A 120,150-nucleotide genomic window follows, 5' to 3' on the forward strand; every position below is an offset into this window, starting at 1 on the left:
CAAGAAAAAAACGGAAAAATCGAAAAATGGAAACTTTACATGCAAAATGACTCAACGAATATATATCATTTGCTCATTCTTCATCAATCAACTTATCTTAATTTCACCAAAATTCATGTTTCCTTTTAGGAAGTTCTTTTATTATGTTTAAATGTCATCATAGGGAACAAAAATGACAATCTAAGAAAAATCATTGATTTATAATTCTTTATGTTAATTATTTTTAATCTTGTTTGCATAATAAATATTTTGAAGTTCTTACTATGTCAGGTAAAGGACCTTCATGTACCCATTAGACAGATAATATCTTAATGGTTTATGTGACACGATTTAGACTGTTCTTTTTTTTCATATTTTAAGGCGTATGTCAATTAAATTTGTATTATGTCCATAACTCCCCGTTATTGACACAAGCCCATTTGAAACGGACAGTTCTAATTTTAAAGGACTATACGACAGAAATGGTTCATTAAATTTTAAATTTTTTCTCGTATTAATTTTTTTAATGAAATGTACAAGTTGAAAATATTAAAAAAGTATCGGTCTGGAAATCAATCACTGCAAAGTTTTGGACGGATGTTGTAAACTATTTGTTTATGACTTTAACCCCCCCCCCCCCATCATTAAAGTATCTATATCAACTTCTGCATTGCCTGCTCAAATGAAATTGAGAAAGTCACGCCACTATAAAATACAATACATCACTTTACTATACAAAAAGAAAAAACAAAAATTTGTTGACTTTTATAGTTTATAGCGTGGTAAGCACAGTGTCTTTGGTGAATTGCGAGTATTCTCAAAATGAGAAATGCTATACATACAGAGATATTCATGAGTATCAATATGATTTTATATTACTCTACGGAAACATGTATAATGCACTACATATGTTCGGAATAAAATTTCTGAATATGTTTTTTCTTGGATATATACTTCTTCAAGACTTACAAAAGCAATCGATAATGTAGATCATGATATAATATAGGTTTTCCCGTCCGTGGTATTTCCTAGAGAACAAGTGAACTATACGTTTTGACACCTCCTATATACCTCGCGATTCGCGAGCTGTGCGGCGCGATGCGAGCAGAGCGCTGCTCAGCCAAACGGTACTCTGCACTGCATGCCACGGGAAACTCTCGGCGAGCTGCAATAATCAGGTGCGCTCGCAGAACAGACGATTGTTACGGTGTTAAACTGTAAACTCCTGCTATAGTGTAACTCGCGCCCTAGCTTATTGAAAATGTGTCCAGTGTGTGAGCGCACGACCTCTGTGTTGCTTGGTACCATTTGTTTGTACACAAACGCACCGGATGCACGCACATGTACACGTACACGATCTCCTATGATTTGCTCTGAATGAAAAATATGCTGCAGTTTTTTACCAGGTTATTATATGTCTCAAATCTCTTTTATTTTGTGATGAGAAAGATATTTTTTTTTAGAATGGACTACAACCCCCACCCCCAAAAGAAAAACTTAAAGGAAACCAAAACCCAATAAAAGAAGTAATCTTATTGGGAAGAGTAAAATGGGAGGAACAATTTAAAAAAAGTTTCATCAAAATCGGTTATGAAATAAGCAAGTTATGGACGATTAAAAAGTCTTGTTGTACTTACTATGTGGATCCTCAAATTGGCAAACGTGCTTCAAAATGGCTGATTTTGTGGACAACTCTCCATTTGTTTTGTACACATATTTTCATATTTTCCCCTTTATTTTACATATTTCATATCATCTCCTCCTGACCTTGACATATATGGTGTGGATTATATTTTCCCATGACATATGTTGTGCTCAGAAGGAGGCAAGATGCAATTTGAAAGATAATGAGGAATATCTGAAAATTTGTGTACAAAACAAATGGAGAGTTGTCCACAAAATCAGCCATTTTAAAGCATGTGTGCCAATTTGAGGATGCCCATAGACAGTACAACAAGAGTTTTCAAACTCCCATAACTTGCTTATTTCATAACCGATTTTGATGAAACTTTTTTTAAATTGTTCCTCTCATTTTACTCTTTCCAATAAGATTACTTCTCTTCTTGGGTTTTGGTTTCCTTTAAGTAGTTGAAGAAAAACATACAGAGTTTTGTTCTCGCATAAACTCCCCATTCACTGTGCGCTCGTACATTATATTTGCAAGAGAATACTTTTACGCGAACTTACCCGGCGAGTTACACTATAGGCACGATTCGCTTTTTAAATAAAGCAAGACTAACTATTTTCTCAATGATTGTTCTATATCGCCTTATTAAAAATCGTTTCGCTGTCGGGCCGATGCATTGCGATGGCCTTCGGGAGAATAGTACGATGTGACGTTCCTTGGCTTCGATGCGAATAGTTTTAGCCAGCACCTCGAGTGTCTGTATACTAAAAATTTTTGATAAACAAAATGATGAAATTCAACCTTTCTTATGATATAAGCAAAAGAAGGCCTACAAATTGACAATCAAAGAATAATGAAATATCAGTTTGGACTAATAAAAACACTGAAATCATATGAACATTGTGTTAAAATACATCGATAGAAAAGGTGAATATTTTTTGTTTAAGGCATGGTCACACCGTCGAGCGTTGTTGGAGCGGTCGTGGGGCGGTAGGGAAAGAGGGTCGAATTTCGCTCTCAAAATTGGGGGAAAATCGAAAACAAAAAGAGTCGAAATCAAAAATGGTAAACGGTAGCAAGCGGTGATGATTTTTTTTTCTCTCCGCTCCACGACCATTCCAACAACGCGTGTGACCATGTCTTTAGATTGTACATGAAGTATGAATTAGGAGACCATCAGGGCAATTCATGGATATCGATTATATTGTGAAAACTTTAACATTCACATTTTTAAATACATTTACATATGCATCATTTATTCTTTTAAAACTATGCATTATGCTTAAAAGATGAAATTACAAAAAATTGAAATCTAATTGTCTTACGATAGACCTAGCTATATAACTTTTTACCAACATGGAAATTTAGAGCGTGTACTTGTTTATTTCATTTTACCATGTACATAAAACTTATTTCTGTTCCTGATCTTTTCGCTTTTATGAATACACAAATCTAGTGATTTCCGTGGCTGATCCATCAGTCCCCAATTTCATATATAGAAATCACCATGTTCAATTTTTATCTATTTTTCTTTGCTCAAAATATCATTGGCAAACTCATGTTGATTTTCTAAAAAAAAACTGGGATTTCTATAATGGCGTGTATCATGTTGAAATGAAAATAAACATCTTAATTGTCCTACATGTGAATGAGAATATAAACTCAAAGATTGATGTTCACGATTGATAAATACAAATATGTTGGTAAAGAGTTGTCATTGATCCGATCAACCACAACTATGGACAACCAGCAAAACGTCAACTTAAAAAATACAACTTTATCAAACATATTTCTAAATATGATGTATATTCATACATTCATTATGGTGTTGATGGATTGGACCAGTCGTAACTCTTTTAAGACAGAGCCCATATGTGTTATAGATCATTCTCAAGTGTAGCTTCGTGGTAATTTTGTTCACATCCATGGTAACGTACACATAATGTTATATGTATATGAGATCTTGTCATCATGGGATGTATACACAGATGCTGCATTGCATTGATATGACCATATTAAAATGGTTTTCAAGCTTGCTGTGCTATAGATCTTTGATATTTGGAGTTTGTTGTGTAATATAATCGAGTTATTGTAGCTATGGAATGACGCGTGACTATTCAGTCATCAATAATACTGATAATTGACTATTTACATAATAAAATTCGTATGTTTAATCTGCCTTATACGTGTTCATTCATAGCAAGCCTAATTCACTTATAATAATATAGTCTAGGAATTTGTGGGATTTTTATGTTTATAAAAGATTGATACTTCTTGTATGTACATAGGCTCTCATATTTTGACGACATGCATACTCTAAGCTTATAGCCACTGGAAAGGAGGCAGAAGGCTTATTACCACAGTTATTCAGCTAACATTCTAGTGGTAATCTATTTTGTATTATTCTGTAACGTGTTTTGTATTTTTAGGTAATCTTCATTTTGACAAATAAATAATGAGAGTAAATGTTAACATGATGACGTTCAAGTGTAAGTGAAATAAATCTTGATTTGAGTTTGCTGTGAATAGATTGTCTCTTCGTATCTTTTACTGGATGTCGTTGCAAAAAATCAAGAAGAACGAAAAAAATGGTTTTCAGACTCAATGTCTGGTAGAAGAAAACATACAGTTCTTCTCCGCTCTGAACTGCTCAAGAGTTGATCATGTATAGGAGGATGAATTGCAAATTCGTCTACTGCCAACTCGTCCACTTACGACATTGCCTAATTTTATTTAGTCTAATGTCATTTCTTAAATAGATATCTCGTCCAACAACCATTCGGTCCAATAACTAGTTAGTCTAATATCCATCTCAATTTCATTAATTTTGCACAATTAACACTTAGCCCAAATAGACCAAATGGTATGGACTAAATGGCTATTGGATTAATTGGTTATTAGTTGAAATGGCGAGTGGACGAAAAGGCAATTAGACCATGTAGATAGTGGACGAACTGATGGTAGACCGGATGATAGTAGACGGGTTGGTAATTGAACGAATTGGCATTTGGCCAATTGGAAATAGGCCGTAAAAGAGTGTGTATGTGTGGTGTAAAGTGCGCTTGTATTTCCGTTTTCCACAGAGCACATATTATTTTTTAAAAAATGGATGGGAACGATGATCCTTGGAAATAATGTACACATTGTCCTCGTAGAAGATTTTGTTTTATTCCAGTCGACTGCCGCCGGACGGGGGAACAATGGGCGTAATAGAGCAACATCACCTGTCCTCGGAAGTCAGGGATGGTCCAGGCTGGGAATATTCATATCTAAATAAAAAGAGTAAAATTCAAATAGAAAACTGCTGAAAATATGATCGAAATCGGATAACAAATAACAAAGTTATTCAATTTTAGGATTTGCATTGTGCTGGTGAAATAATTCTAGGCATGTCTTTATGAATATTCATCACATGGACTGATGATGTCATGTCCCCACTTGTTCTTTTGTACTTTATTGTGTGAAACTAGGTCTATTCAAAATCTTTCTACCAAGAACTAAAACAATTGGATTGACAACTGATTAATTGCATTAGTTATTTACTGCCTCAACTTATTTCATCAAAATGGAGACACATCATTTAAACATGTATGTAAAATAAATGAAATATTTATGATTTCATGTAATAACAGAGGTAAAAAGAAAATGGGGATGTGACATCATCAGCCCATCTTATGAATATTCATGACGACGTGCATATAATTGTTTTCATAAAATATTGATAAACTTTAAAACTCAATAACTTCGGTATTTTGTTATCCGATTTTAATTGAATTTTTGAGCATTATGCTTTGCGAATTTTAGTCTTTTTGTTTAGATATAAATATTCATAGCGCGGACCATCCCTTTATAGGGAAAGTATACACTATGAAAATTTTATTCAAATATGTAAAATGAGAAAAATAAACATGAAGCAAAAATTGTATGTTGGATAATAAAAAGTAATTGAATTTTAAATGTTACATATTAAAAGAATAAATATATATATATATATATATATATATATATATATATATATATATATATATATAATATCTATTTATGTATACATGTATTTATTTATATATATTCATGTATAAATATTCATATATATATATATATATATATATATATATATATATATATATATATATACATACATATATATATATATATATATATATATACATATATATATATATATATACACACACACACACACACATATATATATATATATATATAATACACCCTGAATATGCAAGTAAAGCGACTATTCTTTATTCCTTATTCTTTCGTATTTTAGTGTTTGAATCTACAATAATTTCATCGATTCCTTCTTTTGCATACCGACCAGGATGAAACTGTGCTGAGAAAATAAAGGAAATTGTAAAATAAAAAAATACCTTAATTTACTTCCGAAAAAATGAAATTTTCAGCTTTCAGCTCTTTGAAATTATCACTTTTAATTCAAATAAACGTTTGGGTGTGTGAAATGGTGTGTGAGGATATTCATGTATTGGATTTATTCATGTATTGGACCAACTTGACTGAACCATATAGTATCAAACAATGCTAATTCCACATGTTCAGGGAGGAATTAATTGTATCACTTGACAATGAGGAGAAAATTATAATAATTCATATTTCATATAATAAAACGCAAAAAAATAGTCTCCTTATTTGAATACCAGACAGGATGTGCATATAATTGTTTTGTGAAATTAAGCGAAACTTTAAAATGTCATAACTGTTATTTCACATCCGATTTTGATGAAATGTTCTCTGTAATGCGTGTTGGATTTTTCCTTTTTTTTATTCAAACGAACTTTTTCTTGGGGTGGACTTGTCCTTTAAGATTTTCTGGCCTTCGGTTTAGGGAACAGTGTCCTGTAGGTGTGTGTTATTGTGTATAACTTTGCATTTGGATATAGGTGAATACATGCAGAAGATACATTCTGGCAGCTGAATACGATACACAAGTTTTGATGGGGATGAATACACTGGGATATCAATTTCAAATAAATGAAGTATTTGTAACCATATGCCTCCTGGACTTGGTTATTCACTTACGAGACCTTTTGGAATGACAAAAGTCAATAGATAAATTAAATTGTTTAAAAACTACACGGGTTTTGTTGCAATGAGTTCAAAGTCACACCTACAGGCATTTGACACACCAGGCCCCAAGTAATTTTATTACATTTTTAGCTGAATGGGGAACTTCAGCGTCAGATTATCAGCATCAAACTATCAAAGAATCTTTAAACCTGTTACAACATTCATCAACGCCAAACGAAAATAAAAACATTTCAAAACTGTATTATAGGAGGCGCGAGAGCTCAGTCGGTAGAGCGGGGGTTCGGATTCCGGTGACCCGGGTTCGATTCCCAAGTGGTGCTCTAGTGCCCTATGGTAAGGCATTTATCAGTTAAGCCGTTGGTCCCCTGGTTGCTTGCTCATAGGCATTCGTGCTTTCTTAGCAGTCAGATAAAAAACTCTCAGTATAACCTCGGTATGACATTAGTTTTCTCTAAAGATATGTAAATCGGTTTCCTAAAATACGAGTTTCGTCAAGCCGCTTTATGTATTTCGAAGACGTTGTCTGGATAGCGCCATCTCTTGATTCATAACATTCGCTAATTCGAATTCGAGGGACGACACGCTCATGTCATCCATTTGTAAGAAATATAACAGCTGTCAAAATTAAGAAAAATAGGTGTTAAAAATGGCCCAATTGGCATCCCTCCAATGGAATTAGTTTTCTGATAATATCAGAATACGTTTTCATTTTTTTTTTCTCACAGCAGGAAATCTGCAATTATGAATACTGCAACACATTCTTGGGCAAGTAATTATTTAGTCCACAAAACATCCCCATATGACCAAATGATACAGCAGCAGTAGTCACAATTTATGTTCCTGTCCGAAAATATTATCAGATGTGTATAGTTTATTTTAAATGAATTAATTTGAAATAATATTACAGGTGTGTAACCTCGAACGATCAAAATACACTAAAAAAAAATATGGTATTTAATGATGCTGAAGATGCTCAATGGTGATGATGTTAATGTTAGTGATGATTATGATGTTAATAATGATGTTAATAAAGGTGATGATGATAGTAGTGATGATAATGATGGTGATATTGATGATTATGGCGATGATGTTAGTTATTTACATTTTTTTATGATGATGACGGTGTTGTTGGTGATTACGATGATGTTTATAATGATAATGGTGATCATTGTAATCATCACAACCCTGACTCAACAATACAAACCATACTTAAAGGTCAAGTCCACACCGGAAAATGTTGAATTGCATAAATAGACAAAAGTAAAACTAGCATAATGCTGAAAAGTTTATCAAAATCGGATGTAAATAAGAAGGTTATGACATTTCAAAGTTACGCTAATTTTTTTTCTCACAAAACTGTTATATTCACAATTCAGTGGCATGCAAATGAGACAGTCGATGATGTCCCTCACTCACTATTTCTTTTGTTTTTTATTGTTTGAATTATGCAATATTTCATTTTTTTACAGATTTTACAATAAGGGCCAACTTGACTGAACCATAGAGTATTAAAACAAAGCTATTCCACATGTTCAGGGAGGGTTTAATCTTTGCTTAATTTGACAATGAGGAGAAAATTAGAATATTTCATATTTTATGTAATAAAATGCAAAATAAATTGTAAGTGGTGATGTTATCCGTCTCATTTGCATTCCGACCAAGAGATGCAAAGAATTCTTTGTGAAATTACTCGAAACTTCAAAATGTCATAAATTTCTTATTTTACATCCGATTTTGATAAATTTTTAGTGTTATGCTCATTGGAATTTTTTCATTCATATCAAATTATTGTTGGGGTGGACTTGTCCTTTATTGATAACGGCGGTGACTAGGACTTCTTCAACAATTACGAGGTTTAGTTTGTTTACAGCTCTTCTATTTCTTATATTTTCCATATTTTTGTTAAAATCATACCAATCGACTGCAATAAAAGCTCTCATAATTATACCCACTTTCAAGATGATGATGGGATCACTCACACCTGTAGGACTTTTTAATTTACAGACATTTTCTTATTATGGATCCCGTATGCTGCTAATTTAGTACATTAAATGAAATTCACAATTTTCATTTCATTTTAAAACATAAGACACTGGGGCTGATGTGGTTCGTAAAGTGAAACCACTAAATTTTAAATGATAAAACCCTTTGCCTATGCCCCATCCTCTTCAAGCCCCTCCCTAGGCATCCAAAAGCGTACCACTTTTCTAGTACACACTCTCACACTAGTACACACCGCACACCCACACGCGAATACACATACATGCGCGAACGCACACACACACTTTCGTCACTGGACTGGATGTGAAAACACTTCCTCTCGTTACTGGTCTCCTTCACAAACAACACAGATGCCTGTTATACATCGGAGTTACCGACAACGGGTGCATTAGGCTCTACTATCTCCCACCCATCCGGTGTATAGCATATATTTTTGTGGGCTCGTAAGGGAAACACGCCAGTGACGGTTTTTACGAGTTCGGTCTGGGAGAGCTACCGGGCGGTGTGCATCAATTATCAACTGTGTTTATTGTGATTGACGTGCTTTTTGACGGTAAGCAATATTGTCACTACTTGCATTGTCATATTCAATAAGCATTTAATAAATAGTGTAAATTCAAAAGCATCTGAATGCATAGTTACAAGACACAAAGGTTGTGTGATCTAGTGGTTAGAGCATTGCACTCATGATCGTGAGGTCGTGAGTTCGAATCCACGCTCTGCCATTGTCTCCACTTCTTTAAAAAGGCCCGAGAGTAATTTTTGTCGTATATAAGGTCGGCCACTAGGCCTGTTATACCTGATTAACATCGATTAAATATTGATTAAACCTTGATTACACATTAAGGTTCATATAAACGCTGCTGTATAAAATTTAGACTGTGATTTTACTGTTATTTGATAAACAGGGAGCATAACTTTAAAAATGCAAACATTATTCAATTGCTCTTAAGATGCCCTTTTCCAACATGTCAACACGATGCACACACACCCTCAATTGCCGATACACACACGTCGAAGATCACGTGAAATACTCACTTTTATTGTGTGTGTAGGTGTGTGTGCGTGGTGAGGGTGACATGGTGGGTGCAAGTGAAAATATGTGGGGGGATGGTGGCTTAATAAAGTTTCGGACATGGATTATCTATAAACTGGACAATTTAAGCGTCCATTCTTAAACTAGAATTCGTGATGTGGAACAAGAAAGATTAAAGTATTAAAAAGCTCAAATGCAGAACAATATGCATGGTCCTAATCTAAAATGTATGCTCTCGTCCAACGGCACTTCATAAAAATACCAGCAATTCGTTTATGAAAAGGACACGTGTTTCTGAGGTGAGTCACACACTATACATTAGTCAACATGACCTTTGTTCATCAAAGTGTGACAGATGGGAAATGGAAATGAATTATTTTTATTTTCAGCTCCATTGTTATATTCTGTTATTTTAGATCTGGGGCGAAAACTCAGGACCAAGGCGGCCGGGACAAACCTTTACATGCAAAGGTAAGTCTGAATGGTATTTCATATTGTTTGATATATTTTGTTTGTTTTTTAATTCAATTTATTTGGCCTTACGGATTGTAGTATTTATATAATTATTTTGCGTTTGAAATGCTACATCATAACCATATACATAATTATATCACATATGGCATTCCAAGGCAGAAAATGTGGGTTCTAATTAAGTAGTCATGCTTATGATTTCGAAACAAAATGAAGGTATTAAAACGATATACCACATTCCGTTCTATTCTGCCTATTTAAATTAGTGCATTTCAATTTAGTCAGTGGCGTAACTACGGGGGGGCATGGGGGGCACGTGCCCCCCCCCCAATCGGCTGACCAAAAAAAAAGGGGGGGGGGAGGAGAAAAAGAGGAAGAAAGGGAGAGAAACGTAGTGGAAAAGAAGACATTATTGTTCATTATAATGTTATATTATATCATAATTATGTTATATTACATAAGAAACATTTCTTTTCATAACTTTATGAAACATAATTTGCATAGGGCCTATGTCTTCATTGTTCCTGGTGCTCGCATTGTCTGTTTACCGAGATATATAATCCTGTTATACTATAAAACCTCCCGTTTTCAAGTCAATATACAACAAACTGCCAAATGTATTTCCTCGCACTTCGAGTTATTATTGTTTTATGTACAATAGTGTGCTTCTTTTTCATGACTACTTAAAAGTGATGGCCCCATTTAAGGTCTTAATATAAATCATTTCCTGTCCGTGCTTACGTTCGCAGTAGTGGCTTTGTGTAATATGTCTGCTCTCCATGAATTCGTAGAATCAGTCCTTAATATGTCCCTTTTTCTGATCTGAATATCAAAAATTTTCAGCTCGCGCTTCGCACTCGCATCATTTGGTTAGTGAACTACGTATGGTCTTCGTGAATTCCTACAAATAAGCCTTAAAATGCCCCCCCTTCAGGTCTGAATTTCCTAAATTTTCAGCTCGCGCTTCGCGCTCGCAAGATTTGATTAGTGGGATGGGTATGTTAATCATGATTACAAGTACTTTATGTGCATGTTTAGATGTAATTCTAACAAAATAAGCAAGCGCTTATGGGCAATCGCATTAGATGACTATGGTGAGATGTGTATACTCTTAATGGATTCCTAAAATATAGTCCTTAAAATCTTCCTGTTTGGAGAGTCAATATTTAAAAAAATTTCAGCTCGCGCTTCGCGCTCGCATTATTTAGCGAGACAGGTACGTATCATGGTTACAAAAGACTGATTATAATGTCCCTATTTAGGTCTGAATGTCCGTTTAATGGCACTGTCCTTAAAATGTCTCTGTTAGGTCAGTATACCTGGCAACTGGGCGCGCTTCGCGCGCTCACGAAGTGACTCAAAATTTTTGCTGGTGCCCCCCCAATGCCGTGACCCACGGTACGCCACTGAATTTAGTGATATTCATGATACTGTGACGAAAACTGAGCGTAAGTAAAAGGCAATGAATGTAATTTCTTTTTTCATATAACCATAGTATAAAACATAGATGATAATGATGTTGACAACAAAAAATAACATCAAATTCGCTATAATAAATGTGACGGTAAGAACAATACTATTTCCATACTACTACTACTACTACTATTACTTTTACTACTACTATACTACCATCACAACTACTCTGTTACTACTACTACTTCTATTACTTATACTACTACTATAATTACTATTACTACTACTACTACTACTTCTACTACTACTGCTACCACCACCACCATCACCACCACCATTACTCATCCTACAACTACCTGACTACTACTACTACTATTACTACTACTAATACTACTACTACTAATACTCAGTCTTCTTCTTCATGCATTTCTAACTTGATAATGAAAATAATTATCACAAAAAGCGATATGAAATTCAACCAGTTTTTAGATGCTAATTTTTTTTTGGCTGCAAATGGCTGCCGTACTCGGGGATACCAAAACGGGACGAGGGCAGAAGTTAACGCATGTAGCTGCGTTACAAAGAAAAACGTATATGACCAAATACCATACATATGTACATAATTCTTTGAATAGAACACATATCTGCATAATTTTACCATTCCAATGGAGATATTTTCCATGTATGTACAGAACAGCAACACTACAATACCACGTGAGCCCAGAGAAACAAACATTACTGAGTGTAGATTATATGATTCTATCACCTGACTTCACACTTAAATATCTAAAACAGAACTTGAACACTTCCAATATGTTTATTTTCTTAAAGGTTCACTAACCTTTTTGCCGAATGTTGGTATATACATATATATAAATGTATATGTATATATATATTTATATATATATATATATATATATACATATATATATCCGATTGTAGTTAAAACGGGCTCAATTAATTCAGCACAATCGAATGAAAATGGGAGACTGCGGCTAACAGACTATTTATTTCCGATCTACTAGATCTCGTAGACACATGAGCGGAGTCTCCTGTAAATGGATAGCTTTCGTATTTGCCTTCCGTCTGGAACATATTTAATGCATTTTCTCCCGCAAATGTATTTTTTTCTCTGGAATGGAGACACATTAGTCATTTGTATTCTGCCTTTCCTTACAACTGTTCATTATTCCTCAGTTTGCAGCAAACTGATTTATTCTAAAGTCATTAAGTCATTAAAGAATAATTTGAGTAACTATGTCGTATGTCCCTGCTTTGCCATGCATGTCGTATACTTTTTAAACCTTCCAGCTTAGAAAAGGCTAACCATGACTTAATTGTAATAATATTTGCAAACTTAAGTTCAAGATTTTACCGACATTCAAAAAATATATTTCTTGATTAATTTATTTATATATCTGTAGTTCTATTTTACATGGTGGCATTGTCAATTTCAAAACTGCTTTCCACAACGGCCCTGTCACTTGTCACAATTTGCTCTAATTTATAAAGTTGAATCAGTAATATTAACATAACACAAATTAAATATTCACTTATATACATATCTATATAAATATGGAACCCAAAAGAATTGAAAAAGACTAACAAACACAAGAAATATACATGAAAATCTAAACAATGAATCAATTAGTTTCAAAATAAACGAAACCCTCAAAAACAAACCCAATAAACTATTTTGAAAAAAAAGTAAACAAATCATATGAAGTTCATCCTAATCAAATAATCAAAATAAAATTGATATCATACATGATTTCAAAGGATTAATTAACTTTGAGGATTGTTTTTAAATAAGGGCTTCAGACCTTAGGTTTCGCGAATGAAAGTGATTATTTTCCTTCCATAGCTTATCATTCGAGCAACTGAGTGACCGATTACCTAAAAAAAAATATCAGGTAATTCCTATTTGCTTTAATGAATAGCTTTTATGATTTTTTAAAACAAGGTTCCAAGGTAAGAAACATCCGTTAATTTGAATCGATTTCTACCAGCCTTCTCTCGCAAGTCCGTGTCAGAAATACCCCATCCCCTGAAGAATGGGGAGGGAGTTACCCTCCCCCTTTCTCCCCTTACTATGTAACGCTCAAACAATGGACTCCCACAAATCAAGGGTTTCCTTCATTTCGTTGAGCTTTTTTCATAGACGAGTGTTCCTGATTATTCCAGTGGCGTAATGAGCAAAACATTGTGAGGAGCCCAGAAACGGCGAATTTGGCTTGATTCATAAAAAAGTTGCGAGCGAGCGAATCGAGTTAGCAAAAAAAAATACAAAAATTACATTTTGTGCGAGGTTTTCACATAATATTCGGAGAATAATCTATTTTTAACCTACTATCTTTCCTTTTCTCCTTTTGTTGTAGGTCATGATTCATTTTTGTTTATATATCTATTATTATTATTTGTGTGTGTGTGTGGGCGCCCCCATCTGTACCCCCACTGCGTCATTTTCCCGACTTCATTTACTGCACACTGAGCATTCCCATTTCGATTGAAGTTACATTACAAAAAATAGTTCCTTACGATGAAATACCTTGTCTGCTCCCCAACGACATGGGTTGATAATAAGTGAACTTTTTTCATAAGATTGCATTGCTGGCGTGCCAATGTGTGCACTGTATCGTTATGATATATCACCGGACCTTGGAGGTGAGACCTCCCCGATCAAATGTGATACGAAGCAGGAGCAGGGGCCAAGATCATTACCGAGGATGATTATAATAATAATTGTAACGCCAATAATTGTGATGTTATGACAGTGATGTGAATAAAATGACAGTAATACTAATTATAATAGTGATGATGATGATAATATTAATCATAAAAGTAATGATAATACTATGATGATAATGGTGACAATGATATTAATATAACAACAAAAATAATGATTCGGGATTTACTACTACTAATAATAATGACAATAACAATAATAATAATAAATTACATTTATAATGCGCTTACTACGGGTGTTTCTTAGCGCACTGTGTTTTGTTTATGGTTTATACTTGGTGGAGAAATAATGACACAACACTAAAACAGCTAATACTATATTCAATTCAAAACTGGTGTGGACCTGCGACCGACCCACAACTGTCAGTCATCTATTTCACACTTAGGTTTTGAGTAGGGTCTTGAACTAACAGACTTGTCATTATGAATTTGAGATGAGAGCTTATTCCAGAGAGAAAGGGCAGTTGAAGAAAAGGCGCCGTCACCATGATTTCTTAATAGAATTTTGTTGAGAATTAGTGTTTATTCCAGTTAATTTCTGAGAGACTTCAAGGTCTTGTCGTTACCATATCTCATCCTGTCACCATGGTTACGAACCTGAAGGATAAAAGCACTTTAAAATGCAAAAGGTTCAAAGTCCAAGTCTTATATTTGGAAAATCTGCCACCACACTACACCCTACACAGTTGCATCTTATTCTATATTTGCATGTAGATTCTAATTACCTCGATCGTTTATGTCTTTCCCATATGCTTTACTATTTTCCTCCCTCCCGTTACTTGATATCTCTTAAATATCATCTTTCTATTTCCTTTCATTCTTTATCCTACCTCTCCCTCCTTTCTCCGCTATCTCACCCCCCCCCCCCTGGTTCCGCCATTGTCTGCTCCCCATGTCTCGTCTGGCGCCTGTTTCTCCGATTTCATTTCACATCAATCGGCGTTGAAATCGATCTCAATCAACGCACCGGAAACATTCTGTTGACATATTCTTAAGTTATCGTCTGGCGACGGAGTCCAGGTGTTAGTCGTGTGTTTCCTTGCGTTACATGCGTGTTCAATACTACATTATTAGACGAGTTGTGTGTTTTCGTATGGTACACGCACATTAAAAACCGCACCAGACGACATTGACATTATTGTTTGAATGAATGAACTGAGTTGTACACGCATGTATAGTTATCTATTGTATTTAATCGGACCTAACTGTACATGTACTATGCATAGTAAAAAACAATTTTATTATTTTTCTATACAAAGTTTCAGACTCCTGTAAAAAGTGTACAACATTTCAAAAAGCGCTTTTACATTTATGGTGTGTTCACAGTGTGTTCGCAGTGTGTTCATAGTGTGTTCATTGTGTTCATTGTGTTCATAGTATGTTCATTGTGTTCATTGTGTTCATTGTGTTCATAGTGTGTTTTCAGTGTGTTCGCAGTGTGTTCATAGTGTGTTCATAATGTGTTCATAGTGTGTTCACAGTGTGTTCATACTGTGTTCATAATGTGTTCATAGTGTGTCCGCAGTGTGTAACTAGTGTGTGCGTAGTGTGGTTTGTAGGGTGATCATATTGCAATATTTATATTGGAATTATTTTGTTTTAAAAATAAATGGGGTCCTTTGTTATTCTCTACTTGCATACCTGTTTGTTTGATTTTGTATTTTGTTTACTTCTGCATTTTGCTCTGGGAATGTAAAAATAAAGAATAGCAAATTGTCCTGATTAGTGCCAAGTTTTGAAATATATGAGTATTAAAAAGAAGGTATTAACATTTCATTCATAAGCTTTATCTGCACCGACCTACCTGCATGGCACCATCATTAGTATATCGGAGAGATGTTTGGCTGAAGTCAGAAATTAATTCATTCGTCTGCATTTGAAGTCTGAGTGATCCTCAAGATGTGTGCTCTCAGGTGAAGTTTCATGCCCTGTGAGCAGATCAAGGCAGACATCATTTCCATTATTACATTACGCGCACACTACGCGCATTATACGGCGTACCTTGTTCAAGGACGTTTACTGAAGAAACGCCGTTAATTTAATTTCAAACAGAATAGATGTACCTCTATTAGATTAAATATAGCAGTTTGAATTTAATAGGGTATAAACATGCTGCTGCCATGGTTATGGTATGCATGCAGAAGTACGATCTAGTTATGCGGTGTGTAAGCAGTCTCCTCTTCATTCTCTTTCCCTTCTTCAAGGCTTCTCTATCTCTCTGTAATCATTCTTCACAATGAATTGTTGGCTGTTTCATAAGGCTGTTCGTAAGATAAGAACGACTGGTAATCCTTTCTTGTGGTAAATGGTATATACATTGGAAATAGTTTAGCGCGTGAGAAAGGATCACCAGTCGTTCGTAAAGTCGCTCTTAACTTACGAACAGCGTTATGAAACGGCCCCCAGATGACTAAAATATGGAAAGGAATATGAATTCATGAATACTTTTATCTTGAAGTAGCATTTATGCTTCCGTATACAAATCACGGTGATTAAAATATTAATCATTTATCAAATTCGCGTTCATCAACAGGTATTCTCCGTAATGAATCACCTTTTGACAAAGTATAAGACGAATTAATGCTTAGAGGTCCCAATGTTATGACAATAAATGTAGGGCTATTATGAGCCCCTCTTTGTGAATAATTGCGAAGTTTTTAACAGTTTAATGATTCTTTTGAAATGTAAGTGATTATTCTCTGGTAGGGTGGGTTTGAATTTTGTCAACATATTTTTGTTTTTCGTGATGACACGGATTCCTAAAATAGGGCTCCCTACACTGACATCCCAATTCGATTTTTTTTTCACTGATAATGATGCTCACTTGCCCGGAGAAAGAGAAGATAGAAGAGAAGGAGAGAGAGATAGGGAGAGAGAATGAAAGAGAGAGAGGGAAAGAGAGGGGGGAGGGGGAGAGATGGATGTGGACATGGTGGAGGCAAATGTAATAAGATATATTTATGATATCCGTTAGCGTCTTGTATTACATAGCGCGGTGATTATGAATTGAAACACAATCTACCCATTTCTCTCCTATCATAAGCGTCATTGCGTGCAGGGCAAAATTCCTTTATTTTCTCCTTGATTTTACAACTAGGGCAACATGGGTAAGGAGAATTATAATTACCCCCAGCTGGAAATGATAATAATACATTTCGTAATAGTATTGACTAATAATGAGAATCATACTGACGATGCCAACAACGATCAAAACTATCATTTACTTACTGATGATGATAATAATAATATACAGTGCGTCCCACACAAACAAAAAACTTTGGGGGGATAGATTTCACAATTATTTTTATGTTTTTACTATAAGTTTGATACTCATGGCAAGAGTGGAATCTCATCTCTCATTTGAAACCAAATGCTTAGCAAATCGTTCACGCATGGCAGATAACACACAATAAATGTTGAGACATATCAGAAACGATTTGTGCAGAAACTTACTTGTGAATCTGAATCCAATCTCGTTTCAGGGATCAGTGAGAGAAACTCTTAAACAAAGAATACAAAAGAAATGCTAATGAGCCAATCGTCGAGTATGCACTGTCGTCGTATCACGAACCAATCATGTCCAATTTTTCTGCGAAACCTGGTTTTGACAGTAAAATTTCAAACTCGTCTTGCTCATTACTGCGAGAAGTGTATGACTGATATAAGGTATAACAATAAAGATAAATAATCAAGTTATAAGGTTATTTAAATGAAATATAATTAATATGAATTTGAATTAAAAAGACATTGGAATCCATTTTTTCTGGAACGCACTGTATAGCATATATGAGGCGCCGATTTATCTGGTTGCCTATTCAACGGCGCACCTATATATTACCCCAGCTGTACCTCGAGAGGGTAAGTGCTTGGTGTATTCAAGTAATTAATCCTACCGGGTACCCATTCTACCTACCTGGGTTCATTTCAGCACAATGTGGGTAAATTTCTTGCTGAAGGAAAGTACGACATGGCTGGGATTCGAACCCACGTCCTACCGATTGAAAGACGAGAGTCGTAGCCACTAGACTACGACGTATCCCGATGATCATCATCATCGATGATGATCATAATAACAACGATTATATAATAATAATGGAGAAGCGAAGAAAAAGAATAAAAATCATAACGATAATGATAAAAATGATATTAAAAATTTGTTTTTTCTAAACGATGTGATGATGATACAAGTAGATCATCTCATACATTCAAAAAAGTTCTTTTTACTCTTTCTCAGAAGTATATAAGGTACTATTGATCATCTACCTCTTAATGATGATGATAACAATGATTATACTGTATAATTGCGAAACGAGGAAGAAGAACAAAACTAATATCAACGATAAAAGTAACACTTGAAATTATAACAATGACAATGATATTAATAATTTATAGTTTTCTTACCTGATGAAAACCATCTCAAGCATTCTAATATTTCATTTTACCTTTTCTCAGAAGTAAAAAAAATCGAACAACACGTACCTGCCTTGAGGTTCCATGTGTTTCTGTTTTCTTTCGACCCGAATATTTCAAATTTTCTACGATAATATTACTTGAAGCAGAAACGATTTCCTTTAAATTAGGGCTGACTATACAGCTGTACATGCCAGAATAGCAGTTCATTGTGTAATTCTCTCTGTATATATAATGCAATAAATATGCCACATATCCATCTCAAATAGGCGTGGTTGTTAAGTAAACGGGTCACAGATGTAGATTACATTTCCAGGGCCATGTGTTTAACGTGTATATAGGAATGTCGAAGTTGTCAAGTAATATAGGGCTTTTAGATATTGATTTTTTTATATCTAAAGGCATTTGTTTATGATCTGAACAATTCTCGATCATTAATTTTCATGACATTAAAATAGGTTTCATTTAACTATGATAATCAATCTTTAATGTTTAAATGACATCGAACCGGTGCACGTTTATTAGCATATTATTCAACTGTTAAACCACTTAATACATACACACATACATACATCATGTACAAACATGTATATATATACTATATATACATATACAGTATATAATATATATATATATATATATATATATATATACATATATATTCATTTAAATATGATATCACTCATTTCAAAATTTTATGGCATCGCTCATGTGAAATAACACAAGCAGGTTCACATCTAAACCTGATAACAGGGAGGAAGTTAGATTGATAATTTTAATCAAATTATAGTCATCCCTGTCGGAGCGAATAGGCCTACAGTGTCACACAGTATGTTCACATTGTGTCAGCAGTGTGATCACAGTGTAATCACAGTTTGTTCATTGTGTGTTCACAGTTTGATCACATAGTGTGTTCATGATGTGATCATAATCTGTTCACAGTATGATCGCAGTATTTTGTTAGTGTCATTACTTACTGTGATCACGGTTTGTTAATGGTATGATCACAGTTTGTTCATAGTGTGATCAGAGTGTGTTCACGGTGTGATTACATAATGTGATCACGCTGTGTTCATAGTGTGGTCACAGTGTGGAACACAATGTGAATACATCTTTACACTCATTAAATGCGCAAATGGAACCTGAATCTAATTTGTGATCCTGCAAACCTTAGAAGTACTCAAAGTTTAAATTGTCTTCACACTAGTGAATTCGAACATTTGATTTGTCAATGAAATTACAAAATAGTTCGCTGTTTGAATTATTATGATGTGTCGTAATATGATCCACATACACTGTAGAACTGACCAGTGTGTAAAACTATGTTTACACTGTTGAATTCGATTATTTCAACAGTGTGAATTACAATGCCACGTAGTCCACTTTGTGAAATGTCAGCACTAACACTGTGGAAGTGTCAACAGTGTGGATAAATCCTTTCATTGTTATTTGAGCACCTCAACAGTGTGAGACACTTCTACACACAGTCTACCATGTAAACTCACATATTTCCTTTTTTTGCGAGAAAAAGAAATCGGAAACATATTTCTCAGTGAATGTACAGTATACAGCGCAAGGGATTCGCATGATTATTGATATCGAATTTGCCTGTTTTCCGGTTCGAATGATATTTCATGAATTATTTATATGTCAGGTTTTGCGAAAATGAATATAAATTGCATGTTATTTGATTATCCCTCGTTTCCTAAAATCTGCTGTGATCTTCTCCCTCTAGAATGCTACCAGATTTAGTCTCAACTCAATTCGCTAAGACTTATATAAATTAAAATTTCTCAAGAGGTACAGCCGTAATGTAATAACTAAAATTTTATGCATGGAATTTTTTAAAAGATTTAATGTTTTGAAGAATCGATATGAGTTATAGAATTCGTCAATCTTCTGACGCGAGCGAGAGCGGGACATACTGTTAGTTTATAAAAATAAAATTGATTTATGTGCATTGGGGCTGAGCATGGTATCTTAATATAGGGGAGGGGGTGGGCAAAACTACTTTTTCCGCAATTTAAGTAACAGGATAATACAGAACTACCATTATTATGCGACCAATCTCTTTTTTAACGGTCTTTAATCTATCTTCCTTTTCCTTTTTTCTCTCCACGTTTCCTGCCCCTTTTTGAAAGAAAATCATGGGGGTCGCCGCCCCCTGCCCCTGTTCCATCGCCCCTGTTTGTTTGTGTTTTCGTGAATCCTATTTTGGTGGCATCTGTTGTTAGTGTCATCTCGAGAACATCGAAATGTCATTTGAAGAGGTCGATGTATACATCATAATGCCTTTTGGGTGGAGTTCTAGGATATCTGGTATACGTGTAATGAACATGGGATTTTGAAACAAAAAATGGATATCATTGAATTGCTATGACTTTCCTAGGCCCTCCCTACAAGAGACAAATGACAGAAAACAACAAAATCATTTATCACCATCGAAGATCTTAATGGTGAAAAGGATCACTCACAAAACCTTCTGTATGCACGGGAGTCATAACGATACATTTGCATGTGAAAACACGCAGCGATTAAAGCAACCGGGGTAATATGAGGAAAACATTACCATCGTACATGTATGTATGGTCATAGAGGGTAGGAGCCGGCCAGTATTTTATTGCTGCTTCGAATCTTATGCATGATTAAAGCTCAAAGCCCATGCGAATAGACATGATGGATTGCAGGCGTGGACCTAATGAAATTCATCAACTATCAGTTCAGACGGTCGAACCATCTTCTCAAGATTATAACCCTCTCCATCAGGGCTAACCACACAAGGCGAGAGAGAGGGGGGGGGGGGGGGTAAGTTATAAATAATGAATAACATGCAGCATTTATATAGCGCGTAATAATGTTACTAAGCGATGCATTCTATTACCCCAGCATTAACAGCACGGCTACCCTGATCAGAAGCTCGAGCAATCAAGGAATTCCTTCCTACCGGGTAAACCTGGGTGGAGAGGGGTAAATGTAGATAAGCGCCTTGCCAAAGGATGCGAGTGCTGCAGTGTGGTTCAAAGTCCGGAGTTGTGGGCACAAAGAATAAGAGAAGAAATGAACATGGGGAAGAATGGAGAAAATAGTTTTAAAAGATTCCCCGTCTATATAATAAAATAAAACAAAACAAAATAATTCTTTGACCCTTGATTTCATATCGCCAGCAGTATATCCCCGTCCCATATTCTTCAAAATGCCTGTTTCACAAAATTTTGCTTTTTTTACTTGAAATTATGGAATACACTGTGAACTCATCACCACAATGCTAAATTTGAGAATTTCAAAAGTGTGATCGTATTTCACATAGTTCACTATGTGTACACACTGTGAACGCTCATATTGACAAGTGTCCACATTGTGTAATTGTTTTCATATGGTTATATTTAAGCACTTTGTTAGTGGTGATGTAACCACAGTTTTATCCTGGAGTCTGGACAAACGACATACTTGCAATTTTTCGTCAGCTCGGAAACTTGGGACGCACTGCTGTTCCGGTTGACCAATTTTCGACAAAGACCTCCAATCTGTTTATTGTCATTTGGCGGGATTTTCAATACATTTTTTGTGTTGTGAAATTCGTTGTGCGTCTCGGTACAAAAACCGGCTCATGATCAATGTGATGTAGCCTGTAATGAGGTGTCTAGACCGTACTCGCAATTAACCTTGAAATCTATGAGGCGATATTAAAGATGCAAAATGAAGTGTCTACCGACCGCTGCTGTGACCTCATTGATAATACCGTAGGCCCTTTCCAATTGGGGTGAAAAAACACAAACTATGCAGCAATGTAAGTATTTTCTTGTGAGGAAATTGATTGGAAATTCTTTAATGATTTTGGTTGTTTAAACGCAGTTTTGGTCTTATTTCCGATATTCCTAAACTTACTTGAAATGTTTCATATAAGGTATTTTTTAATTTTGTTACAAATGATAAAGGAAAGCATTTTTTTCGGGGTAATTTAATTTAAAATATTTATTCGTTTTATTATTCATGTTATCGAAATTGAAGTATTTAAGACTCAAGAAAACGAGATAAATTAATGCAATGATCATTATTAGAGAAAAACACATTCATACCCTGAGTCTGTGGGTCTATTCGGCTATGGTTACATATAGTATTGTCCCCATGCTTATATAAGGTGATATCCAAGACTAGGTGTTCATCATTCAATATTGATTATGTATTTGCCAGGTCCTTGTATTTCCCTGGGAATGTGATTCACCCTAATCGTTTTAGCGATGGGCGTTTCCTGTATGACGTTGACGTAACAAAAAGAGTAATTATGATTCCAATCGCAGCAGATTATTAGACTTGTGTTCGCGCATACCATCAGACCCCCCCCCCCCGCAACACATACAAACACACACACGCAAACGGGCACGTAAAGACTATCGTATGAATATAAGCTAACATTTAAGGAATTCATGTTTCTTTTACAAACATTTGAATCCACAGAGTTATCATGGTTATAATGTGGATGATATCGAATAAATTCCCGCTCTCACAAATACACACACACGTTAGACGCACCCCGAATGCACCCTTATGCATACACACACCCACCCCTTCGCACACACCCACAATCATCCACCCTCACCCACCCCCCACACACACACACACACACACACGGAAACTTCTCTTCGAATCATGTATGAAGTAACATAATAAAACTCATCATATTAAAAATACTTTCACACTTTCTTTTCTAATCCCTTAAATATTATAGTTAAATCCAACAGGATGATATGGAGGATATCCTAACATTATCCCAGTCTTCCGAAAAAAAAGCATTTGAAAATGAAAAAAAAACATTTTCCTTCAGGGGAGAAATTACAACACATTTCATGACAGCAATTACATCAGGAATAATAGTTGCAGCGTTGGGTAAGATAAGAAAAAATGACAAATTGGACGACTCGTTAATCCAAGCAATGATTGAGAAATAGTAAACGACTGATGAAGAAAAGGAAGAGAAATAGCAAGATGATAATGGCAATAGTGGTAATGAGACGATATTATTGACGATGGTGATGATGAAGAGTCGATAATTATGATGGTGACGGTGAAGATGAAGATGTTTAAAATCACGACGATGACGATCAGCAGAGTACTGAGCAAAAGAAAAATTGAGCAGTATATGCATATTGTATAGGGCAATTCTTGGTATGTAAATAAGTGGTCTTTTAAGTGGGGCATTTTAGCAAACACATTGCAGACGCTTTATGTAACGCAGATATTTTTTTTTCAAAAAGCCCTTCCTAACTAAGATCACCTTGTAAAAATCGGTGAATCAAAATGGCAGTGTTGTCCTGGACTCTGGACAATCCACATATTTGCAATTTTGTGTCTGGTCCTAATCTTAAGATGATGTGCTGCCCCACTCCACCAACTTTCGACAATGACCTCTATAGTCTGTCCATTCTGATTTGGCGGGCATTTTCAATAGATTATCAACGTTGCAGAAAGCGAAGTGACTGGTAAAATACGCTGATGTTCTTATGACATATAATTTGAAAGAAAAAAATACATAAGTACTTAAAACAAAATGACAGTTGTTTACATTTGATTAAAAAGGGGTTTCATTTTCTTTCCATTCCCCTTATATTTTTTTTAGTATGGCATTTAAACAGTTAATCCTACGGAACATGGTATCTATCCATCTCAGTTGAGTATTCATTGTCATTATGTCTGCTCTGTGCGACAATGTTTCAACATGATTCATGTTGCACGTGACCCCTTTAACATTGCCCGTCTTCTCATATTGCTTCAAGGCTGCATCTAACCTTACCCCCCAGTCACACCAAGCGTGTCTCCGAACCTCAGACAAATAGACAAGCTATTAGAATTCGAGCGGCTCATCCTCGATCGCATTGGGATCGGTTTTGCTGGTGTTGCTCTAACATTATGTCCCATGTCACTGTCCAATTACATTACGTGTGCATGGAGCAAAAAACATAATTCTAGGTCCCGTCTCATGTAGACTTGTTATAATCACAAATGCACGATTTCTACAACAAATTTATTATCAGCCAATCGGATTACAGTAGCTTTTAATTGTTATATAAGTTGGTTATTATAACAAGTTTCAGGAAACGGGCCTCTGTTTTTGGAAATTCTCAATAAAAAAACGATTTCATTTACTGATTTCTTAAAAAAAAATGTTACTGTTTGTTTGATACCGTTCTTTTCATTCAAACTGCTAAACGTCAGGGTGAACCTAGCTTAACCCAAAGTTATATTCTTGTTGTCTGTCGTTCTTCTCATATAGCATCTTCTATCTTTATTACGCCTGTACCCTCATCCGGAACGCTAGGCCTCATACCAAGCATCAGGGTTCTGGTAAATAACACGTCTATCCAGTAATCACCTAATTGGACTTATGTGAAGCACAGAAAACAAATAATTTCCGTTGAACCAGGGAATGGCATTACCATCTTTCTAGAATTAAGGGTAAATCCCAGAGGACTTGGGCCAGCTCAAAGAGTAACTGGTAATTACATGATCGGACTTGAACCAAATGATACCTTGGATAAATGAATGTGTATAGTATCCATTGTACGTGGGAGCAGACGTAATTGGGATATCATCTTGATCTCGTTTGTTTTTTTATTCCCCTTTGCACCCCTACTCTACCATTCCTTCTACCCTGGGCCACCAAGTGAAGTTTTTGGAGAAGTGCTCTTCTGTCACAGACCCACTTCCGGTGCAGCCAGAGTATGCTTCCATCCGGACCACATCCATGTTTTTCACCGACCCTCTTCCCTCTCATCACCCCCCTTTCTCGCTCAAGCCCCCCCCCCCGCACACACACAAACGCAAGGGCGTTTATTTGCACACACACGCCCTCACCTAACGTCACTGTCACACGCTGGATATCATACAATCGTACCCCTCTCTCATGTTGTGCTTATGCAATCAAATCCGTACCCCGGCCCACGTACCCGTAAACGCCCCTTCACACACTCTCTTCTTTCATCCCCGGGTGTTGTTTTAACATGCTAGTCCTTTGCATCTGCTTTTCATTTCTGTCTCCTCTCTCTCTTTCTAATTCCCCTTCCCCCTCTGTTTTTCTTTTAGACAAACACCCTCCCACACAAATGCACAACGCACACGCACCCCGCACACACACCGGTCCTGGCACACACACACAAGTATAGAGCTTTATATTGTTCTCCCTCTCCATCTCATTCCCAGCTCCTCTCTCCTATTTCTCAATCTCTCCTATTCATTTAACCATCTATTTTTAACCCCCTTCTGATTTTCTATTTCTCTTCATGCTTCCTATGTTTGACACCTCCTCCCTAACCACAATTCTCACTTCTACTCATAATCATAAGTGTTTATGCCACAATTCATCTATCATATTTCATATGCTTTATCGTGATAATCTAATACATCTCTCATATTAACCTAAAAAAAGCACTCTCCCATCCACATACTGGTTTATTTTTACGTTGTATAGTGGTGGTCGTTACATAAAGCTGTTCGTAATTTAAAGGGGGAGTTCATCCTTGCCAAAAGTTTGTTGTAAAAATACCAGAAAAAACAAGAAAAAATATTGGTGAAGGCTTGAGCTATATCCATTAAAGATTAAAGTGGTTATTAGTATTGTACGTTTTTGATTTGTGACGTCATAAACGAGCAGCTGCCCCATGTGTTATTTAATATGAAATGCATAAATTTCAATTTTTAATGGTTCATGACGACATAAAATTTTCTTCTTTCAGGAATGGGTGCAAAAATAGCTCCATGGTTGATATATTGAAGGTACAATCAAACCCATTTTATTTAGTATAGAAAATTACATTTCACTTTTTTTATTAACGTTATGCGAGTAGCTGCTTGCATATAACATAAAAAAGAAATTTCCAATAATTTTTTATATTTTTGATGGATGTTCCTCAAACCCTCAATGATTTTTATCATATTTTCTGCTATTTTTGCAAATAACTTTTTACCTTGGTGAAGTTCCCCTTAATCAAGAACTTAACGCGCGACTGCTGCTCTTTCTTGTGTTAAATGATGTCTCCCTATGTAGCTGAATTAGCACTTTATGTTTTAGTCGTGAATAGAACCGTGTGTAGCTTTACGATTAATTTATGAAACAAGACCTCGTTGTCTATATATTAACCGGTGGCGTAATGAGCCAAAAATATTCGAGGGGCCAGATATGGCAAAATTCATATATTGCGAGCAAGCGAAACGAACAACATTTCGACATTTTTATTACAAAAGTCCCATTTTGTGATAGATTTTAACTTTTTATTTCGAAAATGATATCATATTTCACCCATCTCCCTTTTCTTTTCTCTTTTTTCTTTCTTTTCTTGGTCGTAATTACTTATTTTTCATGTTTGTTTTATTATAATTTATTTATTCATTTGTTTATTTATTTATTTATTCTATCAATATTATTTTATTTTTATTTTTTTTGGGGGGGAGCGCCCCCATCTGTTCGCCAAGTGCTACCAATGCAAGAGAAGAAATTCAAGTTTTGATTCATAGATACATTAGCTTTAATAAGGAGTTTTTGCAACTGCAACATGGTATATTTACTGAAAATGCAAGTCAAATCAAAATGCACGGCGGAAGGATTTTGTCGAAAGTTCGTGGACCGGGAGAGCATATCGTCCGAAGATTCAAGCCGGGCGACAAATGACAAATATGTCGTTTGTACAGAGTGCAGGGGCTCGTTTCATAAAGAGTTACATCTGTTGTAACTTTGCCATTATAGCAACTACCATGGTAACCTTGATTTCGATTGGCTGCTGAGCCATGTTTCCATGGTAGTTGCCCATAATGTCAAAGTTACAATAGTTGTAACTCTTTATGAAAGGGGCCCCAGATCTAGATCTGTGATAATATGGTGACAATTAATCTTCATTTTAAAGACTCCTGAAATATTTGTTTACTGGAACTACAGGTCATTAGCTTTAATAGGTGGTATATTATATTATATAATATTATATTATACAACTGTTGAAACTTTGCCATAATGGCAAAGTTTCAACAGTTGTATCTCTTTAAGAAACAGACCCCGGACAACATTTCTGTTTTGATTAACGGAATCTCGACAAAGACTCCTTTGCCATGAAGGGCTTTTTACTATAGATTCTAGATGCGTTCCAGTAGACGTCTGTGTTGTGATTGCGAAATCTCTCTAGTGTTACAAACGAAACAACGCCTATGCTTGATGGAGACCAATGACCGATTTTAATAGTCGAGAGTGAGAAATAATTAGTGAAGCGCCAAAGTGGAAAAAGGTGGTCAATATATCAGCAGTTGAACCTTTACGAGTCCGCCATTAAACCAATAATTTGGGCGTAAATTTACAATAAATTTATAATTATTTCACAACAACCATTGAATGCTGTACCTCACCAGGGTTTACGCCGAGCTTGTACTCAGTTCGAAGTATAATTGGTTTGCACAATATTGACAAAAACGTTGGATGTACTAATCATTTCCTTTGTCTGAGTGGCTTCAAGTGTAATCTGAGCAAAATAATCTGGCATTCATCGACATAAAAGTAATCCTTTTTTAGAATACTCCCATGATCGATCTATCCAAAATATGCTATTTCAACTTGACTAATAGACAAGTATGTAACAGCTTGTATTTTGGAGAGTGTAAGGAAACAACTCACAATTAATTATATATGTTGGATATTTTTTAGTCTATTATGATCAATCCAAATGCATCGTGATACTAAGGACAGACGATAGCCATATCGGTAAAAACTAGACAATAAGAAAATAAAAAATTCGCAGTAAATTTCATAGGGAGATTTTATTTGCAATTTATACATTTCCTTATTCCACTTCCGCCTTTCGGTTACCATATTCATATTTTTTCGGTTCATATTTCACTTTTTTACGGTTATATTTTCTATATTCTGTTACTTTCAGTTTTGTTCAATTGTTAATTGTCATTCTGTTATTTGCATCATCTTTATTTTACCTGATAAAGCGAATATACTAGAAGACCAAGCGATAAAAAGACTTGCAGTATAGTTTACTTCTGCGTTATCATCTTATTCATTGTGTCTCCTCTCACACGTATATTCTAACATTATCAACACTTTCTGTACGTATATCCACACCTCTCTAGTATATATCATATAAATATATTTGGGTTCTGTTGGTGTACATACTGCTACACAATGCAGTATTAAACTATTGAGTTTCCATATTTTCTCTTCAGCTTCTATCATGCCTATGTGCAATATTATAACGGATTTAAAAATGTATATTGTATATTGATTTATATATCACGTATATATATTAATTTTCTTACTCATCTCCTGCTATTACTAACCACTACGTCTACATCTTCTACTGATGGTTATCCTGCATGGGTTCCTCACTGTTTTCGTGTAAACGTGAAAGTCTTTCGCCCCGAGGCACAGGAGGTCTTTTTATAGCGACGTAAATACATGACACATGCCTTGTAGTATGATTATGGGGGAAAAGTGTTTTAATTTTAGACACTATCGATCGAGCCATTGACCACTGCTGAGAGTAAAGGTGGGAGTATAGAAGGGGAATAGGAAGTAGATTGGAGACGTTTGGCTCTTCATTCTTCTAACTTCTGCATAGGTTTCTTCCTCTTCTCCTCCTCCCTCTTCTTCTTCTTTTTCTTCTTCTCCTCCTCCTTCTTCTTTTTCTTCTTTTCCTTTTTCTTCTCCTTCTTATTTGTCCTCTTCTTCTTCTTCTTCTTCATTATCATCTAGTAGTAGTAATAGTAGTAGAAGTAGGTAATCGTAGTAGTAGTATAGAGTAGTAGTATAGTAGTAGTGCTACTACTACTACTACTACTACTACTTCTACTAATACTACTACTACTCACTAGCGTACCTAAGGGTACTGCCCTTCCCCCTGACGAGTCACAGCTGACCCCCTCTTCTTTTGAACTTGAAGACCCTTTTTTATTTTTTGCTTGTCAATTTTTTTTTGGTGCGAAATGTCCTTTATTTACGGTTGAAGACCTTGTTTTGTTTTGTTTTTTTGTTTCTTGGGCTTGTCAAATTTTTGGGATGGCAAATTTGCCCCCCCCCCCTTGGGAAATTCTGGGTACGCCACTGCTACTACTGCTGCTGCTACTACTACTACTACTACTACTACTACTACTACTACTACTACTACTACTGCTGCTGCTGCTGCTACTGCTACTACTTCTACTATTGCTACTACTACCACTACCATGACTTCTATTTGATTCTTTTAAGTTTATTACACCTACTTACGTACGTTAAGAAAATTAAATCACACTGATTAAGGCAAATTCTTATACACAATACATGTCCATATTTTTCAGGTGAAGATGGGATAGACGTACGGTTACTAATATTACCGAAATATTATTACATTAGTGTTAACTTTAAATGTCTTGTGAGAATTCCGATGCACCTAAAGATCCTCCAAGCCGCGACTGCCTTTGACAGGCGAGGGAAGGTCTTAATTTAATCGGATTCTAATTTATGCATGATAACGTCCTCGGGCCCACCGTCTCCTGCTCACGTCTCATCTCCAATTCACCAGGCCTGCCTAATAGTTAACCCCTACACTCCATGTCACTCGTGTGGATCAATAAAATTATTTTCCTTCGCCTTATTTTCTCTCTTCTCCTTCTTCCTCGTTTTTTTTTACCTCCGCCCCCATCTTGTATGTTCCCCATTCGCTTTCACAAATATCTACAATGTGCCCTAATAATAAGACAGTGTATTTTTCTTTCCCTTTTCCCTAACCTCCCTTATCCGCACCCTCTTCCTGGCGCTCTCTCTCTCTCTCCCTCTCCCTTGCTCGTTTTATTTACTCTCCGACGCCCCGTCCTCTGTGTTTCATATTTCGCTACTTCAAACATCTTCCATGTACCCAGGTACATGCCTAAGAGTCACATGTGTATTTTTTCCTCTTTCCCTCTCTTACCCGCCTTCCCCTCTCTTGCTTACTCTCTCTATCTCTCACACACACACTCACACATGCTCATTCATAACTTATTTCTACATGTCTTAAACGTATATAGGATGGCATATGAAACATACATCTCGTCCCATCAACACCCTTCACCCCCCCCCTCCTCCCTCTCCCTTTCTCTCTTACTCTCCATTTAATTTCTTATGATGTGTCTCTATATCTATGATATCTACATACTTGTATGACGAAGGGGACAATGTGCAGCATACACGTCGTCCCACCTAACCTCTCTCTCCCTCTCCCCCTTTCTCACTCTCTTGCTCCCCCCCCCTCCCATATCTCTCCCCTCCCACACACCAATTCCCTTCTTTCTGTCGCTCAAAGCAAGCAAATTTATATCAAGCATGAAATGTTATTTTCGTCTATGTTCTCTGCTCATAGGCCAATGCAAATCATATCACATTGGAAATGAATATCAGACACATTAATTCTGCTCATTTAGAAATGGAAATTGAATATTCAACAGCTGTGTAATTAATTAGGGGGTGTTTCAAGAAAATATTTGCGATCAATTGCAAATATTCGGTGGCAATTTTACAACTGATAGATCACCGTTAGCTGTTGCAAATCAGATTAAAGTTCTTGCTTCAAGGAGCAAATTAGCAATCAATCGCTAATTTGCAATTAACTGCAAGACTGTTTTAGGGACCAAAAATTGACTTGCAATTGATCGCAAGTTTCTTGCAACACCCGATTAGAGTTCCGGTAATAACAAATTAAAAATGGAAGTCACAATCATACAAGCATTATCTTATCATTCTAATGAACAAAAGCTGCGAGAAAACCGTAGATACACACCTTAGTACTGTTCAAATGATGGCATGTTGAAATGAGTTCCATGTGAAATTGATTGCAAATCTCAGATATGCCCTTGAGATCGTGACTTGCGAGTGACTCAGATCGATTCGTCAGAGAGATTTTGCTTACCTTTTTTTTCAACGTAACTTATGTTGGACTCCCTTTCCTGGGAGATTCTCTGCATTTTTCCACTATACATAAAAGAAATAAGAAATTATGACGTTGTTATTGTATATCATGGAAATATGAGAATATCAGAAGCTAATCACAAACTAGGATGCGTAATGCCAACTTTTCCTTAATCATAAGACTTTGTGAAAACCAGTTTACCATTGCCTGAGATAATATAGAGATAGGCGTATACAAACCAATTACATGTATACCAAAATAACGGTTTTGTACCCCGAAATCATATAGTTTACATCCCGAGATCATGGTGTCAAAGAATACGTAAAGATTCTGTTTTCATTTTTCTCACTGAAGAAGATTGTGTCCCAGAATGATCGTAGTTATCGTTTAAGACCCCTTAACCTGAGTTTATATTCCGAAAACATGCATGGTATCCATTCATATTTCATAAATGCATGTATATATTTTTGTCATCAGCAGGTGACTTCAAGTTTTCATCTCGTAATACCCTATTGCTACAACACAACCACTGTAGAAGACTGATTATTTCCAAAATTATATCCCTAAAGGCCATCTTACGACTGTTCGCGATCCGATTTTGGAATAATCGCATTTTGCTCATTTTCTGAAAATGTGGATGTAACATATCATTTTATTTGAGACTAAAATAAATTAAAAGAATACTAAAATAACCATTTTCAAAGATTACAAGCCTTTATTTGGGAGTAAAGGCCAAATTAGTTTCAAATTGTAGGCAATCGTACGACTGCTATGACGTCATTACGACTATATATCAAACTTGCTTTTTTTTCTTAGAAGGATGATAGCATAGTCACAAATTTGAACATAGGTATTAGTACGATTATTTCGAACATTACACAGTAAGATATTCCAAGTCTCATTATTAGCATCAAATTCTACTACGTTTTATTCTAAAATTGAGTCGCAGATCAATCGTAAGGTGTGCGGTCGCCTTAAGTTATTCCATTTATTGCTTTAGACCTTAGTTAGTTTTCCGAAATTTCGGTGTCGAAAAAAGAAATAAAAATTTTGTTTGTTTCTGTCTTTGCCTTTATTCAGAGGAAAAAAAATCAGTCGGAGATTATAAGCCTTCGTTTCATACTACCCCCTTGCTCCAACATGACCATTGAAGAAGATTTCGATAATTTCATGAAACAACTAGGGGAAAGCATCTCGGAGGAGGAATTAAAGGCTCTAACTGCAGCTTGCCAGGACGTCATACCAAACGAAGCAAGGGAAAATATCAAAAAGCAGAAGGATCTCTTTAGTTATCTTCAAAAGATTAATCAGCTTAGTCAAGGTAGGGTGAATGTAACGGCGGTTGTGAGGAATTAGATTTTAGGGAGGAGGGGGGGGGGGTGGCTGATAAATTGAAATAAATTGTTTCGAACTTTGAAAGGTAGGAAAGGAATAACAAATTAATTTCATTAAAGCAACATTGAATGGAAAAAGAATTGATAACCAGACATTGTGGCTCAGTGGTGGAGCACCCGCCTCATGAACAGGAGGTCGTGGGTTCAATCTTCGGCGGAGTCATACCAAAGACTTATAAAATAGGACCTTCTGCCTTCTTGCCAGGCGCTCGACGTATAATAATGGAGAAGGGTAATGATAATATGATATGTTCTGCAGGGTCCGCTACAGCTGAGAGTGGCTACCCTTGGTAAATAAAAATCATTATTATTACCATTATTATTATTATCATTACTATTGTTGTTTTTGTTATCATTGTTATTGATTCGTAGTCGGTCTCGAATGTGTGACTGTAGAACTATAACGAGAAAGGGAATGTGGGAACATTAGGAATGGAAGGGAATATAAACAAATAAAAATAGAAAGGGAAAGTAGAAGAAGAAAGGGATGAAGAGAAATGAAGAAAAACGAATAAGGCGAAATACAAGTATCACATTTTCATTTGACCGTTTCACTGGGCGTGTAAACAGAGCGAGCAAAAAAAATCCTTTCAGAATGAAGTTACCTTGTCTGAAGTATTATCATTGATTTATGGATATGTCCTAGTAGAGTTATTCTTAACCATATTTTGGTACCATTTTCATATGATAATCTTTGAGATTTACTTTATCATGACCAATCAATAAACCCATGATTAAACATTCTTCCTTCAGACAAGACAAGGTCACGTCAAACTGGTGGGACATGTTATTCCGACTCCTTTGTAGAGCATGAAGTGATCATGTACAAATTCAGCATGAAAAAATAACTTGTCTTTGAATCTGGATTGTACACTTCTCTCTAACTCTGTCTTCGGCTCTCTATTATTTTTTTTCTCCTGATCTCCTGCAGATAATTTATATTACCTGGAGCACGCCTTGGAGAAGATTTGTCGACCAGATCTTGTTACCATGGTGATGGACTTTCGGGACAGCGCCCCCTCCAGCCAAGACTTAAGCAATGTCATCTCTGGACCAGCTAGAAAATACAAAGGTAATTTGGCGCATGCTATAGCAGATGTTTCTCGTGTTTATTACAAATGCTGACATTAATGGCTCCGCCTTATCGGTTGCTATAGTGACATAATGTAGCTAGTGTATCCGCGATGAGACAAACATCTCGGGATCCTCGCATAGATGATCATATAATATACTACATACATGTATAGAACAAGATGTTGAATGCGTTTCTCGGATGATGAATGTATGGCATTTATATTCGATTCCTGAAATGGGACAGTCATACCAACGAGACTGAAATCCAAACGATTACATTGTTCATCATTCAAAATAGCGTTTTGATCGATGTGCAGTCGTTTTGTAGTGTGACTGCATATAATTATAATGATTGTAGAATGACACATTTGTTCTGAAATAAATGTACATAAAATGTGTCCCATTACAGACTTAAAGGGGTGGTTCAAGCTGAATATATATTTATTGTACAATTAATAGAGTAAAATTCACAAAGCAAATTTCTGAAAATTTGATCAAAATCGGATAACAAAGAGCGAAGTAATTGAATTTTAAAGATTTGCATTATGCATTTTGCATTATTCCGGTGAAACAGTTCAAGGCATGTCTTTATGAATAATCATTAGGTGGGCTGAGGATGTCATATCCCCACTTGTTCTTTTCTTTATTTTATTATATGAAATTAGGTTTATTAAAAAATTTCTAGCAAGAACTAAAACAAATAGATTGACAACTGATTAATAAGTGCATTAGTTATTTATTGCCGCAGTGTATTTCCTCATAATGGACACACATCACTGACACATTTATGAAAAATGAAATATTTATTATTTTATTCCTAAAATAAGAAAAAGGAAAGTGGGGATGTAACATCATCAGCCCAACTAATGAATATTCATCCATCCCGTGCCGCCCCCCCCCCCTCCTTTGGGAGCCTTAATCAAAATGTTTAATGTAAATATACCGTTTTTACCCAACTGTGCCCCCCCCCCCCGAGTGAGAACTTATGACCTTTTTTTTGGGGGGGGAGCTTGTCAAGTTGTCATCGGGAAAATGTGCCCCCCTTGAAAATTTTGGATTCGCCCTTGAGTATATTCTTCGTATATTGATACCCTGCAAAGGGGAAAATAGTCAACAGGTTATTTGGTAAATTATATTGTCGGTGTTCTGAGAGTATAACAAAGGCTTTTAATTCAAATCATTTGCGATTCAAAGGTAAGTCTTTAGGATTAAAATTCATTCCGAAATTCTGTCAAATCCATGTAAGTTAGAGGGTGTGGCCTTAAAGTGCGTTGAGATGGCGTGAAGATTATAGTTGCGCAATTTCGAATATAGTAATGAGATTGCATGCAAGGATATTAACGAATACGCCAAAAATAGAAGAAATACAACCACAAAACTCCGATAAATATGCTTAAGCACACCAATTTCTGCCTTTGATTATTTAATATCGATTTTCCTTATACTCTCTTCTGTCTAGCCGTCCACGAAACTGTGCCAAAACAATCGTTTTTGGTTGCTATTCTAAAAACAGATGTTAGAAATCCAACGTTGACATCGATTTTTAGCTTGAACTCCGCTCACGTTGTAATGATCGAATGAATCATGTACACAAGGACGGCGCTATAAGGAAGGGGCGATGGATGCCTTATGATTTTCAAGAAGTGAAAAATATACGAGTAAAGACAAGAAAAGAAGAGGAAATTGAAAAAAAAGAAGCAAGAAGAGTATATACTTCATTTCATTAACTTTTTCAATAAAAAAAGAAGGGGCATCCAATTTAAGTCTTTTAGGGAAATATTGCATTAATCGAAATACCTGTAACATTGGCAATCATGAAGTGAATATTTCCGGTATACGGATAAAAGTCATCTGAAACGATCATTATTCATTAGATTGTGCAACATGGAAACATGGCATGATATTTCACAGCAATTTTGTGTACATTAACCTGCAAATAAATCGTCACATTTCAGCGAATCGTGCAGTGCGCTCTGATATAACCATGGGTAAATAATACAGGTAAGAGTCTAGCTGCATTGTAATAAAGGACAGTATTTCACTATGAATTGGAAAATGTAGGTAATAATGACTGTTTACCATGTCTGGCGCCAAAATATCATGTTATCCATCGAATTTGCTCATAATGATAATCTAAATAAAGCTCACGCTTCTTGCTGTGTTAACATGAACCATGTTTACTGCACACTGTTGATGCTTTTAATCCACTGTCATAATCAGAGGTGTTTCTCATGAAGGCCTTGATGAGGATTGATGCCTAAGTCACACCGGCACGATCGACCTCAAAAATACAAAGGCTCTTACGTTATTTCCGATGGCATACCACCGGTCGGTTGGGACATGTTTCGTCGCGGTGTGACTGTGCCTTGCTATAATCTCTTTGCTGTATTTAGATGATCATTATGTAGATTACGGTATGATTTCAGTTTAATACATGAGTAAATAACAATATGGCCTATGCATTATAAATGAGAGAGACAAAAAAGAGGCAATTTTAATGTTAAGGCAATATAATGCAAAACATGGTTTGAGGAGTGAGGTCGAGATTGAAAGGAGACAGAAAATGTTGGTCTTTTCTCCGACCCCTTAGTTAAACGCTATATTTATATGAAGATGGTGATAATTATGAAGATGAAAGTATTAATAATAATACTAATAAAACACAAATGATGATGATGATAATAATAATATTAATAATAATGATAATATTGATGATGGGGGTAAAACATAATACCATCCAGGAAACACCATGGGATCCATGGAAAGCAAGAGAGAGAGAGAAAAGGAGAGAAGGAGATCAAATTAAAGATGGAAGGAAATGACGTGAGCAAGCACTCAAGTACTTAACACAAAATCCTTGCACATATCTGAAGATATATGAAATAATAAGGGAAATGAAATGTGAAGCTTACAAGACCTACAGCTAAAGAGACAGAAGAATGTAAATGCAGAGGGGGAGACACACAGAGAGATGGGATGGGTGGGTGAGGGAGTAGAAGAAAGGAGGAGAGGGGTGAGAGAGACAGAAGGAGAAAGATGGGAAATGAGTGGGGGTGAAAAAGCAGAAAAAAGGGGAGGGGAGCGAGGGGGGGTAGGGGTGAACGCAAGAAAGGACGAGAAAAAAGACATACATGTGGTACGTGGAAACATACATTATGTCCAGGGACCTACTTCTTGAAAATTCATAATGCGTATGTTATGGCATCCAGGTACGTCATCAACGATGCAATTGAAAGCACGTCCCTCGATCTCGCTTCTAGTCGTGTAACTTAAAGCCACTCCACTTCAGTTCAGTTGCTAGATGTAAAAAGAAAAAAAGATATTAGAATGTGTTCAATTGTGATTATTACAACAACGTGAACAATTATGATAAGAACAGTGATGAGGATGATGACGATCATGGTAATCATGATAATGATGACGACGATGGTGCTACTGGTGATGATGAAAATGATGATGATAGTTGTGATAATGATGATGATAGTATAATGGTGGTGATGAAAATGATGATGATAGTGATGATGATGATGATGATGGTTATGATGAGTATGATGATGATAAATGATGATGATATATGATCATGAAAATAATTATGATGATGGTATAATGGTGGTGATGAAAATGATGATGATGATGATGATGATGATGATGATGGTTATGATGAGTATGATAATGATGAATGATGATGATATATGATCATGAAAATAATTATGATGATGATGATGGTATAATGGTGGTGATTACACCCCTATGTATGGTAATTTACCCTGTATGCCAACTCGTTTGCATGATTCAAACATACCTTCCAATAAAAAAAGATGCGAGACTGGATTGCCGCAACTTCTTTGCCCTGTTTGCTTCCATATTGCTTGTCACTACACTCAGATCAGACTGATAAAAAAGTGAGCAACTTGAACAAGTAATCCAGGAAATGAGCAGCCCAGCTCAGCGTGCGTTGCCAGGTTAAATCTTCACAAAATCCCCACCCAGACGACACTTAAAATATCCCCAAAGTTGCCAAATTTTGACAGAAAATCCCCGAATTCGTTTTTCATAAAACTCAATATTATTTTCATTCCCAAATATTTATTTTTCATCCCCAAAGACTTCAACAATCCCCCATTTTTTTTTTTAATGTGGGGATTTGGGGGATGAGAATCGGCAACGCTGGCCTAGCTTGTCACTTCGGCGGTGGCCCGTGTCCTCAAAAAAGCTGATGGGGGGGGGGGTCAAGGGACTCTGTGACATTTGTTCGCCCAACCCCCCCCCCCCCTCCCCCCAAAAGAAATAATAATAGTAGTAATAATAATAATAAATGAAATAAATACATAGAAATAGAATAAAATGAAATTACAAGTTAAAAAAAAAAAGATAAGATTTTTAAAAATGGTTCCCGGATTTTTTTTTTGTAGGGGGGTGCAACCCCCCACCCCCCCCCCCTCTAGATCCGCTTCTGCACTGTGGGACACATAGGTAAATTGGTAATTTTGACAATTTTACCAACCCCATTTCCCCCTCTTTTCTTCTTTCTTTCAGAAATGAACAAAGACACTGGCGAAGTCCCCGAGGAAGTTCTGACTGGATTAGCTAAGATTGAACTAGCCCCACCCCCACTCAATGCTGATAGACGGAAAGGAAGAGATACGAGATAAATAGACTGCCCCCAGTTAAATAATCATTCTAAAAATATCTTATTACTGTACAATTATAACTATTGGAAATCTTTTTTATATTGATATTATATTGAGAGTGTTTTATTAAGGTAAGTAGTATGTTTATGTATTTGAATTAGTATTTAATGCATCTTGCCCTTGTTCTATTTTGGTACTGAAACTATTTATAACAAGCAGCACTTTTTTAAGGGTACTAAAATTATACTGCACCTAAAAATATAATTGTCCTTTATTAATTTGCAGCACTTTCACCATAATGCGCATAATTTATGCTGATTTTATATTGATGTTCTTATGACCGTTATTGGTCCTGGCAAGCCTATGCCAGGTCATCTGCTGAGGAACTTAATAAGTCGACATTTATTTTCTTTATTAGTTAAAATAAACTGTAGCTGGAAAGCTGATCTTGAATTAAAATCGTTGACAGAGTTGTAAGTCCACTAATTGCATTTAGGCCCATTATTATAAGCACTCGTGTGTATTGAATTACGATGTATCATTCTACTTTTACATGTTTTATACTGAAATGAATATTTAAAGAATTTGTTGCCCCTTGACCTCTTTTTGCGTTAAGTCTTAAGTCCACACCAAGATGTGCATAATAATAAGATGTTGTGTGTAATTACGAGGAACTTAAACTTGTCGTAACTGTTCTTCTTTTACAACCATTTTTTATGACATTTTCATTGTTATGTTTCCTGGATTTTTTTTTCTTCAAATAAGTTTTTGTTGGGGTGGACGTATACTTTAATCTACTGGGCATTCATGTTTGCTTTACAATGACGACTAACAATAACTCTGAAATCAGCATGTCCGAAATCGAGCCACAATACCACTTTAAGAAAATAGGCTTACACTCTATAAAGTATTGGTCAAACCATGGACCTACAACAAACCAATGTGTTGGTAAATAATGTGTAGTATCGAAAAAAATATGGTCAAACCAACCAATCTATTGTTTGAAATCTACCAGAATTTTGATTTATGTGTGTGTGTTTGAGTTTGTCAGACGTGTATCAATCAGATATGATTATTTACGTCTGGGACCGACCTTTAACGTCACCATCCGAAAGACATGACCAGGGCTCGAACCTCGAACCTCTGCATCAATTTGTAACTTCCCCACAGCTTGGATTATAGGCGCACGCCACAACGCCCAGTTATTTTGATTTGTGTTGATATTTACATATATTTATATCGATATTTATCAGTCTGGTACATAATTTCACGAAAAGATATGCTACTTGACCAAACCTATAATACTGTAATAATCAAGAAATAAAAAAAAACATTTTGTTGCGAATTATTGTGCATTATTGGCTGCCATCTTCATTACGGCAATTCTTCTGTAGCAACAGATCGATTTGAATAACAAGTGAAATATAAAACAATCATAATAATTTCTTTAAAAATAACAACTATGACATGAAACATTTGTGTGTACTTTACACGTATATTCCTAAAATGTACATTATGCAAACCGATCGATGATAAGACACACTTCAAATACTATTTCTGCATCTGTTCTCATTTAAATGTGAATAATGATTTATTTTGAAAATATTAATTTCCACCTTAAGTAATGTAAAATATGTTTTTACTGCTTCTTGATTATGCGGAGTCTCCTTGGCGGAAAAATGGTGAATCAATTTACCTTATCATCAATAGCACAAGCAATGAAGTAGGCCTATTTATTACGTCGACATAAGATATCGAGTCATTAGTTTGTACACTTTGCAACCGAATTTGATGAACATTTTTCCCATAATTGCTATACTTGCACATTTTTTTTTTAACGATTGCTGTTTGGTGGATTATACTAGGCCTTCAAGAGCTCACTTATTTTATTTATAAAGCCTTATGCTCAAACGTTTATTATATTTTCGCATGTTTAAATGTTTTATTACTTGCAGAATCTTGTGTGTAATAATGGTATGTACAATGTGCATTATTTTAAATATCAAAGAAATGTTTAACCAGGTGTGTCTGAAACACTTCCAAATAAATTCACATTCACTGTGTTCTATACTTAACGTAGATGGCGCTAGTGATGTTTTTCCCTGTTCGTACAGAAATTGATACATTTGGTTAAAGAGTATAGAGATACGGAATATCAAATAGCGTTTAAAAAGGGGAAGCTGGGGTGCACTTAAGAAAATGGGAACAAATCAATGCATACCTTTCTTAATACTATGGATGTATTGATTGCTTGGGGAGGGGAGGGCGGGGCTGTGGGTGGTGGTGTGTTGAAGTGAGCTTGTGTGAGTGTCTGAGGAGAGAGATGGCGGGGGAGGGGGTATGAGGGTAAGGTGCGTGTGTAGAGACGTTTTAGGATAATAACCTTCCTCTAATTAACCTTAAATTCTTTTATCTTTTTTATTTCTTGTACATGTACAATATGTGCAAAACAGATTATTTCTTTTCTATTCAGGGAAAAAGTCATCTTTTACAATTTTTTTGGTCGATTGATATGGGTTTTTCCCCTTTGCTTTGACGTTGTTATAGAAGAGAAATTTGGCAGTTTAACGTCATTTGTAATCATTTCAATAATATTTGTAAAATCATTGATATTGATTATATTTATTTATTTGATTGGTTATTTATTGTATACATGCAAAGAATCTGTATTTATATGAATTGTGACTACACTTATTTATTCAAAAGAGGAAGAAAATAAAATATAAAAAAAGTTGCTGTTGGCAGCTAAACAAAGGGAGCGTTTCATCAACCCTGATTCTTTGTGCGACAAGTTGTCAGATCTGACATCTTTCCTTGATAAAACGTTCGACAATCCTTTCGTGAAACGCTCCCCTGGAACCGAAGCAATAATTATCATGCATGCATGCATGCACGCTTGTGAGAGTGCGTTGGAGATGTGTGTGTGTGTGAGGGTGTGTGTGTGAGAGAGAGAGGGGGGATGCTATTATGGGAATAGGTTAGATATAACATTATTTAATATCTTTCTCTATTAACACGAGTGAGAACAGTAAGTTTGGAAAGTCAAAGTTAATTAATGTATGGAACAGAGCGAAAAAATAAAATAATGAAAAAAAAGGGAACAAGAGAGAGACACCCCATTTATATATCATAAAGTATATAAGAGCTAGCATAAATTTATATCATAAAAGATATGTTATTATTATCATCATTATTACTATTTTACTATTGTTAGTAATAAAGGTAAATAAATAAAAAAAGGATGTCTTTTTCACGATAGGGCACGTTACGTACGTAACGTGATAAGGGTGTCAAAAACACGAAAATTATGAAAAAGGGTATCTATTTCGCTAGGAAAATTACGTGTTAAGGGTCGAATTTGCGGGGATGATTAAACAAAATTAAAATGTTTTTTTAAAGGATGTCCTTTTTGCCCCAACACTTCGTGTTTAGAGTCCGATTTGCGCGAGGTGTAGAAGGTGGGGTCGTACTAACCAAATAAGGTAAAGCGGACGACCGAAGGACCCGTAACAATAAAACATTCCTGTACTTGTTTAGGGGTTCATTTCAGGAATATTTGCCAAGAGTATCGATTTGTTTACTATACTTCACACGCCAATACTTGTTAAGGGGTGCATTTTCAGAATATGGAAATTACGTGTTTAGGGTGCTTTTCGAGACCCCATGGTCGCGCATGGTATCCACTCGTGAATGGAAGTGCCCCCCCCCCCCCCGGGTTAAACACGCATACTTATAAGATGGGTCTATATAGATATGCTCTTCAAAATGTATAACTTGATATTTTTTCTTCAAAATTAGCATTCTACTCGCTATTTAAAGAGAGCTAAGTCAAAACTAATTTCACACAGTAAAACCTTGTTTGAATTAGTCCCGGGAAATAATCAAGTAAAATAAGGGAAACTAGAATAGGGAGATGACAACAGGGAAAATAAAATAAACAGAGAAGGGCCTTTGAACAACGACGCATTAAAATCAATCAAAATTGATGTTTAAATTAAAAAAAATATTGTTTATCACTGTGATTGAGGAAAATCGCAATATTATGATTTCAAATACTGTGGAGAGATCAGAAACATAACGAACCAAAAGATAAAATGGGGCCATTGGGCAAAATTTATAATAAGTTGCGAGCGAAAGAAACGGGCATTTTTTGTTACATTACTCTAATTTTGTGATTTTTTTTTCATATTCAGAACTTTACCCTTCTCTCTTTCTTTTTACTTTTTTCTTGCCCCCTTAAACGCTAAAATTCAAAAGCTGCTTTTATGCAATATTTTCAATCAACAATCATTGTGTCACAGTCAAAATTCTTCAATATCGCCATCTAGCGTCAGTAATGTGAAAGGTCGCAGCTGGGCTTCGCAAGCGAGCTGCTCAGAAGAACTTGTGGTCCCATGTACCGAAAAAGACGTTATCTTGTCTCAACGAGGGTGGTAGCTGGGATTGAGCTGCCAGCGCCGTTCATTCTCGACGTCTGCCAAGCTCGAAGACTTGACCCGATGATCTCTCATCTCAGCCTGTGAGCCACTTGTTAGACATTCATCTGCTACGCTTAAAATAGGTAGAGTCTACATCATCTTCTCCTATCTCTTTCTCATATTCATACACATGATAAACTAGAAAAGCAGCAGTCATTTTCAGATTGAACAAAAAATAGCGCCCAAGCGCAAGCCTTGCCACGGGCAAGCCCAGGCCCAGTCCAACTCCAACTCCAAGACATGACTGTCTGCTCTGCGCACCCATTCACTTTTTCCTGGGATTCAGGGATTTTGATATTTTAAGAAACTAAGTTAAAGGCTGTATCTTGAGGCTGTCACATATGCCCAAATTCATATTTTCCCATCATTTTGAATCAGTTTTTTCGAATGAATATACGAGTCGATATGTAATTGTATTGCATTTATAATTTAAAGTTCATGAAGTTTGTGTTAGTTGCATATCGTAAATATCACTCATTCCAGGGGCCGCGGAACCGGGGGGGGGGGGGGTGGGGGGGGCTGAAGCCCCCCACTTTTTTCCAAAACCGTGTGCAAAAACGTAGAAATTACCATCTAATGATGCTAATTGTGATTTTTAGCATGGTCAGCCCTAGACAGCTGGCAGCCGTCTGTTTCGAGGAGTTTTTTAACATTTTTTTTATTTTTTTAATTTCTCCTCGTCGACAACGAAGTTCAGCTGAACAACCAACATAACAGAGACCGAAGCTTTTGGTCTAGGACAGCCCCCCCACTTTGAAAACCGTTCCGCGGCCCCTGCATTCAATGAACAAGGTTTATGAATGATTATAACCTTGTTCTCAGTTACATCTCTATGTGTGGCAAAATAAGGTTGCCAATGTTTGGCTTATTTTCTCTTTTTCTTTTGGACTAATGCTTGATTTTTTACACTGTCAGTTTCCATTACAGCTTTTCATTATATAGCTTGGCTCTTAACAAGTAAATTTGATTCTTTAAATTATTTTCTTTTCTTTATTAAAAATAGTGCTTGAATAATGAAAATTTTCTTGCCATATTGTGGTCAGTTCCCCCATGTCTGCGCTTTCTCCCAAGTCTGCGCTTTCTCCCAAGTCTGCGCACCCGCGTATCTGCCCGATTCTAGTAAAAGAAGATACGCAACGAGCGCGAACTTTACACACGCAATACATCGACAGGTATTCTTTAAAAAATGTGACTCACAATGGTGGAAAAATATTGAATTCAGGGTCTTTCATGTGACAGCCTCAAAATGCAGCATTTGTCATCCCCGAATCGTGTGCAAAGTGAATGAGTGCGCAGACATGGGGTACCATTTTTTTTCAATCTGAAAATGACTGCCTGAGGTTTTTTCCAAGAAAATCATATATTTCTTTCAATTTTTTATGAGATATTTGGCACACTAACTCATTATGATGTAAGGAACATTATCAACTGAAAGATTTTGTGAAATAGGAAGAAATTCATGTTAAATCTTAACTCAAATTGTTAGGTGCGCAGACTTGGGGCCCACTATCATACTTTCCACCAATAGAGGGCGTACACAAAAATCTGCCCAAAATTCAAGTTTTTGAGCACTATGGTCAATACAAAAATTATTCTTAGTTACTAATGAAAATTGAATTGCAACTGTATAGAAATTAATAATTTTGGCCACAAAAATGATATTTTAATGATTTTTTAAAGTGTGTGCTCTATACAGCATTGGCATACCACACCTGTAGATTTCCCCACAGGCAGGGTGGTTCGTAGCAGTGAACGAGTGCTTCTTATCTTAGTCTCTAAGAATACACTACTTACAGTACTACTAACACTTGGAATCATGCAGATAAGTGTGTGCATGTGCACAGAGTATTGTATCATGTATGGGAACTGTGCAGACTTGGGGGGGAACTAGCCATAAAGTTTTTAATCAAACTTTTTCTGGGAATTTGAGCAGTTTTTACTTTGAAATGAATCATGATCAATGATGTCTTTTTGATTTTTGGCAGTTTTTATATTTTGTTTTGATGTGACTGGGTCTGAGACTTGAGAGTCAGAAATTAAAAGTCCAGTGACAGCGCACACTATGCGACTTCCAATTGCAACAAGTTTAGTTGCCAATCCCATCGCGTCCAATCACATTACAGGCCAATGCACACATAGCTCTCTTTTAGGCCTAGACTGGGTGGGGGGGGGGGTGGGGGCGGGGCACTTGATTATTTCTTGATGGGGATGTGCCTCACGAAACCCTGGAATGGGGATCTAAGGAACTTACCACAAGCGTAAAATACAGGGGTCTTGGGAACTAAATATATACTGGGTAGTGTGAAAAACGGTCTACGGAACGGGTTCGCGATACAGTAGGTACCTTGCACGCTAGCACTGTGAATACAGATATGGGCGCCATCTGTGCATAGAGCTCCTAGCGGAGGGAGTTGTGAAGCCGTGCGTGCAGCTCTTGCATGCGGAGCTCGCACTGATTAATTTTGGCAGGGCAAGGGAACTGAGATGTTTCGTAATGGGGGTTTCGCGGGGTGGCTTCTGAACAGAGCTTACTGTCATTGGGAGTATCTAGAGAACTGAAGAAAGGGGTCATCAAAGCGTCGCATCCTCGTACCACCAATAAATGTGAGTGCCCAGCCCCCTCCCCGGGCCTAGACCCTAGCGCCTATTCTTTTGCGCATTAGTTTGCGCTGCAGGAGTGCAGCAAAGTAGCCATTATATCATTTAGAACAAATCTGATTGGCTGAGATTAACAAAATCACAGAAAAATTGCCAAAAAACGTGACATGTCAAATGTTTGAGATTTGGTTTGAGAGTGAGAGAGTGGCATTTGTTTCAAATATCAGATGACTTGGAGGCTGGGGCAGCCTGCGAAGCAGAGTGAGACTGCAGGCGCTTCTTTTCCGACGGCAGCGGTGTCAACACCAAATCTTAACCAAAGGTTAATTTTTTAAAATGACAGCATAACTTTAATAACATAAAGTATATGGACATAGTTCATGAAACTTGGACATAAGGTCAATTAAGTATTACTAAATATCTTGCATGAGGTTTGGGTCACATGGGTCATTTAGGGTCGATGAACCTTATAGACCATTTTAGGGGAATCAACATCAAATCTTAACCTAAAGATAAGTTTTTGAAACGTCATCATAACTTTGAAATATACCTTGTTCATGAAACTTGACCATAAGGATATCAAATATTACTGAACATCCTGCCTGAGTTTCAAATCACATGACCAAGGTCGAAGGTCATGTACATTAGGGTCAATGAACTTTGGCCAAGTTGGTGGTATTTGTAGAATTACCATCATAACTCTGTAATACCCCTTTCATAGTGAGAGCCGAAATGGAGTTAGTCCGGAGTCCAGGAGGAGTTACTCCACTTTGGAGGGCAATATGCAAATTCTGAGATTAGTTCGATCCGGATTCAAAGCGGAGTACTCAACCCACTTCAAGAAGAGGGTTACAAACGGAGGTTCTCTGCACCGGAAATGCGGTATGCGCTTATCGCTGTGATCTCGCCACACGTATGGTGCTAACTCGCTTGGAAACCATGGCAACGACTGCGGATACACCGCTGGGGTGCTTGCCAATATGAAAGGGGGTTTAAAATCTGTCCGCAGTACAAGCGTATAAACCCAATCCGGAGTTATTCCGGAGTAACTCCACTTCGCCTTTAGTATGAAAACGGTATAATTGTATTTGTATAGTTCATAAAATTTTGACATAGAGTAATCAAGTATCACTGAACATCCTGTGCGAGTTTTAGGTCACATGACCAAGGTCAAAGGTCAATGAACTTTGGCCATGTTGGGTGTACATTTTGTTGAATCACCATTGTAACTTTGAAAGTTTATGGATCTGCTAGTCCACTTTGCTATTAAAAATGTGTGAAAACAAAGTGGGCTATTAAAGCTGAACCCCGGGAAATTGGTGGTGCTAAGACTCCCCCCCCCCCCCTTTAGCCCCACCAGTTGAAGAAAAAAAGTGCAGTGTGAAAACTGAAAAGCATAAAGTTTATGGATCTAGTTCTTAAAACTTGGACATAAGGGTAATCAAGTATCACTGAACATCTCATAAGAGTGTAAGGTCACATGACCAAAGTCAAAGGTCATAAGGTCAATGAACTTTGGCCATTTTAGAGTTATTAGATTGCTGTCATAACTTTCAGAGTTTATAGATTGTAATGTGGATATTGTAATCAAGTATCACTGACAAGTGTTACATGTAGGTCGCATGATCAAGGTCAAATGTCGAACGAAGTACATGTAGTGTATGATGTATCATTATATGAATGGTGTTTTTGTGAATGATTATTTTATGGTAGATTTCAAAGTCAGCACTGCTGTTATATTGAATTGTGTGATGCGGGAAGAATCAGGAGAGACTGCCAGAGGCTCTCCACTTGTATCTTACATTAAATCAGCTATCGAGAAGTCTTTGAGTGTTTCCATTATATGCTATTCCTAGTATATGCCTGTACATGTATGCTCTAATTTTGCTGCAAACTGCATTTAAACTGTTTAATACCCCGAAACATGTTTTCATGTGACAATCTGTACCCCCCCCCCTTCAGTAGACCCTGGCCCTTATTAATTTACAGTACACACCTTCAGAGTAGGAAATCATTTTTATTTTTCAGGGGACCAACGTTTTGGGGGCTTTCTTTACAGCAATTTCTGCCTTTTTGAATATTGCTTTTCTAATTTAGTCTTGAATATCGTACGTGACAGATCTTTGGGCAACTCTATTTCATTTTCATTTTCATAAAAATATAGCAATCATACATTTAGCTGAAATGTATGCATTACAGAGGTATAGTAATTCATTGTAAAACAATAATCTAATGGTGATTAAAAAAATAAAATCCAGTATACAATATGAAAATTTGAATTTACAATGTATTGAAAACATGCAGTTCAGCAGTTATTTTATAGGAGATGGATGAATATGGTATCGTATTGCAAATGAAATAGGAGGTACTGCAACTGTATTGCATACTTTTGTTTCTTGCATAAAGTCATGCTAGCAACGTTACTTTCTGGTAACCAGTTTTTATGTACCGGTACTGGTTATTAAAATGTGGGTATAATTTGCTTGTACATTCTTCAAAATCATATTAGCATAATTGTTTAAGTGTATCCACATGATCTTTTTAAAAGCATGATCTTCAAAATCTTAATAACTTTTGCCTAATAAAGATAGTTTTACTTGATTTTTTTCTACTGTATGAAATAAATTGTACATGTTCTAAAGTTTCTCATTAAACACAGGCACACAATATTCTATTACTGGAACATGCAGTGCATGCAATATGTTATTATTATACACAGTTTCAATTCGCTTGTATGGAAAGGGCGATTGACCTACAACATGTACATTATCTATCCACTGGAGTAAATCACTTTGAAAATTCCCAACATTTTCGTCAGAGCCTAGCTAGGTTATTATAGAATTTGAATTTTATCCCTCCATTCTTTTCTCCCAAAGTCTGCTTCCAGCATTGCCAGTTTATCAAAACATTCCTCACTAAGAGACAGAGAGGGGAAGCAAAGGAGAGTTGAAAAAAAATCTGTCCCTTCGATAAGTCCAGATTGAAAAGCGCAAAAGCCCCTGGGATAGGAGTATTGTACGTGAGAAGAATACATGAATAAAATTCAGGAGCTTCACTTGATATTTCGCCTCCATAATAGTTATTTTCTTTTCCATCCAGAATATGCCTTCCTTCTTGAAATTTTACCTTAGAACTTTAAAGGTAAAAGACAGTATTTGCAGCAAATAATTATTTCATATGAAAGTCTTTAAAATCAAGGTTTAATTGCCACAATTTTATCATAGATCTAGGTTTGGTACATTGAAATAAACTTATCTTTGTGAAGCCGTGAAATTTTAGCTGAAAACCAATAATTCTGATAACTAACACAGGAAAGCATATGTGGGACAGTGTGTTAATATTGCTCGGAAAAGTACCTGACATTTGATGGAATTCAGTGCATAATTTGCTCATTTCTCAGCAATTACGCATTTTGTTCCAGTGCCACTTGGCACATATTTTTTTTTTATTTATGTGCATACAAGCACTTTGGTGGTAATTTTATTGGATTCTGTTCGAACTAATTTTGAGATAATTACCACAACTGGTATTATCTTTATTAGGGACTTCGAATTACGATTTTGGCTTTCATGAAAGTTTACATGTAGGCTTTGTTCATGTACTGTTCTTGATGGTAGAATACTGTACACACTTTACATACTAATTTACCCATATCAGGCAGGCATGTACAAGTATACATGTAATAATGAAAGCATTTATGCAATAATGAAAGCATTTATGCAAGCAAGAACAGGGCAATTCCATGAAATATATACTGTATGTCCAACCCCCTATATTTGGGACCTTAATGAAATTTTCTTTCTCTGATTTCTTGTTCTTTTGTGAGTCTGTAATGTTTTCAAAGGACCATGACTCGACCAGTTTATGAAGTGAAGTATGACTTTAAAAATGAGGGTCAGATGTACAAAATATTGATCATTTTAATATGGAATTGCCCAACAACAAAAAAAATTAAGCCCTTCACCAGACTTGATTATGGCCAAATCAGGTAAATTTCTACCGGTATGCTTTTTTTCAATATCAAGTGAGAAGATTGTATTTGAAAGATTTTCCAATTCCCACGTGTAATGTAATGAAAAGGGCTAAACGGGCTAATTACATGTATCTACTCTAGCCTCACAATTGTCTAATAAACTCTTCACAGGTTGCAGTGTACGAGTTGTGTGTACTCTATATTTCAGCTTATGTACACATCAAGTACTTCATTAGAAACAATTTGCACTTTCCCCCCCTCAATCCATTGTATCACTCAATTGAAATGAATAGGCGCATTCACACTTGTTGGATCAGAAAATTAACACACAGTTTGTTTTAAATAGTGTGAATGTATATAAGTATGCAATGTATCAGAGAAGAGAAAATACCGCAGATTTATATTCCCTCTTTTCAAAATAACAACAGTATCAACTTCAGCAGAGATTGAACCCTCAAAATATGCAACTTCACGAGGATGTATAAACTTGTTTTTCCATTCTGAAAGCAAATTGGTATACAACCCAACGGGGACGCCCTGATGGGTTGTAAGGAATAAAAGAAGAAGAATGCATGTATGGATATTTGCACACGTACTGTTGTAAACAACAGACACTGTATGAAATATGTGAGGTCAACGGGCGATCTCGCGCTCATGACTCTAAAATTCCCCCGAAATGCATTGTTTCTAACCTAAGCGTGGCCCGAGGATCTGTCAAAAACAATATTCAATATTTTTCAGAAAATTATTAGAACTATTAAACTATGGCAAAATAATCATTTTTCCTTTTAATGCATATTTGCTTGTTGCCCCTAAAAGTAGCCCTCTATTATAGTGAAAGAATAGCCCCCAAAATTCCACAATCGTCCCTTGAAAATAAAATCATTTCTTAAGTATACCTGTCTATGAACATCTTTATTATTGTTTTTGGCAGATGGGACTGAGCATGGGCTTGGAATCGGGGGGGGGGGGGGGGTAGGGGGGGCAGTCAAATGTATTGTGTACACATGCGGGTGACCAAATTATTTCCAAAAAACCCCTAAAACATAAAACAAAACAAGTTTTTCTCTGTGTGAAAAATAACCCCTTTATATTAAGTTGTCACCAGAATATGACCCCGAAGAAAAAACTTTCGGGGAAAAACATACAGATTACCCTACGCATGTTTGGCCAGTCTTTAAAAAAAAGCTTTGAAAAAAAAACCCCTATATGTTTGACCCTGTGATTGACCAATCTTTCAAAATCACCCTATTTTTTAAATCAATGTTTTGGATACCCTTTACGAGTGCACGTGCGGCCCGTGTCCAAAACTGAAAAACACCCCTTTAAAAGCGTTTTTTTGGTCACGCATGTGTACAGCAATATATTTGACTCCCCCCCCCGAGGCTTGGAATAGACATGTATTATATTTTCAAGGCTAGATAATTTACAGGTATTTTGCGCACCCAGGTAGATGTGAAAACGCACCCTTTAAGAACTTTATTTGGTTGACTGGTGCCTGTGAATGGCGCTCTTGTGAAAACACAGCTTCAAACTGTTTTGCAGCGGCTTGGCTGTGGAGAGCAGAGTAAATGAGTTCTCACCTTCTTTGATAAAAGAGAACAAAAGGCAAAGTCTTTCACTTTAGTTGTTGAGATTTGCAGATTTTTGAGCGAGGTATTTGCCCTGGCCGAAAGGAAAGAAGTTTTTTCCCTTGCTATGATCATGGACCCTACAAGCTATGATGTGTGATGTATGCAAAATGTATTGTGTACTAACAAGAACTAGAAAGTTTCAGAAACTTGTGTTTTGCAATAAAAATCTTGATAGGAATTGAAGTGAATTGGATCAAATAATCATTGAATAAGAAATAAATAAACACCTCACAAGTAATAATTATTTAATATCTATCTCACACTCTCTCCTGTATATCGGTCTGTCTGTCTTTCTCTCTCTTATAATTAAAAAAAAAGAAAAAAAATATTCTTTCCTGCCTTCTACATGGTTCCCTGCCTTCATCTATAATATCATTTCACTGCAAATTTTGATTTTTTTTTGGGGGGGGGATCGGGTAGAAGCATTGTGTTCAGGGGAAACTTCCTGAAAAAAAATCATGTGAAAAGAAAAGTGAGCAAGCAAAACTTTGTTACAAATGACCAGAAAATAATTTTGTATTGTACTTTACAATTTAATTTTTTTTTCCAGAAGCAAAATGTAAGAAAGATAAAAGTTCGATATTGTAAAGTTGATCATCAAACACGTCTTTATGTACATGTAGGCCTACATTCTACAATCAGCCTTGGGTCACAGCAAAAACTGCAGTGTTACCCAGTGTACATAGAGGACCACACCAGTTATTTTACACTGGTGTTAAATTGGTGGTGTTTTACACCTATAGGTGTTGTTACAACAACTTTTGTTGTTACATGTACACTCTTTGGTGGTATGTTTAATCTCTAGGGTGTAATTTTAACACCTCAGGGTGTGGTCCTCTATTAACAACAATTGGTGTCAGCTTTAACACCAGTTTTTAAAGTGTACAGGCATGCAAATATGAGAAAGCTACATGTATATAAAAAGAATAAGCACAGCATGGTTATTGTGTAGGCTCGCCTATCGTTGGCTCTAAATATACAGTCCATGTTTGCAAATCACTAATGGTTGATTTCCATACATATATGAAGTTTTCTGGGTTATGCCTTTTTTATTCTTTCAAATTAACAAATTGGATATATTTGGCCTTTCTATCACGATGCCACAGATAATACATACTCATAGATCTGCAAAGGATGGGAACATTAAACTGTTTTACAAATAGACATGATTAATGGTCTTATTTTCATCTAGTTGGCCTTTTGAACCCCTTGAGTTTTACAGTCCTTGTTAGAAAAAAAACTTGTTTGTGTATTACAGCTACATGTAGTAGCTTGAATTATGAGCAAGACTTAGCCCACTTTTTCTGGTATTATTTCCCTGGAGCTTTAGTAGAATTGAATAAATCCTTGTGAAACTTTTCGAGGTCTATTTCCTAGCATTTCACCTTCTTCGTTAAAAAACATTTACAGGTCCTTTGACCTGCACATGCAGACATGCTACATGTAGCCTTTATTGTGGTATAACTCTTGTTTCAAAATAGCCTGAAAACATTTTAAAAGTGTATCAATCAGATTCCTTAGAAAACTAGGTTATACCTAGATTTCCACTTTCGTGATTCACCCCATGATTGACACAATGATCTTAATCGTGTGATAATTGTAGCGATCATATCAGATCAGTTGTGGCAATGTCGATCACAGAAAAAAATTGAATAGCTCAAAAATTCTCATGATCAGGTATGGAAAGGAAATTGTGGCGTTCGTAAAAGATTGCATGGCAATGGGAACGAGACATTAGAAATTAGACAATATGTGGCATCCTTTCTCATAATTTTCTTCTTAACCCCCCCTCCCTCCAAAAATCAAAACGACAAAAACAAAATACCCCTTGCGGATGTGTTTTTTTATAGATAAATAAAGAAGCTATCTAGACAAATCTTTCAAGATTTCAGGGCCCCCACAAATCTATGAAAATCCATCAGTGTCATAATTTTTTCTACAGGAGATTTGCAAAATGTCCTTTGTAAACAAAGGAAATCACACAAAAGAGTCAAGAAATCAATGACTTTATTGATATACATTCAAATCTAGAATTTTTTTTTGAACAAACATGCATTTCATATACTTTGCTGGCTTTCCATAGTAGATGGGCCCCAGATATCGGTTGATGAAAGAATACCATTTTTACAAGCAGTGTACATAGATCTGTACATATTAATGTACTAGGCCTACATGTACATGAAGGCCTATTTATAATAGGAAGGCATGTACAAACAAACCAAATATTGAAAGATCTTTGAGTGAGTCATGTTGGTTCAATTATTCACACTATACACATTAAACTCTCTAATCTGTTGACAACTGAATTCTTTATTTCCTATTTAAATACAGCCATCACTTAAGCGGGTAAAGTCTGCTACATGTGCTTGTGTGTGACAGGCCATGTTTTCACAAATTTATTCTCTCTTCCTTTTTCCCCAAGAAAAGAGCATTTTTTCCGCCTTGCTTGAATTTTATCAGATAAGACTATCTATTAAAACACATACACTGTATGTGATTTTAAGATCTGACTTAAATTATCTTATCAATTACACCGCTCTAGCCACCTGAGTTGTGTTCATTATGTAATAGCTGTATTGTGTACATTCATTGTTCAGAGGTCTATGTACATGTGATAGCCTACAATCCCTACATACTGTGCGTCATTCTCTTCTATTCTATTCTTCATACTGTTTTTTTTTTCGGGGGGGGGGGGGGGTACTCAACCAAAAAAGTGGTTGGGGTGTGCCGCTGGCGAGACAAAAATCAGGGGCCTTGGAGCGGGCTTATTGTAAAAAGGAGGGTCCTCGGAACGGGCTTCGGAACTACCCCTCTATCCGATCTATCATTTTATTCTCATGATACATTCATGTATTTCTATTTTTTATTTCATTAACTGTTTTGGGATTTAGGGGGAAAAAATGACACGGGGGGGGGGGGGGGCGATTTAGTCCCCAAAATGCTCAAATGATCCCTGGAAACTAGACAAAAGAGCACTGGAAAATCCCCATTTGTTGCAGTTTTAATTCTTATGTCCAATGTTGCAGATTTAGGCAGTAAGTTATGAAAAGTAGCCCCCACCCCCAAAAAACATAATGCCTGTTGGGATTGTTTGTCATTCTCTAATATTCGTTGCTGTACAAATTCAAAATTTCAAGGGATACATTGTAGGTCTATATTCCTATGTATACATATATGTACGCATGGATCCATGGTATAGGCCTACATGTAGTCCCCAAGCCAAGGCAAGAGGGTATACTCTATTCTATTGGGCAACCTTCAATCAGTCTCTGATTTTTCTTTGGCGACAAATCAGCCCCCAGACATCGATCGCCATCCAATTTTACCCTCGATTTCCTTCTAATTTCTACCAAGACTGTATAAATCCTATTGAAGTTGAATAGCAGCTTTCCTTGGTGATTCATACCAGAAGTGAGCATCTCATCATGATATACACTTGTAATTGATCATTCTCACTGACTATCTGTTACAAGCTACTGAAATTCTTGCTTCTGATTGGCTCAGACCAAATTTCCTCTTAATTATTCTGTAGGGGGCATCTCATCAAACAGATCTAGCAAGTTTCACTGACCATTTGTAATAAGCTATTGAAATTCTTGCGTCTGATTGGCTGAGAGCAAATTTGTCGGTGAAAATCACTGATTGGATGCCTCATGAAACATGCTCCCCATGCAGTTGCGAGCCATCAGTAGAGAAATTGAAAGTGATGTTGCCCCGCTGTGAGTAGCATAGTAAACCATCGTCATCATGCATTCCACTTTATATGATAGAATTGGAAACTGTAGCTAATCTTGGCTTTCCTGCTAACTCTCTGCTCATGTAGCTCTTTGCTCATCGTAATATTTGTGTACTGTACATGTAGTCCTCAATAAAGTATACTTGCTCTAATGAATATTCATGCATTATTTAAAGATAAATTCCAGTATTGGTAACGATCTCAAAATGACTTTTTACAGAATCTAATATAATGACCACCCAAGTGTCTGTTTGTATGAATAAAAAATATGTGCCAAAGGATTCTGGAAGAAATTGTGTAATTGCTGAGAAATAAGCAAAATAAGCGCGGATTTGGTCACTTCCGTCGGGTCTTTATTCCAGCAATAATAATACACTGTCCCACGTGTGCCTATCTGTGTTGGTGATCTTCAGTGCGAATATTTTTCGGCGTAGATTTCAAGATTTCACAAAGTTCAATTTATGTAACTGTACCAGATCTAGATCCTCGATGATATACTGACAATTAAGCCTGGTTTTACAGACTCTCTCATGAAATCAGTGTTTATTGCAACTACTGGTATTTCTCTTTAAGGTGTTAATTGAAAAATATTACATTCAACAAGATTTTATAAGTAATAATCATTTTTGCCTAATTGAGTTAGATTTACTCAATCAAAGCAAGCTACATGTAGCAATACATACACATAAATTTTCTTAATATTGAACCCAAATAAATCAAGTAAATTAAAGACAGTTTATAACTACTTTAAAAAAAAAATAATTACAAATTATAAATTCTACTTTATAACTTCTGATTCAATTTTTTTAACAGCAAAAGAAAAATAATTACAAATTATAAATTCTATAAACTACTGATTCAATTTTGTTAACAGCTTGATTGCTTATCACCCAATTCATCCATCATGTCTTTAAGGCCTGTTCACACCGCCCGAGCGTTGCTACATCTAAATTTATGTAGGTCTAAATGTAGGCGATGTAGTCTCCCCACCCCCCACATAGAAACTAATCCTGTCAAAATCGTTAATTACTTCCTGTCTTCATTTATGGGATTAGTGCTGTCCCATGATACGTTTAATCCTATTGTCTAATCAGGAAATGGATTATCTGAAGTGATTGAAGCCCTTTATCTGCTTTGAATAGACCTAGTAATCACATGAAAAGAGAGAAAAATGGGTCAATGGAAAACTCAGTTTGATGCACCATTCAATCAATGCCAGGGAGATATTTGTATAAACTTTTTTTTCAAAAAAAAAAGATGCTGCATAAAAAAAGTTGGCATGTGACATCGTCAATTTGCAAATTTTCGTTCAGCTCATGTTGAGCATGAAATTGGATATTAAACTTGAAATTTCTGTAATTAGTTCTATTCTTCCTTTGATAATACAAAATAAGTAGGTCTTTTTTATGTCATTCGATTACTTTTCACAACTTTTGCAGTTTGAAATTTAGCCTGTTTTCAGCTCATCTTGTAAGGGAGGTATTGTATTTTTTTAAATATTGAAATGCATATGTTGGTTGAAACTTGGGAGCCAATTTTTATCAGACTTCTGTCTTATAACATGAAATACAAAATACAGGAAAGAAAGAAAAAAAAGGATATAACTCTTCTGAATTTCTTATTCTCTGCTAGTAGTACATCTAGGCTACAGTATGCATGTTTGTCTGTATGTGTTCATGATCATGTCTCTGTTTCTGTCTTCCATCTCACTCCTCCCATTTTCTCTTTCTCTGAGTCTGATTGTTTCTACCTCAGTCTGCCTTTCTGTTGCTTTCTCTCCCTCATTGCATGTGTACTGTATTTCTCTTTTTTTTGTATCTTCATGTATCTCTTTCTTTGTTTCTTTCTCTCTTCATCTATCTCTGTCTAATATCCCTATTTCTTCTCTCATCTGTTTATATGTCTGTCTGTTCCCCTCTCATCCATTCTCTTTCTTTCCACCCTTCTCCCCCTCTCTCTTGCCCTCCCACCTTCTTTCCTTTATAAATCCTCAATTCTTCCCCTTTTATGACATTGTGAATAGTATGATTGATCTATCCCTTTGAGTGAATTCTCTCTCAACCCAGACACTATTCAGTCAACCATATCAGAGACTTGAACACACACACATCATCATCAAATCCACTTCTATTCTCATTCAAATTTGAACAAAGCTTGAGGATTTCCACCCCTAGTCTTAGAAAAATAGACCCAGAATGATTTCGATGTCTCACTACAGGCACTGTAACTCTGCCTATTAAAAGGTTAGAACTCATTAAAACAATTTAGGGGCCTACAATTTTGAACATATTTCCATGCTGAATTATTTCTGTAATGACTATTGTTCTACAATGTTTTTTAAATTTTGCTTTCCTTTTAGTTGTTTCGGCGATCAATGTTTGAAGAACAGAATGTTGGTGGTAATGTTAAACAAGTTCACATTTTATATTTGAAATGGGTTTTGTTGTCAATTGTGTATTTCTTGGGATTTTGTAAATACATGTATATCAAAATTTCACATGAATATTCACAAATTTCACACTTTTAGAAAAGCCTATATTGGCTTCCCAAGGAAGTGACAATGGTGAGAATATAGGATGATCAGAATCCAATACTTTTCGGGATGTTAAAGGTATTGTTTAACATTGTGAGCAGCCGATTTAAAAAATTCTCAAACCAAGATGAAACATTTGTACAAGTGCATGTATTAGAACTAATAAACCCTGAAAACAACCATTATTGAGAATAAAAAGCTAAAACTACAAGGCAAACCCCAATTTTGTAAAAAGGCGCCTTATAGACACCTAAATAGTACACATAAGTGTATGGGATGAAATTAAGATGGTGTTTCCGGTCACTTTATATTTCAATTTTTGAAGCACTAAATAATCATTTTCGAACGCAATGTTTTTCTGGGCTTCATTTATAGAACATATCACAGACAAAGGTGACAAGTGTGACCTTCTAGCTCAGATTTTTAAAAAGTCAAACCAATGTTAACCAATCACTTTAACCGTGTCAGAGTGTCAGGCACGTCACTGCACCAAGCACTGACCAGTCATGATGATGCTAGCATCATAAAGTCTGTTTTGAAAGACTATCCTTATACTTTGCATTCTTTTTTTCACCACAGGGGTTCCCTCTCTTGAGTGCCTGCTGCGCACCCCTACCTCTCCATGTACCCGTGAATGGAACGAGCCAGTCTTTGCCTTTGTTACACACTGTACATGAGTGGTCGAGATAAGAGGCTTCCAAAACAAGGCTTGCCAGGCCAAGATGGGCTGTTTTTCGCGACTGGACACTAAAAACGGACTATAAATTTGGATATTCCCCTTGTTTTGAACTTGATGATGCCTTATTTTATGATTTGATAGGTAAGTAATTCGGAGCTCTTCTAAAATGCATTTATATCATCTCGAGTAGATCCTACTCCATAATATTACTTGCCAAGATGTGTGTATTAGATTGTGTGTCTGTGTGATAAAGAGGTGCCATTTAGCATTCATGAACTTGTGGGATGTAACAGGCTCTGGCAATAGGGGTGCGTTGGGGGTGCAGCAGTATTGGAGATGAGAACATGGGATGCTGTGTGCATGGGTTTCTCTGGGCCGGGCTGGGATGGATGATACTGCATCAAGCTGCATTTAGGATGCAAGAAATGGTTAGATTTTCCAGTCATGCTAGAGGATGCCCGGCCTTGCAATATTCAAATTTTTATACCCTAAATTCTTTAAAAATACCAACAGTAACACCAGTGAAACTCTAATTGTAACAGAAGAAGATACATGTACTGTATCTGTATGTACATGTAGTACAGTATTTCCATGGGCAAACCTTTGGCATCAGCCACAGTCAATCTGTCTTCAGGGTTCCGTATAAACACAAAAGTTAGTACATGTAGTTAATCGTACACTTGATTTTCATGAGTGATTGCACATTTTAGTCACCGACTAGTCAGTGGAATCAATCGTAGAATAATGTTCTACTATCAGTGTTATAAGCTTTGAGTTACAGGCTTCTGATCATATTATTTCATTATTGGCCCTCACAGTACACAAATGGTCACAACAGGTCAATGAAGTTCAACCTGTAATGTACATGTGTACATGTATGTATAAGAATCTCAGCTGTTAACTTGGTCTCTGCAAATTTGCTTTTCAAAGACCTTGAGCCAGGGAAATATTTAGAATTGTGTACAGTTCTAACAACGGACTTTGGTTTATTTATCTTCTATATCAATGGATATGTTCATCAATATTGCTCATGGTCATATTCACTAAAACAGCTTGATTTTAAACACATCCAGGGTGTTAGCACAGTGGGTTTTGAAAGGTGGTAGGATGCTACATTGTACATTGTAGATGTACATCTACAAAAGGGTTTGTCTTTTAATTGACCATTATTCAGTGCTAGTTTTGAAGAGAAAAGAAGAGCCCATTATACATGTATCACAAGACACTTTTTTAAAGTTGAAATTGGAAAAGGTTGTATACATACAGTCAAGAGTCTTGGATGATTTAAAATTTGCCATTTATTTTGGTCCCTGATAACTTGATCAGTAGGGGAAGGCGGGGTAAGTTGTGACAGTTTTTGCTTTTTGCATGTTAGAATTTATATGATTAATAATCTTGTCGAAATAAGTACCTTGCCTTGAAATTTAATTCTTCTGAAATATATTCCACCTATATATAACTGTCTATCCCCACACTGAAAGTCATCGTGACCTTTGAAAAAACGGTGTCAAATGGCCCAACTTGCCCCATATATGGGGTAAGTTTGAGCCACCTGGGGTAAGTTGAGCCACAAAAACTATACATGTACAAAATGTATGAGGGGAAAACCAGCATGTCAATTTTTTGTTTTAAGTCTTTTCACTTGCTAATTCTCTATAAATACTAACATCCTTTAAAAGTAAAAGAGCAGTCATGTAAATTTGCTCCTTTCAGCCAGCATTTCAATTGATTTTTATGGTTTGTTTGTTTTTTAAGATACATTACCATAGGAATTACCATGGCTCAACTTGCCCCATGCTGTTTGGCTTACATGTACCCCAGTCCGAAATTAGTGCGATAATTTTGTATCCACACATTTATTATACATCCATCATATAAAAGACTATGACAAGAATGAAGATCCATACCTGGACTAATAATGTTGTTATCATGTCTTTATTACATGTATATTGAAAGACGTGTGTGTTTATAAAGCACTTATCTATTTCACACTCTTTTTTTACTTTTTTGGCTGAAATTCATGTTTTTCCCTCTGGAAAAACTACTTTTTGTTTCAAAGTTGAAAACAATGTGGTGGGGTTAGGGGTTATGCTATGGGTCATCAATACATGACACCACCACAATGTCTGACTCATTCATTATTGGCCTGGGGCTGGTGGCTCAACTTGCCCCTATGCTCAACTTACCCCGCCTTCCCCTACTGTTTCTTTTCATTTTTTTTCTTTTCTTTTTCAATGGGTACATGTAGTTCAATCTTCGCAGCTCAAGTTACATGTAGTACCAACAAGGTTCAAAATATTACTTCTTTCAAAGTGGCTACAATGTACCATTACATTCTCAGAATATAAAAGCAATGCTGTATTTCTATTGTAATGTTTTCAGTTTCTAATGCTAAAATGTATATGAACATAAACCATACAAATTAGGATACATGTCAAAATTGTGCAATGTGCTGTACCAATTCCAAAACAAGGTTGCAATAATTTCAAAAAATTGATTGTAAATGTATTTTATTCTTGTTCCCTTATGCCACAAGTTTCTAGTTTAGATTCCAGACACTAATAGTTTAGACAACATCAATCATGACATTTCATGCCAAATACATAGAATCTACTTGTAACAATAGCAAAAAAGTTGCATTGAATTTGACTGCTATGCCCTTTGGTGATCATTATCAGCTAGCTATGTGCATTGATGCAATATTTACTTTTTTCTATGGAACCGATATTCTGCAGGTCTCTATTGTATCGTAGGAAGAAAAGCAGAAATATGATTAATTGGCAATTTTCATTTTCAGAATCTTGAATGTTTATAGTGAGAGATTATGCATACCATCCAATACCCCTGACTGGAATAACAGGACGGCCAAGACCTGTGTAATTGCATTGTGAAATAAACATTCTTTTGTAGGTCAAACTGTTATGATATCTTTATGAAGTTGACAAAAAAAAGACATCAACCTTGCAGACTCTCCTTATACCCTCACGAATAGAACTTCCTCCCCCTTTCTCCCCCATTTCTCCCAATTTTCATACTTGAATGGGAGGGGGGGGGGGAGAGAGGTGCTGCCCGCCTGCCCCCTTGTGGCACCACCCCTGTACAGGATATAGGCATGACTGAAAAAAAGAGAAAAATCCACAGCACACCAGCTTAAAAAAGAGAATCAATAAAGTGAGACATCATCAATAATGTGTATCGATAGAGCTTTTAAAATCTTCTTTATTGTGTAACCTATCCTCCATTAAGAATGGGTTTTAAGTCATCAATACTCTCACTGTTCGCTTGTTGCAGTGGGAATTGAGGCACTAATAGTGTCATGTAATGAAGAGATACTGGAGGAGAAGCAGTTGTTTGAGAAAAAATTGTTTGATGATACTGAAGTGAATGAGCATCCAGGCTCTGGGGCCCGTTGCAGAAAGAGTTGCAATCAATCGCAACTCCAAAAATCATGCGCAACTTGATATTCAACCAATCAACAGCGCGCATTTTTGACTTGCGATTGATTTTTTTACTTGCGTTTAAATGCAACTCTTTCTGCAACGGGACCCTGCTCAGACGTCCTGATGGGGGTTCCCTCTGAAAGTACACTCTACAAGATACTTGTACATGTACATGTAGCCCTGACATGTACATGTACATGTAGGGGGTGGGGGGGGGTGGATACTCTAATTTTAGTTTTCCGAGAATACTTACATGTACATTGTACATTGTACATGTAGATGTATAGGGGAAGAAGCAGGGTATTATTAAAGGCAATCTAAAGATATCCTCATATTTTTAAAATACATCTGAAAGTGAAAATGGTGGTGATCTTTGACCTATTTTTTCAGTTGCCAGATAATTGAGAGGAGAGTCCTGACAAGGATGATGTACAGTGTGAATGCAAAATTTGGTACATGGACACTGTAGTCACCATGTTTCAACCACACCGTACAAAATAGTCTGTCACGGCAATCCGAATGGGTGTTTCATATAAAAGCTTTTTGTAAAGTCGTGCATGACTTTTATGCATGAATTTATGTGCGAATTAATACATGACTGGACCTGTGCACGATTGTACACAACGTATTAAAGGATGATATAAAACAAAGAATCATGAGTCATTGGTATTCATTTTGAACCATTGAAACCGCCACCTTGTCTTCCAAATCATGATGTAAATTTGGTTCAAAGATGTTTGCCTCGATGGAATATCTGCCAACTGATGAACATAAAATCTAACCTCCAAATCTGTACCATAATCCTTATCTTCATGCATTATTCTGAACAAAAAAACTCTAATCCTACATGTACATGTAAATCTTATGCCCTATAAAAAGATAATAAGACCAGAGCAAATACATGATACATGTTGCATGAACAAATGTTGTGTCACCATAAATTCAACTTTCAATGGAAAATGTGAGATTTCACATTTCCTTTGCTTCCAGCCTATACATAAAGTCTAATCCTCCATTAAAAATCAATAGCTTTGTTATCATTGGATTCAACTATCAATGAATTCTTTTTGTTATTATTTGGAGATATCTTTGGTGCATGTCTTCTCCTTCAAAATGCCGGACATTAACACAATAGAATGGCTAGACGGAGTCACATTTAATGACGCAATTATGTTGGTTTTGGTCTAATTGCATTCAAAGGAGCTCAAGGAAAGAATAATTTAGTTGTCATAATGAAATTGAATCAGTAATTAAGTACCATGCGACCATGAGGTTGTGCAGTCACTGTCTGGGTTACCGCAGACTACATCATGTACGTAATTAATGTAGGTCTTGCCTAGTTTGCAATGTCATTCGTTGAAGTGCATACTTGTAGAAATTAAAGCCTGCCTTTGGCTTATCTGTGAAAATATGAATTCTTACATGTTATTTTTCATCTCTCTAGCAATATCTTTCTTGTTTTCACTTCCATTTCGAAAGGATCATGTTACAGATCCACTTTTGGTTAATATGCCAAGCACTTTCACTTTATATTCAATTTGACTTCATTATGATTTATGATTTTCATTTAAATTGTGCATGTGTTTTGAAATGAATTTTAAAAAATTGCTAGTAATATGAAATTTTCAGGGTTTGTAAACTATTCACAATAAAAGTATCACATGTACATGTATTACAGTGATGATAAAAAGTAAATTAAAAAAGATAACCCTGAGTTTTCCCAAACGAGGGAAACGTCTAGACTCAGAGAGTGAAATATACTGATAATGCCATCTGTCTGAACTCCCTCAGTGCAGCCATTTAGCCAATTATGTTCTAACGTTGTTTTTGTAATGAATTGTAATGAAACCTTGAGCGTGTTATTACATCCATTTATTGATTTTTTAATACTAAAATTGGTATATCCACTTTAATACTTTTTTTTACATGTACATGGTGTGGGTTGGTTCAGTGGTTCACATTGCTGCCGCTTCGAGCAATATGGCATTTGACATATTTACATGTACATGAAATTAATTTAATGTTATAATTTGAAATGGCCAACGCCACAGTCATCTTCAGCAAATTTTCAGATTCTTTATTGATGACATCACCGCAATGAAAACGCCTCTAGGAACGACTTACTGTTTTGGATTACTTTAATTTGTTTACAAAATAGCTGAAATTGATTTAGATTTTTATTTGTACATGTAGCTACATGTACATGTACATGTGCATACATAATCTGTAGCCTATAGATCTACATTTACACATTCCATTTTCAGAATTTCGGAAATTATCTATTTTGAAAACTCTATGTGAATAAAGGCATACGAAATACATGTATGTACAGTCAAAGGTGGCATGTTCAGAATGCAGGCTTTTTATTAAAAAAAAAGTTTTTTTTGGATCACTGTTTGATTTCATTATTTAGATCTAGACCATCTACATGTACAGTGTAGTCTTCAGTTATCTCAGACATAAGCCTCAATTTTATACTTCTAATAGAATAAAGAATTGTGCACAGACAGTCACCACAAAAAGAATTAAAGCTTTTCTCACTACTGGACCAACAAAAAAGTCCTTGATTTGATAAGGCCTACATAATAGTACATAACAATGTGTACATGTGCGCAAAAAATAATTTTTGATCAATATTTTTCCGTTCTGCTTTTAATGTAAACCTGCTATTAATTTCACCCCATCTTCATTGTGTATTGTTGAGGACATGGTATCCATTACACATAATGAGTGTCTGAGTGTGCATGAAATGACTCATAATTTGTAGCGTTCAAGCACTCAGTCATGGAGTCAATAAGCAAGAATGGTGCAGTTCATTGATATTGATTTTCTTTAATGCCTTTTTGGGGAGTGCAATTTTGCATTTTGTTTTTTTTTTAATGCTTTTTTGGGGAGTAAAATTTAGCATTTTGTTGCATCACGACCAATGGTATGTTGGTCACTCATACTGCCATTGTTTGATAATTACCCGTGATTGAGATTTTCAATAATAATAATAATAATAATAACGTTTTATTTACCCAGGGTAGCCACTTCAGTTAGGAAACTGCTCTACCAGCGGGCCCTGCATAACATAACATGTTATCATTACCCTTCTCCAATCTAAATGCTGAGCACCTAGCAAGAAGGCAGAAGGTCCCATTTTTATAAGTCTTTGGTATGACTCGGCCGAGGATCGAACCCACGACCTCCCGTTCATGAGGTGGACGCTCTACCGCTGAGCCACCATGCCCGGTTATAATCAATAATCTTATTGTTTTAGATGAAGATGATTAATTCGTTACACGCACCACGAACCGTCCTCTCTGCGCACTTCGATGCCAAAGTTAAGCGCACTGTACATGTATCTGTTCCATGAATCGTCCTCTCTGTTACGTTGCCCACTGTGTTGTAAATAATTAACTTCAAGAAAATATAAAGATACGGGGTGAAACTTTGGAACCTGAACTTTTTAACGAAGACACTGGTAAATAATTTGCTCTCCTTGTACATGTAGGTGCACTTACTGCTGGTTTAATAAAAAACTTTTCTTTAAATGCGTTTTCTGCAAAAGTAACTTCCGCATCGAAGTGCGCAGAGAGGACGGTTTGTGGTGCGTGCGACGAATTGATCATAATGATGGTGGTGATGATGATGAATGATGATAGTGTTGTTGGTTTTGTTGATGATGAGTGTTGGTAAATGGGTACCGGTAGGAAGTACATGTAATTCCTTAAGAAGCTGTGTGCGCTATGAACGCCTAGCTTAGCCGGGTAATATAGGAGCGCCTTGAGCACCTAACAAGGTGGAATTGTGCGCAATATAAATATCCTATATTATTATTATTATTATTATTATGATGAGTGTTGGTACTGGATGATGATAATGATGAGGGTGGGAAGAGTCGTGTGATGATGATGATGGTGATTTTAACGTTTACATGTACATGTATGCAGCCGTGTATTGATAATGGTGATGTTTATATTCGTGGTAATGATGATGATGGTGATGATGTTGATGGATGATGATGATGATGATGATGATGCTACTGATGATGATGATGGTGATGATGGTGATGATGATGGTGATGATGATGGTGATGATGATGATGGTGATGATGATGTTGTTGATGGTGATGATGATGTTGATGGTGATGATGATGATGATGGTGGTGGTGATGATGCTATAGTGTTGATGATGGTGATGATGATGATGATGGTGGTGATGATGATGCTATAGTGTTGATGATGGTGATGATGGTGGTGGTGGTGATAATGATTGTGAAACCACTGTCACAATGATAAAATGGCAATGATTGTCAAAGCCTAATGCCAATTATGATGCTACTTGTACATTGCCTAATATATTTATTTCACCTTGGTCTTTATGTGACTTTTATATGTCTGTACATCGGGTGGTAAGAGCCTTACATGAATGAACAGTACATGCCCTGTACATTATTAACACAAAACAGCGATCAGTTCTCTTTAATTAAATTGATACTGAATATTCACCACAAATACACTTGTTGGCCACAGTGTACATGCATCTAGCATTATTTAGCAATATTAGGAAAAAATAAAGCATACATCCTTCAGAATTATTCATTGACCTACATGTACATTAAGCATTTAGTTCACCTTTTTATTATTTTCATCAAATACAAGGAGGCATACTTGTAACCACCTACAAGTAGACGTACATGACTCCTCCTACTCCTAGGACTTCCCTTTTATTTCAATAGGCCAACCCATGTTGCATGACCTCACATTTTATTTCTGTAATCTGGATGAGTCACAGGGCATAATTCATCATCATGGATGGAGGGGTTGAACCATTACTCAAACCATTGTCCAGTACTGCAATGAGTGTGTGATATCCGCAGCGCAATTCCTCACCCCGTCAATGGCAGATGGTGGGGAGTCAGCCCACAGTTAGTGATGAAGATGAAGATGAAGGCGTTAAACTGTAGAAGAAGCACTGATTTTGATCATGGAGTTAGGTTCATGGTTCTGATATTAAGGGAAGGAGGGGTGAGAAGTGTTGAATAATTTCTGTGGTCTTTGCATTCAATGAATGACTACAGTACATGTAGGAATGTAGTCTGCTGTGCAAACCCTTCACTCAAGTTTAAAGGGTCTGAATGTGCATCCTACTCATGCCTTGTGTACCGAAGGCCCTCGAAACAGCAAGTTTTGTACGTGCTACATGTAGTCTTTGCGTGGAGACACACTTGTTGATCAAATTTTCAATCAGGGTCTGTGCCTGCAGACTAGTGGGAATGTGGGTTGTTAATAGGGAATCCTGAAAAACTATTTTTGATACGGGGAGGGGGGGGGGGGGGGTCTCCCCCTTCTCTGTATAATTTCACAGATTCTACCTCTGAAAATGTGGGAAAATAATGTACTAAGATTTTAGTATGATAAACATCTAGGCCTACATGTACATGTATGACACATGTACAAACATTGTTAAAGCCTAATTTCTTAACCATTGATTATGCCAGAAAACTGTCACTTTGTCTGTGAATAGTCATGGGGTAGCCTGCACGCACAGACTCATATTTGCTTCAACCAATAAGAGGCTGTTCTCACTACGTTCTTCAAACTATTTTACTGGAAACTAGTTTAACGCGTAGTGAGAACGGTCTAAGCAGTCTTGGAAGCGATCTTTCAAACCAGTTTGGAAAACCACCTCGCGATGTAGTTTTCAAGATCGCTCTGCCTCGTTAAACTGGTTTTAGCGTGAGGACACAACCGTTCTTTGGGAAGCGATCTTCGCACAATTTGAGCGCACTATTCGACACGACAGGTGTAGAATGCCTATGCTGCGGTTTCAAATTTCGTGCGAAACGTGTCACCCCACTGAGAGCGTTTCCATAGCAACAAGAGCGCTTTACGTGAAGTGATTTTGAAAACCACTTTCGTGTGATCAAGTGGGAACGCTAGCAAAGCGATCTTCCAAAGTGGTTTCCTGAATCGGTTTCCAGTAAACTAGTTTTAGAAAGCGTATGAGAACGGCCTCTAACAGATTGAGAGTGAAGACTAGATTCCAAAGACTCTGTGTGTGTCACTCACAGTGCATAGTGAATCTAGTCTCACCAATTCAGACTCTGCATTATACAGTTTGTGAATTGTGAAAACCAAAGGTCTATGCCTAAAGACAAGTCATGGGGATGGAAAGGGGGGGGGGGATGGAGGGGGCAGGCACAAAAAAAATATTCAAGCATGGTGTGAGCACTCCAAGAGATTGTAGCCCTTCAAGGCATGCCTCATAGCAAAGCCTCATCATTCACATTACAGACTTACAGTACATCAAATTTACAAATGTCAGGAGTGGGATTGATTCTATTGATTCAGGATTTCAATTTCATGCTCGCTCTCCCTACCCTCTCATATTGCCTTGGTCGATTCCCCTTCCAGCCATGGATAATTACATGATCGAACAGAAGTGTCAGTGTAGTATGCAAGCACAGACCCATTTTCAACACTAACAAATAACAGGCCTAGAGTAAAGACTAGATGCCATAGGTTCAGAGCCAGCCACGGTATGAATCTAGTCTCACTACTCCAGACTCTGAATTATTCGAAAATGAAGGGTCTGTGCCTGCAGACTAGCCTCAGCCTACCTTCCAATATTGCACAGTGCGTTTGATTCACATTTGACTGCCCCTAGTCTGCCTCAATAGTCTACCTCCCCAGACCTACATGTACTTGTACAATACATCTTGAAATAGAGTTTACCAATGATCTTCACCATCACATAGAAATTGGAGATGCTATTCCAGTCTTGTGTACTTATCATAAATTATGAATCTAAACATCTCTGGGCTTCCAAATGATGTGAATATATCTGGCATTTAGCCTGGCAAGCCATTTTACAGCACACAAGCATAGGCCCAATGTACATGTTTCCTGCAAGGTACCCATTCCATCACCTGGGTGAGGGCTGGGGTCTTTTTGTGGCAAATGTGGTAAATGTAGATTATTGCCAAAGGATGATATAGAAACTTATCCATTCAATCACCTCCTCTTGTATTCCAGATGCTGTACACTGTACATTTGGAGTAAAGGAGAGGAGGGAAGTTTGAGGGAAGGAGAGAAAAAAGAGAGTGAGGGAACAAGACAAAAATGAGATTGGTGGTCTGCGATAACCCTTAGGACTAGCTATCGAAAAAGAATGCAATGCAACTCATTGACACTTGACAAGCACATAGTCGGAATTGTATTGGGGCAAAACAAAATAGGAAGGAGAAAAGGGGCAAATAAAGGAAAGAGAGAAGGGTGATTGAGAAAAGGGAAGAAGAGAAAATAGATCGAGGGAGGAAAAGAGATAAAGAACAAGAAGAGAGATCAGTGTGGAAAACTACGGAGACTGCAATCCTGTGATAACCCTTAGGACTCGCTACTAGAAGAGAATGCAGTGCAAGTCATTGATACTTGACAAGCACGTAGAGGGAAATTGTATCGGGGCACATATCTAGGGAACCAGATAGGCGAAGTCAAGACCTTTCATTGATCGGGATCTCTGATGTCCAGATCAATCGCTGGGCTCCATGGCAGGGCTCCGTTGCTGGATATTCAGTTGTACCCATCTACCGAGAAGCTTGCAGGACTTGCATTTTACATTATAAATCAAGTTCTTCCATTAAAGGACAAGTCCACACAAACGAAAAGCTGATTTGAATAGAAAGTGAAAATCAAACAAACATAACACTGAAAACTTCATCAAAATCGGATGTAAAATAAGAAAGTTATTACATTTTAAAGTTTTGCTTAATTTTTCAAAACAGTTTTATATGCACATCCTGGTCGGCATGCAAATGAGGGGATTGATAATCATCAACTCACTATTTTATTACATAAAATATGAATTATTTTGACTTTCTTGTCATTGTCATGAGAAACAAAGTTTAATTCCTCCCAGAACACAGTAATTCCATTATTTTAACATTTTGTGGTTCAAGCAAGGGGTCGTAATTGTAGAATTCGTAAAAATTGAAACATTGTATTATTCAAACAATAAAAAAACAAAAAAAGGGAGTGAGTGACATCATCGACTCTCTCATTTGCATATCACTGAGTTGGGCATAGAACTGTTGTGTGAAGAATAAGCGAAACTTTAAAATGTCATAACTTTATTATTTTACATCCGATTTTGATGAAATTTTCAGCATTATTCATGTTTGATTTTTCTCTATTTATTCAAATCACCCCTTTTCTGGGGTGGACTTGACCTTTAATAACATCAACAAATTGTGTTCCTCCAGATTTTTACACCAAATCATATGAAATATTATTATAGGTAAATGTGGATTATATTTATAAGTTCCAATTAGAAAATATTATGGTTTGATTAAAAGTATGTGCATCTACGTGCAGGTGTATGGGGGGGGGGGGGCTTCGGGTAACTGCCCAATGTCACAATGACAGTTTGTGAAAGAAAAGAAACAGTGCCAACTGCGCTTCAGATTTTATTTTTTCGTGAATTTAATTTTGACACTGCTCAGAGGCTTTGATGGAGAATTCTCCCTGTGATAAATACGAATACTTTCCATGCGTAAAAAAGTTGTTTTTCATGAATTCAGTAGGGAGAGAATGCACTTTATAGCTGGATTGATGGGTAGAGTCCCACGGGATACACTGCATCATCAGTATTCGAGCATAGATCGTTCACATGATTACACATTCGCTTATTCGCCCATACATTGTGGGTTGCACAATTGCACTAGTCTACAATGCGCAGACTCAAAACTTGACACTAGAAGAAATGATATTGCCATGTACATGTACATGTAGGGTGAAAACTAGACTACATTTTCTCTGCCTGTGTCAAGGGAAGAATAGCCACACATGAGTGAATCTAGTCTCCTTTCAGACTCTGCACTATGTAAACATTTTGAGGTTGTGCCTGCATTCTGTATTGCAGTTTGCACAGAGGAAATCCCTTTCACATTGCAGTATATTTGCTTTCACACTGCTAAAAATACCCTGTATTTTATGATAGGTGTAGATCAGAGAGTAAAATTCCAGTTCCTCGGGCAGTTTCATAAAGCTGTTCGTAAGTTAAGAGTGATTTTAAGAACGACTGGTGATCTGTTATTGTGCTAAATGATATTCAATATTAAATGTTCATTGGAGATTATTTTATAGCGTTCTAAAACTCGCTCTTAAGTTACGAACAGCTTCATGAAACACCCACCAGAGGTCTGATATTCTCGAACAAGTTGGTCTGAATACGCCTCCATATTATTTGAAGCTTAAGGGTCTGGTGCAGGGGCTCATGGGATTGGTGCGGCTTATAAACAGGTCACATGACCAGCTGTTTGGGTCAAGTACTGTGTAGGGGTTGATTCAACATTTGAAACTCTGACATGCCATGCCAATACATCAGTCACATTGATGTCAATTCAGATTATCATGATTTTTGCTTTCGACTTTTACTTTCTCTACACACTGCATACTGCAGTGTCTGTTTTGCTGGTTTTCTTTTGCAATTCCTGGGAATTTTATGTACATGTAAAAGAAAAGGTATGAATACTGTACATGTACATGGATGTGAGTAGTGACAGTGATGCATCATTTAATAGCGACACTTGCTCCGGGCTTTATTTCATCTAGTTTATTGGGACTTCAGGCCCACCTTATGATTGGTCTGCGACCCAATTTTGGAATAAAACCTAGTAGAATTTGATGCTAATTAATATTAAGACATGAATTATCTTACTGTGTAATGTTCGAAATCATCGTACGAATACCTATTTTCAAATCTGTGACTATGCTATCATCCTTAGAACAAAAGCAAATTTAATATCTACATGTAGTCGTAATGACATCATAGCAGTCGTACGATTTTAACCTAAACATTTTCAGAAAACTAGCAAAATGCGATTTGTTCCAAAATCGGATCGTGAACAGTTGTAAGGTGTGCGGTAGCCTTTAGGGTGAGGGTTGCAATAGGGTCTTACGGTATGTTTATACAATGTAGGTTTAGGGTTAGGCTAGGGTTGTGTTAAATCCAGTATTGAAGTTGGTCATTTGAAAAGTTTGTGGAATTGATGATAGTGCAGCAATTGTTGCCAAAGCAAATGTCATATAATTGTAGTGGTAATTGCTATTTTGTGTCATCAAGTTCTCACTATCCAACAGTTTGGGGTGACTAACATTGATGAAACACTCCCCTGTTCTTTTGTATTCAGACTCAGCAAATAAAAGACTGTCCACTTTTTTCTCTCTTGACTTCCCTCTAGATGCAGAGATAATCATTCAAACTGACGGTCACTGCCGTATTCATCAAGACAGACACGGGACCGGGAACACCGCCCTCTGGAGCCAAAACATTGAAAATGGATACCGACGGTGCTCCCGAAAATGCTGATGATAATGGGGGGTTCCCAGTTACTCCGCAGCCTCAGGTACTATAGTGGGTTTTAAAGAATCGGTAATATTTCAGTCACAGTTTGCTAATTTCAATTATGGTATGGCAAGAGTTCATGGACTATTGGAGTTACCCTTACACTCCCTCATGGATTTATTGATTTTTCTTTCAAATTGAGAAGAAGAATCCAAAACAAGTTCAAAATGAATGATTCAGGGATGAGAACATGTGAAATTCCAGCAACTTAGGGGGATTTTCCCCCCTATACAGTTATATGATTAACGAAACGGCAAAACGGTTATGTTTTTAACAGCAGTCATTTGAACGGTAGTATGCTTTGACTCGGCCCTAGTAGGCCTACAGGTATGTGTACTTTTTGAAAATGGCTGATTTGCTTAAATTATTTCACGATTAAAAGGCCAACATGAATCCTTGATAATTTTGTGGATTTCTCCTACAGAACCAAAGCACAAGAAGCAGTAAAAGCTCGAAGAACAAATACCGTGACCGGGACACGGACGAAGACAGCGAGCGTGGTCACAGGGGGCGACGTGGTCGGCGACATCGAAACCGAGAGGATTCAGAGAATGATGGAGAAAATAGGAGACACAGCAAAAGACATTCTCATGTAGAACGATCAGTAACCATAGCAACGCACGGAGCTACAACTGACGAGGACAGAGATGAGGTTTGTATAATAATGAAATATAATAAGTGTTTTTTTTTTTCATGTAACTTCGATAGTGGAAAACTGTCAAAACAAACATGGTAAAAATAGGGTTGATTTTGACTTGAACAAACTACAATGGCTTTATGAGTTGAAAAATGTTTAGAGACATACGTGTTGGTAGGCCCATGTAATTTAGTTCGAGCATTAATTTAGGCACAAAATCACATGTACAGAACTTATTGAAAGCCTACTTTTACACTGCACTGTACATGCAGATATGTCTGGACACTGTAACATTGAAAAGTAGACGTCTTCCATTGTTGTGCAGGGATTCCAGAGCAGATTACATTTACATGTAGGCCTATTTATGTAGTGAAAATCAATTACATCAAACATTGCACTTCATGCAAGGCAGGGTTCTTGAAAAGGTTGGTCGGTGAATGTCACAGTATATTGCCAACTCGTCCACTCACCACACGGTCTACCTTCATTTAGTCTAATGCCCTTCCTTCCATCAACATTCCGTCTAACAACCATTTGGTCCAATAACCATTTGGTCCAATCATCACTTTGTATTTAATCACCAGTTCGTCTATTACCATCTCGTCTAATAACCAGTTGGTCTAATACCCATTTTCTTTTCATTCATTTGGCACAATTAACACTTCAGTTTAATTAGACCACATGGTATATGGGCCAACTAGTTATTAGACAGAATGGTATGAGACTAATGAAAGTAGATCATGTGGTTAATGGACGAACTGATGATAGACCAAATGATAGTAGACAAGTTGGCAATAGGACGAATTGGCATTAGACGAATTGGAAATAAACCGTGAATGTCATTTACAGTTTATAAGAAACTACTGCAAATCCTTGCATCTAATTGGCTGAAAGGTCAGCGAAAAATCAAGTACAAAACCTTCCATGAAACACCCCCCCCCCCATCCCCTTTTCTCAACTATTGTAAATACCAGTCTGCCATTATATTAATTACCATGGTAACAGGGCTCAGCAGCCAATCCATATCAATCCTTAAAAAAAATAGAAGTTACAATAGAAGTGAGTTTCAATGAAACAAGGCACATGGTTTATTTTACCAGGTGAAAACCATATCTCATATTTGACCTTGTTTGACCTCTGAATGCCTATCTTGGGATCATCCCAGACTCCCTTTACACCCATTATCCAGTCTCCTCTTCTTCCAGAGTAGCAGGTGTAATAGTCTGTGAAATCTTATCCTTAGAGGCAATACAAGGAATGCTGGGAGAAGAGTTTTATTTCCTCTGGATGTAATTGCCAATTGATTTATGGGTACATAGCCATGTGTGGTGGAAAATGATTTCTATCATTTTTGTCTGAATAGCTATTCATCCATTATTTTTCTTACAGATGCATTTTCCCCAGAAAAAGCAGGGATACTGATTTTTAATATTTTTAGCTAATCTGTCAATCAACAGATCAACTATTACAATTTTTTTTAATTATTATTCATTTATATTTTTCCGCCCTTTTCTCGTTCGCACAAAATTTCCAAATCTACGTCATCAATTTTCTTCAAAATATCATCAGTTTTGGGAACTTATGACATGTGTATGAAACAAGTTCAATTTCAAAAGGTCATCATGACGTCATCTAGATGCCATTTTTGAAAATCACATTATCAATCATATCTTCATTATCAATTATAAAAAAACAATATTTACTTCACATTAACTTCAGGTCAAGTGTCAACTGTCCATGTCATCAGAGGTCATGAAAAGGTCACGACGTGCGCGTATGCGCGCCTCAAAATTTCAAAATGCTGAATGTCACTTTTGACCAAAGTATCGTATGAATCAGGTCATTTTAAGCATTTTCACATTTTTTACGCGCCCGTAGCAGCACTTTGTTTGATATTCTTACCACCCTTCCCTATTTGTTATTGTCCAATTTTCATGTGGTATCTTTATAAGCCTATCCCTGAACACATCATATAGCGTTGTCATCCACAAACCTGACACATCATTATCAACAAATTCATCATGGCATGTTTTCTATGGACGCTCACATGTGCTGGAAGACGGGCCTGGACTAGTCTACAACTGTAGACCCACATCTGCAGTGTGTGTAGCACAGCTGATTCAAGGAGTCTGCAAAGCAGACTAGGTCTACTGGAGCTGCAAATGAAATGGCTCGCTATGCCCACCCTTTCAGGCTGGTTCACTTCGCAAACCAGCAGCAGCGCGCTTCGCGTGCTGAGTTTCCACCTCACGAACCATTCAGAGTCTGCATAGCAGACTAGGCCTGGACCCAGTATCATAAAGCTTAGCGATCGATAGTGGGGCTGATTTTCACAATAGATCGTATACAATAATCAATGCAATCAAACGCAGAAAACAGCCTCATAATCAATTGCTAAGCTCTATGTTATTGGGTCCTGCCTTTCCTTGCCTCACATCCCACATACAAGCAATATATGCCCTATTCATGAAGACCAAAAAAAGAGGGATTGATAAACCTTGGTTGATAAAGGTAGAATTTGATTCCAGAAATCAGAGTATCCCTTCCTATAAAAATGTAAGGGCCTAATCCCTGGGCCCCGTCTTACAAAGAGTTGCGTTTGATCCGATCAATCACAACTATGGACGGCCAGCAACGTCAACATCTATTATGCACAAAATATTTTCTATGATGCATGTTCATGCATTCAATGTTTTCTTGAAAACTTGCTGTGCTTCTCTTTGTTTTACAAAAGTCGTTGTGTAAATTTCCTGTAGAAAAAATTATGACACTGATGGATTTCCATAGAGTTACAATTAATTGGATCAATCGTAACTCTTTGTAAGACAGGACCCTGATCACCAATACCTGAACTTTTTAGATGCATAAATTAAAGTTAATTTGATCTAAGAGATTATGCCCCTTTTTTGCATCCTTACATGTAACTTTCAGAAAACTATCAGCATTCTAAAACTATCAGGAAAGAATCTTAATTTTGACCATTCTGAGCTCTTGTTTTGTATTAAAAATAATATCATACTTTTCTCAATAATTCCACACTTTCGGATAGGAAATCGTGGTACCACACATACACTATAGACCTACATGTATATCTCTCCTATTTTTTTTTTTACTCATATTTTTTTCCTCTGGGATAAAAAGGCCTTATGAAAAGTCTAAATGGGTCTGTTCAATTGCTGCATCTTCCCTCTGCCCACAAACATCATCAATCATATATTAGTAGGGGAGTGTGCTGTCAGCTTGTATGTTTTCTCAGTGCGAATGAACTGTGTTTTGTTATGACTAGCAAACCGGCCTAACCAACTCATCACTCTACTCAACCAAATAGACAAGCAAGATTGCTCAAACTCTGGTTGATATCAAACCTCCTTATCTGGGCTTGAGGTTCTATTTGAGGTGCACAGAGGCTGTTTGCTTGAAAATTTGTTGCTCAGAAATGTCAACATTTTAATCTCTAATACTGTCTTCCTGTAGGTCTATCTCCACAGGTGTGTGTGTACATGATCTTTTGTTTTACATTCAAAGAATCAAAGTGAATGTGGGCCTATTAGTTTTAATACACCATGATAATATAAACAATTTTTTTCTTAATTCATTTTATTTAAATTAAATTTTATTTAAATTAAATTTTAGTTTACCCAAAATATACACAAAATCATACATGAATGTACAATATGGTTGATAAGGGCGCCTCTAAAAGCAATAGCTTGATGAGTGGGACACCGAATACAAAATAAACGTACATAAAAGTGAAAAAGTAAATTAGCATTAAAATTTGTGCTATGCACTATGGTATATGTAGACCTACATGTACAGCAAAATATGTGAAATACCAAGTGATGGGGGGTGGTAATTGCCATGTAGTTCAACAAAAACTATGTTTAATACACAGCCTTTGTGCATACCTTTATTTGTACAGTATTTGAATATTGCTCTTGCAATGGATCTAATAGCGAATACTGTAATCAGGGTCTCCCTCTCACGTCCCTGCTGTAATACAGTGCACACAAGCCCTTAGATCGCAACTGAGTTTGATAGGTTGTCACGAGACACTGTTAACACGAACTGGTTCCCAGCGGTTCCCAGCGCAGCCTACATGAGGTTCAGCCACCCACAAGGGGCTATCATGGCCCAGGGGTCATGAAAATGTTAGATGGAGCTATTTGAGGATTTTATTTACGCGAGCGGGATATATGAGAAGGAGATTGGGAAGTTTGAAATGCACCCAAGCTGTGTTCAAGCAACCAAAAGAAAACGCTGATACAAAGCGTACATGTGGGGCTAGTCATTGCAAGAATTGTTTTGTTTCATATTCAATCAGATAAATCTACATGTATCTCTACATGCACATGTGTTTATCAATGCTGATTGTTTTCATCATTTTATTAAATTCAATCTTCCTGTAATGTATGCATGGATGAGGAAAAAAAAATCACTGCTTCCCATGCATGTTTCAGATGTACGTGTACACTCATGTGTGCATCTACTTGTAGCAAGACTGTTTTGACAGAACCACGATCAGTTAGGAAGGAAGGCCAGCCACTTTTATTTTAGGGAGGTGTGGATACATGCTCATTTCGTACCCAGGGTCCTGTACAAAGAGCTGTGATTGATCCAATCTATAGCAGCTACATGTACATGTATGGAAAGACAGCAATGCCAACATATAAGATGCATACATATTCAAAGTATATTCTAGATATGATGTATTCATACATCCCTTGTTTTCTTAAAAATTCAGTGTGCTCCTCTTTGTTTACAAAGGACACTTAGCAAAAATCTCCTGTACATATGATGCACCACGCCGTACACGGTGGTACCGTAGTACCCCGGGGTACGGCGTTGTGCAGCGCCATCTCGTGTTGTAATAGTGTACAGTTACATTGTCATGGTGATCACGGTCGTACGATCGGTGCGACAATCATGACAATGAATGGGGACAATGATCACAACGCCTATTTCCTTTCTTTGATACAATCTAATGCCTATAATAGTAAATGAATTATGTTATACTTAAGTGAAGATTAGAACAGAACATGAAAATTAGAATAAAGTTATCATTTGCATGCATTAATTGTTACATAAGATCACTAAAAAGAAAAGAAAATCTGTACAAAACATTAAAATATACTTGTACACATTTTTTGGTAACCCAGGGTACAGCGCAAAAAATAAAATAAATAATTCAACAAAATGGCGGATTATTATTATTACCCCAGGGTACCAAATACTGCATCATACAAAATTATGACACCGATGGACTTCATTGAGTTATGATTGATTGGATCAATCATAACTCTTTGTAAGACAGGGCCAAGGAAGGTGTTCCATAAAGCAGTTTGTATAAAGTTGAGAGTGACTTTAAGAATGACTGGTAAAACTTCCTTACTCTCTAAAGGATCAACAATGAACATTTAATGGTGAATATCATTTACCACAAGAACGGATCACCAGTGATTCTTAAAGTGAGTCTAAACTTACGATCAGCTTCATGGAACGGCCCCCAGGTCTACTCTACAAATGATGATTTCATTTCTCCATCACCCTCTCGTCTCTCTCAGTAATTCATTAGCCATCTCAGTCAGGTTGTTATCACTTTCAGACAGATGGGATAACAAAGGTCAAGTGAGGTCATCATCATCTATCTCACAAATATTACAAGCATTCATGCCACACTGCTTGCCTCACATACCCTACCATGATACGGTGCACATGTACCATATACCACATACATGTATCATTCTACATACATACTGTACACAAAATACATGTGCACAATTAAGATAAATATATAGATTTTGCTACATTTCCATTGTAATTTTGATTTCTTGTCAATAAATTTAATACATGTAGGATGATTCCAATGTTCTGGAACCTAGATTTCTTCTTCTTGCCTATCATGAAATAATTAAAATTTTACCTTATAAGAAGTTTCGTAATATTCAGTGCTTCGTGCTGATTTTGTTTGTAATTTATACTTCGTTGTTGAAGAGGGCTCTATCTTTATCTTTCCTTCTCTCTCTCTCTCTCTTATTTGGGGGGGTAGGGGGGTCATGCAATACAAATTTACACTAAGATATTTCATAACCTTCCGCTTTATAATGTATAATTGCATTATTCTTTTATTTGTAATATATTTTTCAATATTTTTCTTTTTTTCCATGCTCTATATAATGTTACATGTATCAGAGTTTTTGTCTATAATTCTGATGTTATATATTTTTCATGTACCTATAAATATTTTTCTAAATTTTTCATGTTCTTCTCTTACAGGTAATTGAGGTGCAGATCCTACCTCAAGATGACAACTGGGGTGACAACACTACTGCCATCACCGGCACGTCAGATCGATCGTCTGATGAGGATCTCTCTAGGCTGGCAAAGAGCATGGATTCAAGCATCGGTTTTGACTGCACACGATACTTTCCCATCGTCCTCTTTGCTGTGTTATCCCTCGTCGGTTTCGTCTCTCCGGTAGCCTTTGTCGTGATTCCGCCACTTCTATGGGAACCTGGCGATTGCGGCATCCACTGCGATGGACTCTTCATCAGCATGGCTTTCAAGTTAGTCATCCTTGCAGTTGGAAGCTGGGCGCTGTTCTTCCGCAAACCCAGATCAACGATGCCGCGAGTCTACCTCTACCGCCTCGTCATGATGGTGGCCATCTTTGTGCTGCTCTTGGCATACTGGCTCTTCTTCATCATGCGTGTTGTGTTGCCACAAGACACCAACTACGCCGCGATTGTCTCGTATGCAGTGTCATTGGCTGATGCTTTGCTCTTCATGCATTATATAGCAGTAATAATGTTCGAGTTGCGGCATCTCCAGCCCATGTATATGCTGAAGGTTGTCCGCTCACCAGATGGTATGAGTCGTTACTACTCGATAGGTCAGCTCAGCATCCAGCGGAGCGCCGCTCATGTCTTAGAACACTATTATCGTGACTTTCAAATTTACAATTCTCACCTTCTTCGTGTGCCAACAACATCGCGTGTGGCCCAGAAGCTAAGTAACTTTAAATTTTATGATGTGGACGGTGGCGGAGGCAATGATAACGTCACCGGTCATTCGCGGGCAATTATGACCACTGCTGCGCATCGGCGTGATCAGAGCAGGAATGAGAGGTTCTATGAAGAGCAGGAGTACGAGAGGCGTGTCAAAAAGCGCAAGGCAAGGTTGCTCGTTGCGGCGGAAGAAGCCTTCACGCACATCAAGCGTGTTCATGAAGACACGCATCCAGGCAATCATGCAATGGATCCAACGGAAGCAGCACAGTCTATCTTTCCATCGATAGCCCGCCCTCTACAGAAATACCTACGCATCACTCGACAGCAACCGAGATGGCCTATGGACGCTGTCATGGATCATCTTGCTGTCTGTATCAGCTACAATCTGGCTCCGCGATCCTTCCTGGAGACCTTCTTTCAACCTGGTCCCAACGTTCTTTTATCGGAACACCATCACAACCCTGTTCAAGGTTGGGAACTGGTTTCTGACACCCAGGTGAATGGCGCCCTCAAGGAGGGAACAACCTTTCAACTCAGACAGGGTGAGGTCCTGCTCCAGGTATTTGTCATGAAGATACCTCACTATAAGATCAGAGAAGAAGTCTTTGACTACAAGAAGAATCGCTTTGCGCTGCGCCTTCAGTCTGAGACATCAGTCTGATCTAAAAACCTTGAAGATGCTGCTTTAAAAACCCTGACAAGGTAAAAGAGTATGGACGAACTCAGTCATTGTTGTAAATGGTCGTTGATGTCTTCAAAGTATTTGATCTGCTTCAGTGTATGTGTGTCATGATGGTATCGACAGAAGTGACAGTTACCAATTACTTACCGTATCCACATTATCTCCACTGATAAGTACCTTGAAGAATTCTCAGTAACTATCCTGGGAGCATTCATGAAACAATAGTGATTTTCACTGAACTGTTTTAAGCTATTGAAATCCTTGCATCTGATTGGCACAGAACAAATTAGTCAGTGAAAATCACCAAGTATTTGCCTTGTGAAACACTCCCCTGATCATACATTCTTTTGTCGAGTTGCCAAAAATGAGAGTATCAGAAAGAGAAAGATGTATGACATAGTTCCTGCTAAAAGCTGTAACTTTAGACTGGCCCAGGTGGGTGTTTCATAAAGCTACTTGTATTGGTTAAGAGTGACTTTAAGAACGACTGGTGATCCTTTTTACGTGCTTAGTAATCACCGATGAATATATTTAATATTGAATATTATTTACCAAAAGATTGTGGATCACCATTCATTCTTAAAGTCGCTCTTAACTTACGAACAGCTTTATGAAACGGCCCCCAGGTCTGCGTTAGGGTATTATACTGCACAAGTGCTGACTTGGAGGCAACATGTACTGTATGTACATGAACAGAGGGCTGAGACATCAACAAAAGTTATGGTGTGCCTGTGACCATATTCGTGTCATGGTGCATATCTAGATCCTAAACCTTGTCACTTATAAATTTCACACATTCAAGGGAGTCTCGTCCTGGGTCACCTTTCAGTGTGACCTTTGGACTAGTGCATGTGGCTACATGGAACTCTGAATTTGTTTTTAATTTATTTCACCCTTGAACATATACTAGTACTTTGGATCATGCTTTCAAATGTTCATTATTTTTCTCTTCTCCCTCTCCCCATCCAGTACTAGTGTTATACTGGCTTCCTTAGTACTTAATTCAGCATGTGTTTATTTATTTGATTTTCTAGTCAAGCAATGCTTTTCAACCCACTGAGGAACACTTTCAGTGGTGTATCTGAAAAGGGGGACGGGGATGTGCGCTATTCTTATTCAATTTAAGTGCTGCCTTGAAAAAAAGTGTATTCAGAATAACATTTCTTGAAATCTTAAAGATACTTGTGCACACTATTTCATGCATCTTGTTGATATGTTTTTTAGTGGACATCACAAATTTGAAGTAATCTAATACATGTGAATTTCACATATTGGCTAAGTATGTACTTAACGCTGTTCATGTGGGATCTTTATCGTAGCATTGGGAGTCATCCTTCATTGTATATAATTCATCAAGTGTATTGTTCTGATTGGTCTGTGTGCACAAAAACATTGCTCTTCGTCATCTTCTATTTATTAGATTCACCTTACAAAAAGTAAAGACTTTGTCACATCGTTCTTTGCAGACTTTGCATGTGACTTGCAGATGGCAATTTCTGTTACCTGCAGGTCGCCAGCATTGACAGTATCTCGCACATATGACACACGCAGAAGCGCACGCAAGTTTGATTTGCAAGCAGAAAAGTTTTGAGCATGCTCTAAACTTTGTTGCGGGAGAGTTGCCTCACCCGCAAGGCTTGCACGGAACGTTGTGACAGGGTCTTAAGAACATGTGTTCCACGCTTGAATCCCTCAAGCTCATTTTCTTTGCTAATCGTCACGTTTCATCTGAGACAAAACATTGGGAAATAAGTGTTAAAGCCACTGTGAAGTAGAAACACACATCTTAATTATTCAACTGGATTCCTGCTAGATGAATAGCAGACCAAATAGAGAAAGTGTCATCGGTATGGTAGTGTATTACTATGAAACCTTTCTGACATAAATACAGGGGTTTTATAAAATAGACCCTTCTTTGGCTCCTCCAAAATCTGAGAATTTTTGGACATAATTGTATGGAATGCCATATCTTCTCTCTCTCTGATGACATATTTGTGAAAAATACAGAAGGATTTGATAAAAAATCATTGAAGTTGAATTTATACTCTCCTCTTGATCCTTTTCTTCTTCTTGACAAAATTGATATTTTACTAGGATCTTTGCGTTGCTTTGCCAACCAAATTAGTGTCTGAGTTGACAAGTGGCATTCCATAAACATGTTGTGTAAAGACTAAAACAAGCAAGTTTATGCACTGATGACTCAATCAGTACTACGAGTAAGGGAATACCACCTTTTGTGTTTGTAGTCTTGGCCATTGGCACAATGCTTTTATTTCTGAGGTGCTTTAATACTTGTAAGCAATTAAAAACTTAGCTATCCTTGTAGAACAATTTTTTGCAAGTCAGAACATTGACCACAATGCACAATCAATCTGTAAAATCAGTCATACAATTAATGCTACGTTTTGTATTTTAGACCTAGTAGTTTGGAAGTGCATTCCACTTTCCAGCTAGTCTTGTCACCAGGCTTCATGGTAATGCACAACCTTGATAATTTATAATTCATGACACCTTTTTTCCACTTTATCGGTAGGTCCAGACTCAATATCACATAGATAAGATTTGTTGTGTACTTTCGAAGGTCACATTTCAACTGAGGAAAACGTTTCAGATCCATATCGTATACAACTTGAAGTATTTATTGACATTTTGCAAAGCAATTAGCAAGTGGTTGTTTGTATTATGGTACTGTTCTGTGGAAAGGTATCTTTAATCTTGTAGTACTTGTACTATTTTTTTTAACAATGCATAAGTACAATTCATATGTAAAGTACTATATGACATAGATCTTGATTATTATTGTAAGAGTACTCATTGTGCCATGTGTAATTTGTCACACCCTCCGTCTCAATCCAACATCTTGTCATCTTTTGTATTTCTATATTTCATGTGGAGAGATAAAAAATGGTGCAAATGTCCTATTTTTGTGGATATCTTGAATCTTGATGTGTTATATCTTATTGCTGTCTACTTCTGTAATATAAATGTTTCATTGGAAATGAGGTTGTGTTTTGTGGAAAGAAAGGAGTATATGTTTCACATATCTGTGTCTTTGTTGACTGTTGTATGTTGATGTCTACCTGGGGGCCATTTTATAAAGCTGTTCGTAAGTTAAGAGCAACTTTATGAACGACAAGTGAACCTTTCTTATGCGCTAAATAATCACCATTGAACATTCAATGGTGAAAATCATTTACCATAAGAAAGGATCACCAATCGCGCTCGCCTGGTTGATATACAATTTTTCAAAATGTGTTTGTACAATTTGTTTTCTGGGGGGGGGGGTGTTCCATGAAGCTGTTCGTAAATCATGAGCGACTTTACCAGTGGCTGGTGATCCTTTCTTAGGAAATGATTCAACACCTATCAATCGTTTACCACAAGAAAAGGTCACCGGTCATTCATTATTAAAGTCGCTTTTAACTTTCGAACAGCTTTATGAAACACTCACCTGGATCTTATACCCGATGTATTAAGAGAAGCTGTTGATTTGTTTAAACTTATTTATTGATACCAAAAATTGTTTTCTGTTAACGCAAAATGATTTCATGATATGAAGAATTTGATTTCTTGAGTAGACTTTTTGCCAGGTTTTAGATTAAAACCAACTCAAATGGTGATTGTTCTAAATTCATTTCATTAGGTGACTGGACTCACTGGAGTTTTTATTCAAACAAAATTTGAGTTTGATTTTGGATCTATTTACTACAAATCTCTGTAAGACGGAGCACAATACAAATCGAAAAAAACAAAACAAAACAGAATCTGATGTTGTATTTCCAGACTGCAAGTACTTTGGGTTTTTTTTAAATCATAATTATACTGCAAACTATTTAATTAAACATTTGAGTTTTGAACTTTACTGTTTCTTCCAAACTAGGAGATGTGTTCCAGTTGTGTTTAATGTGTTCCTTTTAATTCATTATAATTGTATTTGCCATTCTACTGCATTTAAACTGTCTTTATTTTCATCTCATCTTTTCATTGTGGCATTGTTCGTTATATATACCTATTTTATATGCACATGTACCTATGTATGTTCTATATTGCGATGTCCAAAGCGTTCATTTGTAAAAACTATTGTGCAAATTTCTCACGCATGTACATATACAAACATTACTAGCTGGACTTTGTTTGCATATATTATTAAAGTTATAGTGTGCGTATCATTTTCATTTTTTTGCGCATTTTTGTTACTTTGTTTTCAGGTATATAGTTGATAATATAATGTAGCTATTTGATCTTGCTGTAAATTGATCACAAGAGAACGAATTTAAATGTTTTGCTCATGTTGTTATTTGCCCGTTGTACATTTTCCATGTACATGTATTTAAAAAAAGAAAAATCGGTGTTGTCACTTTCATAATCAGTGTTTTCATGTTTTTATCCATTCTACTATGCCATTACAGCTTTTTGCCTTTTGAAGAATTATGCCTTTTTAGGACTAAAAAAAAACAAATTGACCAAATTAAATCATGGAAATAATTACGAAGAATATATTGATAAGCCCTGCTACCAGTTGCAGTTTTCTATTATATCAACGACTGTGTATAATCTCCAACTATTGTAAATTTAAAGTTAAGTATTCGAAATGTAGTTGAACTCTGAAATAGACCCCGACATAGAAATTCAAAATTTCTTTCATTTTTGTATTCATAGCATATGTTTCTGTATGTATTCAAAATGAGCTTGTACATGTAGGTATTTGCAAAGTGACAGCAGCACATGTATTTTCTAGCTTGCCTTGTACTAGCAAAGTAGTATTTTAATATAATGGTAGGTGCTGAAGGAGTAAACAAATTTGTTTTAGTTTCATAATGGTTTTAGATGTCCATAGCATGGTGCGGGTTAACACCATTCTGGCTATTATGTTCATTATTATTATTAATATATATTTAGTAAATTGCAGTTAAGAGAAGATAAATAAAAGTACAAATACAAAGTGAGGCGCATAGATGCCTTGTTTCTGGAAAGGCACAAAAAATGAGTATACAGTATAGCTTTGTAAATAATCATTTGACCATACTTTATGCAAGCTTACTGCAAAAGTGGTCTTTACAATTAATTACCCAAAATGTATGAGGTGAGTCTTCTTTTCCAACCCAAACTAAATGGTCAATATGTATCTCGTTAAGTGATACACTCTTCAATTCTAAAGATACATCCTTTTCCAAGTTATTTCAAAATAGGCAAGTTAATATTCTCTCGAGTTATTTAAGAAATTTGTAGACTAACATAAATAGGTTATTCATTTAAAGGAAGTTATTTCTGTTAAATCAAAACTCGTAAAAAAATCAGAACTCTTCTGCTACCCATTTGACCCATAATTTTTTTTTTTTTTTAGACCTATAATTCATTTTTAGTTCAGTTTCAGAATTTTGAATTTTCTGTTTCTGTTTAATTCCCGGTCTTCCATTTTACTCACCACATTGAAGAGAACTCTAGCCCAGTCTTTAGCTTTTACGTTATGTCAAATGACTTCATTGGTTGGGTTAGCGTCGGTGTCATTGGTATGATGACCGTATTACATTCTCTTTCAGTTTGATTTCTCGATCATCATGTCCAAATGTGCTATTGCTGCTCATTAGTAATATTTCAAGTACTGGAACCCATTTCATAACGGTTTCCATGGTCGCTGCCATAATAGCAAATTTACAATAGTTGTAATGTTTTATGACACATGCTCCTGAGACTGCTAGTAATTATTATATTGCGCATGTGATTAATGTTGCGTGCATGTGAGTGTCCATTATAGTAACAAACATCAATCCCTCATTTACGATATTCTCTTTTATACTCACAGTTTTTGCCATTACTGCGATTGCGTTGATACCAGATAAGTTGAATCAAAATTTGTCTCTAAATTATCGTTTTCAATATCTCTGGACTGGAATACAAGATTTCACTTTAATAAATCATGACATTTTACCTGTTTTGGGTAATCTTTCACTTTGAATGCTTCAGGTGGCACTGGTGTAGGGAATGTGATGAAGTTCTTAACCATATATAAGACTCTTGCTTAGCTAATTGTAATACATTAATCAAAGGTTTGTAACGTTTTAGATCATTTTATGCAATGAGGAACCTCAAGATAATGAGTTTAATTAGAGTATTTAATTGTATTGAATTGAAACTGAATGCTGGAGCAGATTTGCAAGCTTTTTTGTCAAATTACGTGAAACTGAAATTCGAATTGATTTTTAAGATGTGCATTGTAAAGTTAAAAGTTGTGACATCCATTAAATTTATTGAAAGGGCAAATTATTTTATTGTATTTTGTATTAATTGGTGTGGTGATGTTATTGGAAATATTGCAAAGCCCTGGGTAGTATTGCTGATTCTTTCTCGGATGTGTCCAATTACTAGAAGTAGGTATTGGCAATTCATGTAGGATGTGAATGTCAGAGCAAAGATACATGTAAATAATTTAATAAAATAGATTGATTTAATTTGCCAATATAAACACACACACACACACATATATATATATATGTATTAAAAAGGAAATAAATAAAAATGAGGGGGTCGTAGTAGCAGAGAGAAGAGGCTAGATGCACAGAGGATGGGAAAGAGAGACACTTTTGACAGCTTTGACTAAATTCTTAAGAACAGATGAACAAAATGTTAATGTCATATATTCCTAAATTCATAATCTTCTCTATCACAAAACTTTTTGAATGGGGTATGTATACATACTTCCCTGACCCTAGATCACATAAGGGGGGGGGGTTGCTGTTGACACAAGCTGGTTTTCGAGAATCCTTGCTTTGTCACATACGCAGTGTGCCTCCAGGGAATGCAACTACTATGCACAAATGATATGTAGAAGATGAAAGAGGAGATACATATCAATCTCTTTGTCACAGTACGATTTATGAGGAGGATGGCAGGTAGAATAAATATACAGCATCTGGGATGTAGTCTCTGAATAATCCTTTGAGTTGAAGGGGGTAGTGTTGCATTGTCATGTGCTGTAGACCCAATTTCCTAGACTATCCACATGCAAGGGTTTTCTTTATTTTAGATCGATGTATTGAAAAGCTGGGACATAGTCTGAATATTCCTTTCTGAGTTGAATTGGTAATATTGCATTGTCATGAGCTGTAGACCCAAATTCCTAGACTATCCACATGCAAGGGTTTTCTTTATTTTAGATCGATGTATTGAAAAGCCGTCCTTAAATGGTTACTTGTCTATATGATCTTGATTAAGATAAAGATGGTGATGATGGAGATGAAGAGGATCAGGATGTTCATGATGGTGATAATGATGATGATGATCATAAAGATGATAATGATGGTGGTGATAAGGTTGATGACAAATGATATAAAAATGGATGCCGATAATGATTATCATGATACAGGTAGCTGTGGTTGTGATGACAATTGGTGGCAGTGATGATAATTATGGAGTTGGTAGTTGTTATAATGTTGATGGTGACTTTAAGTCTGAGCATGAGAGCAAAAAGGAGGATGAATATAAAGAGGAAAGAAGGAGAAGAAAAAGATGGAGGAGAAGAAAAAGATGGAGAAGAAAAAAAGGAGGAGAAAAGGAAGAAAAATGAGAAGGGGGAGAAGGAGGAGGAGGACAAGAAGAACGGACGGAAGGGGGAGAAGAAGAGAATAGAAGATGTCATACCAAATAGACTAGCAATAAAGACAGGAAAAGTGAGGGGGCGAGTATGAGAAACCAAAGTACATGAAGTGTGAAAATAAGGTTACAGGGTATACTACAGACAGGATTAACCTTCTGACATTTTAATGCTTTTGAGTATCAAAGAATACACTTTATAACACCCACAGACATGTAAAATCATTTTAAATGATTTTACATGTCTGCATTACATACAAACTTCCCAGTAACACCAAAGTATGGTTTTCTTTTTACAATCGGTAAATTAAAACTATCTTCTTTTGATTCTGTATGAATCACAAAGGAAGTTATAGGTCTGGACATCTTTTTTTATATGCTACATTTTGTTATAGAATGCATTATTTCCTTTGTTCTTGATTCTGGATCTAATTTTAGTTCCACAATTAAAGCATCTAATGGACAGACCTCATAACTTGTCTTGTAAAAATATTTGTTACTATATTCATTGAAATTTCATTGTAGCTATTATCATTATCATTTCTCTTGTTTTTATGTTATTGTTATCATAAATACTTTGTATCTTTATTATCATCATCACCATCAGGTCATTATCATCATCACCATCATCATCATCATCATCATCACCATCATCATCATCACCATCATCATCATCACCATCACCTCGTCATCACCGTCATCATCACCATCATCATCATCACCATCATTATCAACATCATCATCATCACCATCATCATCATCATCATCACCATCACCGTCATCATCATCATCATCACCATCATCATCATCATCATCATTTTTATCATCATTGTATTAATCACCATTGCACCGGTATGAAAAGAAAAAAAGCACAGTTAATTTGATGTTTCTATTACATAGGTTTCTTTATTTCATTGTCCGAAATACGTAATATGATATCTAATAAATATACACGTTATCTCCACAATACAATCACATAGTCAAAATCTCTCAATATTCGTAAGTCTCAAAATTTGGATAGAGCAATATACATGTACATATTATCTGACATGAATATATCATTTTCATGAAGTATTCAACAACAATGTAAACATAACAATCAAATATCTTTGTACGAAGTTTTGTGTACATGTACTTGATCAACAGTTACCAAAACAAAAACATTATTCAAGAATATATTTGGGGCTTGATAGTTTCAGGGTGCTCAAGAAACCAAATGAACCTATAATTACATAATATTCCCACCTCAACTCCCCCCCCCCAAAAAAAACAGGGCATGGGTAACAATATGGCAGTTAGATACTCACAAAAACAGGTTTAGCCCTTTAAAAAATAAATATAAACATAAATGAACATGACAAACATGTCACATGAAACTGCTAAAAACACAAACAAGAAAATATATAAACCCCTTTCACCATTTTCTAAGTGCAATGGTTACATAATGCACACCAACTATAATGAGCATTCATGGGCTCAGTATAATTACAATATTTCCCTGGACTAAACAGGTCGATAGGCCGGGGCGAACATCCGGGCATTTTTTTATCTTGAACCCTAGCAACTGACCAGCCAATGAAAACAATGCACTAGTGACCCATACAGCAGCGCAGCGTTTTGGCATGCCTACAATTCATAATGCACAAACATTGCATTCATAATTTTTGCTGAACTTCATGACAATCGAGTTCACCCATTTTGTTGTCTGGAAGTTTACGAATCTTTCCAGAATTTTCAGCGCTGTTTCTAACATTGTGTCATTTTGTTTCTTATACTTTGTTTTCATCGCACTACAAGGTCACTCCACCCCCGCCTATATCTGAAATACGTATGTGTGCTGGTCAGGACATTCAACAATATTTAAGAGAAATGAACCAAATCATAAAACTTTAAGAACAAAATGAACTTAATGTTACTATATTTTCCATCTGCATATCACCATAATCTTCACTGTATTGCACAAAGATACCTTTTTATATCTGATCAGCTAGTAAATTGCCGATTGGTATACACCCGCTTCATCTACAACAAGTTCATCTACTAACAACTGTCATTTTAGCCCATTCATTAGCCCATTAGCAGCACATGCCCCCCCCCCCCCTCCCTTTGAGAGCCATAATACAATTTTTAATGTATATATGCCGTTTTTACCCAAGTGTGCCCCCTCCCCTTCGAAGTGGGGACCTTCTTTTTTGGCATATCAAATTTTAATCGGGAAAATGTGTCCCCCCCCCTCTTTTTGCAAAATCCTGGATCTGCCCCTGAAATGAATTTCGAAGACAAATAACATAAAGTAGATGAAACAAGAATTATACTGAATTGGTATTAGATCAAATGATATAAGCCAATCAGATCACCGATCGATATATTGACATACATCAAAATACTTATCACAAAGGGAAACTTAGGCAAGCCTGCCTAAAATTCCACTCAACCTATATGAGATACCCTTTTCATACAATCAAATCTTACTTTACAAGTATAAATACTCAATAATAAAGTCAATAACCAAAATAAATGTCTCGGAATATCTGCAAAGATATAGTACTGCCAAATATAACAAATTCCTTAAGTTTCAACTTCTAAACCAATGGAGCTAAGCCAAAGTATAACGGGAAAATACATACCGTAATGAAAAAGAGTGATCTAAACTCTTGAAGATGTTATAATGAAGGTACATATCTAGACCTGGGAGTCCCATACAATACCTGTAATGAACACTTACCATGCATTCCTTATACCTACATCAAGGGGTTAACAATTCAAAATTTGAAAAGGACTGGAGTGAATAATAAGTTTACCCTGATGCATACACAACTTTATGCATATTCCTTGACCACTTACAATAAAAAATGAAGAAGATGAAGAAAAAAAGATGGATTTCCAAGTCCCTTTGCTTTGGGGCAAATCACATAAAGCTTGGTGATAGATTGTAAGGCTGATTTTTACGATTGATCATACACAATAATCAACGCAATCAATCGTAGAAATAAACCCATGATCAATTGTTTATGTTAAAGGGCCCTGAAATAGGTTTTTGACTAAATAATTGGATGTCTAATATGCATTGGGTCCAAGTTTATAAGAATATAGAGTACCGAAGTGATGATGTCAAAAATAACTTTGTTTGCATTTCAGTGTTTTTACAACAAATTTTGGAAGAGCATGATGAATACTGTACCTCCACTACCAAAATTTGTTGAGAAACGGTCATTGGCGGCCTGAAATGACCTCATGAATACATAATTAGCCCTGTGAAAGTCAATGTATTATTGGCCTTGTTCCTAACTTTTAGAACCAGGCCAATGATAAATTGACTTCAATGGGGCTAATTATGTATTCATGAGGTTATATATCAGGCCCCCATGGACCGATTCTCAACAAATTTGGGTTGTGGGGGGTTTTTTTTATCACACTCTTACAGAATATGGTGTCAAAAATGCTGAAATGCAAAAAGTAAAAATTGATGTCACACTTCTGTACTCTATAAGAGCCAATTATACAGAATAAAAAAACAGCAATGCACATTCACAGAAATCAAAAGCAGCATAAATATTCATCAAATAAAGCAGCATGAGTACATGATTATCCATCAAATTATTTAATCGCAGAAAACATTAAATACAAAATGAAAATATTCCAATCAATATTTGATACCTGCTGAATGGATTGTGAATAATCCAACATGCTATCGATCCAAAGGTTGTTAACCTTTCAAGATATAACTTTTACATAAGAATTCAAAATGATATTTTGAGGTAATTTTTTCAAAAGCAAAAAGGAAAATCAAAATACTGTTGGAAACTTTTTGATAGTGTTAGAGTTTGCTAAAAAAAGCAACATGTAGGTAGTCATAATATGATTGACATGAAATAAAAAGCAGAAAGAAGGTGAGCAATTATTAATCAGTTTGCTGATGAGTTTCAGCATTTTTTTTCAGTAATATGGAATGCAAGGTTTTCATCTCCTCCTATACTATTCACAAGATTAAATAATATTCAGAAAAATTAATTGAAATTCATTATACACTCATAAGCACTTATTTGGCGTGTGGCTTTCACTTAAACCATTGTCTAGGCAAACATTGATGGATGCTAGAAATGTCAACATTTTTCAATTTTCACTTGTACCTAGTGCCATTTTGTATGTCATAGGAACAAGTGGCTGACCTACAATCCACTCATGATAATGGATGTTCGTAGCAAATTCATCGTGAAACATATGAACTGATGGTCAGCATTACAAAGACATAGCAAAATAACATTTGAATGTAAAACATAGAGAAGAAGAGTTCATGACTTTGTTAATGTTATTTTCTCTTATCTTTTTGTTCCTGTTTCCATGCCTCTATCTCAGCTTTGAGTTGTGGATTTGACTGTACCTCTTCCATAGTCAATGGTTTCCTGTTGAATGGGTCGATCTGATCACTGGAGAAAGAAACCAGACAGACAACACATATTATTTTTGATAAACATACCCACACCTTCAAACAATAAAACAGGAAAAGAGAGGGAGAAGGGGGATGAGAGAGATAAGCCTTAAAAGTCTAGATTCAGGCAGTGCTTCATAAAGCTGTTCGAAAGTTACAAATGGCTTAACGCACAACCGGTGACTGGCTTGTGTGCTACATTTGTATGATCCCTTTTTACATGTAGCTGACGTAGCATCTAAGAAAATGTTCAAGTTGTGTGTTACGCTATGCATAACTTTATGAACATCTTTATGAAACTCACACCAGATCCAATTTCAAAAATTGCAAAATGGAACACTTCGGTGACGCCTCATAGTCTAGTCCTTCCTGCATATTATTACAATACATTATATAAAGAAATTAAACAGTGATATGTTGGATCAATCAAAGACATGGGGACCATTTCATTATCAAATATTAAAGATAAATTCCAGTTTTGGTAACGATCTCAAAATGACTTTTTACAGAATCTAATATAATGACCATCAAAGTGTCTGTATGAATAAAAAATATGTGCCAAAGGATTCTGGAAGAAGTTGTGTAATTGCTGTGAAATAAGCAAAATAAGCGTGGATTTGGTCACTTCCGTCGGGTCTTTATTCCAGCAATAATAATACACTGTCCCACGTGTGCCTATCTGTGTTGGCGATTTTCAGTGTAATCGTATTTCAGCTTAGATTTTATGATTTCATAAAGTTCAGTTTATGTAACTGTACCAGATCTAGATCCACGATGATATAGTCATACTTAACCTTGGTTTACAGACTTTCTCACAAAATCAGTGTTTCACTGCAACTACTATCATTTAGCTTTAAGTGATTTTCACAGAATTCTTGTTATAAACTCCTGAGGTCACTGAATACGGTTACCTGAGAACAATATAATGAAAATAAATGATTATTTGTTTTACATGCTCGCGTTGTGACTTACCTGAGTAAATGTCTTGCTATGGTGGATCTATCTATGTTAATGCCAGAGGTTGGTAAGGTCACAGGGTCTTCCATGAGGGTAAAAGTCAAGGGGTCAGTGAACTCATCTGGAGCATCAGCATACATCTCCTGTTCCATCTCATTTGTCTCACTAAGAGCCTGTACAGACAAAAAAGGTATTAAAGGAACATGGTTAGCAAACTGCTTCAAATATAACCTGCTGAGGAACTAAACTGTTATATTGACACTCTTGACAGTCAATATATGTACACTATGTCACCTAAACATGCTTTAATAGCAAACTTCTTCAAATATAACCTGTTGAAGAGCCCAAATGTTATATTGACCGTATAAGCAGTCAATATCTGTATACTATCTCACCTTGACTTGCTTAGCAAACTATTTCATCTCATCGATCATTTCCCTATCCATACAGATCTTATCCAGGACCTTCTCTGCCCTGATGAATGGCATGGGTGTATAGTTCAACCCAAATGTTATATTGACCATCTACATAGTCAATATCTGTATACTATCTCAACTTGACTTGCTCAGCAAACTGTTTCATCTCATCGATCATTTCCCTGTCTATACAGATCTTATCAAGGACCTTCTCTGCCCTGATGAATAGCACAGGTGTATAGTTCAACTCAAATGTTATATTGACCCTCTAAGCAGTCAATATCTGTATACTATCTCACCTTGACTTGCTCAGCAAACTGCTTCATCTCATCGATCATTTCCCTATCCATACAGATCTTATCCAGGACCTTCTCTGCCCTGATGAATAGCATGGGTGTATAGTTGACCTCGTCCTCGGCCGTAGCCCTGCAGAACCTCACCTCTTTACCCAGGTTGATGTACAGACGGCAGATGTCCCTGACCAGCTGTTTAGGGTTGAACTCGATCTCCTCAAAGTCATGCACCTTCAGGGCTATCTTATTGGGACCAACCTTGAGATGTGAGAGAGAGAGAGAAATGGAAAATGAAGAGTTCGATAACTTTCCTTCTTTACCCTATGGGTGATTTCAAGTTCAGTGTTGACCTTTTGGTGTTGGTGTTAGGGCAATTTTTACACGGTTATAACACCAAACATCAGATGATGATGGTCCCGAAAAGACACTCACTGGCTGTTGAGATGTCAATAATGTGATCTGGATCAATTTAACAAACTCTGAATAAGTTTTGGAGCTAGGGGAGGCAATCCAAATTTCAACACCAACACCAAGGCTAACACCAGACTTGAAATCACCCTATGTCTCCATAGCATCTTTGGACTATCTCTTTTTTACAAGTTCGTCTTCCCTTCCCAAAATGTAGCCTATTCATTTCACACTAGTCTTGACACTCCCTCTTGCTCATTCGCCAAATATTCATAATCTTAAAACTTTTTAAGACATTTTTGCGATAAATCTGCTGTGACCATGTGACTCACTAACTTTTTACTATCAAATCTCGCGCAACTTTTGAGACCAAAATCATGACCCCTTAGTACGCAGTTCCAAAATTATGCAACATTTCAAAAGTGCATGCAGACCCCAAATTGCTCAAAAACGTGAATTCATGTACAAATCCAATGCAAATAGTGTTTTGAGCCATACTTCATAAATGTATCATTATTTTTTCTCTGATTAAAATCAATTAATTTAATCATGTTTATGGTTAAAATAAAGTCCCTGACAATTAACATTAGAAAAACAATTTTAAAAAAGTAGACAAACAAATACATTACAAATTTTGAAAACCATAAAGTTCTAAGGGTCTGAATGTGCAGCCTACTAATGCCTTGTACACTCAAGGCCCTCTCAAAGCACCAAGATTTGTATGTGCTAGTCTCTGCGTGGAGACACTTGTTGATCAAAGTTTCAATCAGGGTTTGTGCCTGCAGACTACTTTCAAACCATGATAATGATAGCAGAACAAGTTGATACAAAATGGATGTTCAATTCACTTCATGGAATCTTACCAGTTTGTGTAGGAAGTTGTTAAACATCATTGCCACTCTATTGACCATGACTGGATGGATAAAGATGTCTGTGATCTCTGTAAAAAACGTAATAATGAAAATAAACACTGTCAATTATGACTGTATTTAAAATGTGTGTGAATGGAAATCAATATTTTCAACCTTAAATATCAGTCTCATTTCACAATTGAACCTAGTTATGAGAAATATTTACCTCAAAGAATCTAACTTTTGGATGCATACTTTTAGTGAATGCCATGTTTGAAGGCACTTAATAGACAACAACCTAATAATTGCATACCCGTAGATTTGTCTTCAAGAATTTCCATTTTGAATGCATTCATTACATATTTTGATGGCATTTAATTTTTCTCATAGAATCTCACTTTTGAATGCACTCGCTGTTTCTGGGATAGACAAGAAATCAACAATGGCACATGTTCATATCAAAGAAAACCAATTTCGTCGCATTCACTGTTGTTTGTGATATAAATGAAAACTTAATGATGTTATACTGTTGACTCAAATTATCTCACTTTTGAATGCACTCACCACTTGTGATATAGACAAGAGTACTCATTGTCTCATTTGACATGATGTTATAGAACCTAGCGATGGCACATGTTTGTCTCAAGGAGTCTTCTTGTTGTCTCCTTTCTGTCGGTGGTAGCTGCATCCATTCCCCTCCTTCTCGCTGCTCTTGAAGAACCTTGATTTTCTTCACATACTAAAAAAAAAATATATCAAGCTTTAACAGACAAAACAGAGAATGGAATCCTTTTATTATTTTTTTCAATTGATCAATTAATTGATTGATAATGAGTTCATTAATTAATTTTTTTCATTATTTATCCTACAAAACAAAAAAAATCATTAGCATTTAAAAAAATATAGTTTTTTTCAATTTATGTATTCATTTTCTTATTTATTTATTTATATCTATATATTTATTTATTTATTTATTCATTTCATTTAATTTCTAATTTTTAGGGGTTGGGGCTAATATGGCAATAAAAATCAGCAAATGCGAATTAGCCTGGCTAAGTTACGAATATGCCAGTCAATTTCAAGAGCAGAGCACCATTGAAAAATACCGAGCCCCTGTTGAGAAGGCAGGAGGCAAAAGAAAGATGGCCCCATTTGGTACGACTCTGCCGGGGATCCAACCCATAAACTTCCTTTCATGAGGCCGAAAAATGGCGACAAACAACAAATTGAGCCAACAAGTTCTAATGCTCCTTATTGGTTGACCTAGGGGTGTTGCAAGAAAATACTTGTGATCGGTTGCAAACATTCTGTTGGAATTTTCCAACTGACAGATCAATGTTAATTGTAGCAAATCAGATCAAACGGCTTGTTTCAAGGAGCAGATTAGCAATCAATCACTAACCAGCAATGAACTACAAGACATATGATTGATTTAGGGACCAAAGATAGACTTGCAGTTGATCGCAAGTTTCTTGCAACACCCCATTACTCTTTACGCATTAAATGATTTGACTTACATCTAAGGCTTCATCCAGGAGGAAGATGGAATCGTTGATGAGATGGTTGATGAACTTCAGGAAGAGGGGAGCATTGGCATCTTCCATATGGAACATTGCTTCATCAGCAACCAACTGAAAGAAATCAAAGAATAATAACTCAGTATTCCACTTCATGACCTAGGACCTGTAACACAAAGGTTAGCCATCAATCGCTATTGAAATGGCCAATCAATAGCATCGATGCATGCGCGTTTTGTTCAGTAGACTGACTAGGAACCAATCAGATTTGTCCTTTTAAATTAGTGATTAATCGCTATAAAGCTTTGTGTTACAGGGACAAGAAGTCATGTGTATCTTGATGAACTTAATGAACAGATTTTAAACTAAGTAATCGGTTGATAATTTAAAGAGGGTTTTGGATATTTGAAAGAGTATGTTCTTTGCATTTAACCTCTATTTGATTCCTGTGCTAAGGCATTCCCAAAACATAATTTGGTAGCTATACTTCTGCTCAAACTATTAGTGATAATTAACCTTGATTTTAAAGACTTTCTTATAAGATTACTGTTTGCTGCAAATACAGGTACTTAGCTTAAAATCAATCTTCATAAATAAATTTAAAACTTGTTACTGGAATGGTAGTTCATATCCAAAACCCGAGGCGAAGGGAGCGACCAAAGAAGACATGGAAGAAGCAAGTGGTGGAGGAGGATTGGGCTGAAGGAGAATACATCAAATATTAATGTGGATCGAGGGAGGGAGGGCGAGTTCTGTGAATATGGCCACCCCGGTAGTCAAGGACTGAACCGGATTCAAAACGGGATGAATACCACCATTACTACATCCGCATGTTATTCGGATTCTACCTTTATTTGATTCCTATGCTGCGGCATCCCCCATAGATACTTCAGAACTTTGTACATCGGCCGACGGTAGTTAAACTTCTGCTCAAACTGGTGAGGATCACCGGTGAACTCAATATCCACAAAGATACTGATCAGTGAACGGGATATGTGCTCTCCAAGCGGGTGCTCGTTGAAGGCTTTCTGACGGTGGAAACTGCAAAGTTGCCAATGAAAAACATTATAGGAGTGAATTCATCTTTGTTCTGAAGTGTACAGAGACATTCCTCACAGCCCGCCCACCTTGCCCCCCCCCCCCGGCCTCATTTCACCGTACTGAGACTACAGACCAATAAAAGCCCTACAATATATAACGATACATTAGAACTACAACTTCTTTGATTCCAGACTTCACCTCTGGCTCCAGACCTCCAAAAACTAAACAAGCTCAACTCTAAGATGATGGTTATCGTAGTTATATCAAGGTTTTTTATTTACCTGACTGCTAAGAAAGCATGAATGCCTGTGAGCAGCAACCAGGGGACCAACGGCGTAATATCCTCTCTGAGCGACCTGGTAATGAGGATAAATGCCTTACCAAAGGGCACTAGCACACCACTTGGGAATCGAACCTGGGTCACCGGAATTTGAAACCCATGCTCTACTGACTGAGCTATCGCGCCTCCTAAGGTTTGTAATGTGATTATATCTCTTACTAGTAAAACTTTATGAACCCCCTTCCACCCTCTCAAAACTACAGACCAACAAAAGAACTTCATAATAACTCGACTTACATAGGAACTACGATGCCTCTGCTTCCAGACTTCTCTTCGGGCATCAAACCTTCTAAGATCTCAGCAAGCTTAGCTCTCAGATGAGGGTTGGTAATGTGACTCTTGTTGCCCATGAAGATGATCACAAATGTCATCACATGCTTCAATGCGTCACCTGCAAATATCAAGACATAAAGACAGGTTTGCTTGTAAATCTGAATTGAAGATCCCGTGCTATATCTTCATTATTTGGCTCACCACTTTCACTGTTTTGGTTGAATGGTGAAGTGGTATGTTAAGTGATCCCTCACTTGAGCTATGCATTTAATTTGACTGCTCATCTATCTTTGGAGTCCCTCCTGCTTCATGTAAGTTGTTTCTACTTTTCTTTTTTATAAACCTTTAAAAAAAAATTATTCAAATTTAAACATCTTTCAAAAGGCATTCTCCATGTCTAGTGTATTTTTATCCCTACCGTTTGGCCAACATTTGTTCATGTTTTATGTCTAGTCACAATATCTTCCCTTTCTAAAAGTAAATTAATTTCAAATTTGATGTTTTTACATCATCATCATCATCGCTGTAATCATCACAATCATCATCATCATCACCATCTCACCTCCATCTTCAAACTTTGCCTCAGCAAACCTCCTCAGGAACTGCAGGTACGTGACAAGGTTCTCAGCCAGGCACTCTGGGACGGTAACAAGATGCGAAGGGGGTTCCCCCTGGAGAGGCAGGGTGGGCGTGGTCAGAACTGTCACATCATCTGACGTAGCATACTGGGTGACGATGCGAGCCGTTGCTATGTGGAGGTTGAATGCCATCTCAAGAAATTGAGGCTCTAGGAGTGATGTCTTGATGCTGAGGAATAATGTCATGGCTGAAAAATAAAAATAAATGAGACACAAACTTGAAAAACATCAGCTTGCTCATACTATACTGTATCTTATAGAGCAATGCGCAATGACAAAGAATGGAGAGGCAATCTTAGAATAAACACAAACTCAATCATATAAAACAGTAGTCTTATGCCAGACCATAAAAGGTTCTATTTTATTACCAATAACATAACGACCATCTTTCAATTTGGAGACGGTTTCGTAGGTGTGATTGTAGCATATCAGAGACTGTGAAAGTGATTCTTACCTTTATCCATCTTCTCATGGAGCTGTGACATGACTGGACCAGCCCTGGGACCACCCATCTGCTGGACCATCTCCTGGAAGGCTTGCTGGACATGATGAAGCTCACGGTTGACATTGTAGAAGAGTTCCACCAGGGTTTGGAAACCGAGCTGAAGACATCGCTGGGTCAGGAAGAAGATGCCGGTGGCAAAGTTGTAGGGAGGATGGGTGGGTACGCGGTTGTTCTCCTCTCCTTCCCGGTGGAGCATCCTGGTCTCTTTCGGAAGACCTGGGGAGGGTTTCATGAAGCAAACAATTAGTGATTTCAATTAAGGTGTTCTGAGCCAATCAGATGCAACAATTTTCATAGTATACTGCATATTAAACAGTTGTAAGGGAAAATTTCATCGTTACCATCACCAGCATCACCATCATCATCATCATCTTTGGCATCATTATCACCACCTTCATGATAATCATCACCATCATCATGATAATCAGCATTATCACCCTCCTCCTTATCATCACCACACTATCATCATCATCATCACCATCACCACCATCATCATCATCACCATTACCACCATCATCATCATCACCACCACCACTACCACCATTCTCCTAATCACAATAACCATCAGCATCACCATTATCATAACCATTACATACCTACAAGATGAACACCAAGCTCACTCATCTGGCTTTCCGATGCCCCAACAGGCAGGTCCACACTAGCATAGCTCATATCAACTGTTGTGATATTGGTCGTGTCTGGTTTGGTGAAGGGGCCACAGAATCTCAACAGGACGGAGGACAGATTGAGGAAGAAGGAATCACTGGCATACGTAAGGGCGAAGGTCGGAAGTCGCCTCGACCACATCTTTGTTCGTCCTACAAGTTATTATTAGAACGATATAAGAATAATTATTTCACTAAGGGGGGTGATTCCATATGTGTCGTAAGGGATATTTCAAAAACAATATCTAGTCTCTAAACTGATTGCTTGAGCAAAAGAAAAAAAAATTGGTTAATAATACTTTAAGTTATAGTCCTTGTTTGTTCGGATAGCAGATTTAAAAATGTAAAAATGGCTGATTTTCTCGCATGGAATGGCCAAAGGGTGAAATAATCTTAGATGAGGCAGCGACAATGTCTTTGTTGTTACACCACACATAAGCTATGTGTCTGATCTTGTGCATACAATAAACCAGCTAATACTTTATCTTGCATTTCTGTTACAGATTACCGCAATTATATCTTGAAAATTGTCAATTGAATAACCCTACTCACACACTACATTATGATTGTAACACAGAACCTTTATGTTTTGTGATAATTGAAACTCTCCATTGGCATTTCATTACCCAGATTTAGTAAATGTGTCCGGGTACAAAGAAATTCCTTGAATCAAAATGAAATCACAGTAGCACTGCTTTCAGTGCTATATACATGTATATGTTGCAGATTATTATTCTTATCCTTAATCAACCTCAATTATTTGCTCTGGTATCTATTTTCTTGCCTTCAACTTTGAGAAGAGGAAAACAAGATGCAAACCGTAGAAGTGTTACGTGAATTATCCTGTACAAGTGATTTTAACTTGCAAATTCGCTCCGAGCCAATCACATGCAAGGATTTCAGTAGCTTTTACCAGTTGTCAGTGAAAATCACTGACTCCTGACTTGAAATGCTATGAATAATAATAAATAATATGTCCATTCATATAGCACTGTTACTATGTGCATATATTCAACTGCGCTTTGATACGTGGTATCATGTTATTAACCGGCTGCAGCTAAGCCGCCATTACGGCAATAAAACATCAATGAATTAATCCTGCCGGAAACCCATTCATCACACCTGGGTCGAGTGCAGCACATTGTGGATAAATTCCTTGCTGAAAGAAAACATGCCATGGCTAGAATTTAAATGCACAATTTTTGAAAGGCGAGGGTCAGAATCACTAGACCACAACTGCCCACAGAATGATACGAGGCGTATGGATATCTTACCTGCATTAGCATGTATACACCTGCCTATCCAAGCAAGTAAACTATTCCTGATTTCTAATGATGTCTTGAAGAGAGATCGGAATATCCTATAAATATGTTCTGTCAGTTTACCAACGGGCTGTAGATAAAAACAAGAATAAAATAAGGCCTGGAAAAAAAAAATCACTTATCACTTTCTGGCCATTGCATTAATATTTTTGTTATTTCAATCACTGACTATCGTTTTTCAAATGATAGTTACTTTTTACAAAAATATGAGAGTGCACATACTGAAGTCTTGTGGGACAATACACTGTATGTGCCATTTTAGAGGGGCAGGTATTTCTGGCAAACGCACCTCACCCCCCCCCCTTCTTAAAGAAAACAAAAGGAAGTGCCATCATCCTTTTTTTAAAGTTGATACATACTTTTACTTGGCCTAAGAAAAAGAGAATCCTATTGTGGTAATAATCATGAAATTAAATATTTCAAGAAATACGGCAATGTGTTTGCGCCCATAATTATCAAATGCCAGATAATTCAAATAGAAAATAAACATTGATCATTGATAAGCCAAATAAGCATACTCTTGGTGAAATATCCTCCTGGTGGGTGTTTCATGAAGCTGTTTGTAAGTTAAGAGTGACTTAAAGAATGACTGGTGAACCTTTCTTATGCACTAAATAATCACCAATAGACATTTAATGGTGAATATCATTTAGTACAAGAAATGATACCAGTCGTTCTTAAAGTCACTGTTAACTTTATACCGACAGGTTTATGAAACAGGCTCTGGTACAGGGCTTTGAGATCCCATGCAGCCTTTCATGAAGTCACAGAAATTCAACTTTCATTCCACAATGCGCACTCCACCAATCAGATTCAAGGATTTCAGTAGCTTTTAACAGTCAACATGAACAGTCCAGCGACTTACCTGCCATATATATTCTTGTGTGGCTTGGTGTTCTCTACCGGATGTCCTAGATGGCCTCTCAAAGAACTGTGGTTCTTGATTGTCTCTAGGTATACAGGAGAGCGATAGGATCAGACCTATGGGGGTCTTCTCGTAGCTCTTAGCATTCAACGGATCAGATGGTGTTATGAAATCCATTAGGACCTGTTATATACAAAGAGTGTGTTAAGATTGGTTTATTGATATACATACAGAATAGCGACAGGATCAGACCAACGGATCAGATGATGTCATGAAATCCATAAAAAGCATTTTGAAATATGATGAACATAATGCATCATACAACTTACATTAATTTTCTAAAAAGTCACTGAAAACTGTGGTTTAAAAAAGGGAAAGGTTGATCTTCCTGCTGAGCTTGAGCAATTAAAATGACGTCACTCACATGCACGTCGACTATGATTTAGGAGAACCGCAAAATGGATGTGGCGAGGTTCTTGATTCTGATAGTGGACATGTGTGAGGGCCTGAGGCATATATGGCAGGCCGAAAAATGGCGTCATCTCGTGCAAGTCATCTATGTCAACGTACGTTCCTAAAAGTTCTCATTGTCACCTCCTCAACTTCCACCACAATCAGGGGCGTCTGACTGTGATTGTTTGCATGGCAAGCCTCCCCCCCCCAACATTTTCAAGCATGTACTCAGTCCCTGACAATAATCTCTACCCACACCGATATGATACTCACTTTAGCAAGTTGGGGTTGTCTTGCATAGAATCCCATGATCTCACAGTAAGCATAGTTGTGAGGATCAACTAATGCGGGACTGGCTATCATCTTCTTGTAGAGGAGGTCCAACACTGGAGTAAAGGCTTCTGTGATTGGTAGGGAGTCATCCAAGTGGATTGCTTCTGCTACCTCATGGAAGAACTTGACTGCTATATCCCAATCTGATCAGATTAATGAAAAAATAATTATAATTAGGGCTGACATCAATACTGTATTTGCTGGCAAAAAGGTCACATTTTTTTTTTTTGGGGGGGTGAGAAAATCATGCAAAGTCAGAATGCCGCCTATACATGCCAATAGTAATAAAACACAGTGTCGTACAAGATAAATGTTTTGAATCAGAAATCCATAACTCTGGTAACCAGTGGAAGATGCAGAAATGTCATGAATGAAATGGCACAAAAATTCCAACGGGAACAAATGCTAGATTTTCCTTCAGAATTTTCCGAAAAGCATAAGTTTGCAGTGGAGGGGACACTTGGAAAGGTGTAGAGCATAGTTTGCATGGGGGGAGGGAGGGTGGAAGCACTTTACCCCCTGGATCCATGCATGTGTCTAACACAAGAGCTACAGGCCTATTTTGTTTAAATACACTAATAATTTTCCTGGTGTCATGTCACAAATTGATACACGTTTCATAATATTGCCACTAAAAATGTCTTGTTGTATCAAAGGTTAACACATAATACTGTACATAAATGTGTTAGATTATTTACTCCCAAAAACCATAAAACTGCTAATTAAATTTGGAAATGAAAACATTCCCTGAGATTTATGAAACACCTCTCAGGATAAAACTACTAACCATCTTCCTTTGTGTAAGACTGGAGGAGGATATCAAATAATTGCTGCCTTGTGTTCTGGTTGTTGTACACTTCTGGAGTGAGAAGACATGTAGCTGCATTGGATACAGCAATGCGCTGACATTTCATGGCGTAGTCAGCCTTTTCATTCTATGAATAATTGAGAAATAGAGAGTCAAAAGGGGCCTAAGCTTTCGATCCTAGCAGAATCTTCTTCGGAGGCAAAATGACGAATTGAAAAAGAAATATATTACATCAATATGTCATGGTACACCAAAATGAAGAACATAAAGATCAGAATAACAAGAGTAAATTTGACAATAATCCCAACATACCAAGTATTATCACACATTGCGCTCTTCGATCCTAGTCAACTGATTATTCAGGAGCAGTGAGCATTTAAGGAAATTGAAGTAAAATGAAAAGTTGTTATTAAAAAAGAAGAAAATCAGAGAATTACCCATTGTCTAGTCATGGTTTCAAGAGAATGGACCAGGCATAAGAATAATTACATACACTTCTTACCTTTGAAACAGTCCAACAATTAGAACTGTTCCTAAGGTTACCATGTGTGTATAATTTGTACTAATGCCCTTGGTGATGTGTAATATCATCATCATTGTATTACCTGGCTGTTTTTGACTAAGGCAGCTGCTCTGGTGTAGGACGAGAGAAGGTAACGAAGGATATCTTTCTCCCCAGCTTTCTTCTCCTCCTCATCAAAGTTTGCAATGGATGACGTCATGTGAAGGACATGGAATGATGGATCTTGGAGGAGTAATCTCTCAAAGAGGGCCTAGAAAATGAAGTAATCATAATTATAAAAACAAAACAATCCTTATTTTATTGTTCGAAATAGACATGAAATGAAATACTCCGAAAATTAGTTTTGCCCAATTCATCAAGGGCCCGCCAGCCGCTGTGCAGCGCCAGATCGACGAGGCTCTATCCCTTTAACCATTGAATGCCAGAGTAGCAGCAACTCCCATCTTTTAATGTCTTTTGGTCTGACACGGCCGGGGTTTGAACTCCCGACCTACAACGGAGGCCCCCCCCCTCAACAAATTGCGCAATATTTTCGCCGTGCGAAATTTTTTGACCGCGCCGCTCGCTGAATTTTTACTTTCAAGTCTTGCGCAACTTTTGAGACCAATTTTGCGTCACCCAGGTACGTGGTTCCGAAATTACGCAACACTATGTAGTGCATGTCAGACCAAAAATTGTTCAAAAATGTGATTTCGTGTACAAAGTCAAAGCAAATTGTGTTTTCAACCAAAATTCAGAAATGTATGATTATTTTTAGTTTTGCTAATCTAAATGTATTCATTTTATGATTTTTATGATCACAGAAGAGTCCTCAACAAATTTCATTGAAAAAACAATGAAAAACAAAAGGTCAAAAAAACACAGAAATACATAAGAAATTGCAAAAAACAATATAATACATAAGAAAATGATTTGTTATCACAATTTTTTTCATGTACTCTTGCTAAGGACACCACAAAGAGTTTCTATACCAACAATTAGTACATTTGGATCTTTATTTAGGGAGTTAGAGGAAAAAGTATGATTTCGCATACTAATTACGCATAAATTAGCATAATCACTTAATAGCGATTCGCATGAAATAAATTACTATACAATCTTGTAGATTATGTCCCAGACAATCCGCGTGCCAATTTTCGGCGCGATCGCGCAGTCGACGGCGGAGATCTTAGGGGGGGGCCTGGGAGGCCCCCCCCCCGGCCATAGGAACTCCCCAAATACCCCGGCCTACATAGGGTTAAAAGAACAGTATCATAGATGGCGCTACTCACCATATCAATGCTCTCCCATGAGAGCCACGACCATGGTTCACTATGCTCTTTCTCAAGCTGGTCTGCCATATCAACCAAGAACACACACTTAGGAGGCATCCCTTCATCTAAAGTTGTTCCCTCTGTCCACAAGGGAAAAAAAACAAAAACATAACAGTGAACACACAATCTTTCAATTCAAAGTGTGTTTTAGGTTGCCACCCAGTCCCCATTGAGCTGGGCCCTATAATATATGTTTTTTTAAGCAAACATTACTATCAAACGGTAATAAACTAGCGGGCACTAAGCCGAAGATTCCCTTGTTTCTATTATACATGTATATTGCAGAGGTGTTGTGGCTCAGTGGATAAGTCTCAGGACTTTGAACCACAAGGTCCGGGTTCAAACCCCACCGCAGCACTCATGTCCTTCGGCAAGGCGTTTATCTACATTTGCCACTCTCCACCCAGGTGTAGCAAATGGGTACCAAGTAGGAAGAATTCCTTGAATGCTCGAGCGTCCGATGAGGATAGCCGTGCTAAAGCCGGGTTAATAGTATGCAGTGCGAATAGAAACATTTGTATTTAGCGCAATATAAATGTTGCATATTATTGTCATTATATTGTTGAATTTATGGTGTTCTCTTCATGTATGTGATTTTACTCTGGAAATCACATGCAAAAAGACTCAGTTAATAGCTATTAAATTCTATTTTCCAGTTTTGCATAAAATATTTAAAAAATATATTCAAGTCAGATCAGACTGTCCATCAACATAGAGATCTAGGCCATTCTTCAATTTCAGATAATTTGGTCTTACTGCACATGGTCTAACCCTAGCTCGTCTGCAACCTGTTCATCTTAACAATATTGTCAAGTCACTTTTATTTACCCATTCATTGTTTGGTCTAATTATCAATTTAGCTATACCTATATAGATATAGCTAGACATATTTTATCTTATATCCACTTGGTCTAAACACCATATTCTATATGGTTAGAAAACTATGAATCAAATTTTCATATGTACTGTTAATCTGAAGATGAAGAATTAGACCAAATGGATGGTAGACCCGATTTCAGAATAAAATGTAGAAGAATTTGAAGCTAATAATGAGACTTGGAATATCTTACAGTGTAATGTTCTAAATCATCACATGAATACCTATGTTCAAATCTGTGACTATGCTATCATCTTTTTTATAAAAAAAGCAAAATTAATATAGAGGCGTAATGACGTCATACATGTAGCAGTCGCACGATTGGCTACGATTTGAAACTAATTTAGCCTTTACTCCAAAAGAAAGGCTTACAATTTTTCAAAATGGTTATATTAGTATTCTTTCAATTAATTTTAACCTCTAATAAATTTATATGTTCCATTCACATTTTCAGATAATGAGTGAAATGCGATTTGTTCCAAAATCGGATCGCGAACAGTCATAAGACCTGTGTGCGGTGGCCTTATTCCATATGGTATTAGATTATCTGAGAAGTTGACCAACTGTCTGTAGACCAAGTGAATAGAAAACTCCACCCTATTTTATAACCGTCGATTCAATTCATGTTTCCAAGTTAATTACACAGGTGATGATCTTGCTTACCCTGATCTACTGTTATAAGGAAGACTTGTTGAATGACTGCATCTATTAAACTGATCTCTCTGGCCGTCACATCCACCTCCATCATTCCTGATTTATCAGGATGACTAATATCCTGAATAAACAATGAAAGAAAAAGGGAAAAAGGAAGAAAATCAATTGGCAAATTGTAGTTTCATAACAATAATAACACTACTCTATAGGCAACATTTATAATAATAATAATGAATAATAGTAATATGTCCATTTATATAGCGCAGTTACTATGTGCATATACTCGACTGCGCTGTGATACTTGGTATCATATTATTACCCCAGCTGTAGCTGAGCCGCCACATTAATAGGCGCTAAAGCGTTCAAGGAAAATCTTACTGGGTACCCATTCACCTCACCTGGGTCAAGTGCAGCACAACATGGATAAATTTCTTGCCGAAGGAAATTACGCCATGGCTGGGATTCGAACCCACCACCCTCTCTTTCAAAGTCCGGAGACTAATCCACTGGGCCACAATGCTCCACAGAGAATACTACATGTACGTAGTGACAATATATCAACTATCTCATAATGATTTCTCAGGTTACCTGTACTTGACAAAGAGCTATTTCATCTTTCAATTTTCTTTTGTCCTTTTTTATTCCACTAAAAAATAAAATATGTACGTCCGATCCCTATATGAGGGACCTTCATGAAAATTTCTGTCTCTGATTTCCTGTTCTTTTGACAGTCTGTAATGCTCTCAAATGACCATGACTTGGTCAGTTTATAAAGTTAGGTAAGACTTGAGAAAAATGGGGGTTGAACGTACAAAAAGGTTGATCATTTTTTAATGGAAATGCTCTAAAGCATCATGTACATGCATAAACTGAACTTTACCATTGTGATATTTAAGTTCTTTACAAGTTTTCTGCTATGAGAACTCCCGTAGAGAACTAACCAGGGTAGCTATCTGCTGAATAACATCCAAGCTGTTATAACCAATTAAATAGAAAATTTTTTACATTTTTAATTAATCAGACACAGTGGCTGATCTTACAGATGACAGAAATTACTCTTGGGTCTTTTCATATTTCAGAGGAAGGAGAAAAAACAAACCTGAACAGAGCCTTGTTTTTCTTCGTTTGTTGAGACGAGGAGAGAAAAGGGATTGGTTGACGAAGAAGCCATCCCTCTACAGATACACGTCGTCAATACCAGGTACCTTCAATACAAGATATAGGCACATGTAATAAAGCTATAAACAGAATACATTTCAGGATTATATCTAGGTAGAAAATGAAGATTTTTTTTTTCTGAAATGACGTTGTGGAGATTACACATGTGGGCTCCCACTAATGTACTACAACTGCCAGTGAATGAGGATGATAGTAAATTGTTAAAGGTCAAGTCCATCCCAGAAAAATGTTGATTCAAATAAAAAAAAAGAACACATCAATGATGTGGAGCTCATCCGGCATCTCGCAACAAAATTTAACACAATTTTAATTTCAGCCCAGTTGACACTGTAATGAATTATATTGGTGACATAAATTGAGGATATATATAGAATTGAAATTGATGAAGAAATGATATAGAATTGAAATTGATGAGAAATGACATGGAAACATTTTTTGTGATCTATGAATAAATTTCATATAAATCAAGAATAAATAATCTTCTCGTAAAAATTTCTTAATTCTGTCTAGAACCTTGGTGAACCTCATGTAGCTCTCAGATGGAACAAAAATAACCATAGAGAACATATGAATAAATTAGCATATTTAATGAGTTTCAAAATTCTGTGTTGAAATTTGTATCAACACCTCGAGCTATCATATAAAGCAATCAAAATTGAAATTGATCAACGAATGAAGAGGAAAAAACATTTTTTGTGATTTATGAATAAATTTTGCATGAACTAGCAAATAATTTTCAAGACAAAATTTGGGGTACAAGTTTGGTGAACCTCATGAAGCTCTACCAGATGGAAGAAAACAAATCAAAATCGGTCAACAAATAAAGAAGTGGCATTTTCTGTGATTTATGAATATATTTTGCATAAATTAGCATGAATGATTTTCTTCTGAAAATTTCAAAACTTTGTGTAAAAGTTTGGTGAACCTCATGAAGTTCTACCAGATGGAAGAAAAAAGAAATGGTCAACAATTAAAGAAGTTCGAAGCATTTTATGTGAATTTTTAAAAATTAGGATGTTTTATGAGTTTCAAAATTCAAAGTTTTGAATCCCCCGCCTAATGCTACATGTATCATATAAAGCAAAACGAATTGTAATCAGACTTGAAGTGACGAAGAAGAACCATTCTGAAATTCAGTCAACATTTTCTGTGATTTATGAATTTCGCATAAATTAGCATAAATAATTTTCTACTTCAAATTTACAAATTCTGTTAAATAGAAGTTTGGTGAACCTCACAAAGCTCTACCAGATGGAAGAAAACAAACAACTGAAATCGGTCAACAAATAAAAAGAAAAAGCATTTTGTGACTCTTACAAAAATGAATATAAATCAATTTCACATAAATTAGCATAAAAATTGTTCTACTTCTAGACAAAATTTCAAAATTAATCAGGGAATAAGGAGTTGCGGGACAGCCAATGTAAGTCACCGTTTTTTTTCCTTTTAAGTTTATTTTTCCCTGATTTCGTGCATTTCAGGTCAAAACGGAATAGGGTCCTTGGGACCATTAAAGCTGTTCGTATTAAAGTTAAGACCAACTTTAAGAACGACTGGTGAACCCTTCCTACATGTACGCGGTAAACCATCGCCTATTCAATATTATCACAAAAAAGGATTACCACCATCACCAGTCATTCTTAAAGTCGCTTTTATCTCCCAAACAGCTTTATGAAACACCCATCTGGACCCTAAAAGGGGTCAAGGCCTACATGTAGATCTAATAATCTTTACTTTGGTCCATGTCCAGCTCTTTTTAATATACTTTTATGAAATAAAAAAAAAATCGATGAACCCCTTCGGGGGGATATTGCACTTTGTTAATCCCCTAATGATGGCTGCACGATTACCAGCTGTCTGTGTACAACTTAAAAGGAAAAATGAAAAAATAATCAATAAAAATAACACGTCCTTGAAACAGACGGCTGCCAACTGTCTACGGTAGACTCTGTTGTGCCTTATGCTGTCTCACTTTTATTCTTTTTGGAATTATCTTGCCTTAATTCACCAGTACGTTCACTGCTGTTTATTTCGTCAGCGTTGGTGACTTCTTTCAACTCCCAAGGCATGCTATTGTCTAACCCAGGGAGCTGGGTTAGACAATCGCATGTCTAACCCAGAAACGGAGTCCAGGGGCTTACCATGTATTTGACCATACTCACGGGACTAGCATGATTTATGGTCTAAATATTTCTCCAAATGAACTGTGAAAAGAGAAATTATGCACTTACCATGATTTTATGGATAAAGGTCTAACGAGTGGCAGTTTTCCTGACATCTGGGCACAGACTGGAACCTCAAAAAACGAAAAGTTCTCTCCTTCTACCCCGTCTCGATCGGCCATTTTTGTTATGAATAGTAACAAAATGGCGATCGAGGCTGGGGTAGGAGAGAACTTTTCTTTTTTTGAGGTTCCAGTTTATGCCCAGATGTCAGGAAACTGCCACTCGTTAGACCTTCATCCATATAATCGTGGTAAGTGCTTGATTTCTTTTTTAACTATTTATTCAGAGAATTATTTTGACCATACTTCACGCTAGTCAGGTGAGTATGGAATTATACGTAAGGTCCTGGGCTCCCACCCGCATAGTTCCCTGGGTTGCTTATTCAATGAAATCGCATAATTAGTTATGTTGCAAAAAAAATAAATCTCAGAAATAAGGTGTTTTCTTCATGGCATCATTTAGAGCTCATCAAGACCTTTAATTTAACACCTCATTTATCTCAATAGCTCCAGAAATAAGAAAGTTATTGCAGTTTTAAGGTCATATAAATAGCCTATTCAATTCTTATGTATTTCTTTGTTTTTTAAGCCCAATGTTGTGATCTTAACTGGGACCAAGGTGCACTAATAGAAAACAGCAATGTGCATGCATTTGCATATAGAAGTGCCGCCAACACTCCCCAAAATAACAGACGCCGCCGAAACAGGGACATAAAAAACATCTTTAGCGTAATGTTGTAACCCGCACCCGTTCGTTGCGGTACGGGTTAACCTGCCGGTATGCCTCCGATCGCGGGTTGCGGGCCGGGCCGAGTTCGTTCTCAAACCCGCAGACCGTCATGCGAAAAAAAGGGAGAATAAACGATGCATAATAAAAACATTCACAGTGAAAATTGAGTTAAGATCATGTGCTTCTTACATGGCAGATTCTTTAAGAGACGTAGATATTTCCTTTTAAAAAATGCCGGCGTATTTTTGTCTTGTGAATAGTGAACAGGACTGAGTCTGAGACAGTTCAACATGATAAAAGGCCAGCGCCAGTGCATGCAGCGCAGTCAAAAGCAACCGCATGGGCCAATGAAACTCAATGTTGAGTTTCCCGTCCCATTTTTTCCAGCTCATAATGAGGAACCGATTTCATTATTCATTATTTTTCAGAAGATGAAAATTTGACCTTTTGTAACCTTTTAACGCACTTTATTCTGTGGAACTTGAAGCCAGGGAAAAATAATCATTTTTTTTCGGGGGCTCCATTTTCATTTTTTTTGTAATATTTCAGGAGCTCTTTTCAAATGCTACGTTTTTGTATTTTGAGGAATACCTGTTCACTTATTAAATTAATTATTACTTGTTGTTTAATATCGTATGATTTTTAAAGTTTTTTTCATGCTTAGAATCTTGGATGTGGGTGTGTTTGTGTGGGTGAGAATGTGAGTTGAATTTGATATAAATGAATTTAATATCCAATTTTTACTTAGTTTCATCTACAGGTTGTTTTTTTTAAGTGCTCTGTAAGAATATATGTTTTATCTTCTGAATATTAACATTTTCTGCTCGCGCCATGTAATAAAGGCACACATACATGTACCCTTACTTTTCCTGAAGTTCTTTGAAAACACAGATCTCCACGAAAATTGTATTTCTCTATGGGGGAGTCTAAATTTGGTGAGAATGAACTCATTAATAACTTAAATATACATGACAATAAGAAATCATCAAACTTCATTGGCAGTTTTGAAAAATATACCCGAAATATAAACTGTGTCTGAAGCAGAAAATCACCATCATTGAGGCCTTTACAGAGCGAATTGCCCCCCAGAGCTCTGGCAGAGAGACAGAGCTCAGACTGGCTAGCACAAGTTTAGCATCAGTAGATTTCATTCAAATTTCACCACAATATAGTTTAAATGTTGCTCTATCGGAATGAATACATTTTAGAGTGGGATGATACCTGTAAATGTGAATAGCAAGAGGTTGAAAGCAAGGCCAAAGTTCCAGTAGCACACAGAGTCGCAAGATTACCAAGTGAGAATTTTTTTCAAGTCTATATAGCTGCCATAAACATACTACGTAAAAACAATGATGCAATGGGGAATAACTTTTCCTTGGACGTTACAAAAACAATACAAAGCAATGCCTCCACAGCTCAGTCGCCCTGCAATTCTAGCCAGCACACTCTGTGTGTGTGTGTATTTGAGTTTTGTCAGACGTGTAAAGTTAAATTATGTTTCATCCATCCTTGTTGTCCCCTCATGGGTGTATATAGAAATCAAGAAATTATCATTTGATTTTATATGGGGAGGGAAAGATCGTATTAAAAGAAAAATTATGTATCAGAATTATAATTGTGGTGGGGTTAAAATGATAAATTTTGAAATATTTGTTAGAACGCAGCGTATAATGTGGGTAAAAAGACTTTTGTATGGAGAAAGAAATCTGGGGTGGAAGTTATTTTTTGATTATTCCCTAAGTTCAGTTGGAGGAAGGTTAATTTTTCTATGTGATTATGAAATGAAAAAGATAAAAAGTAAGTTGAATATTCCATCTTATTATTTGGAAATGCTAGATGCTTGGCAAAAGATTGATAATTTAAGACATTTCAATGGTTCTAAAAATCCAATCATTTTCAATAATAAGAATATTTGTATAAAAAATAAAATGATATTTGATAAAGATTTATTAGAACGAGGGTTAATTAAGGTTGAACATATCATTGACAATGGACATGTTAAACCAGTCGCATATTTTTTGAACCTTGGTATGGGAAGTGATCTTTTGTTTATAATAGGTGAAATATATCATGCAATTCCAAGTGATTGGAGAAATGATTTAGGTTCGATACAATTTTGTGACATAGACTTAATTAATTATAATATAAACTTGCTTCTGTTGGGGAGGGAAATTAGCTTTAAGGAGGTATTATCAAGAAAAATATATGAATATTTTATTAAAGAATTGCAAAAGTCATATGATTTACAGATAAGAGATGGACAAAATAATTATAATTATACAGAGAAAGAAATTAGTGAATGTTTTTTTAGACCAAGAATAACATTATTAATTGGAAGACAGAGGGAATTTCAATTTAAGCTTCTGCATGGGGCAATTTACACTAAAGTTAATTTGTTTAGATTTGGATTTGTTGAAGATAATCTCTGTTCGTACTGTAAACTGGAAACGGAAACATATTCACATATATTTTTGTCTTGCTTAAAGGTCAAACTGATATGGGAAACTTTGATACAGCGATTTGAATTAGATGAAATAAAGGACTTGAATTGGCGGGATATATTTGTTGGTTTGTCAGGCAATACAAATAGAATAAAAAGTTGTAATACTATTATCTTTATGGTAAAATATATATTACCGTAAGTAACGGTGTATTAACCGCACCTTTTTCTCGGCGGGATAGAAGCAAAAGTCGGGGGTGTGGTTTATACACGGTGACGGGTCTGAGCCGGCCCGCCGTAACCCTTCCCGTACATGTACGATGTCTGCCAGTTCACAACACATCGAGTGGCCGGGCGTAGCCGCCCAGGCAATGTCGTTTAGAGGGGTATGAGCCGCGGGTAATGGGAAGCGATTATTACGATCTTAATTAAATGTTGTCCATAACAAACGCACCCACCTTCATGACACTAATTTTGACTTTATTCTCGATTCAAAGTAGTGAAGTTCCCTGGCTAATTTAAAAGAGACGCCAAGCATACTCGGTAATATTTTGTCACCGATGAGCGAGAGTTGAGTGAGCTTAGAGATTGCGTTGTAATGTGGTTATAGTGCGACTTAAGCTGGCGCTATTCAAAGTCCCGTTTCGCGCCAGCTTTTTTTTTTCCTTCCTGTTTGCTTTTCATAAGATACCATGTAAACCACGCACGAGGGAGACAGCATGAAGCCGTAAAAAACAACTGGAAAAAATGTCAATTTCTTTGTTTCTTGAACCTTCCTGTGGGCAATTCCACAGGTTGGTGGACATGAGCTTAAAAATTCAAATTCAATATTTTCTTGAATTTTTTAATACTTTAAGTCCTTCATACATGATAGTTTCAGGAACAAGAAATAAAAAGTTTATTTTCATATGTATACTTCGGAAAAAAATGGTCAAAAGTTGTGTCTTCCATTTTGTACCAAAATACAAGAAAAATAGTGAAAAATGGAATATGCCTTATTACCATTTTGTTATTGCAACAACATACCACTTTATATATTTCTGAAGTTAAGAAGGGTCAAATTACTTAAAATACACAACAGATTTTCAAGTAAATTTGTAGTACTCATTCAAAACTGAATATTGCAACCTGTTGAGGTGTTGTAACGTGAGTAACCGAAAAAACTGACTTTGTTTTCTGAGAGAAAAATTCTTCACAGTTAATTGGTGGGATTTTAAATTCTCTTCCTTCAAACAATCTTTGACACAGTGATGACTATCAAAATCATTAAAAAGTACAATTTTTTTATAAAAATGATGAAGAAAAACTGTAACGTGAGTAACTTTGTAACGTGAGTAACCATCATGTAATGTGAGTAACCAGTAAAAATTATTCAGTTAGGTAACATTTTCTGTGGGATGTCAAGTTTTAAGTCTCATGGTGAGTTGTGAAGTTATTTTTTATTAATTAAAAGCAAAATGAGGGTACACCTCTTTGATGTGACTCTTTGTTCATCAAAATATCAGTAGTCATACAATCACACAAAAAAATGAATATTAGTAGAAGTATTCACAATGCGAGAGTGCATTAGTAAAGCTTGGTTTTGATTAACCAAACTTCCGAGTGTTCGAAGAACACATTGGATGCCCTTTATACCTGTAACCCTATCTAGACCGGGGTATTTTGGGAGTTGATATGGCCCGGGGGGGGGGGGGGGTGGGGGCCTCCCAGGCCCTTCTTGAGATCTCGGCCATTGGCCGCACGATCACGCCGAAAATTTGCGTGCAGGTTGTCTTGGACATAATCTACAATACTATACAGTAATTTATTTCATGCAAATTGGTACTAAGCGATTATGCTAATTTATGCATAATTAGTAAGCAAAATCATACTTTCCCTCCTACACCCTAATAAAGCTCCAATTGTTCAAATTTTTGGTATAAAATCTCTTTTTGATGTTCCTAGCAATGAATTTTACACACATTATTGAATTTTTAATGACATGTGTGTTGTTAACCATACATGGACAAAATGTAACGTGAGTAACCGTAACGTGAGTAACCACATTATCTGCACCCCAAGTAAAAACCATGTGTTCTTTATTTTTTTAATTATATACAAAGTTTGTCTCCCTAATATACTTCTTTGAAATGGATATAATCAACTTTCATAAAAGCCTTGCATGAGGAGACTTTTCACTTATGTCGACTTTTCATTTAATGCATGTCCAAATCATGTAACGTGAGTAACCGACACATTCCAAAGATTTGCCAGGAGCATAATAAAATTTCCCAAGTTTTGTTTTTTATACAAAGGATAGTCAGACTGTGTACTTTGTTGTGATAAGAAGATGTTTAGTTCCTATCAATAATATTGGAGTTACAGGTCCAAGTATGAGTCAAGGTGTCTCCAAATGTAACGTGAGTAACCGTGGAATAGCCCCTGTATTCCCATATCCAAAATTCATGCTTAGACATTAAATTTCTGAAAATGGTAGTGAGGTTGTGATGCAAGAAATGTGAATGTTTCTTCCTCCTACGCTGGGAAAGACACATCATAATTTGATGTACTGGCATGACTGGTACTGTATCGTAGTTTGCAATGTAATAGCAGTGCTGTGTGTGTGCGTGTACACTGTGACTGTGAGGTGAGTGAGTGTGTAAGTTGCCAATATTGTCGGGATTGTTCTTTCTTTCTAACATTTGTAGATGAATTGATAAAGAACAGCAGATTTCCGCATACCGGTAATCTCTTTGGATACTTTGAAATCTTAAAATCTTAGATTTTGTTTCTTCGTACCTCAAATATGCATGTAAATGTAAGATTTTTTTTTTTTTTTTTTTTTTTTTTTAGTCCAAAGTTGGGGGTGCGGTTAATACACCGTTACTTACGGTATTTATATTTAGAAAGGAGGGGGTTTTACCAACCATTGACGATATACATAAACTTATTTTAGAATATAAGGATCAAGAAAAGAAAATAGCTATTAAAATGGGGAAATTAGGGCGGCACTTGCAAAAATGGGAAACAGTAAAATTGTGACAAGGTTAAGTTGTAAGTCTTTATTTACTTTCAATATATGTAATGCTTCTCCCGTGAGCTTGTTATATTCAAAATTTTTCATCGAATTGTTTTGTACTCTTAAACATGATTTATTTATAATGAGTGTGAGCAGATCTTCTGGGCAGTGTTGTGTTGGGTGTGTGTGTGTGTGTGTGTTTTGGGTGTGTTTTGTGGTGGGGGAGGGGGAAGTTTGGTCTTTAAGCATTTTTATAATAACTGATTTCATTGTTGATTTTTTTTAAAGATATATATGACTCATGATTTTGTTAAGTTAGTGGAAAAAAGTGAAAATATGAAGTGTAAAGTAATATATATGATTTGAAATGTTAAATTGAAATGTTATGTTCATGAAATCAGAATAAAAACATTATTCAAAACAAAAAAAAAGTATCAATCAGATATGATTATTTACGTCTGGAACCGACCTTTAACGTCACCATCCGAAAGACGTGACCAGGGCTCGAACCTCGACCCTCTGCATCAATTTGTAACTTTCCCACAGCTTGGATTACAGGCGCACGCCACAACGCCCAACACTCAATGCCTCATTCAGAATGCACCTAGAGGGCACTTTTCCAACATACCTATCGCATTGTGACCTCACCTCCTAAAGCCGTGCAATGGTACATTTTGGACGGTAGGCCTACATTTTGGATGGAACGTCTTGTGTGCAACAGTACGAATGTGTGACATTCAGCCTCCCATTTGATCGCGTACAACAAGCTAAGTAGGCGTTGTACCATCATTATTAGTCAACATTGTCGATTGAGCACACACAAGATCAGTTTAACTCTAAGACTAGTAAGACTAGGCCTAAGCCCTAAGAGAGGCGACTTATTTCACGATAAGCCATAAGGCCATTCTTTTTTTGCTGGAGTATTTTTACGCCTAAAAATAAATCAAGCGAACATTAGAGTCTAATTTATATCATTGGCCTATGTTTGGAACTTGCACTCTTAACAACCTAGGGCCTACCAATAGTTTAGGGCCTACTCATTAGTAGACCCGAACTGTAGAGGCGACACCGAGTCAGCCGGGCCGTGCGAGCCGGAGGCGGAGCGGCGGGGACAAGAGGCGATGACCGAGATATCATTATCAGATACACTCACTAAAGGCTCACCGCTTTTGCTTTGCACTCGCACTATAAAATATTGCATTAAAAAGTCGTCTAGATTTTACTTCATTGGTTTTGCTGTGATCACACACACGCTCTCAGAATCTATGATTTAAAAAAATTTACTTTACCAATATTATATAGGCCTAATGTCTAATCTGGAGAGATGACAAAATACAACTTGTGATTCCACGTCGGTATAAATGTGTAGCGCTTCCGGGTCAAGTGTAATTCGATTTCGAGGGCGGGGGGGGGGGGGGGGGGGGGGTGGGGGGGGGGATTTTTTTTCACTTGATTGGGCGTCAATTTTCCGGGGGGGTTGCTCCCGGTGGGGTCACTCACCCGCAGAGGGGGACACGTATGACCGTTACCACAAATGCAAGTGACCCCCTATTGCAGTCAATTTCAAGGACATTTTGTGAAATTTACCCCCCTATTTTCACGCAAAACAAGGACAAAATTGCGGTAAAATGGTACCTTGAAACACCCCTAATTATAAGATTGTAAGGACACTTTTGCCCATTTTGCAAATTTACCCCTATTTACCGTATTTCAAGGACATGGCATTTACACCCTTTCCTCATTAGAGGAAATTGCAACACAGGCGTCAGAGTGCTCAGTCCTTAAAGATGACCAACAGCCATGTCATACTGATACAATAATCCAAAAGAACTTCATTTTTCTTGAAAAATAAGAAAAGTAGAATTCTTTGTAAAAATAAATGTATAGAGTTGTCCATATAAAGATACAAAGCAAGATGCGCGCGCCCTCTGCGGCTGGTGACTCGGCGAAGGATTTTACTTCCCGTAATTGTTCTCCCCTCTTTCCTGACCCCTATTTCCATCAGACCGAGGACGGTGAGCACCCCTATTTTCACTACTTCGAGGAGTGTTCTGTCCGCGGACGTTCCGTTAAATTGACCCCTTTTCCCGCGATTTTGGTAACGGTCATGCGGTCCCCAAGTCATATTGAGTGACCCCACCGGGGGGTTGCTTTGATAGGCTTAATTAAGTATTTGTAGTAGAGAGAGTAGAAAAAAAAACTAACTGTGTTATATATGCTTATTTTTTTCTGAAAATTGTAGCTTGCCACATATGAGATCATTAAAGGCCGAACAATCATAAACTAACGTTAGAATAAACTGGAATATTTTGAATTTGACGTGGAGCTTTTCCTTTGTTGGAATCTTTACGTCCCCTTTTCGCTTCATTACGTTGTTTGAATTTCGCCTTACTTTTGTGATTTTGATTTGTTGAAAATTTGAAGCTAAAGTGAACTAAATTCGTTATCAATCAATCAATCAATCAAAGGCAGGGGCGGATCCAGCCTCCGCAAATAGGGGGTGGAGGGGGGGGGGGCTGAAATTTTTTTCACCCATATTTTCCCCGATTGGCCGCTCAAAGTTGATTATTTTTTTGTTTCTTTGAAGGTGTTGTCCCAGTGGCGTATTGAGCAAAAAAATTGCGGGGACTCGAAATGGTGTATCGCGTAAAATTAGTATAAAAAAATTGACATTTTTATTGCAAAAATCCAAGTTCGTAATCGATTTTAACATGGTATTTGGAAAATAATTTTATATTTCACCCTTTTTCCTTTCCTTTTCTCTTTTTCTTGATCGTCAAATTGTTCTCTTTTTTTGGGGGGGGGGCAAAACTCCCATGTCCTTACAGTAATTTCTTAGCTTTATTCTTATAACAACATAAATATGTAATAATTTCATAAGCCCTATTAAAATAGTGTGAGCGCGAAGTGCGAGCTAAACAATTTTGAAATTTCATGTTTTTTTGTCCTGAAAATTCAGTTAAACATTCTGGCCG

General features: G+C 36.6%; 3 protein-coding genes across 4 annotated transcripts; 2 read left to right on the plus strand and 1 right to left on the minus strand.

Moving 5' to 3' along the window:
- Positions 1–8,938: 8,938 nt before the first annotated feature.
- LOC121420248 (astrocytic phosphoprotein PEA-15-like) lies at positions 8,939–39,706 on the plus strand. Its single transcript, XM_041614817.1, has 5 exons — positions 8,939–9,221; positions 10,121–10,175; positions 32,726–32,966; positions 33,971–34,111; positions 38,650–39,706. Exons 3-5 carry the CDS (start codon positions 32,786–32,788, stop codon positions 38,763–38,765), a joined length of 438 nt encoding a protein of 145 aa, XP_041470751.1. The 5' UTR covers positions 8,939–9,221; positions 10,121–10,175; positions 32,726–32,785; the 3' UTR covers positions 38,766–39,706.
- A 3,372-nt stretch (positions 39,707–43,078) lies between these two features.
- On the plus strand, positions 43,079–82,353 carry LOC121420249 (vang-like protein 2-B). The gene is made up of 5 exons (XM_041614818.1): positions 43,079–43,305; positions 58,276–58,516; positions 72,044–72,208; positions 72,632–72,859; positions 79,118–82,353. The coding sequence occupies exons 3-5, from the start codon at positions 72,140–72,142 to the stop codon at positions 80,510–80,512; spliced, it is 1,692 nt and encodes a 563-aa protein (XP_041470752.1). The 5' UTR covers positions 43,079–43,305; positions 58,276–58,516; positions 72,044–72,139; the 3' UTR covers positions 80,513–82,353.
- Positions 82,354–90,375: 8,022 nt separating this feature from the next.
- On the minus strand, positions 90,376–118,554 carry LOC121420250 (ubiquitin conjugation factor E4 A-like). 2 transcript variants are annotated; one of them, XM_041614819.1, is made up of 20 exons: positions 118,465–118,554; positions 108,704–108,809; positions 107,614–107,725; positions 106,032–106,153; positions 104,843–105,010; positions 104,217–104,364; positions 103,370–103,572; positions 102,644–102,826; positions 101,731–101,848; positions 100,388–100,609; positions 99,741–100,007; positions 99,211–99,474; positions 98,613–98,766; positions 97,843–98,035; positions 96,995–97,108; positions 96,042–96,216; positions 95,490–95,566; positions 94,225–94,476; positions 93,525–93,682; positions 90,376–92,550 (listed from the first exon to the last, which is right to left on the minus strand). In XM_041614819.1, exons 2-20 carry the CDS (start codon positions 108,773–108,775, stop codon positions 92,433–92,435), a joined length of 3,120 nt encoding a protein of 1,039 aa, XP_041470753.1. In that variant the 5' UTR covers positions 108,776–108,809; positions 118,465–118,554; the 3' UTR covers positions 90,376–92,432. The 2 variants fall into 2 exon arrangements, with proteins under 2 accessions (XP_041470753.1, XP_041470754.1); XM_041614820.1 differs by lacking the exon at positions 90,376–92,550 and adding an exon at positions 93,905–93,961 and having other exon boundaries at positions 93,590–93,682; positions 94,282–94,476.
- Between the last annotated feature and the right edge of the window lie 1,596 nt (positions 118,555–120,150).

This window comes from Lytechinus variegatus, chromosome 8, assembly GCF_018143015.1.
Source record: "Lytechinus variegatus isolate NC3 chromosome 8, Lvar_3.0, whole genome shotgun sequence".
NCBI classification, from domain to species: Eukaryota; Metazoa; Echinodermata; class Echinoidea; order Temnopleuroida; family Toxopneustidae; genus Lytechinus; species Lytechinus variegatus.

Coding starts and splice junctions, on each gene's coding strand:
- LOC121420249 (XM_041614818.1), top strand. CDS start 72,140: ATGGATACCGACGGTGCTCCCGAAAATGCTGATGATAATGGGGGGTTC. Junction 72,209..72,631: donor CAGTTACTCCGCAGCCTCAG/GTACTATAGTGG, acceptor TTTCTCCTACAG/AACCAAAGCACAAGAAGCAG. Junction 72,860..79,117: donor CTGACGAGGACAGAGATGAG/GTTTGTATAATA, acceptor CTTCTCTTACAG/GTAATTGAGGTGCAGATCCT.
- LOC121420248 (XM_041614817.1), top strand. CDS start 32,786: ATGACCATTGAAGAAGATTTCGATAATTTCATGAAACAACTAGGGGAA. Junction 32,967..33,970: donor GATTAATCAGCTTAGTCAAG/GTAGGGTGAATG, acceptor GATCTCCTGCAG/ATAATTTATATTACCTGGAG. Junction 34,112..38,649: donor ACCAGCTAGAAAATACAAAG/GTAATTTGGCGC, acceptor TCTTTCTTTCAG/AAATGAACAAAGACACTGGC.
- LOC121420250 (XM_041614819.1), bottom strand. CDS start 108,775: ATGGCTTCTTCGTCAACCAATCCCTTTTCTCTCCTCGTCTCAACAAAC. Junction 98,036..98,612: donor AGAGGCATCGTAGTTCCTAT/GTAAGTCGAGTT, acceptor GCAACTTTGCAG/TTTCCACCGTCAGAAAGCCT. Junction 96,217..96,994: donor TCCTGGATGAAGCCTTAGAT/GTAAGTCAAATC, acceptor TTTTTTTTTTAG/TATGTGAAGAAAATCAAGGT.